Source organism: Mustela nivalis, assembly GCF_964662115.1.
Source record: "Mustela nivalis genome assembly, chromosome: 3".
Lineage (NCBI taxonomy): Eukaryota > Metazoa > Chordata > Mammalia > Carnivora > Mustelidae > Mustela > Mustela nivalis.
In genome coordinates, this window is record NC_139022.1 from 31613221 (window position 1) to 31756576 (window position 143356).

Sequence of the window (143356 nt, forward strand, 5' to 3'; positions counted from 1 at the left end):
GGTGGGAGATGAGCCAAAGCGGAGCGCCCTGCTCGGCCTTGACCCTGAGGTCTGGAGCGGAGAAGAGGCTCGTGGACAGGGCCGCCCGCGGAGCAGGAGGCCCAGAGAGTAGCCGCCAGGCCACCGCGCGGCCAGGACGCCCGCAGCCCCACCCCGCAGCCCGCGCGCCCCGCGCTCCTCCGAGCGGCCGCCAGGGGGCCCCGCGCCGCGCTGCTCCGGGGCCGGACGCCAGCGCACGGCGGGTGCGCCCGGGACCGCGCCGAGAGCTGGCGGCGGGCAGCGCCCCGGGTCCAAGGCGCCGCGGCTGGCGGCGGGCGCGGCGGGCGCTGCCCATGGGCCGGGCCCGGGGTCCGGGTGCGCCGGGAGCCGGTGAGTGGGGGCGCGGCCGAGCGGAACGTGGGCGCTGCGGCCAAGGGCGCGGGGCTGCGGGCGCCGGGGAGGGGCTGCGGGCGGCGGCGGGGCGCGGGTGCCGGGGCTGGAGGTGCGGGACGGTGAACCGGGGGTTGGGGGGGGGAGGTACGGCAGGCGTCCGAGCCGCTGCGCGGGGACGCGCGGGTCTGACCCGGGGCACAGGTGCGCGCGCGGGGGACAGTGCGCGTGGCCGGCCGGCTGGCGGGCCCGGGAGACGCGGCGCGCGGGAGAGTGCAGCAGGCGAGGCGGCCGTGGGGGACAGCTGGAGGAGGCTGCGGGGTGCGTGCGCCGGGGAGATGGCGGGAGGCCACCTGCGGAGGACACACCTCCCCAGGCCGCCGGGGCCAGAGACAGGCTCTGCTGCGGCCCCCCCCCCCCACTCCACTCGCGGGGAGCAGCCAGCTTCTGCAGCCACTCGAGCGGCAGGAAAAGCCAGCCTGGACCCAGGGCCTCGTCCCCGCGCCGGACCTTAGTTTCCGGGTCTATGAAATGGGCACAGCTGGCTTGCCGGGTGCTTGTGAAGAGGGGCGGGGAAGAGGATGTTGTCTCTGAAGCTGGGATGGGATTGAGGAAACAATCAGTGCCCCCATCAGAGAGTCTGCAGTGAACAGTGGTGTCAGCTTGGGGAACCAAGTGTGTGCCTCAGGAGGTGGCTGCAGACAGGGTCAGGGGACCCCTAGTCCACTCCTGTCTGTGGGGCAGGCCTGGAGGGGAGGTGGTGAGGGGGGCTCCCAACCTTGCCCCACGCTGTGCACCGAGGTGGGGACTGAGAGCAGTATGGAAAGGGAGACATGGCAGCTTGGGGAGGTGGAGGGGCTCACCCCAGTCCCTTCCCTCCTGCCTCCTAGGTCCCCGCAGGAAAGTGTTTTGCCGAGTCTAAGTACCCACAGAAGTGCCCTGGAAAATTCACCTGTGGGCAGGAGCTCTGTCTCCTTCTTTCAGTGGAAGTAACTGAGGCTTAGGGAGGCGACAGGACTTATTCAAGGTCACAGGACTAGAAGGTGACAAAGCTGGGTTTCCAACTGCGGTAGGACTGGCTCTACAACCCATTGTGCCAGGTGCCCACATGAGGCTGGAGGTTGTCCACTTACCCACCCAGAACATTCACTGAGCCCCAGCTGTGTGCCGTCTGCTCCCAGCCCCAGGAAGTGCTTAGGGAAGCTGAATAGTAATCAAAGGAAAAACCGAGGTCCTGGCAGAGGATGCCCGCTAGGAAGACAAAAAACCAGGGTGTTTGGGGCAGAGAGAGACTGGGGTGGGGGTCTAGCCTTAGCCTGGTCAGGGAGGGTCAGGGAGAGTCCCCCACCTAGTGACCACTGTCTAGGATTCACTTCCAAGGGCAGAGCCCACTGGAAAGGTTTGAGGGAACAGCAGATTTGAGGCCCCTAAGGCAGATGCAGATGTAGGTGGGAAGAGCTGAACAGAGCCAGTTAGGAGTGCCATGAAGTCTGGATTTTCCTCTGGGTGCGGTGTGCTCAGAGTTTGCATACGGGAAGGATTCTCCGGGGGTGAGTAGAGAGGACTCAGGGCGCATGGAGGAGGTTGCTGGTGTCCATCCGTGATCTTCAAGGAAGAGCTAATCCACCTGATGTGGAGTCATCCCCATCCTTGTGGGGCTGCAGCCACCTGCTAACTCCCTCCTCACCGGGCCAGGAGGCGTGAAGAGGGTGGAATGTTCTAGGAGTGGTGAGGTGATCTCCTCTGGTGGACAAGAGAGCCTGGTTTGGGTTCCAGCACTCACTGCCCCACTCCGGAGTGGGTCCCTGCTGCTCCCCACCAGCCTCCTTGTGTCCAGTGGGGAAGGGGTGCCCACCCAGAGTCTGCCCAGATGAGATGGGACGCTGCTAGCTGTTTGGACTGGGTGTGCAGGCTGCTCTCCGCGCCCTTTTGACATGTCCTCATAAGTCTTTGAGCAATGTTCCAGCTCTCACTTGTATTTTGACCCAGATCTAGAGTCAGCCTCTTCTTCAAGAAGCCTCCATGCCTTTTAGTGGGGGGGTGGGGGGGGGTTAGAAACAAGTTTGATGTGCTCACCTCAATGTCATTGTCTTTAGGCGTTCTCAATGCACCAAGGCAAGAAATCTTTTTTTTTTTTAAACTAAAAATTAGTATTTTTGTCTTCCTCCCACACTAAGAACCTGGTTCTCCCCAGAAGTCAATATATGTAATCATTTGCATCGTCTTAGAATATATCCCACAGAGTTCTATTGTTTGTTTGTTTTTTAAGATTTTACTTATTTATTTGACAGAAAGAGACATAGTGATAGAGGGAACAAAAGCAGAGGCAGTGGGAGAGGGAAAGCAGGGCTGAGACAGATGCAGGGCTGGGTCCCAGGATCCTGGGATCATGACCTGAGTGGAAGGCAGACCCTTGGGCTCTACAGATGGACATGGGCCTTTTTCCAGGCTTTTGTTATTCCAAGCAATAGGGGGAAGGATAGCCTTGTGCATGCTTTGTTGGCATTGGTGGAGGTGTATCTTCAGTTCTTAGAAGTAGGAGTTACTATGTATCTATTTGTCAGCTACTCCCAAATTCCCCTTTCCCCCCAGCAACCTATGGTACTGTGTGTTTCCCCTGCAACCTGGCGGCTCTCAGAGTCCTGGGAAATAGGATTTCAGTGCATTTTAATTTACATTTCTATTACAAGTGCCACTAGACATCCGTATATATGTATTTGAGTCATTTGACTGATTTTTCTGTCCTGTCCATCTGTTTTGCATGCTCCCTATTGGATTTTTCTCTCTCCCCCTGCCCCTGCCCTGGAGTTAAAAGTTTGTTTAAATACATATTAGGAAGATTCATGTTTTATCTTTATTGTCATTGCAAATGTTTCTCCCAGGTTTTAAAAATTTTGTTTATGATGGGTTTTGCCATTAAAAGCTTTCTATTTTTAATATGTTTGATTTAATGTTTCTTTTATTACATCTAGATTTTGAATCCTTGTTAGGCTGTTCTTACACCCAATTGTATAGGATCTACTTGTGTTTTCCAGTGCTAGTTTGGTTTTGTACTTGGTTTATGGGTCCAGTTGAATTTTTTCCCAAAAGTCTCGCTTTCTATCCCAACACTATGTATTGAAGAGGTCATCTTTTCCCCAGTGATCTGAAATGCACCTGTATCAGATAATAAACCCCAAAATGCACTGGACCTGTGTCTGGGCTTTCAGGTCTGTCTCACGAGCTCTATCCCTTCATATGCTGGTTCCCCATGGGGGAAATTGCAAAGATGCCATTGCGTGTATGTGCACAGCGAGGGAGGTTTTATCCACAATTATTGCAATAGGAGGGAGAGATTGAACTCAACTCCCATTACTGTGTTGGAGTATCTGATAAGGCTAGTGGTCCTCCCTCTCTGCTTTTGTGTCCAGGTATTTTAGCTATTCCTGCGTGTGTATGCTCATTTTTATTGGGACAATATCACATTTACAGATGCTCTTCTGGGTAATCGACACCTTTATCAAGTTGAGCCATCTTATCCGAAACCAAGGGATGTGTGTTCAAGATGACTCCGTCTTTAATTTGTTCAAGACCACCTCTGGGAGCATTTTAGAGTTTCCCTCCCATTTTTGTTGTTGTTGTTCTTAAGTTTATTCTTGGGAGCTTGGCTTTGTTTGTTGCTTTTTTTTTAAAAGGTTTTATTTATTTTAGAGAGAGTGAAAGCAGTCACAGAGGGAGAGGGATCACAGAGGCAGAGGGAGAGGCAGACTAGCCGCTGAGCAGAGAGCCCGATGTAGGGCTTGATCCCAGGACCCTGGGATCATGACCTGAGCCTAAGGCAGCCGCTTAACCAACTGAGTCACCCAGATGCCTCTGTTTGTTGCTATTATAAATTTTTTTCTTCCGTCATATCTTGAATGGGTCATTGTTTGTGTGTTGTTTTGTGTCTCTCTACCCTATTTGTTGTTAGTTTCATCAATTCTTTTAGAGAGTTTAGGTATACTGCCATCTGAAAATTGAAATAGTTTCGCTTCTTCTTTGTTGATTTTTGTGCATCTACTTGTTTTCTCTAATTAATTTGGCTAAATACCTCAAATTCCATATTGAATATTGACTATAAAGGAGCCTCCTTTCCTCTTCGAGAGCTTAGTAAAAAGGCGTCTTCCCCCATTAGGAGAGATGCTGACTTTAGGATAGGGGATGGGGGGATAGATCTATACATATATGGGAGTATACCTTAATTCCTATTTTATTGGGTGGCTTCTTAAAATCAGGAATGAATATTGATTTTCATTGAAGACATATACAGAGATAATTATATTTCTTCTAACACTATGAATAAGATGAATCATATATATTTTAAAAATATGGAATGCTTCAAAAATAAGGAATCTTTCACAAATTTTCATGTCCTTCTTATGTAGGAGCCATGGTGATCTCTTTATCTTTCCAACTTCAGTGCATGTGAGGCCAAAGTGAGTACAAGAAGATGAGTCATATTAATGGATTTCCTAATTTCAGGTGCAGGATGAGAGGATAAGGCAAACAATAAGACACACAATTTGTTAATTATGAACATTAAGCCATCCTTGCCTTCCTGAAATGGAATTCGCTTGGGGATGATATATGAGGTTTTAATATGGCAACGTGAGCCATCTGTTTGCTGTGTAATAAGTTATCATAAACTCAGTAGCTAAAACGGCACACATCCATTATCTCATCATTTCTGTGGATCTGAAGTCCTGGCATGGCTTTGCTGGCTTCTTGCTGGTGTTGGCTAAGACTGGGTCCTCATCTAGAGGCTCAACGAGGAATGGATCTGCTTTTCTATTCATGTGGTTGCCAGAAGCATTCACTTCTTTCCAGTGGCCTGACTGAGAGCTTAAGTGTTGTGCTGGTGGTTGGCTGGAATCTGTCCTTGGTTTCTGGAAGCCACCCTCAGTTACTAGGGACCACCCACTAGACCCACCTGTGGGCTTCCTCAACACAGCCTCTTCCGCCGTCAGGCCAGCAAAGAGAGTCTCTAGAGTAAATCTAGCAAGACAGAGTCTTACATAACAGAATCACAGAATTGACATCCCCTTTGCCATATTCTGTTGGTTAGGGGAAAGGTTCCATCCACACTCGAGGGCATGAATGCCAGGAGATAGGGAGAGTGGACCCTTGAGAGTCTGCCCAGCACAGTGGTGTTGGATTTGACTTGCTAATGTTTATTTTCTCCATGGTCTTCCTAGTCATTCATCAGTCTGATATAGCATCACTTCTAATGGCTTCTTCCAGAAGGACTCATCAGTACAATATTCCTTGGTTTCTCTCCTGTTGAAATGGCTTTCTGTACCCTTGGTAGCTGAAGGATAGTTTGACTGGTTATAAAATCCCGGCCTACATTTGCTTTCCTTGAATTCGTTACAATGTTGCTCTGGATTGTGTTGCTTATATGTTACTGTCAAGAAATCTGATATAAACACTCTTCTTCTTTTATAAGTGACTTCATCATTTCTCCTGGAGCCCCAAAGGGTTTTTTTAATTTTAATCATTTCATGAAGAATTATCTTGGAGTTGCCCATTCAGAACCAATACTGTGGTGCCTTCAGGGGAGCAGTCGAATATACAAATTAAGTCTTCTTTTTTATTTCCAGAAAGTTTTCTAAGAAAATGATTATACTGTTAATTATGTTGCTTTTCTTCCAATGTTATGTCTGTACGCTAGATCTTTTTTTCCATCTTCTATACCTATCACTTTCTATATAATCCTCTTAACTTCTTTTTTAAATTTTATTTTATTTTATTTCAGTGTTCCAGAATTCATTGCTTATGTACCACACCCAGTGCTCCATGCAATACGTGTCCTCCTTAATACCCACCACCAGGCTCACCCAACCCCACCACCCCTCTCCCCTCCAAAACCCTCAGTTTGTTTCTCAGAGTCCACAATCATTCATAGTTCTTCTCCCGCTCCGATTTTCCCCAACTCACTTCTCCTCTCCATCTTCCAGTATCTTTGTGTTATTCCTTGTGCACCTTACTCTTATCTTTAATTCTAGTTTTGTAGTTGTTTTCATTCCTCTCCTCAATGAGGTTTATTAAAGTCTATTAAAATTTATTAAAATCCCAGCCAAATCTAGTATCCCTAAGAGAGCGTCTGGTTTAGTCTTCATTTCTGAGATGATGTTGTGTTTCATGTTTACCTTTTGTTCTCTGTGTGTGTTCATCTCTGTTTTCAGTTCTCAAATTTATACTTAAGGTGTTTTGTCACATCTCAGGATGCTTCTTAACTGTTCAAGTCTTAAGATGCTGATGCTTGATGCTGTGTTACATTGTTCCCCTGTAAAGTGGTTTGTGGGGAGAATGATTGTCAGCTTCTTATATTTCTTTTGTATGGATACTGTCTGTTACCTTTTGTTAACTTAGAAATGTCTTTATGTTTGCAGGAACTGCTAATAATAGAAAAATGTAGGCTGGCACTGGGGAGTTGAGGATCACCAGGTTTCTTGGTTCAGGAGTGCCCTCTTGTGTTGGTTTTAGGAGCTGCACCACCCTTATTCGGAGTGGGACAGGAGGCAGGATGGTTAGCTGTCTGTGGAATTTACCATTCACTTTTGCTTCTGTATGCCCTTGATGCTTCGCCCCTATTCATTTGCCACCAATCCTCTAAGGGCCTCCACCTCTGAGCCACGTCCTCTAGAAGCAGGGTGTTTCCGAGACAACCAGCTCTGGTCCCACACACTTTCTGTCTCTTTTGAGCTCTCGGCCGAGTATGGCTGGTTTTGTCTGCTCTCCTGGTTGATCTGCAGTTATCTACAGGACCTGGAGATGTCCCCAAGATTTTTGCCCCGAAGGCTTCACACAGAATGGTGTACTCCCACCTAGCTCCATCCCTTATTAACACCTTGTAGCGCTGCTTTATCTCAGAGCTCCCCACCCCTGCCAAACCGTGTGAGAGACAAGGATCTTCTCCAGAACCTCAGGTCAGGGGTCACACCCAAGAAGTGACCTTAACACAGGAACCTTCTTCATATACAGCCTGTAGTCAGCTGTCACCAGGAATGTTCTTCTGGGTCTTATCTTTGCATCTGGGATCCAGTCGGTGACGAGGTGTCCCCCATGTTTGTGGTGTTTACGAGAGTCTTTCCACCCACCACTGTTCCTCCATGTTGTTTGTCTTTCATGATGTGGGGTCTGAAGGCTTCACATCAGTTTTCTCCCATAATCTGGATTTGTTGGACTCTTTCCTCAAAACTTGATTCAGGCTCAGTGTTTTGGATTGAAGTTGTTTTAAAATTACAGACAGGGATGTATATCTAGGAAGAGAAGTCCGCCTTCCATCAGGTCCATCCTGTGCCCTCCTGGGGGCTGAGCAGCTGCCAGCTATGGTGTGGAAAGGGGACGTGGGTAGGAGAAGCCAGGCCCAGGGGCTGCAGGTTTTCCTGGGGTTTTCTGTTTCAGTTTCCCCTCCCACTCTCCAGTCATCCCTCCTGGTCCCCTTCCTGTCCCTGTCACTGAGCCTTCCCAGGGGATGCCTGGCCTGGACACCGGGCTCGCTCTCAGGGGGCTGCTTCTTTCAGCAAACATGCCCACCATCCCCCTTCCATGCAGAGCCCTCCAAAGATTCCTCAAGGTAGAGGTAGCAGAAGGCCAGGGGTCGAACCCATGCTTCCTCACTGGGGGATCCCTCTGGGTTCCAGACACTAAATGGGGGCCATAATGTCAGTGTTGGCTACAGAGTAAGCAACCACTGTGTGTTCATTTCCTCCCCTTCTTCGGGACCCAGCATACACCCCCTCACTTTTGGTAGCAATAGCAAGAGTGGGGCCTGGCCCTCCCTTGCCCGGCAGAGCTTCCTGGGCTCGGGCCTCCAAAAAGGAGCCTTCTCATCCAGGCCACATCCATTTCCATGACTTCCTTAAGGCCTTACCACCTGGGCCACCACCACCAAGGACGCCCCACACCACCAAGCCATGTAAACTCAGCCAGGAAGAGTCCTACGGACTTGTCTGTGAAAGGCCCAGGACTGGGGGCAGGGGCTGCTTCAGTTGTATTAGTTTTGAAGAAAGCTACCACAGCATTGCCTTTCTGTCCTGCCCCCAGGGGCCATCCTAATTGGTAAATCCCTGCTTTACATGCACCAGATCTCCCCAAAGGTGGGAGCAAGCCTCTCAAAATCAGCGAAATATTGCTCCTGCAGCGTAAAGATTTCCTTGATTTATCTGGTCAGCAAAGGGTTCATTTGTTTGTTTTTAAATCCAAAGAGCATCCAAAAGCAACAGAGTTTGGCCGGATAATAATAATAATAAAACAAACACTCCTCTCTGATTGTTGAACCACTTGCACGCAGGGCCAACGAGTATGGACGTGTGGCCTCAGGAACTTCTTCCAGAAACTTCCATTGCCTTTCCAGAGGAGAAAACAGAGGCTCATGGACATAAGGGGACCTCACAGCATCACTTAGCCCAGGTGGGCTTCAAGCTCGGTTGATGCTATTTATGTCTGAGATGTTTACGGTTAGGGCTGTCTTTATGCAGTGTGACCTGCCTGCTCCTTGTCTTAATGGGGCCTGACTCTCGGATCAACCACCACTCTGCCCATTCAGCTGAACACCAGATGAACATGTGCTAAGCAACCAGGAGGGCCTGCCTATCTGAGCACTTACTGCCTCTTTATTTATAAACATTATCTCACAAGAAATGAGATAAACATTATCTCACAAGAAGTGGAAAATAAGTAAAACAGAAAACAATAAAGAAAAAAAAAACCTGGGAAAGAATTAATAAAATTGATAAACTTGTAGAAAGAATGACTAGGAGAAGATACAAGTTACCAAAACCCTACAGATGTTAAAGGGATAATAAGGGATTTTTGTGGAGAACTTCAATACCCATACCTTTGATAAAAGGGACACATGCCTTGAAAGACAGAACTTCCCAAAATGGACACAAGGAGAAATAGAAAATCTGAGCACAATGGTTTCTGTTAAAGGAATTTAATTTATCATTAAAAAGCCTTCCCAGGAAGAAACTGTCAGGCCCAGGTGGCTTGCCTAGTGCATTCTATCAAGTATTTAAGGAAGAATACCAATATATGTTCATTCAATTAAAAAGTTAGTATGCACGTTAAGAAGCATGCTGGAAATATGGATCGTAGAAACCCTTCAAATCTAAGTGTGGGAGTACAAATTTGTGCATGCAGAGAATCGTGTGTCCATGTGCTCCCTGAGCCCTGCCCTTAGGAGCGGCAACCAGAACCCACCAAGTTCCAGTGGCAGGAAAATGGAAGAAGAAATCGTGGACACTCATTGTAACCGATGATCGGAGAGCAGACACCTAGAAACATCAGGTGAATGTCATCTTAAAATCCCATGTCAAGTGGAAAAATCGAGTCCTAGAGTACCATAGACCATAGACAAAATGATATTTTTATAAAACTGAGAGGCAAGCAAGCTCTACAACAGATTGCTTAGGGATATCTACTTCTGAGATCATTTTTTTTCTTTAAGATCTACTCTCTTAATCATGTCCAAATCTATAGTACAGTGTCATCGACTAGTTACCATGCTGTACATGACACTCCCCAGGTTAAAAATGGAAGTCTCTACCTTTTGGTCCCCTTCCCCCATTTCGCCCACCGCTACATCCCCTCTGGCTGTCATCTACCTATGCTCTGGATCTATGAGTTTGGTTTTCTCAAATTCCACATATAAGAGAGAGAAGTGTTCCCTCGCTGGCTTATTTCATTCACTTAGCATAATACTCTCTAGATTCAGCCATGTTGCAAATGGCAAGATTTTGTCATGTTTATGGCCGAGTAATACTCCATTGTCTACATCTATAGACCATATCTAGACCATTGTCTACATATGCAGAACCACCAACACTTGGTGGTTCTTATCTTTTTGATTTTAGCTGTTCTGACAGGTATGAGATGATATCTTATGGTCATTTGCATTTCCCTGATGATTAGTGATGTTGAGCATCTTTTCTTGTGTCTTTTGGCCATCTGGATGTCTTTTTTGGAGAAATGTCTGCTGTTGTCTTCTGCCCACTTTTAATTAGATTGTTTTGGGGGTGTTGAGTTGTATCAGTTCTTTATATATTTTGGATACTAACCCTTTATCACATGTGTCATTTGCAAATATCTTCTCTAATTCAGCAGGTTGCCTTTTAGTTTTGTCGATTGTTTTCTTTGCTGTGCAGAGGTTTTTTATTTTGATGGAGTCCCGATGGATTATTTTTGCTTTTGTTTCCATTGCCTCAGGAGAACTGTCTAGAAAGAAATTCCTTTGGCCAATGTCAAAGAGGTTTCTGCTTGTGGTCTTTTCTGTAATTTTTATGGATTCAGGTTTCACATATAGGTCCTTAATCCATTTTGAGTTTATATTTGTGTATGATATAAGAAAGTGGTCCAGTTTCCTTCTTTTGCATGTAGCTGTCAAGTTTTCCCAACACTATTTGTTGAAGAGAATGTCTTTTTCCTTTTGCATCTCTTTTCTTGTTCATCAGAGAATAATTCACCATGGAATTACAGGTTTAGGGGCACCTGGGTGGCTCAGTGGGTTAAAGCCTCTGCCTTTAGCTCAGGTCATGATCCCAGGGTCCTGGGATTGAGCCCCACATCGGGCTCTCTGCTTAGTAGGGAGCCTTCTTCCTCCTCTCTTTCCCTCTGCCTGCCTCTCTGCCTATCTCTGTCTGTCAAATAAATAAACAGAATCTTTAAAAAAAATTATGGGTTTATTTCTGGGCTTTCTATTCTGTTCCATTGATCTATGTGTCTATTTTTGGGCCCATACCATACTGTTTTGATTACTGCTTAAAGTCTGGGATTGTGATACCTCCCATTTGGTTTTTCTTTTTCAAGATTGCTTTGGTATTTAGGGTCTCTTATGAGTCCATACAAATTTTAGGATTATTTGTTCTAGCTCTGTGAAAAATGCTTTTGGTATTTGGATAGGGATATTTAAATGTGTAGATCACTTTGGGCAGTAGAACTATTTTAACATTTCTTTTTCCAATCCATGAACATGGAATGTCTTTCCATTTCTTTGTGTTGTCTTCAATTTCTTTCATCCCTGTTTTATATTTTTCAGGTCTTTCACATCTTAGGTTAAGTTTTTTCCTAGGTGTCTTATTATTTTTGGTGCAATTGTAAATGAGATTATTTTCTTAACTTCTCTTGCTGCTGCTTCATTATTACTATATAGAAATGCAATAGATTTCTGTACATTGATTTTATCCTGCAACCTTACTGAATTCATTTATCAATTCTGGTAGTTTTTGGTGGAGTCTTTAGGGTTTTCTCTTTATGATATCATGTCATCTGCAAATAGTGGAATTTTTCTTCTTCCTCACTAATTTGGATGCCTTCCTTCTATTTCTTTTTCTTGTCTGATTGCTATGGCTAAGCTGCCAGTACTATGTTAAATAACAGTGGTGAGAGTGGACATCCTTGCTTGTTCCTGGCCTTAGGGGGAAAACTCTCAGGTTTTCACCATTGAGGATGATGTAAGCTGCATACCACATTTTCTTTATGCATTTATCCATGAGTGGACACTTAGGCTGTTTCCATAGCTTGGCTATTATAAACAATGATACAGTGAACATGGGGGTGCAGATATCTTTTCAACTTAGCATTTTTGTTTCCTTTGGATCAATACCTAAAGTGGAATTGTTGGATCATATGGTGGGTCTATTTTTAGTTTCTTGAGGAAACTCCATACTGTTTCTCACAGGGCTTCACCAATTTACATTCCCACCAACAGTGATGACAAGTGTTCCCTTCTCTCCACATCCTTGCCAACACTTGTCATTTGTTGTCTTTTTGATACTAGTCATTTTGACAGGTGTGAGGTACTATCTCATTGTGGTTTGGATTTGCATTTCCCTGATGATGGGTGACATTGACATCTTTTCATGTGCCTATTGGCCATCTATATATATATTTTTGGGAAAAAAACATCTATTCAGATCCTCAACCTTTTTTTTAAGTTAAAGTATAATTAATCATTAACAATCAATCATAATTAATCCATTTTAATTGGATTATTTGGAGGTTTGTTTGTTTGTTTTTTGGTTTTTTTTTTTTTTTTTGCTATGGAGTTATATGAGTTAGGTAAAATATTTCTAATGAATTTTTTGAAGTTCCTGATAGAGGGAATGGTGGAAGTGGGGTCAGTAGGGGGGATGGCACAGGTGGAAGAAATGGAGGGATTGGTAATGTTTCTTTCACTGCCTGACTGGATAGAGGGCTCCAGGCGTCTAATTTGTCATCATGCTTCATAACTTATCTTCTACAGGTAACATTTTCACGTAGCAAACATTATATAACAATAGCACTTTCAGCAAATGCTAAAATGTTAAAAAGCAGGTCTTGTATTTTCTTCCCACATTCCTTCATGTTGGTCTGCACAAGGGGAAAGGGATGCACTTTCCCTTTGGAAGACCACTATGTTCATCAAACCACGGATCAGCAGGGCACCTCTTTGTAGCAAGCTCTGGTGTGGGGCCCAGGGTGTCCCTGAGCTCACACTTGGGTGAGGGAAAGCTCTAGCTGCGGTCACCTCAAGAGAGGCTCCCTGGAGGTGGCCATGCTCCCCCCAGCTGCTTGGGAAGGTCAATCAGGAGTTGGAAAGAATGTGGGTGGCCAGGTAGGAGGGGAGGAAGGAGCAACGGTCCAGACAATCAGAGACCCCAGCAACTCAGTGCCCTCTGCATCTTGCTCTGAGCAGCTTGAGGACAGGCACTGGACCACTTTCACAGCCACAATGCCCACAGGATGGGAGTGTAGCATGGGGGTGACCAGTATATGGGAGGGCTCTGGGCCTCTTACCTCTTAACCAGCAGGCACAAACACGAGAGAAGCAGGCAGAGGGGCCGGGAGGGAGGGCCAGGGCTCTGGACTGGGTCACACGCAGGCCCCAGACCCACCCTGGGCAGGTGCCTAGGGGGAGCGGCTGGCTCTGATCTTCAGCGAAGGCTAACCACACATCAGAGCCCCTGGTGGGAGGCGAGACCTACTCGTGATGTATCCCCAGGAAAATGGTTGAACTCCCCAGTCCTTTGAGGCTTAACGGTGGTGGAGTCCCCCAGGGGCCCCATGCCCAGACCATATGAGGGACAGTCACAGCTCAGTGGCTCTGACGCCAGGTCTGTTCTGACAAGCACCTTCAGGATAAGACCTTGCACACCCGGTGTTTTGTGTGAATGCATGCAAGGGGGATTATGGAAACAATTAAAGACCCTGAGATGGCAGAGCGTGTGACAGCTGCTCCCGGGCGTGAAGTGCAGGCCCCCAGTGGCCCATGGATTGAAAACAGATGTTTCTGCATGAGCACAGCCAAATTGTATTAGCACTTTGGATGATGAAAAGGGCTTTAAGTGTCTACATGTTGCGGTTCTGAAATGTTTGCCGGGGAGAAAGTCCTTATATTTTGCAAACAGCGAGCGTAAGGAGGGGGAACAAATTAGGTTATGGCGCTGTAACTGATTTCAGGAGCAGCGCTGTTGACAGATGCACAGTGCGTGTAATAAACTGATGGGCGCTGTTGCCACTTGCCTTAAGGAGGAAGCCTGCGTCCCCTCCCGCTGCCGTCTTCACCTCCCACCCTGCACAGTCAGGGAGGGCGGACCAAGGTCACACAACACCCGTGCCCCCATGGGACTTTCAGGGAGAAAGTCACATGCTTTCTGTTTTCCCTTTTTTTCTTTTTTTAACTTTTTCTTACAGAAATTTTCAAACTCTTAAATGTATGGACAACAGGGCAGGGGCGCCTGGGTGGCTCAGTGTGACTCTTGATCTTGGGGTTGTGTGTTCAAGCCCCGTGCTGTGCTCCATACTGGATGTTGGGTGGGGAGCCAATGTAAAGAATAATAATAATAATAATAATAATGTATAAAGAACAGGGCAAACGAACCACCACTATGTCCCCAGCGCCCAGCTCCCCTGCTATAAGCTCATGGCTCATCTTCCTCATCTGTGCCCCAACCCTGTCACCTCCCTGCTGGGACTCTGATATGGACGGCTTGTATCTACAGAAGCATCATATCATTGACATGCCTAATCTGAAACGGGTAATAGTTTCTTAATGTTGTTGAACAGCCAGTCCATAATCAGATGCCTCAATTACTTAAAAGGTATCTTTTCGCACTTTGTTTGCTCAAATCAGGATCGAAGCAAGCTCAACACACTGAGCTTTCTTCTAGAAGTCCTTTCCTCCCCTCTGCACTTTGTTGTTTGCTTGCTTGCTTTCCTTTGTTCTGTTTTGGGTTTTTGTTTGTTTGTTTGTTTTGGCCTTGGATCCATTGGTTTCCCAGAGAAACGGGGACATTGGTCCCTCAGAGTGGCCCTCATTCTGGATTTGGCTGTTTGTCTCCTCGTGGCGTGTGGAGCTTGTGGGTAGTCTGATCTAGAACAGCATGGCCCAGTAGAAATGTTGTGGAGCCCTGTGAGTAATTTTTAATTTTCTTGTGGTCACATTTTTTTTAAAAAGTAAAATTAAGATTAGTAATCTATTTTATATAGCCCAGTATCTCCAAAATGTTATCATTCCAACCAGTAATCAATATGAAACTTCCTCATGATCTATCTGTTTTCATGCTGTCTTCAAAATCAGGTGAGCATTCTGTGCTTACCACAAATCTCAGTTTCAGTGTTTTCATCAGAAATAAATGACCTGTATTTAAAATTTTTTTAAAATTACAGTTAAAGCAGAGAAACATACTTAAATGTTTTCTGAGAGCTGTATCAAATATCAGAGGTTATAAACTTATTTTTTAAACATCTGAATATTTGACATACAATAAACATTCATGAGTCACATATGTAAACACTCATGAAACCATGCCATAATCAAAATATGAAATGTATCTATCCCGCCACTTTGACTTAGTTATTTAATTTTTTTTAGATTTTTTTATTTATTCATGAAAGACAGAGAGGAACAGAGGCAGAGGGAGAGGGAGAAGCAGGCTCCCCACTGAGCAGAGAGCCTGATCCCGGACTCGATGCCAGGACCCTGGGATCATGGCCTGAGCTGAAGGCAGATGCTTAATCGACTGAGCTGCCCAGGGGCCCAGCATAATTATTTCAAAATATGCCCATGTTATTGTGTGTACTGAAAGCTTTGCCCCTTGCTGAGCAAGATCCCTATTGTGTGGCTATACCACAATTTGTTTTTGTGGTGGGCAACATTCTAAGATAGCCCCCAGGATTTCCACCCCAGGTATACACATACTGGATAATCCCCACCCCTTGAGTGTAGGGGGGAAGCTTTGAATATGATGAGATTTGAGGTGCTTAGTCAGTTGACTTTGAGTTACTGAAAAGGGAGATCCTTCTAGGTGGGTCTGACCAAATCAGGTGAACCCCATAAGGGGAAAAGAGTCCTTCCTGAAATCAGACAGATTTGTGGCCTGAAAAAGATTATTCTCTTGGCTTTGAAGAAGCAAACTGTCATGGTGATCAGAAAGTGACATCTTAGAGCTGAGGGTGTCAGTCCTACAAATGCAAATTCCTTGTGGGTAGAAGAGGATCCCAATGCTCAGATAAGATGATGACAGCCCCTACTGACACCTGTTTTTGGCCTGGTGAGTCCCTGAACAGAGGACTCAACCAAAATGCTCCATATCTTGACCCAGAGAAACTGAGAGATAGTAAGTTTATGTTTATTTAAGTTTGTAATATTTGTTACACAGCAATAAAAAACTAATATGTGTACCCATTGTGCCTATGGATAGATATTTGGGTTGTTTATGTTTTGGGACTATTATAAATAAAGCTGATATGAACATTTATATGCAAGTCTTTGTGGGAATGTATGCTTTCATTTTTCTTGAGTAAATATCTGGGAGTGGTATGGCTAAGTAATATAGTAAGTTCATGTTTAACTTTACAAGAAATTGCGAAATTCTTTTTCAAAGTGGTTGAAGCATTATATATTCACACTGGTAATGTATGGAAGTTCCACTTATTCTTCATCCTGTAGCTTTGCAATAAATTTTTAAAATTGGGAATGTGAGTCGTCCTACTTTGTTATTCATTTTGAGATTCTTTTGTCTCTTCAGGATCCCTTGTAATTCCACATGAATTTTAGGATGTGTTTGGATTTCTGGGTTTTTTGTTTGTTTCTTTTTTAAAGCCATTGGCATTTTGGTAAAGATTGCATTATGTATGTAGATTGCTTTGAGTAGTAGTATCATTCTTAGGATCTTAAGTTTTCTAATCCATGAACATGGAATGTCTTTTTTTAATTCACATTTTCTTTCATTTCTTTTCAACAATATTTTATAGTTTACAGAATATAAGTCTTCTACTTTCTTGTCTAAATTTATTCTCAGATATTTTCTTCTTTGGAATGCTATTGCAAATGGTATTGTTTTCTTAATTTCATTTTCAGTGTTTTAATTGCCGGTGTATAGAAATACAACTGATTTTTGTGTCTTGATCTTATACCCTGCCACTTTACTGAATTTGTTTATTAGCTCTCGTAGTTTTTTAAATGGGTTCTTTGGAATTTTGTCTCTATGGGATCATATCATCAGTGAGTAGAGATAGTTTTACTAATTAATACCTTTATTTCTTCTTCTTGCCCAATTGCTTTGGCTAGAATTTCCAATAAAATGTTGAATAATAGTGATGAAAACAGGTATCCTTGTCCTATTCTTGATGGGAAGGTTTTAACTACAATTTCCATTTCCTTGATAGATATAGAGCTATTCCAGTTATCTGTTTCTTATTTCCTGGGATTACATAGTTTGTATCTTTCAAGAAAATTTCCCATATCATCTAAATTGTCAACTGATTGGCATGAAGTTGCCCATGATATTTCCTTATTATTCTCTTGATATCTTTGGGACTTGAATTAATATCCCTTTCCCATTTGTGATATTGGTAATTTGTGTATTCCCTCTTTTTTTCCTGATTAGTCTGCCTAAATATTTATTAAATTTGTTGATCTCCTCAGAAAACTAGCTTTTTGTTTCATTGTTTTTTCTATTGTTTTTCTGTTATATACATTGATTTGTGCTCTAAAAAGTATCATTTTCTTTCTTCTGTTTACTAAGGTTTCATTTACTCTTCTTGTTCTAGTTTCTTAAGGTAGAGGTTGAGGTCATTGATGTGAGTATATTATTTGAGATCTATTTTTTTCTAATATAGAAATTTACTGCTGTAAGTCCTCTAAGTATCATTTTAGCTGCATCCCACATATTTTGACAGGTTGTGTTTTCTTTTTCATTCAGATCAAAATATTTTTAATTCCTTTATTAATTTTTCTGTTGCCCCCATAAGTTATTTAGAAGCATATTTTAAGTCTCAAATTGTTTGTTAATTCTATCTAATTTAACTCCACTATGGCCAAAGAACATACTTTCTATGACTTAAATCCTTTTAAATTTACTGAGATTTGTTTTATGGTCCAGAATATAGTCTGTCTTGTTAAATATGCATGTGCGTTCTGCTGTTGCTGTGTGAAGGGTTCTGTAAGTTTAAATCAGGTTAGGTTATTTGGTAATGTTGCAATGTTAAATATTCTTCCTGATTTTCTGTCTACTTGTTCTGTCCATTATTGAGTAAGTGCTGTTAAAATCTCAACTGCAGTTGCCATTGTGAATGACACTCTTTTTTTTTTTTTTAAAGATTTTATTTGTTTATTTGACAGAGATCACAAGTAGACAGAGAGGCAGGCAGAGAGAGAGAGAGGGAAGCAGGCTCCCTGCTGAGCAGAGAGCCCGATGTAGGGCTCGATCCCAGGACCCTGAGATCATGACCTGAGCCGAAGGCAGCAGCTTAACCCACTGAGCCACCCAGGAGCTCTGAATGACACTCTTTATCTGTTACAATATTCTTTGCTCTGAAATCTGTTTTGTCTGATGATAATGTAGACATACCAACTTTCCTTTTCTCATCATTTTACTTTTAACCCTTTGTGTCTTATACTTAAAGGGGGTTCTTGTAGACAGCCTCTGTGTGCTTCTTGCTGTCCTATCCAAATTGAAATTTTCTGGCTATTGATCAAGTTGTGTAGACCATTTATATTTAATGTGATCATTGATATTATTTTATTTAAATCACCTTGATATTTATTTATTTATCAAGTTTTATTCACCCATTTAAGAGAGAGAGAATGAGTGGGGGAGGAGCAGAGTGATAATCCCAAGCAGAGTCCCAAGTGAGAGCAGAGTCTCAGAATGGATACAGGATGGATACTCAGATGGACATCTAGGCTCTTTCCATAGTTTGGCTATTATGGACGTTGCTGCTATAAACATTTGGGTGCACGTGCCCCTTTGGATCATTACATTTATATCTTTAGGGTAAATACCCAGTAGTAAAAACACCTTCTTTTAAAGAGCTCACCTGATTAGGTCAGGCTTACCAAGGATAAACTTGATTTGTTCAAAGCCAACTGATTAAAGGCCTAGTTAAATCTGCAGAATTCCCTGCACCTCTGTTGTGTAACATAAATCACAGGGGTGCCATCAATCATGATCACACTCAAGGAGAGTGTATATACGAGGGGTGGGGATCTGGGGGAGGGATGTGCATCTTAGAATTCTTGCCCCCACAACATTTTAAACTTACTACCGTCTACCATCTAGTGATACTACACTACTTCACATGTAAAATGAGGACCTCATGCCTGTATGCTTCCATTCTCCCTCTCAACCTCTGTGCTCCTGCTTGTTTCCTAGGGCTGTATCACAATGCACCATGAACAAGAATGGCTTAAAACCGCAGAAACTTCTTCTCTCACAGGGTATAAGTCCAAAGCCAAGGTGTCTGAGGGCCATGATTCCTCTGAAGCCAAGGCTTCCTTGCCCTCTCCAGAAGTCTTTGACCTTCCCCAGTTTGAAGCTCCTATCTGTCCCTTCAATGTCACCTGATGTTCTCTGGGTGTATCAGGGTCTTTAGAAGGCTATCTTCTGATGCAAACACCAGTCCTATTGGATTAGGGGCCCTTCCTACTCTAGGATGGGCTCATCTTAGCTAATGCCATCTGCAGAGGCCCTGCTTCCAAATAACATCGCATTCTGAGATACTGGGGGTTAGGACTTCAGGATATTTCGGCTGGGGCTGGGCGGGGGGTAGGGAACACAACTCAACCCATAACAGGGATGTATTGTTAAGTATTGTTGCCCACGTATTTACAAACCCCACATGACATTATTTTTGCGTTAGTCAGTTATGTTTTAAAGATATTTAAATCAAAAGAAAATCTTTCTATTTACCCATGTGGTTTCCATGTTCTTTGTGTAGTTCCGGTAGGGGCTGAGGCTGAGTGGGGCAGCTGCCTGCTGACCTCCAGTGAGGGGAGGGACGGAAAGAGGCCTGAGCCCCATCTGCAGCCCACTGTGGCCACGCAGGGCCAGACATGCAGCACCCTGCCCGCCCCTGCCCCGTGGCTCATCTCTCTTCTCTGTTTACTGCAAGTGTCCCTGTGCAGGAGGACTGTCTCAGGCCTCGGGTTTTTCAACAGCAATCGTTTCCCTACATGGTGATCCCTCTAACTTTTTGTGTCTTTCCAGATGAAATTGAGTGTTAGTGAAATTAAGAGGCCCAAGATTAGACTTCTGGGGAGCTGGAAGGTGCTGTTTGTCGATCTGGGTGCTGATGGCATAGGTGTGTTTGCTTTGGGAGAACTCACCTGCCTACCCACCTCAAATATGTGCATATTTCAGAATGTATGTTTTATTTCAGTAAAAAGCAAAAAAAAAAGAAAAAAGAAAAGAAGGAAAGAAAGAAACAAACAAACAAACAAACTGGGACACCTGGGTGGCTTAGTCGGTTAAGCATCCGACTCTTGATATCAGCTCAGGTTATGATCTAGGGTCCTGGGATCAAGCCCCACATTGGGCTCCACACTCAGCGGGGAGTCTGCTTGTTCCTCTGCCTCTGCCCCTTCCCCACACAGGCACACACACTCCCATTCTCTCTCTCTCTCTCTAAAATAAATAAATATATCTTTAAAAAAACCACACAAAGAAACAAGCAAGCCATTCACTGAGGCTGAAAGAGAAGCTGAGGACCTCAGGGGCCCTGCTTGTGCAGGCTACTTGGCTGTCCACTGGTGGCCACCGCAGGGCCAGCACAGGGCCAGGGCTTAGCTCCCTGAGCCTATAGGCAGGGCTCCAGGACCTAGGGGTGATGAGATCTATGAATGGCCTCTGCAAACTGTCAAGTGCCCACGCATGCAATTCTGAACCCCCAAATGACAGTCCATCTTCTGACGACTTTGGGTTGTAGAGCTCATGTCCCAGAGCAGCCATGGCAGCCATGCAGCTGTGGTGTGTCTGGAGGCCGCAGCCAGGCCTCTGCTTGGACAGATGACTTGGAACCCATCATCCCTGCCTTGCGTTAGACTCAAACATGCCCTCCATGCTTCCACCTGTTATTACAGACAAGTGGCTGGAGAGAGAGATGGGACTCTTCAGTGGATGTGCCCTTCAGTGGATGTGGCTGGTTCCCCTCCCCTGCCCCCAGTAGTAGACAGGTGCGGCCCAGCAAGTGGCCTCCTCCTGAGGGGGTGGGGTTCACACAGTGACCCCTGCCCCCATCCACCTGAGGTACCACACTTCACACCCACCCTTGGTTTGCTCTCTCCTTTCTTTTTAGGGAAAAAAAAAGTCAGAAATGCAGAAAGGGGTAAAGCAGAAATTAAAACCGCTCCCTGGCCTATTAGATGATTAAGAGGATCCCTGTCATCCTAAGACATACTCGGGCATTTTCTCTGGGTGTGTGGAGGTATCGTTTCCTTTTGCGAAGATCCGTTCGTGCTATACAAAGCCCGAGTTATAACTGGCTTTTCTCCCTGAGTAGCTGGCAGACATTCTACTCAGAATCTCTTGCCTTCCTCTGACAGCCAGTGGTGTTCCCTTGAAAAGCGACCAGTGCCCTGTTTCTAGGTGCTCCTGATGTGTAGACTGGCCCCTGATTGGGTCCTGAGTAATTGCTGTATCTAAGGTCAAAGGCGTCGATCCAGGCTGGCTTCTGCCTTCATGCCATCCACCAGCTGCTCTTGGGAAGGCCCTCAAAGCCTTGGGCACCTCCCATGGGGTCACATATCCCAGGATGTCCTTGCCATGGCTGGTTCTTCCCGTCACTGAGTTGGTCCAGATGTCACCTCCACACATCAGCCTGGGAACAGGGCTCATTAGACCCATTTTACAGACAAGAATGTGAGAGGGAAAGTTACCTCCTTGGGGTGTCCAAGTCAACAAGGACTAAGTTAACATCCACCCTCTGGTCCCATTGCCAATTCAGCATAGCCCCTGTCTGCTGCTGATGGCATAGTCCTCCCATCAAGAGTCTGGGGCATTACAGTTCTTTGTTTTGCATGTGCAGAAACTCAACTCAATCATAGTTAAGCTCAAAGGGAGAACGTGTTTGTGTCTGTAAATCAAAAGCCCAGGGATGGACTTCAGGCATGGCTAGATCCAGGACATGGTCTCGGTCTCTCTGCCTCTTGGTTCTTCTCTCTCCGTGTGGGTTCCTTTTACAATGAGGCTGTAGCAGCTTCGTACATAATTCCTAAGCTTTCCTCGACCTGAGGAGAAAGACACGTTGCAAAGGTAAATGTTAATAAATGTTCTAAGAACTGAGTCTGGGTAACGTGTCTACCACGAATCTGCTTCAAAGGCGAGAGGGTTGAGATGCATTAAGTGGCCGGGCCTGGATCTCTTGCCCTCCTCAAACCATTGTAGGCCAAGGCATTCCTGCCCTGGGTGGCTGGCTACCAGGGCCATATGCCTTTCTACCCCAGGCAAGAGAGGGAGGACAAAATGGGTTTTGTTGACAGAAGAAGGAGGGACAGATGCTGGGCAGGAAGAAGCCACAGAGGCCAGTGACCCTGGGCAGCTGCTGCGGGTCCGCCATGGCGAGAAGCCCAGGGGCAAACCCAGTTTCCCAGTGGCACGGCAGCACCGGCCGCACACTGGACTTGCTCTGGACCCCCTGCTGCAGCTTGAGCAGAGGTATCAGGCCCTCACCTGAGGGTCTTCACAGGGGCAGCTGGAGCTGAGAAGAGTAAACAGTGGAGCCCATTAGTGGCTTACTCCTTGGGGAAGTTGCTAGGTGAGCAGAGCCTGAGCCCACAGTGAATTCAGCTTAAGTAATAAGGGATTCAGGCAGACCAGCACCCGGTGCAGGGTGGGAGGCAGGCCCCAAGAGGGAAGGGACTGGGGCTACTGAGCCAAGGATCTGATATACAGCAGACCCCAAAGACATCCTTTCCCCTGGTTGGATGTTTCTGAAGTAGCCCCAGTGACTCTGTGTCCCTTAGGCCAGCCTCCCCATCCCTGCCTCTCACCTAGCCCCTCCTTCTCACTGCAAGGGTCTCCCCACCCCTCACCCCGGTTCCCCACATGCTGGCAAAGTTGCCATCCCTGGAAGCTCCTCTCTTTTTTTTTTTTAATTTTTTATTTTTTATAAACATATATTTTTAACCCCAGGGGTACAGGTCTGTGAATTGCCAGGTTTACACACTTCACAGCACTCACCAAAGCACATACCCTCCCCAATGTCCATAACCCCACCCTCTTTCTCCCAACCCCCCTCCACCCAGCAACCCTCAGTTTGTTTTGTGAGATTAAGAGTCACTTATGGTTTGTCTCCCTCCCAATCCCATCTTGTTTCATTGATTCTTCTCCTACCCACTTAAGCCCCCATGTTGCATCACCACTTCCTCATATCAGGGAGATCATATGATAGTTGTCTTTCTCTGCTTGACTTATTTCGCTAAGCATGATACACTCTAGTTCCATCCATGTTGTCGCAAATGGCAAGATTTCATTTCTTTTGATGGCTGCATAGTATTCCATTGTGTATATATACCACCTCTTTTTTATCCATTCATCTGTTGATGGACATCTAGGTTCTTTCCATAGTTTGGCTATTGTGGACATTGCTGCTATAAACATTCGGGTGCACGTGCCCCTTTGGATCACTACATTAGTATCTTTAGGGTAAATACCCAGTAGTGCAATTGCTGAGTCATAGGGCAGTTCTATTTTCAACATTTTGAGGAACCTCCATGCTGTTTTCCAGAGTGGTTGCACCAGCTTGCATTCCCACCAACAGTGTAGGAGGGTTCCCCTTTCTCCGCATCCTCACCAGCATCTGTCATTTCCTGACTTGTTGATTTTAGCCATTCTGACTGGTGTGAGGCGATATCTCATTGTGGTTTTGATTTGTATTTCCCTGATGCCGAATGATATGGAGCACTTTTTCATGTGTCTGTTGGCCATCTGGATATCTTCTTTGCAGAAATGTCTGTTCATGTCCTCTGCCAATTTCTTGATTGGATTATTTGTTCTTTGGGTGTTGAGTTTGCTAAGTTCTTTATAGATTTTGGACACTAGTCCTTTATCTGATATGTCATTTGCAAATATCTTCTCCCATTCTGTCAGTTGTCTTTTGATTTTGTTAACTGATCCTTTGCTGTGCAGAAGCTTTTGGTCTTGATGAAATCCCAATAGTTCATTTTTGCCCTTGCTTCCCTTGCCTTTGGCGATGTTCCTAGGAAGATGTTGCTGCGGCTGAGGTTGAAGAGGTTGCTACCTGTGTTCTCCTCAAGGATTTTGATGGATTCCTTTCGCACATTGAGGTCCTTCGTCCATTTTGAGTCTATTTTCATGTGTGGTGTAAGGAAATGGTCCAATTTCATTTTTCTGCATGTGGCTATCCAGTTTTCCCAACACCATTTATTGAAGAGGCTGTCTTTTTTCCATTGGACATTCTTTCCTGCTTTGTCGAAGATTAGTTGACCATAGAGTTGAGGGTCTATTTCTGGGCTCTCTATTCTGTTCCATTGATATATGTGTCTGTTTTTGTACCAGTACCATGCTGTCTTGATGATGACAGCTTTGTAATAGAGCTTGAAGTCCGGAATTGTGATGCCACCAACTTTGGCTTTCTTTTTCAATATCCCTTTGGCTATTCGAGGTCTTTTCTGGTTCCATATAAATTTTAGAATTATTTGTTCCATTTCTTTGAAAAAGATGGATGGTACTTTGATAGGAATTGCATTAAATGTATAGATTGCTTTAGGTAGCATAGACATTTTCACAATATTTATTCTTCCAATCCAGGAGCATGGAACATTTTTCCATTTCTTTGTGTCTTCCTCAGTTTCTTTCATAAGTACTTTATAGTTTTCTGAGTATAGATTCTGTGCCTCTTTGGTTAGGTTTATTCCTAGGTATCTTATGGTTTGGGGTGCAATTGTAAATGGGATTGACTCCTTAATTTCTCTTTCTTCTGTCTTGTTGTTGGTGTAGAGAAATGCAACTGATTTCTGTGCATTGATTTTATATCCTGACACTTTACTGAATTCCTGTACAAGTTCTAGCAGTTTGGGAGTGGAGTCTTTTGGGTTTTCCACATATAGTATCATATCATCTGCGAAGAGTGATAATTTGACTTCTTCTTTGCCAATGTGGATGCCTTTAATTTCCTTTTGTTGTCTGATTGCTGAGGCTAGGACTTCTAGTACTATGTTGAATAGCAGTGGTGATAATTGACATCCCTGCCATGTTCCTGACCTTAGCGGAAAAGCTTTCAGTTTTTCTCCATTGAGAATGATATTTGCAGTGGGTTTTTCATAAATGGCTTTGATGATATTGAGGTATGTGCCCTCTATCCCTACACTTTGAAGAGTTTTGATCAGGAAGGAATGCTGTACTTTGTCAAATGCTTTTTCAGCATCTATTGAGAGTATCAGATGGTTCTTGTTCTTTCTTTTACTGATGTGTTGTATCACATTGATTGATTTGTGGATGTTGAACCAACCTTGCAGCCCTGGAATAAATCCCACTTGGTCGTGGTGAATAATCCTTTTAATTTACTGTTGAATCCTATTGGCTAGTATTTTGATGAGAATTTTCGCACCTGTGTTCATCAAGGATATTGGTCTATAGCTCTCTTTTTTGATGGGATCCTTGTCTGGTTTTGGGATCAAGGTGATGTTGGCCTCATAAAATGAGTTTGGAAGTTTTCCTTCCATTTCTATTTTTTTGAACAGTTTCAGGAGAATAGGAATTAGTTCTTCTTTAAATGTTTGGTAGAATTCCCCCGGGAAGCCGTCTGGCCCTGGGCTTTTGTTTGTTTGGAGATTTTTAATGACTGTTTCAATCTCCTTACTGGTTATGGGTCTGTTCAGGCTTTCTATTTCTTCCTGGTTCAGTTGTGGTAGTTTATGTGTTTCTAGGAATGCATCCATTTCTTCCAGATTGACAAATTTGTTGGCGTAGAGTTGCTCATAGTATGTTCTTATAATAGTTGTATTTCTTTGGTGTTAGTTGTGATCTCTCCTCTTTCATTCATGATTTTATTTATTTGGGTCCTTTCTCTTTTCTTTTTGATAAGTCGGGCCAGGGGTTTATCAATTTTATTAATTCTTTCAAAGAACCAGCTCCAAGTTTCGTTGATTTGCTCTATTGTTTTTTTTGTTTGTTTGTTTCTATTTCATTGATTTCTGCTCTGATCTTTACGATTTCTCTTCTCCTGCTGGGCTTAGGGTTTCTTTCTTGTTCTTTCTCCAGCTCCTTTAGGTGTAGGGTTAGGTTGTATACCTGAGACCTTTCTTGTTTCTTGAGAAAGGCTTGTACCACTCTATATTTTCCTCTCAGGACTGCCTTTGTTGTGTCCCACAGATTTTGTACCGTTGTATTTTCATTATCATTTGTTTCTATGATTTTTTTCAATTCTTCTTTAATTTCCTGGTTGACCCATTCATTCTTTAGAAGGATGCTGTTTAGTCTCCATGTATTTGGGTTCTTTCCAAACTTCCTCTTGTGGTTGAGTTCTAGCTTCAGAGCATTGTGGTCTGAAAATATGCAGGGAATGATCCCAATCTTTTGATACCGGTTGAGTCCTGATTTAGGACCGAGGATGTGATCTATTCTGGAGAATGTTCCATGTGCACTAGAGAAGAATGTGTATTCTGTTGCTTTGGGATGAAATGTTCTGAATATATCTGTGATGTCCATCTGGTCCAGTGTATCATTTAAGGCCTTTATTTCCTTGCTGATCTTTTGCTTGGATGATCTGTCCATTTCAGTGAGGGGAGTGTTAAAGTCCCCTACTATTATTGTATTATTGTTGATGTGTTTCTTTGATTTTGTTATTAATTGGTTTATATAGTTGGCTGCTCCCACGTTGGGGGCATAGATATTTAAAATTGTTAGATCTTCTTGTTGGACAGACCCTTTGAGTATGATATAGTGTCCTTCCTCATCTCTTATTATAGTCTTTGGCTTAAAATCTAATTGATCTGATATAAGGATTGCCACTCCTGCTTTCTTCTGATGTCCATTAGCATGGTAAATTGTTTTCTACCCCCTCACTTTAAATCTGGAGGTGTCTTCGGGCTTAAAATGAGTTTCTTGGAGGCAACATATAGATGGGTTTTGTTTTTTTATCCATTCTGACGCCCTGTGTCTTTTGATTGGGGCATTTAGCCCATTAACATTCAAGGTAACTATTGAGAGATATGAATTTAGTGCCATTGTATTGCCTATAAGGTGACTGTTACTGTATATTGTCTCTGCTCCTTACTGATCTACCACTTGTAGGCTCTCTCTTTGCTTAGAGGACCCCTTTCAATATTTCCTGTAGAGCTGGTTTGGTGTTTGCAAATTCTTTCAGTTTTTGTTTGTCCTGGAAGCTTTTAATCTCTCCTTCTATTTTCAAAGATAGCCTAGCTGGATATAGTATTCTTGGCTGCATGTTTTTATCATTTAGTGCTCTGAAAATATCATGCCAGCTCTTTCTGGCCTGCCAGGTCTCTGTGGATAAGTCAGCTGCCAATCTAATATTTTTATCATTGTATGTTACAGACTTCTTTTCCCGGGCTGCTTTCAGGATTTTCTCTTTGTCACTGAGACTTGTAAATTTTACTATTAGGTGACGGGGTGTGGGCCTATTCTTATTGATTTTGAGCGGCGTTCTCTGAACCTCCTGAATTTTGATGCCCGTTCCCTTTGCCATTTTGGGGAAATTCTCCCCAATAATTCTCTCCAGTATACCTTCTGCTCCCCTCTCTCTTTCTTCTTCTTCTGGAATCCCAATTATTCTGTTGTTTCATCTTATGGTGTCACTTATCTCTCGAATTTTCCCCTCGTGGTCCAGTAGCTGTTTGTCCCTATTTTGCTCAGCTTCTTTATTCTCTGTCATTTGGTCTTCTATATCACTAATTCTTTCTTCTGCCTCATTTATCCTAGCAGTGAGAGCCTCTATTTTTGACTGCACCTCATTAATAGCTTTTTTGATTTCAACTTGGTTAGATTTTAGTTCTTTTATTTCTCCAGAAAGGGCTTTTTTATCTCCCAAGAGCGTTTCTCTAATATCTTCCATGCCTTTTTCGAGCCCGGCTAGAACCTTGAGAATTGTCATTCTGAACTCTAGATCTGACATATTACCAATGTCTGTATTGACTAGGTCCCTAGCCTTTGGTACTGCCTCTTGTTCTTTTTTTTGTGGTGAATTTTTCCACCTTGTCATTTTGTCCAGGTAAGAGTATATGAAGGAGCAAGTAAAATACTAAAAGGGTGGCAACAACCCCCGGAAAATATGCTTTATCTAAATCAGAAGAGATCCCAAATCGTGAGGGGAGAGAAAGGGGATAAAAAGAGGTTCAAAAAGAAAGAAAGAAAAAAGAAAAGAAAAGAATTTTAAAAAAAGAAAACGAATAAAGAAAAATATAAAAAAGAAAAGATATATGTATTAGATAAACTAGTTAAAAAACGTTAAAAAAGAAAAGGGTAAAAGTTAAAAAAATTTTAGCAGAAGAAGAGAAAAAAAATGAAAAAGAAAAAAATTAAATTAACTGCAAGACTAAAAAAAATCACAGGGAGAAAGCCATGAGTTCCGTGCTTTGCTTTCTCCTCCTCTGGAATTCTGCTGCTCTCCTTGGTATTGAAACTGCACTCCTTGGTAAGTGAACTTGGTCTTGGCTGGATTTCTTGTTGATCTTCTGGGGGAGGGGCCTGGTGTAATGATTCTCAAGTGTCTTTGCCCCAGGCGGAATTGCACCGCCCTTACCAGGGGCTGAGTAATCCGCTGGGGTTTGCTTTCAGGAGCTTTTGTTCCCTGAGCACTTTCCCTAGAGTTCAGGAGGACGGGAATAGAAATGGCGGCCTCCTGGTCTCTGGCCCGGAGGAGCCAAGAGCCCCGGGGCCCCACTCCTCAGTGTGCCCTCAGAGAACAGCGCCCAGTTACTCCCATCTGCCTGACCTCCCGCAACGTTCGGAACTCACCGAGTCTGCGACCGGTTCAAGGTAACACCGAGCTGTGAGCTTACTGTCGGCTCTGTCTCTGTAGCCGGCTTTCCCGTTCCAATACCTGCAAGTTCTGCGACACTCAGACACCCCCGATCCTTCTGTGACCCTGTGGGACCTGAGGCCACGCTGACCCCGCGTGGGCTTCGCCCCGGTTTAACCTCTGGAGCGATGTCCCTCAGCGGAACAGACTTTTAAAAGTACTGATTTTGTGCTCCGTTGCTCCGCCACTTGCCGGGAGCCGGCCCCTTCCCCCGGGGTCTATCTTCCCATTGCTTTGGATTCACTTCTCCCCCGGTCCTACCTTTCAGAAAGTGGTTGTTTTTCTGTTTCCAGAATTGCTGTTCTTCTTCTCTTCAATCTGCCGATGGATTTGCAGGTGTTTGCAATCTTTAGATAAGCTATTTAACTGATGTCCTGCTAGCTGAAGTAGTCTCAGCCTGCTACTTCTCCGCCATCTTGACTCCTCCCTCCCCGGAAGCTCCTCTTGATTGCAGCCCCCTCCTCCAGGAAGCCAGGTGGACTGAGGTGCACCGGGAAGAGATGCAGGCAGGACCAGCTTCTGCCCAACCCTGAGAGCTCCCATTCCCAGAGCTGTCACGTTTTTGCAGAACCTGGGTGGCTGAAACTTTTCTGAAGACAAACGTGAGCCCCAGAGAGCCAGGGCCCCCTGTCCCCTGAGCAGCGGGACCCGTCCACACCAGCAGCCATTCTTCCCTGGTGCAGGACACCTATCCTGGACTGCAGCCTGAGCCGAGCCCTGAGAACGGGACTTATGGCCGCCCAAGCTGAGTCTTTGCAAGAGGGAAGCAGGCACTCAGAATGGCTGGGTCATCTGGTGTCCTCCCCACCTTCCATCTGCAGGAGCACACAGAGAGGGGGGAGGGCTGGGGCTGGGAAAGGGGGATGTGTATGGCCTTGGCCTCAAGGGCCCCCTGCTGCCTGAGTGAAGCTCAGGCTTCCTGCCAGGCTTAGGCGTGTGGAGGAACCAGCTTGGTTTGCCCAAGAGACCCCAGGGTAGGAGAGCCTGAAATCTACCCCACCTGCCAGCCACCAGCCCTGTGACCTCGGGGAGCCAGCCGAGCTCCCCCTTGGGGGTGGTACTAGGAATTAAACACAGCCATGTGTTCGCTCACTGCTCAGTCATTGTTACGTGTGGATGTGTTTACTTTAACACATTTTAAAAAGCATATGGCCAGCATATGAGACCCATGAGATCGTAGATATTGTTGGTAAGGACAATGCTAATCTTAAAACGGAAACTGATAGGAGGGACGTGGTTCGCTGAAGAGCTGCCCTGGGAGCAGGGGGCCTGGCAATATCCCAAAAGGGACCCTGGAGTGTCCCGTTCAACAGATGCTGACATGAAGGGTTTCATTTCCCAAAGGCCCCAGCCTGAGGCTGGGCTCTTGCAGGGACCCAGGTGGTGGCGCTGGACAGGAGCGTCACCCTCCCGTACCTGGCATACAGGTGTCCCCAGTCCTGGGAAGGCTGTTCCTCCTGGGGAGTGTCCTCGCTCCTCCAGCACCCCTGGGGGCTTCCACATGCTGACAGGGTGGCTCGGCCCAGCACAGAGGATCTGGGGTGAGCTGGGCTCCCTCATCGGCAGGGGCAAGGCACCATGGTTCTCGCCTGGGAAATGGGACACGGGAGCAGCAAGGTGTTGGTGGGCAAGGATGGAGTGAGCCCGTCCAGGGGACAGCCAAGCCCGGGGCCACACGAGGTGAGGCTCACGATTACCCCCTGCCCCCCATGACTGCTCCTGCTGGAAGGTCGGCTGAATCTGGGGGAGGGAGAACCGGCCATCCCACGTGGGCCAAGGCATCACTGTGAGTCACGTGATCGTGTGTTAAGCATGTGCGGACTGGGAGTCTTGCTGGGACAGAGTGGCTGGTTCACCCCTGTCCCCTCCCCTCTCCACCCACGGGAGGCAGCAGACTGGCGAGCACATGATCAGGAAGCTCTGCGGGGGCTGCAAGGGTGCAGGTGGTAGAGCAGGTCTGTGGGTCTCACATCACAGACTTCTCTACATGAATGTCCCTGCCGGCCTGAGCACGGGAGGTAGGCAGAGTGATCAGGAGCTGGGCTGGAGCTGGGAGCCCCCCTACCCCCCACCAGATGCAGAGAGCAGGGGCGAATGTCCAGTGCCTGATGGCCAGTAGTTAGCAGTCTGGGCCTCCGAGGAGGGGTTCTGGTGGCCACATGGCCTTCTAGGCAGGACTCGGGTCCTAGCACCGTGGCCTCCTTGCCCATCTTTCAGGATGGTGGCTGCAGAGACTGTTCTGCCTGGGTCCCTGGCGTTGACCCTGCGCAGGGGAATGACTCCAGGGTCTGGGGTCTGAGTTTCCTGCCATCCAGCCTGGACCCCTCCCTAAACCAGCTGCCTGGGGTCTGCCTATGCGGAGACCATCCCAAGTGAGAACCGGTCCCTGCTTTGGGTGATTCTGGACCCACGTGCAGGGGAATCATAAAAGCCTGATGATCAGTTTGAGCCCCTGGAAGCATTGGGGGCCGTTCTGTGCCCCCCTCACCTTCCAGTTAGCTGGATGACCCTAGCACAGGTCAGGTCCTCTCTCTGAGCCTCAGTTTCCCCTTCTGTGAAATGCAGATAAGGACAAAACTGCTCTTCGGCAAAGCCTTGAGGGAAGCCCATTCACAATGGTGTGTCTGTGCGCAGGCAGCCTGGGTGCGGACCAGGGAATGACAGTCCCAGTGTCCCAGAGGCTGCAGCCCAGAATGGGGACTGAACCCACAGTTGCGATGGGAGCTGCCAGGCTTGGGGGGGGTGCACGGTTCAGACACACACATGCACACATCTTCCCAGCCTTTCTGACAACGGCCTTTTCTCTGTCTGCTGGATGTTTCTGAAAGGAGCCAGAGAGAAACAGTATGATTCTTTGTTTTATTCTAACACTGATGACTTCATCTTCCCTTGTTCTTCCCAGAAAAGATGATGACGAATTTGTTAAAGTTCAGCTGTGAGAGCCCCCTCTTAGAGCAAGAATGAGAATTATTTAAAAGCAGCTTCTTGCTTCTTGGAGTTATTTTCAGACAAGTGGCCCCACTCAGGCTCACGGTGGCTCTCCAGCTCCCGCTGTCCATGGGGAGGAAGGTGGGGAGTACCTGTCCTGGTCCCCGAGCTCCCCGGCCCTCTGGGACCACCCCCAGCTCCTTGTCTGGGCCCCACACCTGTGTCCCAGTCACCGGGCACTGAAAACAAAAAGCTGGGCAGTTTTCAACTTGTTCCCCCAGATTTCCAGATTCAGGGCAGAAATGAAATGGTTTCCAGACCCTTCTAGCCAGAAGGGAATGAATGGATCCAGGGAATGATATCTGGGGCAGCCTTCCCTCCGTGCTGACTGCTGATGCCCCTGCACCTCTGGACTCCCCTTCCTTAGCCACCCTGTGGTCGCTGGGCCTTGACCAGGACAGCCCCAGGTATATGCGGCCAGGCTCCGAGAGAGGACAGAAAAACACACAAGTGGCAGCCAAGGGCCAGGCAGCCTGGGCTGGGCGGGGGCAAGTCCTGCCTGGGAGTGGGGGGAGGCGGATGGACAGGCTGGGGTGACTGCCCAGCTGTCTGGGTATGATGGGGACCTTGGGTCCCCTGTGATGGAGAAGGGGGCTCCCAGTCCTCCTTGGCCTACCCTCAGGGCAGCAGGGCAGGGAAGGGTGTTGTGGGCAGGATGACGCACTGGCACGACACTGACCTGCTCCTCACCTACTGGGGGATATGATGAACCCACTTTACAGATGTGGAAACTAAGGTTCAGCCAGTGAGGCTCCACCCACCCTCAGCCAGAGCCAGCCTCTGCCTCCCCAGACCATTCTTTGAAACAACTTCCAGAAGCCACGGGGAGAAAACAAAGCGTTTATTTTTGCCCAAACTGTTCCCCCTCCCCGAATCGCCTGAGAGGTGTTTGTCTGGAGGTGTGGGTGACTCACGCAGGCGCTCAGAGATGGAACTGGTTATTTTTGCCTCAGACTCTGGCAGGCCGTGGGCAGTGTCCCCATGGGGTGCACGGGTGGCCCAGGCTGAACCACTGTGGGAGGGAGACCAGGTGGCAGAGTCAGCATGCCCTGGCCTCCCCACCCGGGTCCTGAAAACAAGCCCCCAGGCCCAAAAGGCAGGCTCTAAGTTCGCTGGGGGTGCTTGTTGCCTGCTGGGTCTCCTGCCCTCCTGGGGGTGATGCTGGCTTCAGGCCATCATCCAGGTTGCCATCCCCATTGCCCCATTCTGTTGCATCTGAGCATGAGCCCCTTTCCCCCACCCACTGCAGGCTGCGTGCCCCAGGATGACTCCCACGCTCTTCCCAATAATGCCTGAGCCTGGCCTTTGTGGGTACAGCTGCAGAACCTGCACGTCCCAGGCTCTCGTAGTCTGGCGGCCACAGAACCAGAGATGAGAAGGGGTCTTCTGCCCTGGGCTCTCCGGGCTGCTCCCTCCCTGAAGAGGTTAAGGGAGTGGGCTTGCCAAGAATGGAGGGGTCATGGCCAGGGTCTCAGGAGAGCAGGGTCCTCACATCCTGGAACTAGGGCCATGGCCTTCTAACCCAAGCTGTCCCCCATGTTCTGGGATTCCAGGGCCTCAATTTGGAGAGGCTCTGCGGTGCTTTCAAGAGCCCCTTCCCTCCAGGGCCCCAAAGGGCAGGAGCCACAGCAGTGGCAGGGGTGGGGGTGGGGAGTCATCCTGACTCTACCGCAGGACGGAGACAAGCACATTGAGGCTGGACCGGGGGACAGATGCCACAGCTGCCAGCACGTTGGAGACTCGGCCTTGAGGACTGGGGGAACAGGAGAGGACCGTGACCTGGTGAGCTGGTGCCACACAGAGAGGGGCTCCAAGTCAGAGGCAGGCGGCCTGTAGGCCAGGGCAAAGCAGGGCAGGGCGGGCAGGGCAGGGGGCCCAGCACAGGATGGGGAGGAGAGAGAGCACCAAAGGAGGCCTGAGACCATAGGAGCCGTCTGAAGTTTTGGCAGGACAGGAGACTATGAATAGCTTACTCTGGGTGCTCATAGGAGGCTGGTGAGCCCCAGCCAGGGCAGGGGTCCTGCAAGGAGGAGACCGGCAGGGCTGGACCAGTGGCCTAGCAGGGTCTCGGGGACCCTGGCAGAGTCTCAGCCAGGAACAGTTAGCGTTTTCATCCCTGGTCCTCCCTTCATGCCTCTCAGCGGCCAGTGTGTTCCTCCCACAGTCTGATAGTCATTCTCCGTGGTAAATAAGACACTTGTTCCCCCTCACAAAGCAGGTCACGTTTCTCCCTGGCAGCTGCCGCCTGGCTGGCCAGGCCACCGAACAGCCTGGTCACCACAGTCAGCCTCGGCCGGTGGCCAGACACAGCTGAGCACTTTCTCCACCTTCCTGCACAGGCTGCTGTACTCCGTCAGCTCCCAGGGACTGCCAGTCACCCAGCCAGCCAGCCAGCCTTGATCGACTGAGCCCTGCTTCAGATGCTGGGGGCTTAGCAGTGAGCAGGATTGACAAAGCTGTGCCCCTGAGGAGCTCCTGGCCCTGTGGGGAGGACAGTAGGTAAACAAGTAGCAAAAAGACCCAGGATAATGTTGCTACCAGGATAAATGGCGCAGGGCAGGAAATGAGGCCCCAGGGTGCAGGGAACACAGCCTGTGTGAGACAGGAGTGCAGGGAGAATTACAGACAAGGTCACAGGGGTGGTCTTGGAGCCCAGTCGGTAGGACTTCGTGGACCACGAAGTGGGCTTTAGGGAAAGGCCCAGACCTGTCACACACCAAGTCCCAGCACTGTGCTGGGCACATTCATTCACAAGCTCTCTGGAGCTGACATGGGCTTGTTAGGCCCCTTGTGCGTGGGGGGAACTGAGGCTCGGGGAGGCACCTACATACTTCCTAACCGCTCACATCCACTGGCCACAGCCCCTCCTCTCCCAGCAGACCAGCCCTCAGACATGTCCCCTTCCGGGACCCCCGTGGCTCAGAGGACCCTTTCTGCACCCTCCCAGTGCATTGGTCCCAGCCCCCGTCTGCTGCCACTCTGAAGGTCCCTCCCAGGAAGGGACCCTGCAGCTGGACCTCCAGGGGGGACAGGAGAAGGGTGTCCTGAAACAGGGGAGACAGTGAACAGCCTGACTTTGAGGCAGCAGTGTGGACAGCATGTCTGGGGCACAGCAAGCAAGCAGATGGGTCTGGTGTCATCATGCTAATTTGTGTGTGTGTGTGTGTGTGTGTGTGTGTGTGTGTGTGTGTGAAATCGACTCATTTATTTATTTTAAATCAACTCATTTATTAAAATATTTTAAAATCAACTCATTTATTAAAATGAATATATTTTAGGATGTAATTTTATGCTCCTACCTAAATCACCAGCATCACTTCCCAAACATAAAAAGTGATTGTAAAATTTCACGTAACAGGGGCGCCTGGGTGGCTCAGTCATTAAGCATCTGTCTTCGGCTCAGGTCATGACCCGGAGTCCTGGGATCAAGTCCCGCCATCGGGCTCCCTGCTTGGCAGGAACCCTCCTTCTCCTTCTCCCCCTGCCCCTCCCCCTCCCATGGGTTTGTGCACATGCTCTTTCTCTCTCTCTCAAATAAATACAATCTCTTAAAAAGACTTTTTAAAAAATGCATGTAATAAAACAAGTATTAATTTTTAAAAAGAATAAAAGTACAGAATAGAATATAAGCCCCAGTGTTCCAGTTCTAGGTCAGTTCCACTCTACCTTTCCCACTGAGCACAGCTTAAAATCTGACCAAAGGCACAGAGCCGCTCTCTGGGGACTTAGAAAGCTAAGTCATTGCAGGCAGCCTGGGGAAGAGAAGCAGAATTTGAGGTTGATAGTGGGTTTACCATTTTCCCTCTGCGGGAGATTCCTCCGCCAGAAACCACAGAGGGACCTTTGCGTCCCGAGAGAAAGCTGCAGTGCAGAACCTCTGCTTCTAGTTCAAAGAGCAGGAAAGGAGTCTCTTATGGCTCAGACAGAATCTGGAAATACGTATTTTTAAAATATGGATTTTCTCCTGCTTTTTCAGACTCCAGCCCAGACACAGTCCAGGGGAGCCTTGCCTGGGCCCTACAAGAGCCTCCTCCCTAAATGAGGGAAAACTTCCCCTCCCAGCAGGGGAGCTGTTGTCCCTTAGGGGGCACAAGGAACCTGCTGCTTTTCTCTCTCTCTCTCTCTGTCTTCCTACACCTGGATGCAGGCATAGTCTTGGGTGTGCACAGCAGAATAGGGTGAATTAAGCCCCAGCTTTCTGGCTGGCTGACCCAAAAGCGGAGCCCCAGGAAACTGAAAAATACCATAGAGATACGGTATTATGGGGGGGGGGGGCGCTCAGGAAAGCAAGGACCTGATGTTTATGACCTCAAATCATAGAAGGTGGGGGTGCCTGGGTGGCTCAGTTGTTAAGCATCTGCCTTCAGCTCAGGTTCTAATCCCAGAGTCCTGGGATGGAGCCCCGTATCTGGCTCCCTGCTCAGCAGGGAGCCTGCTTCCCCCCACCCCGCCTGCCTCTCTGCCTACTTGTGATCTCTGTCAAATAAATAAGTAAAATCTTTTTTTAAAAAATCATTGAAGGCAAGCGTATAAACAAGAATACATAATACATATTTAATCAAGAATATATAATTATATAATTACTGTATTTTATATAACATATAAAATTTTTAATCAAAACATACAAACAGCAGCAGAAGAATCTCCAAACACTTAGACATTAGACAGCACGTGTCTAAACAAATACTCCACAGAGAAGAGAGGAAGTCTCATGGCGAATTTGAAAACATTTTGAACAGAATGAGAATGAAAACATTACATGTGAATGTGAGAACTTGTGGCATGAGCCTAAAACAGTCCTTAGAAGAAACCGATAGCATCCAATTCTCGTATTAGAAAGGGAGAAAGGTCTTAAATGAATAATTACAAATTCCGCCTTAAGAAGCTAGGGAAAAAGAAGAGCAAAGTCGACCCAAAGCCGGTGGAAGGAAGGAAGGAATAAAGATAAATGTCAAAATCAATGGCATTAAAAACACATCGGGGTCATGGGTTGGAAAACTATCAACTCTCCCCAAATTCATCTACATGTTTACTGCAGTTCCAGTCAAAGTCCCAGCGGGGTTTTTGGTACATAGAGACAAGGTCATTCTGAAGCGTATAACAAAAGGCAGAGGACTCAGAATACTTTAAAACACCAACATGGGAATAGCAATAAACGTAAATCAGCTTGTGACCATCCATGCTTATAACAGGGGCACCACTGATCAAATGTCACTTCTGAGAGGCCGTCTGGCTCTGGTGCTCAGGGTGGCACAGAGGGGATCCTAGTCAGGACAAGGGTTCCATCCTCTGCCTCTGGGGACCCTCGGGGCTGATGGCCAGTGTTTGGGCATGGAATGCAAATATCTCCTCGATGGGCCTCCGTTTTTCCACTTCCTGGCCCAATCCAATCCTCACCCAGCACTTGGAGAGACTCGGGGGTGGACCCCCAGCCTCTGAGTGGGGCCTCCAGGTGGCTACAGCAAACACACCTTCCAGATGTTCAGAAAGGAGCCGGGGGCAAGAGCGGGAGGCCAGGCTGCGGTAGACTTTGGACAGTCCCCGTGCCCCTGTGCAGACCAGAGCCAGACAGCCCCCCTGTGGGGTCTTCCCACCTCAGTCCTGCAAGGCCCAGAGAGAGAAAGTGAGATGTCTAGGGTCACACAACAGTGACAGGCACTCACGATCATGCACGCATTTGCCCACTGGGTTGTGTTTCAGACATATTTTTGGGGACCCTCCAAGCACAGTCCAGATGGATATGATCTCATGGGGAGACAGAAGATGAAGGAAGCTAACAGATGTGAGAACCTCAGGAGGGGCAATGATGTCAGAAGACCTCCCTGCTGATGTGATATGGAGGGGCAGCCAAAGGACAGTCTGCATGACGTGAGCTGAGCGGGTCACTTCCCAGCTAGGTGGGTACCCACAGTGTAATTCCGGGCTTACATCATCTGCCTGGAAACAGGGTCAGACCCCATGGGTTAGGGGCTCCCTCCACCCTGCAGGGCTTCCCCCAACCCCCGTCACCCCGGTGGCTAGTCACAAGTCTGGCTTTTCACCCATGCTTCTGGTAGACTGACTGTACATCACAGGTTCCCCTGACACCCCACTCAGGTTCAATTAATTTGATAGAGTGACTCCCAGGACTCAGAGAAACATTTATTTATATTTGTCCCTTTATTATAAGAGTATGGGAAGGATGCCAATGAGCAGCCAGATGGAAGGGTACACGGGGCAATGTCTGGGGAAAGTCAGACAGCTTCCTTGCTCTGTCCAAGTACCTGACTCTCCCAGCCTCTGCATGTTCACCAGTCTGGAGGCTCTCAGAATCCTGTCCTTCTGGGCTTTTTTGGGGGGAGTGAGGGAAGGGCTTCATTATGTAGGGATGATTCTTTAAATCATTGGCCACTGGCAGTTGGCTCAACCTCCAGACCCTCTCCCCTCCCCCAGAGAACAGCAGGCAGGATTGAAAGTTCCAACCCTCCAATCACATGGTTGTCCATCCCCACCCCCAGTGAACACAGCCCTCCTACCTCCTTCCACAGGTTTCAAAAGTCGTCTCGTTAACATAAACCAGGTGTGGTTGAAAGGGGTTTCTTATCACTGTCTCAAAACCTGTATCCCAAACCCTCATCCCATTCAGATGGTTTTAGGAGCATTGTGCCAGGAACAGGGACGAATATATTGCTTATTAGAAATGACCCTATCATAGAGGATCCTCTCTGTGAGATGTGTCCCAGTAAGCTCCAAATGATGGGGAGTCGGCCAGGTGAAGTGAGGGAAGGGAGCTCCTGGCGGGTTGTGTTCTGAGCTGAGCCCAATGGAGGAGGCCGGAGGGAAGGCTGGAGGGATCTTGCCCTCCCACTGCTCTTTGGAGTCCTGGCAATTCCCCCACGCTCCAGGGAGCTTAGACCTGGGTCTGTATGGACATCTGCCCTCCTGGGCTGCCTCCAAGGCACTGAAGTGTGGGAAGCTAGGATCAAACGCTTGGTGTCAGAAGCCTCTCAGGCTGGGGATGCCTGTGGCCCCATGTGGGCCATGCAGGTGAAGCACTGTTCAGCCCTGCACCCCCCGGGTTCACTGTACCCCTCCCTCCCAGCAGCCCCTCCCTCTCCCTCAAGCCTGGGAGAGTCCCCTTTCTCTGCCTCTCTGCTCTCTGCTGCCACTTCTTTCCAGGGGTTCGGTTCACTGGATAGGGGTGGGGGGTGGAGGGTGAGGGGGTGGGAGGTAGGGCGAGGGGGTGCAGACTGGGAAGGGGACCCTGTGAGGAAACCAGTTACTCTCTTAAGTGATGCTCCTCCTCCTTTCAGTATCCTCAACTTTCCAAAGGAGGGGGTCAAACTGGCAGGTCCTTAAACTGTGGGTGGATTATCGCTGCCCTTTCTGAAGAAGATATTCCACCTTTGTGCTCCTAGCTAGAGATTAAGTCTATTTGTTGGCTTTAAAGGCGCTTTCAAAAGCTTTCCTAGCACTGTGTCATGGGTGACAGGCATCTTGTATGTGGCTTACCTGCAGTAGGGAGGCAGGCTGAGCTGGATGATGGGGACAGTGCTGGGACTGTATTAGGATGGGAATCGGCAGGAGGGTCTTTCCCTGGAGGTTCAGCTCCCGGGAGCCAGGTGAAGGGACCCCGGGGTGGCCAGTGTGTGTCACCCACACACAGGACATCCTTCCCAGCATGGAGCCCACCCCGTGCACAGCCTGGAGAAAGAGGTCTCAGAGAAAGAGAACGTGCCCAGGTGTGTGGGAAGCAGATGGTTGTCCAGCCACATGGAAGGATGTGGTGCCCTGTCTGGACCCCGAAGCCCTCACTGACCGCCCCCCGCCCCCATTCCTCGGGCTCAGGCAGCGCCAAACAGCTTCTTGCAAGCAGGACCTGAGAGGGGTGCTAAACGGAGCCACCTGCAGTTAGGGGGAACCTACAGGAGACACCTTCGAGTTAGCAAAGAGTCCACTGGTACGTCCCTGCCACCTTCTATGGGGTGAAGGAGACCACAGGTGGGCAGTCGTGAGCCATGCAGGCAGGAGTGTCATTGGAGTAATTTCTTTGGGCATCAAGATACTTTCTTCTTCTGGTGACACAGACCCAGGACAAACTGACAAAAAAAAAAAAAGAAAGAAAGAAAGAAAGAAAGAAAGAAAGAAAGAAAGAAAGAAAGAAAGAAAGAAAGAAAGAAAGAAAGAAAGAAAGAAAGAAAGAAAGAAAGAAAGAAAAGAAAAGAAAAAAAGAAAGAAAGAAAGAAAGAAAGAAAAAAGGAGAGGGGGTGGAATTTACTGTTTCACATACAAAAAAGCCTACCTGCGGAGCCAACTTTGGGCTCAGCTGGATCTCAAACATTGTGCTCAAATCTTTTCCTCCTGCCCTCTCTCAGTCCTGCTTACCTTGGGGGGGAAAGGAAGGAGTCTTCCCAGCAGCTCAGGCTTTCATCTGTTCAATCCCCTTTCCTGAAGGAAAGAGAGAAACACTGAGACCTCCACTAAAATACAGTACTAAGACCCTTGCTAAACACCCACACACAGACAGAGAGAATAGGGTTAGTGGCAACAGCAAGAAACTGTAGGAAGCTGGACAGCAGGTTGGATGAGTAAGCAGTGATAGAGCAGCCTGAGAAGTCGGATTAAGTCAGGGATTGGGCCTATAGCTCCTCTTCCCAGCCTCAGGATCAGAGTTCCTCCCCCAGGCAGCCCACCTGGATTTCCCCCACCATGGGAATGACCAAGAGTGAGGGACCCTATGGGTTACTCCACAAGCCCTACCCTCTCCCTCAGAGTGTCCAACCCGCTTCTTGTCTCTATCTGACAGCCAAGGATTCCCAGACACCTGAGGAAGCCTTTCGATATGGCATGTGTTGATCAAGACAGATGAGGGGAGAAAGGCAAATTGGGGAAAACCAGGGCAGTGCAGGAGAGAAGAAAATTTCTAATAAAACTAGGCTAGGGGTGATATCCTTGGAGAGGTGAGAGAAGATTTTACATCTATGAGAAAAGAACGGAGCTTCATACATTTAAAAATAAATCTTCAAAGGAAAAAATACCGCCTGGAAATTAAAAACATAGCAACAGAAATAACCAATAGTAGATTTGGAATACAAAACTGAAAAACTGAGAAAGTAGAGTGATTTTTTTTTTTAATGGGAAACAGGAGAGAAAGGGTAAAAAATTGGAGGACAAGTCCAGGAGGTCCAACATGAGTACTAAGAGCCCCCAAAAAAAGAAAAGAGAGGAAGTCTTCAGCGAAATCACTTAATTAAATGTCCCAGCATTGAAGGGCACGAGTTTCCCACAGAAGATGCTGCAAAGTGCTCCACACGAGGGATGGAAATGACCCATAGCAAGGTGCATCGTTGTGAACGTTCAGGACACTTAGGACTGGGGTGAGCAACCATCTTGGTTTGTTTGGGGCTGAGAGGTTTCTTAGGATATGAATTTTCACTACTTCAGTAAGGATGGTCCCGGGAAAGCCAGAATGGCTGGTCACTCTACAAGAATCCCCCCCCAAAAAAACCCAATCCAAAACCAAAACCCTACAAAGCTCACAGAGAAGCCAGAAGACAATACCTTCAAAAATCTGGAGAGAAGTGGTTTCTAATTTAGAATCCTGTACCCTGCTGAGCTTTCAATCATATCAGCAAGTGTGATAGTGAAGTGAGATCATATCCAACATTTAAGATTTCAAAAATATTTTCCTAAGCATCTCTTCTCAAGAAGCTATTGGAGAACATGCTCCATCAAAGTGAAATGAGGAGACAAGGTACAGAAAGAAGAATGAGGAGACAAGGTACAGAAAGAAGCAGACCCAACACAGGAGATGTGGAGGGAATCCCTTGGAGGATGAGGGAGTGCTCCTAGGATGGAGCTCTTCAACAGATGTGGAGAGAGCTGAGCCATCCCACAGTGGTGTGACCCCAGAGACAGCCGGGCATCACGAAGACCCCACCACTTCCATCAGGCCATCTTCTTAAACCAAGGACAGAATGCCCAGGAAGGCTTGGCCCAGATTCTCATGAGGACTTGGCTTGTCTTGACCATGTGCTCCTAAGGATCTCTCTCCTGATGCTCTGCTGAGCACATGCGTGTCCCTCACAGAAGTTCTCAGCTTTTCTCTGAGAGTGGAAGGCAGCCCCTTCCCTCTGGCTGTACTTCTGCCGCATGTCTGGTGCCCGGTCCACACTTCAGTCTTGCTAAGTGCCTCAGCGTGAAGAGCCCTGTGTTACCCAAGCCTCACTCATGACCTTGCTTGCAACTTCCCCAAAGGGTCCTTGTCACCTCCCAGGGAAGGGGAAGTCAGATCACGACCTGACCCAGAGACTGTTCTTTTCACCTCCTCCTGGACCCTCTGTCCAGTGTGTCTGCCCTCTGTTTTTCAAGACTAGGTGGTGTATTATCTGGGATAGATACACAGGTGGAACTATAATGAAAAGCAAGGAGATAATTAGCACAAAAGGATGGTCATCACCTAGAGCTGAGGGTTGAGAAGTCAGCTTGATTTGGGAAAGTGTATAAGGTCCTGAGAGTGCTTTTAAGGTACTGATAATACTTTTTATGTTAGCCTGGGTATCATTTCACAGATGCTCATTTGGTTGTAATAATAATAAATTATTATTATTTAAATTGTAGATGTGTTTATAGACTTTTTTGTCTTTAATTCTTCTAAAAGTGTAGAGAGGAAAAAGTATCAAGGGAACATTTTCTGAGGTGATCTCCCAACAAGGGTTGGGATTTATTCTGATTCGATAACCTGGGTCCCTGGTCAGGGGCAGGAGGATGGGGTGCTGCACTGTCACTGGCCAGGACCCAGTTAGCCCCCACCCCCACTCTAATCAGGGTTCCAGCCAGTGGGGAGAAGGGGTTCCAGGAAGTCAGGAAGCATGATGGTTGGGAGCCTAAAGCAAAACCCCTTCCCCATGGTTCAGAGGAGCAACTGGGTGATATATTCCTTGAAAAGACTGGCATCCTTCAGCCCAATGCCTCTCCTTAGAGAAGCGTGTCCTCAGGGAATAATTAAGGGTGGAGACTAAGAGTGAGGGACCATACGGGTTATGGAGCAGAAGGGAGCCCGACATTTCCCTCTTTGAAGAGCCCTATTTTCAGTTACCGGGCTGGGGTGGGTCTTGGTGCCATCAACCTGCACTTGGCAGACTGGCTGTGAGCTGGGCCCTGAGCTCTCAGAAACTGGAGCTTCCTGAGATCTAAAAGCAGCAGGCTCTGTCAGCAGGAGCTGAGGGCCATATGGTGCATAAAAATAACTCAGGCCAGCCAGTCCTCCCCTCTCTCCATCAGGCCAAGTCTGTCAGGTGGCCTCCTAAAGGAAAGGCCAGGTGTATTCCCAGCCCAGGCAAGCAGAACCCCTGTGCTCAGGCCTGGGGGAGGCCCAAGTGCCTTGGGAAGCATCTTTTCAGACACTAGGGAACAGAGAGGAACCCTTCACAGGACCTGAATTGGAATGAGAGGAGTGTTTCAGTCCCAGGCTTTGTCAAGGAGGGAGAAGTGGAGGACCACAGCATTTTGGGGCCCTGGACAAGGTGCTGTCACTGCTCAGAGCAGCAGGGCAAAAGTTGGCATGGTCTAGGGCCCTACCCAGGGTGGCCTGGGAGAGTCGAGAAGACCATGTCTATAGGCTAAGATTTCCTTCTCAGCTGAGTCCATTAGGGGTTGCTAAGTGGGCTCCCTGCCTCCTGAAAGCCAGGCCATGTCGGGGTTCCTGGTATTCAGGTTGCCCTCCCCAAGCCCCTGGTTCCTGAGCCCAGGTCCCTGGCTGGATCTCCAGTCCACATCTATATCTCCCACTCAGCCTTTGCCAGTTTCCCCTCCCAGGGCCAGGGCCAGGACCAGGGCCAGGAGCTGGGCCTGGTGTCAGGAGCCCAAGTATCTGGGGTACTAATCACCAGCTGCAAACTTGCACACACCACTTTACTTTACTTTTTAGGGTGCAGGCTTTCTCATTTGTGGAGTGGGCAATCATTCCCATATGGTTGTGTTAAGGATTCAGTGACATGTGAGAACAAAAGACACATAAAGCAAGACACATGTTTGCTCTTGAGCTGAAACCTCAGGGGCATGGAAACTGCCTGGGTCAGGTGGCACAGGCATTTCATCCAAGACCCTTCCCTGAGTTCAGCTCCCCCCCCCCCAAGGGTATAGGGACTGTCCCTGTTCCTGCAGAAGCAGTCTCAAGCAAAGATGCCTATTTGGCTCTTAATGATGCCCCAATGTGGGTGATGCTCCCGCCCCCTACCTGGGGAGCAAGTCTGGTGCAGACCCTGCAAGGAAACCTATAATTCAGGCTTCTTCTCAGAGCTTCTGCAAGCTCTGCACAGATTTCCCAGATAAAAAGCAAAACTGGACAAGGCTGAAACAGGGGCTCTGAGGAGAACCAGTAGGACTAGAGTAGGCACTCATTCTCATGATGCAGAAAGGAAAAGACCTGGGGTTTTCAGGACACACACACATAGACCTAGGAGCTGTATGGCTCCAACTCCTCCCAAAACACTGCAGTGGGACTAGAAACATCACCCTAGAAGGGCTCTTGGCTCAACCCCCACAGCACACCTGACCCTGATAGAAAGATGAAACAATGTAAGATGCTTATTCTCACCAGCATTATACTCTTTGTTAAGAGTTCTGTCCAATGCATTATGACAAGAAAAGTCTGTGAGGTTTAACCACCAGAAAGGAAGAGATTAAATCACTATTAATTGTAGACTAAATTGTTTCTGGAAAAACAAGACTGTCAGAACTAATGAGATCTAAAAATCCAATAGCAGTGTCCAGTTAAAGATATAATGGGAAGAGGAGGGTATCAGCAAAGACAGTGAAGCAGGAAGCACCAAGACTCCACCACCTGCTAGACGGCTGAACTGGCAGAGTCCACCTGATTTAACTATCTTAGAACTCTGAGCCTATTCAAAGACTTTCAGCTTCAAAGGAAGGCTTGGAAAGTTTCAGTTCATTTTGGTCAGTTTAAGTTCTTAACACAGTAGCAGCTACCCTTCTTCCACCCCCAGCCTCTAGGCAGCAGCCATGCACATGTTCCTGGAATAGCTTACCCACAGCTATGGGATCCACAGTGGGCAATAAGCACCTTGTCCTGCAAATACTGGGGGATGTGTGTTCTGATTGCTTGTTGCTGTTTCTGGTCACAGAGGTGCAGATAGAGAGGCAGGCCACCATTGTTGCAGTCTATACTGGCTGAAGAGGATTCCAGGGGATTTAAGAAGTCAAAGCCTATTACTACCCGCCCCACACACACCCCTTCATTCTTCCCTTTTTCCTCTTTTGGGGGCAAGACATTTAAGGATTAGGATATTCAAAAGCAACCATGTATACAAAGGAAGTTAGAAAGTTACTACACATGCCCAGAGAAAGGTATAGGCTCAGAGAAGACTCAAAGGACCTTAAATTTATACCTCAGTCTGATCCTGGCATAGAAGCACCCTACAACAATTGGAAAGAAAGAAAGAAAAGAAAAGACCTGCAGAAATCTGATTTCTAGAGTCACCACATTATAAGATTCAAACATTCCATTTTCAACAAAAGCAACAACAAATAACAAGATCTGCAAAGAAAGAGAAAGGAATGGACTGTAAAGGGGGTGGAAAAATCAGAGAAGCCATCCCTAAGAAAGAGATGATAAACTGATTAGGCAAAGACTTTAAGACAACTGTCTCATTCAGAGAGCTAAAGTTAAAGGTGGATAGTCAAGAAAACTATGTATGAGCAAAATAGAAATATCAATAAAGAGATAAATAAAAAAAAACATTTAAAAAGAACCCAAAAGAAATTTTTAGAGCAGAAAAATACAATACCTGAAATGAGAAATTCACTAGAAGTTTCCAAAAGCCGATTTGAGCAGACAGAAAAATCAGTGAACTTGAAGATAAGACAATTGAAATGATTGATTCTGAGGGACAAGGGGGAAATGGTTGAAAAAAATATAGCAGAACGTAAGGGATGTGTGGAACACCATTAAGCAGACCAACATACATGTTGTGAGAGTCCCAGAAAGAGAACAGAGAGAAGGGGTAGAGAGGTTATTTGAAGAAATAGTAGTTGAAAACTTCTCAAAGTTGGTAAAAGACATGAATACAAACATACAAAAAGGTCAACAAATTGCAAGTAGGATAAACTCAAGGAAACCCACACTGAAACATATTATAATCAAACTGTTGAAAGACAAAAACTTGAAAGCAGCAAGAGAAAAGTGACTTGTCTCATGCAAGAAATCCTCAATAATATTATCAGCAGATTTCTTATCAGAAACCTTGAGGTTGGAAGGCAATGGGTTAATATAATCAAAAGTGTCAAAAGTAAAAAATTGTCAACCAAGAACCCTATATGCAGCAAAACTGTACCTCAAGAATGAGGGAGAAATCAAGACACTCTCAAATAACATCATCCTTGGTGACGAAAGACTGAAGGCTTTTCCACTAAGCTCGGGAACAACACAAGGATGCCCACTTTTATCACTGATATCCAACAAAGTACAAGAAGTTCTAGCCAGCACAAGAATAAATAGATAAAGCCACTCAAATCATAAAGGTGGGAGTAAAACTAGTTCTTGCACATGATAAGATCTTACATGTAGAAAACCCTACATGCAAACACTATCACACACACACAAACACACACACATCCCTATTGAACTAATTAACATTCATTCAGCAAAATAGCAGGATACAAAATCAACACCATAAAAAACAGTTGTGTTTCTGCACACTAACAATGAACAATCAAAAAAGGAAATTAAGAAGGCAATCTCCCGTACAAAAGAATCACAAAGAATAGACTTAGGAGCTTGTAGTTAGGAATCAACTCAGCCCAGGAAATGAAAGACTTGCACGGTGAAAAGTATAAAACATGGAAATGAGAGCAATGAGAAATGAGAGAAGACACAAATAAATGGAAAGACACCCTGTATTCGTGGGCTGGAAGGCTTGATATTGTTAAGATGTCAATATTATCCAAAGCAATCTACAAATTTCATGCAATCTCTATCAAAATTCCAGTGGTGTTTTTGCAGGAATAGAAGCATCCATCCTGAAATTCATACGGCATTTCAAAAGGACCCTGAACAGCCACAGCAATCTTGGAAAAGAACAAAGTTGAAGGGACTGCACTTCCTGGTTTATGACAGAGCTACGGTAATCAAAACAGTGTGGTCCTGGCATAAAGACAGGGGTATGGGCCAATGGAATGGAATAGAGAGCCCAGAAACAAATTCCTGTGTATTGAGTCAAATGATTTTTCAACAAGAGTGCCAAGACCATTCAGTGGAAAAAGGACAATCGTTTCAACAAATGGTGCCAGGAAAACTGGAGATCCACAGGTAAGATAGCTAAGTTGGACCCTTACCTAACACCGCATACACAAAAATTCAACTGAAACAGATTAAAGACCTAAAAGTAAGACCACACACTATAAAATTTCTGGAGGACAACAAAGCTTCATGATCTCGGTCAGTTCAACAGTGAACCAAGGGTTTACAAAGACATTTCTCTGAAGGTTATATATACAAGTGGCCAAAGAACACAAGAAGATGCCCACCAACCCCAGTCACAAGCAAAGTACAAAATCAGAATCAAGGTTCACGATGCGATGTCCCCTCACACCCTGATGGATGGCTGCCATCAAAAATACAAAAAAAAAAAAAAAAAAAGAAATGAGAAACAAAAAACAAAATGGCATTGGCAAGGATATAGAGCAATTGGAACCCTTTTCCATTGCCAGTTGGAGTGAGAAGTAGTGAGAGCACAGCTAGTGTGGACAAGGGTATGAGAAAGGCTGAAACTACTCAAATTCCCACTGGCAGATGAAGGGATAGAGAAAACATGGGGTTATGTGAGTTTGTCCATATATATATGTACATATATATATGTATATATGGGCTATAGGATGCAGTCTTTAAAAAAGGGGGGGGACATTCTGACCCACGCTACAGCATGTGTGAACCTTGGGGATATGATGTGAAGTGAAATAAGCCAGTCACAAAAGGACACACACCCTATGGTTCTGCTCATACAGGTGCCTAGAACAGTCACATTTCTAGAGACAGGAAGTGGAATGGGCTTGCCAGGGTGAGGGGAGGGGAAGATGAGGCGTGATTGCTGAATGGATGTAGGAGAAGATGAAAAGTTTCTGGAGATGGGGAGTGGTGACATTTGCACAACCATGGGAGCATGCTTGGTGCCACTGAAAGTATACCCTTGAAATGGTTACAATGGTAAATTTCACATTAAGCATCATTTCCCAGAATTTTTAAAAAGGAGGTAATGGGGGAGGGGTGATGGGATGAGAATGTATAAATGTGTAAAATTCTGCTACCTACTCAGGCGAGGGCGGAAGGCTCCGACTGGGCGTTGTGGGCTTACGATAGTCTGCAAGGCTAACTCGGCAGCCAGTGATAGCTGCTCTCGGAGCTCCCACCCCGGGGCTGGAAGTTCACGGTAGAGAGCTGTCCAGGCCACAGCCAGCTTGCAAACCAGGGTAAATTGAGGGACCCCAAGGGACATGTCTTTTTGGCCCAGAGCACCATTAGCAGTTGGAATGATGACGTGTGTCATGGTTTCAGACCCTGCTGATAGAATAGGCCCTTGGGGAGGGCTCAGTGGTCTTGGTGGCCCCTTCTTCTCCATGGCAGGCACTGTGCTGGGTACTTTGTGCACTTAATCTCGGGGCTCCTCTCCAGAAACAGAAGAGGAGGGGTTCTTCTTCCCATTCTCAGCACGTGAAGACATTTGAAAAGCCCAGGAGACTTTTCACACAACAAAGGGTCATCCTCTGACTCTCTCCCTTCAGCCAGGCCTGGTCCAGCACCCACCTGGGCACAGATGCCCGGGAGTCCACCCCCTCTCCAGCACCCAGGACATGCTTTGCTGACCAGCCAGGTGCTTTTCTTCCATAGGTTCTATATGGCTTTCTGTTCTTTGCAGGTTTTTAGAATGCCAACCAGCACTACCGGGGACTATGACAGCAGAGCGGGGGTTGGAAACTGGCCACCTGGAAGCTAGAGATGTTGTTTCTAAATATGCTCTTGTCCTATGCTGTGGCCCCCATGGTGGCTTTTTTCCCTTTTAATAAGTTGAATTGCCATCTTTAAAATCAGGGGGGTGCCTGGGTGGCTCAGTGGGTTAAGCCTCTGCCTTCGGCTCAGGTCCTGGTCTCAGGGTCCTGGGATCAAGCCCCACATCAGCCTTTCTGCTGAGCAGGGAGCATGCTTCCCCCTCTCTCTCTGCCTGCCTCTCTGCCTACTTGTGATCTCTGTCTCAAATAAATAAATAAAATATTTAAATAAATAAATGAATGAATAAATAAATAAATAAAATCAGGGTCCTTGGGGCACCTGGGTGGCTCAGTCAGTTGAACATCGGACTCTTGATTTCGACTCAGGTCACAACTTTGGGGTTGTGAGATTGAGCCCCACATCAGGCTCCTGCACATGGAGCCTGCTTGAGATTCTCTCTCTCCCTCTCCCTCTGCTCCCCCCTCTAAGAAAAATAAAATAATTAAAATAAAATCAGGATACCAAGCATACAAGTCAGGAATCCTGGCATTCCTTAAATGTGGAAGGTCTGAGCATGTGGTCAGCACCCCCAGGAGTCCAGTGGAGCTGTGTAGCTCTGGCCTCTCTCTGATGGACCTCACCCTGGGGGAACCATGGGACTCTTGTCAGCCTCTTGCTAGGTGTCTTTGTGTTGTCCAGTAAAGAGGAAAGTTAGATATTTGGGGTACACACCTCTCTGTCAAACGTTGGGGAATGAGAGAAAGGTTATCCTCTAGGTCTGTACCTTCCCTGTAATACCACCTGGTCCGACACTTGTCCCTGCAGACATTTACCCCTGTATCCCATACAGGAGTTAGGCTTAGGCCATATAGTCCCAAAAAGTTGTCCAGTACTAGACTCCGACAGCAGGTGGGCTCTGGGTCTGACAGCACGAATCCCCAGAAGGAAGGGTGCCTGCCTGCAGGGCGGCATCCCCTGGGTTGGGGATGGCACATGCCTCCAACGCAGATGCAATGCAGACTTGCCCCCTCCTTACAGCTAACTGTGGCGGGAGCCCCAAGACCTCCAGATGCTGGGCCTGGAGACCCAAACACAAGGAGACTGACTGGTGCGCCTTAGGGGTGGAGAGTGGTCAGCGGGAGCAGGGGACGTGAGCAGGGAAACTGAGGCAGAAGCTTATGCCTGGAGTGGTGGGCAGCTGACTCAGAAGCCAAGCCCTCCCAGGCCTGCCTCTTTGGACCATGCCCCCTTCAGCTACGTATTTCAGGGTGGCAGCCTCTGATTGGCCCGGCCTGGCCTAGTGCCCACCCCTTGGCCAAGTGTGGGCGGAGCCTTCCTGACATCTCAGCACCTAGGTTAGTATTCATCAGAAGGCGTGGTTATTGGGGGAACACCTGCAAAGCTTGGTGTTCTGGCTACGAGGAAAGGAAATGGATGCCAGGAGGCAGACCCAACAGATGGAGGCACCAGGGGAAGGGACTTGGGTCCGGGGCCAGGATCTGAGCTAGGAAGGAGAGTCGGCACCCGGGGCTGGTGCCCACGGGCCAAACAATGTGTGGGAGGGCTAGCTTGTCCCAGGAGGGGTTGAGTTGACCCCCATCGCCAGCCAGCACATGCTTCTCTCCTCAGGCCCTGGGCACCGCTGGTCACACTTCCAGAGTCTGCCCATTGTTAGGGTCCGTGATCAAAGGAACAAGACTGATACAAAGCGAAAGTCAAACAAAACTTTATTTCGCGCCAAGCATCAAGAATCAAACTGACCGGTCAGGGCTATCTCTTACGAAAAGGCGAGGACGATGTTCCCGACAAGGTCACTCCCAAGAAGGCCGCTCCGGACAAGGCTGCTCTAGACGAGGCTGCTCCACAGATGAGGCCGCTCCATGATCAGAGCCGCTCCCAAGAAGAGGCCACTCTCAAGATGAGGCCGCTGCTCCATGATGTTGCTCCCCAGACAGGGCCGCTCCCAAGAAGAGGCCATTCTGGACAAGACCGCTTCCTGGACGAGGCCGCTCCCGACGTCAAAGAGGCAACGATGACAGCGACGATGACAAGGAGGACAACCTGGATGACACAGACTCTGCTCCCCACGATGCCACTCTGACAAGGCTGCCACCCAGAGGAAGCCACCGCTGCGGACAAGGCCGCTCGTGGCTCGGGGTGGTGAGGCATTTTGCGGCAAGGCTGCTGGCAGCTAGGGGCCATTGGCATCTCTGGACCACTGGCGTCTTGGGACCGCTGGCATCCAGGGGCTGCAGGCGTCAGGACCGCTGACCGCTGGACTGCTGGTGTCTCGGCACCACTGACGTCTAGGGGCTGCAGGTGTGGGGACCGCTGACCACTGGACTGCTGGACCACTGGTATCTCGGGACCGCAGACCGCTGGGCCGCTGGACCACTGGAGTCTCAGGGCCGCAGGCGTCGAGGGACCGCTGACAGCTGGACCGCTGGTGTCTGGGCAGCTCAGGGCTGCTGGAAGCTGCACGTGGCTGAAGGCTGCAGGTGGCTCGGGGCCGCTGGAGGTGGGGCCTCAGGCGGCTTGAAGCTGCAGGCGGCGGCTTGGGGCCACCGGAGGCAGGACCGCCGGAGGCGGGGCCGCAAGCGGCTGGAGGCTGCAGGCGCAGGGACCGCCAGTGGTGGGACCGCTCGCGGCGGTTATAGCTCTTACAAGAGCTGTTACAGCTCCTCCACTCCGCCGACTCTTCGCTCAGTCGACTCTTCTTCTGCTCCCGGCGCAGCTTTCCTCCTGCTCCCGGTGCAGCTCTCCTCCTCCCCTGCTAGCCTCACAGCAACCTTCATGCGGTTTGGTTGAGTCCCACCCCTATACAGGTGGCCAATCAGATCTCAATCCACCCTAGTGGATATACACATGCTGCACCCATTGGACATCTCCACCCGGCCTGCCCCACCCCTACATCGGGGTCCACAAGCAAGTTCCTCTGGGAGGGGCAGGGCCTTACACCATGTGCCCTGGAGTCTGTGCTCTGTGGACGCCAACATTAGGGCCCAGCTGGGCTGGTAGACAAGAACGGGGCCTGTCCTCAAACACAAACGGGACCTGTCCTCAGACACACCTGTCCTCAAGACCCAGCTCGGCCAGGTACTCAGCACGCGAGCTGGGCACCCGCCTTTCTCTTCGAGCCTTCCTCTACCTCATCTGAAGGATGGGAGGGCTGCGGGCTGAGATGAGGCGTGAGCCTGTGGGGCCAGGCCCCCAGGGCTTTTCCCACTGGAAGGCCTGCCCCTTGGCCCCATCACCCTACGCAGCGGTGTCATCTCGGGCTCCTCTGTTGTCACCTGCCTGCTGAGTCACTTGAACACCCGTACCTTGACCGAGCACCCACTCTGTTCCAGGTGGGGGCCGGACCCTGGGGTGCAGCAGAGATTGAGCCGGGCTCAGGGACCCCAGCAAAGGAGAGAGCGTCAGAGAGCCGCAGATGTTCTGGGATCACGCCTGAGCCCTCCAGCTTTGACCAGGCCCACCCTTGAACTAATCGTCTATGTGGCCATGGGCAGGGACAATCTGTGAATTGTCTAAGCCATGCCCAAAACAACCTTCCCTGGGGGTAGGAGCAGAAAGAGTAAGTCCCTAAGTGTCTTGGACCAAGAGTGGAGGAGGGTTGGTTGCTGAGGGATGCCCTGCTGGGGGTAGGAATCACCAGCACCCCCCCCCCAAGTGATTTGTCACTGGGCTTGGATGGGCACCAAAGCTCCTGGAGGAGGCAGAATCCACCCAGCCAGGAGCCCAGAGGACCAGCAGGGCCCCAGTCCGGGTGTGTCTAATTACTCCTTTTACTGCAGACAGGCATGCCCCGGACCCTGAGCACCTCCGACATGGTCACCCCTGGCAGCCTTGGCCCATCCCCCACTGAGCCCACAGATGGCGAGCAGATTGGGCAGCCCCTCCTGGATGGGGCTCCCTCGTCAGCCTCCCTGGACACCCTGATCCAGCACCTGGTGCCCACAACCGACTACTACCCCGAGGTGGGTTACCCATCCAACGAGGAGGAGGGCCATCAGAGCGGGCTCCCTTCTACCACGCATGGGGGAGACGCTAGGGCTGGGGCTGGTCTTGGACCAGAGGGCACAGCCCTGCCATGCCCTTGTGAGCACATGTTGCCTTTCTCTGTGTCCCTTTCAGAAAGCCTACATCTTCACCTTCCTTCTAAGCTCCCGCCTCTTCATTGAGCCCCGGGAGCTCCTGGCCCGGGTTTGCCACCTGTGTATTGAGCAGCAGCAGCTGGACCAGCCGGTGCTGGACAAGGTGAGGGGCAGGACAGGGGCCCTCTGTACAGATACTCCCCTGACACATCCTTATGCATCTACCTCTTGGAGTGGCAGTAATGGTCCCCATTCTCCTGGGCAGGAGCCCGCAGGGGTTTCTGACTTGTCTGGGGCTCAGAGCTAGAAGGGACGGAGTTGGAACCTCTAACTGGGTGCTGTTTCTACTGCCCTGTGGGAGCCCCTGAGCTCACGGCACCTGGGACTCCAGAGCCTCATCAGTAGGACCCTTGCCATCTGGGATGGCTCTGCACCATCTATCTGCTCTCAGCAAACTCCATTCCACCATCCCTTCCTCTCTGAAGTGCACTGATAGCCTAGCCTTCCTCTGACCCAGCAAGATCCCGCGACCTGTGACTCTTTACAGGTATGTCCATCGGGCCCCATTGTTACAGAAATAGAAGCCCAACTACAACTGGCCTAAGACAAAGGGACTTTTCTTGGCTCACAGAACTGCAAAGTCACCAAGTACCACTGGGCTCCAGAGGCTCAAACGACCCCCATGGAAATAGGGTCTTTCTCCCTCCAATCCTCTGCTCCGTTTTCCTCGAGACCAGCCTCACCCTCACTCCGGCAGGTTCTCCCTGACCAGTGACAGGTGGCCTCTGCCACTCCAGGCTCACTATCTACTCTTCCCAATTCCAGTGGAAACAGCAAGCCATGTTCTAAATAGGTCCCAAGGAAAGTCCCGAGCTCAGTGGTTTAGCATGGGCAACATGAGCCAGTCACTGTGCAAGATGGGGGGTGTACCATCTTCTTATTGGCCAGCACCGATCTGGACCCCTGCCAGGGCGCCTGAGGCGCAGTAAGCTGACCCCTGAACCCCAAGGGCTAGGAATGAGGGGGACGGAAACCCCCAAAGCAAACTGAGATGTTATCACCACAGAGAGGGAGACGGGATGCCCAGCAGGCAAAAACAACAGAGGGTCCTGCCCCAAATGTGTGTCTGTCCCCCTTTGTCCCCCTTTGTTCCCCCATCCCTGGGTGGCCTCCCTTTGACCTGACACAGAGAAGGCACCAGGCATACCACCTTTGGCCACCAGGGGCGCTGCCGGGATAGCCCAACCCCAGCGGGGCGTGTCCAGTGCGTGTCTGACGCAGGGGCTGATGAGGCGTCGCCTCTAGGCACCCTTCACCGGGTGTGGACTCGCAGTGGCTTCCCTTGCAGGCCCGGGTCCGGAAGTTTGGCCCCAAACTGCTCCAGCTGTTGGCCGAATGGACGGAGACGTTCCCGCGGGACTTCCAGGAGGAGTCGACCATCGGGCACCTGAAGGACGTGATGGGCCGCATTGCCCCCTGTGACGAGGTAGACAAGCCTAGTGCAAGGGGTGCGCCCTGTCTGCGCCCCTGCGTCCCGGACCGAAGCCTGTTCCTGGGGCCAACCTCAGGGCTCCTGTGTGTACCTGCAGACCCTCTCACATCAGCCCTCTCCGCCCCATCAGGAAGTCAGGCCCTGCCAACCAGGCAGGGAAACCAGGCCTGTGCTCCAGGTCTGGTCTCTTGACCCCTCTCCTGCCCTGCACTCATGCATGGCATCAGATGCCAGGCCAAGGAAGGACCGACTCAGGCTCTTGCAACAGGGCCCTTGGTCAGTGACCCCTCGGGCTGGCCTGGAGGGCCCTGGTTAGGGCAGAAAAGGAAACAGCCACCCCCTCCCCTCCACTGTAGTTAAAACCACATTGCAAAGTAAAGGGAGCCCTTGTGACTTGGAAGGCAGCCAGTGGGTTGGGCATCAGGTACTCCACTCCCTGCCCCGTTCTCCCGGCTGCATTACTCTGGGGAAGGCGCTTCGAGGTAAAAGGAGAACAGATCCCCACCTCTCAGGACCAGGGTCAGAATACAGAGACGGACCCCACAGAGGGGAGGGAGGTCTCCTGGTACACTTAGAAGGGACAGGTTTATCGGAATCTCCAGGATGATTCTGTGGCCAGCACTGATGCTGCTTCCCCTAGGAGAGTATTGCGGGGAATGCAGATCAGTTTCCCTGGGAGGAGGCCGAATGTGGCAAGCTGGTAAGCTAGTCGTGGGCCTGAAAGTGGGTCTGGACATGGCAGAGCCCAGTGCTTGTGAAACAAAGGAAAACTGTGAAGGCGGGATGGCAACAGGGATCCATAAAGCGGAGAGGGCGACCTTGCCTGTGGGCCACATCACATGGCAGACAAGTGACTTAGCCGCTCTGAGGGCTCGGTGAGATGAGGGTCATCTCTTCCTGCTCCTCTTCCTCCTCCTCTGCATCCAATCCACCTGGGGATCCTGACTCTTGGCTTAGGATGCAGCAGGAAATGGGGTCAGAGAAGGAAGGCTCTATGATTGCATGACTTAGGAGGGGTGGGTAGAAGCAGGGAGGGAGATGCTGGCTGACCAGATAGATAGAGAGTTGGCTACCTTGATAGATGGGTGGAGGGGGGATGATAGATGTTAGGTATTCTGATAGGCAGATGGATTTTTGGTGTGAGTGGTTGTGAAAAGATTGATGGGTAGGTGGGGCGGTGGGTAAATGGACATACGGGAGGATTAGAGGGTGGGTAGGGGGATGGATGAATGCGGATGGTTGGATGGGTGGGTGAGTGGTTGGGTATAAGAATGGATGAGTGGATGAATGGATGGATAGGTGAGTGGGTATATGGGTGGGTGGTTGAGAGGAGGGGTAAATAAGGATAGATAGGTGGAGGGATGAATAAGGATGGATGGTGACTAAGGAGGGATGGATAGATGAGTAGATAGAAGAATGGATGGATGGATGGATGGATGGATGAATAAGGATGAATGGGTGGGTGAATGGATGGATCTGAAGGTGGGGGGCTGTATAAAAGGGGAGATGGGCAATAGCAGAGGGGTGGACGCATGGATGGTTGGATGGAGTGGAGTTGGGTTCTCAGGGGGAGAAGAGTCCAGTCTCCTGCTTCAGCACCTTCTCCTCAGGAGATCTCCAGCAGAATGAGATCCGAACCACTGACAAGACAGAATCATCCCCCCTTGTCAGGCCTGCCTCTGCCATTGGCAAAACCATTTCCTGTCCTTCCAACTGCAGTGGTGGGATTGGTGTAAGTCCTGGGATGGTTTCTGAGGGAAACCGAGCCTCCTCGCCAACCTCTTGAGAAGCTGTCAGGCCTACCACCAGGGCCGTGTTAGGGAGTCTTTTCTCACCACCCCATGGATGAGAAATGAGTGAGGCCTAGGAATGACTGTTGAGAGCTGCCATCCCCCAGATGTGGGCTTTTGGAGCAGACATAATTCATCTGAGGCATTCTCATTCCTTACCTTGGGATTCAGTTAGGTGTGCTGGGTGGTGTGGGCCGAAATGGGGGTGCTCCCTTGTGTCTTTGAGATCCCCAAGTTGTCCTTGCCCAGAAAGCACCCACTCCAAAGGGCATGTCCTCTGGGTGCTGCCTCCCTTCCCCCCGAAGGTGGGATGGACCCCACCTGAAGGTGGACCATGGGCTGCTCCTCTCCCAGCATAGAGCACAAGGGCTCAGCCTGGAAAGGAGCTGGTGACCGGTCTGATCAGGCGGGGTCACTGTAGGACTCAGAGTATGGGGTCCAGGTCAGAGCACCTGAGCCCCCTCAGACCCCAGCTCAGAAACCACAGCTATGTAACCTCGGGCAAGGTGCTTCCCCTCTCTGAGACTCGGTTTCCTCCTCAGCAAAACAGGATAATCATCACCATCAGACAACTTTGTAGCGAAGAGTCCCAGCAGTCACGTGTGTTCTTACCTCAGCACTTGGTCAATGTGAGCTGTGATGGGGAACGAATTATTTCCAGAATTCAGGTGTACAGGGCTTTTACTTCAATGGGTACAGAGTTCTTATTGTGGAACATTTCAAGCATACACAAACAAAGAGAAGAACAACCCTGAACTCCCACACATGCATCACCCAGGCTCAACAATTAATCAACATTTTGCCAGATTCACTTCTTCTCTCCCTTCCCACACTTCCCCCCTCCCTCCAAATTATTTTTAAACATTGTATCTTTGGCTCCAAAAATATTTCATCATTTTCCTGTAAAAGATTTCTCACACAGGGACCGGATCAAATGAGTAAAATGCCGCGCCCAAATCAGCAAAATGAGCACGAGTGTTTTCAGAGTACATCTTTGGGCCGGTTCCTTAACCTCTCTGAGCCCTCACTGTCTTTGCATAAAGAGGGAGGGTGATAAGGGCTGTGAGATAACAGTGGGACTCAGGGAAGGAGAGGAAACAGTACATGGCCAGGGGCAAGGGGGCTTCCCCATCAGAGGGCTGGGAAAGGTGACACTGCCCTCTTACCTGCTGCTCCCCATCCCGAACTCTCTTGATCTCCCAGCACGGCCCTCCACCTCTCAGCATCTGGGAACAAAAGGCCTTAGAGGAGCTGAGAAGGCCCTTCTCCATGAATGAACATGGCCACTGCATCGAGGACACCTGCTCGGGGCCACCCTGTGCTAGGCAGGGGACCTGCCGTGGAGGGGCTGTCCATAGGTTGGACTCAGCAGTGTTGGCTCAGGGAGGCCAGTGCCAAGGCTGAGGGGTGGAAGCTAGGGGAGTCCCCAAGGTCACAGCTGCACTAAAGGGCAGCTGCAGAAGAAGCTGATACCATGGGCCCTCCTCGGGGATGGCCTTGCTTTCCCATTTCCATGACTATCTGCTGGGCTGACCCTGCTGCCCTCAGAGGCGCCCCCACGCAGCCCCCTGAGGGCACAGGGGTTGGGAAGCTAACACAGAAAACAAAGGGGTGTCTGCCTGTGTGGGTTGGGCTAAGCCCTTTGCAAGGCACCCTGGGCTGGCTCAGGTGGGATATTCAAGAACTCCAAAGGACAGAGGCCCTCGACTGTCCAGCCAGAAATGAGTTCTAACCATGAATGGCCAGGAGGCACCTGGGGAGCCACAGTCTTCACCCTGGATGACTTCTGTACTTGAAACCCAGCTCTGCGTACCTGGCAGGTGGCTCTGGAATTGGATGGCATTACCAGGCTAAGAGAGGTAGAGCTCTGCTGTGCTTGGCGTCCCCCGTGCTCTGGAGCGTGCATTCCTGACAGGGACAAGGGACAGCCTCAGCATCCTCAGAGCTCGGTCTCTGGGTCTGCTCAGATGTACCTAGATCTCTCAGCCTCTCTCCACAAGGGTGTAGGACTCATGAGAAAATGAGAGAGGAACCAGCACACACCATCCCTCTATTCAGAATGGGGTACAGAAGATTCGGGAAAGAACCAACAGATGAGCTTGAGGTCAACACTGCCGGTGGATTCTGAAGGAATTCTCAGGCAGAAAATGATCATCATTGGGAGTGCATATATTGGTTTAGAAGAAACAAGTCTTCCAAAATCATCTGTGTATTTTTAAAATAGGGTAAGTCTGTGGTTCTGTCAGACTCTAGGCACAGACACGCTGTGCCCTCGACTTCAGGAGGGCTCCACGGTCTATACCAGTGAGGCAGGCCAGCTAGAACCAGGGAAAGGCCACGTTCATCCAGTCGGTACATCGTGTCTGTGAACCCCTCCCAGGTCCTTCATGCTGGAGACAAGCAGATGGTGACCTGGTGTAATCTGCATGTGGCTGGTAGAGCAGAGAGAGGAGATGCACAATCATTTGATCAAGGCTTGGCCAAGGGTGGGAAGGAAGCCCAGTGCTCTGAGGTCGCAACCATGAGAAGAACATAGAAGAGAGAGAGGGCTGCACAGGCCCTCCTGGGGTCACCCCTTGGGGTGAGAGCCAGGGGAAGGGGCTGGAGGGATGGAGAAGTGGCCTGGATCTGGAGCACTGACAAGGGGGACAGAGGCCATGTGGAGGCCATTGAGTGTGGCCAGAGCTGACCTCAGGACCCCTGAACCCCATGGAACTTCTGTCTTTGCAAAGGAAGTGGTGTATTTAAAGGAAGGGGGATGCAGAGGTTAGATGTGCGTTTTCAACAGACATCTCTGGCTGTGGACTGGAGTGAAGGGAGCCCGACAGGGATGCAGGTGGCCCTCCGAGGGCCTGCAGCAGAGACAAAGCATGCGGATTGCAGAAAGCAAAATCAGGAGGGTCGGCGATGGGGCAGGGGGGCTGTGTGGGAGATGGTGCTTGAGGATGGTCCCGGCCTGAGCACCGGATGCGAGTGCTTCAGTTGCTCCAGTCACTGAGACAGCAATGCGGACAGAGGCGGCACCTCTGGGCAAGGGGAGCAAGATGGCCCCTTGCACACGTTGGGCTGAGGTGGCCCCTTGGCCATGTGGCTCTGGAGAGCTGAGAAGAAGCTGCACGTGAGAGATGAATGTTGTCCACACAGAGACTGAATGATGCTCTGGATGACCCAGCATACCCAGGACCAAGGGACAGACAGCAGGGGAGGGGTCCCAGACGTTGGTGGGGTGGGGAGATCTCCAGCACGGAAGGATGGTGCAGGTGAGCTTGCCAACAGTCCGAGGCAGGAGGAACCGGAAGCAGATGCAGCCTGAGAGAGGGCCCCAGGCTTTGCTGACAGACTGAGTGAGGAGAGAGATGGGAGGAGGTGGTGCGGGTGTCAAGATTCACAAGATGGACCCAACTCCTGTGAAGACCTGACCAGCAGCTTGATAACCACACTCTTGGAGCTGCAGAGCTGAGAGGGGCTGCTCCTTCCGCAGGCGATGGATGGAAGGAAGACTTGGACCTCAGTTTACCGACATACCATCCAGCTGAGCAGTGTGCCTGGCCCCTGGGGCTCTGGGAGCAAGAGCTAGAGTTCGGATACACCCACCCCTGTGCCCAAGCCAGTTCCTCAGTTTGTTGGAGCTGAATCAACCTCTGGGTGGGGGAGGTCCAGCTGACAAGTTAGGGGGCTCTGTCTATGGATTAGTGACCAACCCCTTGGGAATGGTGGGCCTCAAGTTTCGTAAACACAGCCAGTCTAATGGTGCCTTCCTCGAGAAATGGGGATTTCTGAAGGGGGAATAATCCATTTCCCTGTTGGATATGGAAGGTGGGTGCCCCTCCTGCAGGGTGGGGGAGCACAGCCTCTCTTCCCTGCACCCCATCCAGGACAGCCCAAAGCAAGCATATATCTGTCCGAGCTGCATGGTGAGACACTTTTGTTTGCGAAAGTGGTTAGTAAAGGCCCGCCAGGGGCCCAGAGCCAGACCCTGCTCTGCCCACAGAGAGGGGACCATGCAGGCTTCCCTACCCCCCGGCAAGCTGTCGCTCTAGTGGGGCAGTAAACTGCCCTGGTCATCTCCCACAGTGGCCCCATAGGGAAGTCACATCGGGTGACCTGGGCAAGTGCTGCTAGGGCACAGATAGGAAGGCCTCTCAGAGTCGGGAGAGTGGAGGGGGTCCCCAGGGCGGGGTTGGGGCAGAGCCCATTCCACGTCTCCCTCCTTTCTCCCTGCTTCTATCTCCCTGGCAGAGAGCCTGTCCCACTGCCTGTCCCCAGCCTGTCCCACTGCCTAGAGAGCAGGAGCAGCCCCCAGACCCTGGTCGCCCTCCCCGACGGGCTCCTCTGAGCTCCTACTGGTTATCCTATAGCCTTTCCCTGCCACCCTGGGCTGGGTCCTGCTTCAGGGCGGACACGGGGGTGGGCACAGCCAGCCACAGCTCACAACCCGGCTGGCTCAGAGGCTAGACATGAGGAGATGGGTGTTCGGGCCTGAACTCCTCTCTTTCCACCTCCTCTCCAGACATACCGAAAGAGGATGCAGCAGCTCCTACAGGCTCTGCACCAGAAGCTGGCTGCACAGGGCCAGGGCCCAGAAGACCTTCTGGGTGCCGACAAGCCCATCTCCTACAGGACCAAGCCACCCGCCTCCATCCACCGGGAGCTCCTCGGCGTCTGCAGTGACCCCTACACTCTGGCCCAGCAGCTCACCCATGTGGAGTTGGTGAGCAGGCCTGGGCCCTCCTCTAGCCAGACCAAGAGCCAGGAACAACTGAGGACCAGCCATCCCTGGCCTCCTGCCTGGTGTCCATGTAACCCCGGGGCTTGAGCCTATCACAGCAGGGCCAGCCAGGCACCTCCAGGGTGCCCTGGCTCTGGGATGGTCTCTCACCATTCCAGCAGGAGGGTTGGATATGCTGGGCCTGCCCAGCTTGGACCCTGGGCCTGCCTAAGAGTCTGGGCCCTGGACAGAGGAACTGGGTTCAAATACTGGCTCTGCCACCACCTGCTGTGTGAGCTTTGCACTGCGAGTGCCTTCTCTAACAAGGCCTCAGTTTCCCCATGTAGGACTCGCAGACATACTGAGTCCAGACCCCAGTCTGGCCTCCCACATGTTGGATTCCTTAAAGGTGCAGAGGCTGAGGGGCCTGCCCCAGAGAGAGGGGAGGTGGGGCCGTGGGTCTTCTCTTTTAAACCTCCACCATTACCTGCCTCCTTAGCGCAGTAGGCAGCGCGTCAGTCTCATAAACCTCTACCATTTATGGCTCTCTTACTGTTTCCGGCACAATATTCAGAACTTAACCCCCACTGTCTCATTTCGTCTTCCCCCATCATGCCGGGGAGGTGCTATTATTATTCCTTTTGCTCCAATGAGGAAACTAAGGCCCAGAGAGGTAAAGAGACTTGCCTGAAGTCACACAGTAGAAGGGACAGAGCCAGGATTTGAGTCTGACCCGGACCTCACCTGGAGGGAGCAGGTTGTTTCAGTTACCCAGTTTCGAGCCGGGATTCTTGGGTCTCGAATCTCCTAAGCACGCCCTATGGGGACCTTGCCTTCTGCCCCCCCCCATGAGCTTCGGCAGCCCCTGGACATGGGAAAAGAGGGGTGCCTCCTTCGGGATGGTTTCAAGCTCTGTGACAACCCAGAATGGGGTTGTGGAGCCCTAGGGAGAAGGGAAGCTGTCCAGAGACCATCCTGGATGGGCTGAGAGGCAGGGAGCCCGCAGAAGTACCATGCCAGGCCCTGGGTGGGCACCTCCCTTCCCACACCTTCCTCCCTTTCCCGACTCCTCTTCTCCCTTCTGGTGCAGGAACGGCTACGGCACATCGGGCCTGAGGAGTTTGTCCAAGCTTTTGTGAACAAGGACCCTTTGGCCAGCACAAAGGTAGAAGGCCCTTGGACAGGCTGTTCCACCAGTGACCCCAACCCACTGGCCTCTCTGGGGAACTCCATGAGTGTCAGCTGGGCGAGCTTCCGAGGGGCCCGGGGCAGAGCCAATGGGCTTTGAGGGGTTCCGTCCATTCCACCCGCGCTCCTCCAGCCCAGCAGCCCTGAGTCCTGGGGAAGCCAGCCGGTCACCCGCCCCACCCCCAGCGAGGGCGGAGGGCGGGGGGGGGGGCGGGGCGGGGACCAAGGGCCCAGGTTGGGAGGAGAGTGGAGCGCATCCCAAGCTCTCCTGGCGCGTTTCGGCGGGCGCTGGTGCCCTCCAGCGGCCACCTGGGGTAGTGCGCGCTCGTGCGCCCCTCCCAGTAAAAAAATACGAGCGAGCGTCTAAGGGATGCAGGAGCCCCTGGGGCCACGAACTGTGGACAGAAGCGGGATTTCGGGTTTGCCGCTCCTCTGTCAGAACCCAACCATTAGGATGCCTGGTGCTTATCAACCGGGTGCACTTCGAATCTTGCATCTTGCATCTTGAATGGATCCTTTGCCCGTGCATGATTTTAATAACATCATATCTTGGTCGTTTGGAAATGACACTCAAATGACACTCTTCTGCCTTCTGGTGTAATTAAAGAGGAGCAACTACTTAGGAATGCGTTTTCACCTCTTGGATAAGCGGGGACAAAACACGGGGGGTGTGTAGGGAAGGACACATTCACATACACGGCTGGTGGGAAGACTGGCCCTGCCCTTTTGGGGGGGGCACTTTGACAATAGTATCAGTGCTTGAGATGTACACCCTTGACCTCAACTTTCAACACCTCGTAATTTAGCGTGTGGTTATACACACCCATACACAAAGATGCATGCATAGAGGTATTTGGGATGTACTGTGGGAATCATGGCCAAAGGTTGGAAGCAACCCAGCTTATCATCCGCAGGGGCTCGATTACAAATTACACGTCCACACATGTAATGCTCTGGATCTATTACAAAGAATAAGAGTGGCTAGAAGTAGAGAATGATCTCCCAGATCCATCACAGAGAGAAAAAAACTAGAGCAAGGAGCAATGGCAAAGAGGATGTGGCCATTTGTGTAACAACAACAACAAAAAAGAGGGTGCGTCATACCTGTTTGTACAACACATGCGTGTACACAATCACTGGGTACTCTTGGGAGCCCCACACGAGCACGGGGGTTGGAGTGGGAAGGAGGCTTGGCTGCTCCCAGCATGTTGTTTTTGAGGTTCGGTTTTGATTATGGGTTTGGTTTTTGGCCATCTCTAAGGATTATTTTTTATCGTGAAGTGCATCAGAGATTGTCCATGACCTCTCTTTGCCCACTCTACGGTAGAGGAAGGTGTATGGTTGTTTCCAGCCTCTTGCTATTATAGATACTGCTGCTGTGAACATTCTTCCATGTTTCCCTGACATCGGTGCATATTTTTCTAGGGCATCAGTTCTCAAATGACTTGGTCTTAGGACCACTTTATACTCCTAAAAATTACAAAGGGCCCCAAAGAACTTTTGCTTATGTAGATCACATCTACCAATATTCATCAGATTAGCCATTGCAACTGATAATATTTAAAAGATTTATTCCAGATAGCAATAATAACCTATCATATGTTCACTTCAGTAATATATTTTAATAACTAGATTTCCCAAAGTAAAAAAAAAAAAATTACAGGGAAGAGTGGTACTGTTTTACAGTATTTGTACAAATCTCTTTAATGACCAACACAACTAAAAGAGAACTGGAGTCTCTTATCTGCTTTGCCTTCAATCTCTTGACATATATTGTCTGGGTTGAAAAATCCAACCTCTCACAAATATGTAGTTGGAAACGGGGAGAGTGTTTTTACAGCATTTTGAGATAAGTGAATAGTTTTCTGTGATACTATGCTAAAACTCAGCAGGTGGTAGTTTTTTTTAAGATTGTTGCAATTTGGAATCTGAAAATGTATCAGTAGATTTTGAGTCCTCTGTTACATTAAAATCCATTGGTCCATCTTGCATCTTGAATGGATCTTTTGCCCGTGCATGATTTTAATAACATCATATCTTGGTCGTTTGGAAATGACACTCATATGAATACATATGAATTCACTGAACCAGGCTGATCTTCCAAATATTGGTACATTTCATTATGTGATATTTTAAAATCATATCCACTAATATTACTGATCTCATCCTTCCAGAAGAGCCTGTGGGTATTGGGAAAGTGTCAAGGTCACAGACAGGGATACGTGTCTTACAAGTTCCCAATTCTCTCTTGAAACTTTGAATTTTATCACTGACAACTAATACCATCAGTTACTTCCTTGAAGTGACAGGTTCACTTGGTTGATTTTCAAGAAAAACCCAACCAGGATGCCTGGGTGGCTTAATCAGTTAAGTGTCTGCCTCCAGTTCAGGTCATGATCTCAGGGTCCTGGAGGGGGGTTTGTTTTGTTTTACTTTCGCTTTTCATTCTCATTATTCTGTGTCTGGATGAGAAGGTGTTTTTAATTTTAACTGAATCGAATTTACTAACCTTTTCCTTTATTTTTTTTGGGGGGGGTGGGGCTTGGGAGGGGAGTTAGGAAATCCCTCCCTGCTCCCTACCCAGATCATAAAGATAATCTATGGTGTTTTCTTCAAGAAGTTTTAATATACCCTTCACATTGAAGCCTTGAATTTGAAATTCACTTTGTGGGGGCACCTGGGTGGCTCAGTGGGTTAAGCCTCTGCCTTTGGCTCAGGTCATGATCTCAGCATCCTGGAATCGAGTCCCACATTGGGCTCTCTGCTCAGCAGGGAGCCTGCTTCCCCCTCTCTCTTCTGCCTGCCTCACTGCCTACTTGAGATCCCTCTGTCAGGAAAAAAAAAAAAAAAATCTGAAATTCACTTTGTGGCTATGGCTTGAGGTCGAGATCCATGTTCGTGGTTTTCCACACAAACAGCAAGTGTTCCTGCACTACTTTTTAATGTATCATCTTGCCTGCCTGTCCTCCCTGTCAGTTCCGTCCTGTCATATGTCAAGTTTGATCTAACAAGAATAACTAGCTTATTGTGCTAACTAGTACTCCTGTCATATGTCTGTTCTGTCCCTTCGTCAGTTTTTCTATCTCTGTGTCAGTATACATCGTCTTCATGGTTGTGTGCTGGGTTTTTTTCTCCCTATCTGGTAAAACAAACCCTCCTCATTTGCAGTGACTTGGCCATTCTTGGCCCTTTGTTTTTCTATTCGAAATTTTATACCCTTTTCCAAATTCCGTGAAAAATCCTCTACTGGGATTTTGTTAGACTATATGAAATACATACCAGTTTGGGAAGAATTTTCCTCTTCGTTATACCGAGTTCCCCTGACCCATACAAATGGTGTGTCCTGCCATTTACTTAGATCTACTCCATAATACCTTTCTAATGTTTTATAACTTTCTCCGTAAAAATATTAAACAGATTGTTAGATTTTTTCCCCACTGGGTTCCTTATGCATATTTTTTGCTATTACTTATGGCATTTTCTATTGTACTTATTTCTGAACTGCTTATGTAGTTTAAAGAATGGCATTAACTTTTGTGTATCAACTGTGTATCTGATGATATTATGCATTCTTGTTGATTCTAATAGTTTTTCTGTATTCCTTGGTGTTTTTCACATAGACAATTACATCATCTGGGAATAATGGCAGTTTTGTTTCTTCCTTTCCAATCCTTATTCTTTTTATTTCTAGGGTAGTCATACAGAGAATCCTCCACTGATAAGAGTGGACATGAATAACGGGCCCTATTTTTTAAATCTCTGAAATGTTGGGATTACTAGTTATTACAGAATAACCCCACTAAGTCTGACCAATAGGATTTCTTTTTCTTGCTTATTGTGCTACTAGTACTTCTGGCAAAATGATAAAAGGAAGTGTTGCTAGCCGGCATTCTTCTTTTGTTCTGATTTTAAACAGAATGCTTTTCACATGTCACAATAGAGTATGATGTTTGCTATGAGATTTTTTTTCTCCTAGATGTCCTTATCAGCTCAAGGAAGTCCCCTGGTCCTACTTTGATGAGAGTTCTTATCATGAATCATTGTTGCATTTTATTGACTACTTTTTCTGGGTCTATTAACCTTATGTTCTCTTTTCTTTTAAACCATTAAGTAATTACTTATATAGTAGTTCCCTGCCTTATGTGTGGGGTATATGTTCCAAACCCCCCAGTGGATGCCCAAAATCATGGATGATACGAACCCTGTACATACTACACTTTTTCTTATACTCACATGCTTATGATAAGGTTTATAAATCAGGCATGGTAAGAAATTAACAAGAATAACTCATAATCAAATAGAACAATTATAACAGTATACTCTAATAAAAGTTATGTGTATGTGGCCTCTCTCTTTCTCTCTCTCTCTCAAAATAACTTATGACACTGTACTCACCCTTCTCCCTATGATGATATGAGATGGTAAGATGCCTATGGGGTGAGATGAAGTGAGGTGAATGACATAAGCACCATGATGTAGTCTTAGATAATCTTGCTTCTGGACCGTGGTTGATGGTAGGTAGTTGAAACCATGAACAACATGTCACGGAGAAGGGGGGAACTACTGTATTAGTTGTTTTCTTCTTTTTCAGTGTTGAGCCAACCTTGCATTTCTGGGATAAACGAAACTGGGTTGCAATCCTTATCTTTTTTTGTACATCCTCGGGCTGTCTGCTCTTGTTTTGTTTAGGATTTCTGCAACTAGAATCATGCGGCTGACTTTTCATTTTCCTTTCTGTTTGCTGCTCTCTTTGAAAGACTTGCCTGTTCCTGGACTATTTGGGAGAATTTGCCAGTGAACCATCCGAGCCTGATATTTCCTTTTTGGGAAGACTTTTCTATATTCATTCAAGCTTTTCCTTGTTTTAGTAATCATAGGACTATTTAGGCTTTCTGTTTCTTCTTTACTCTACTTTTTAATTTATATTTTTCCAGAAATTTGACTCAGTCCTCTTTAAGTTTTCACATTTGTAGACTCGAAGTCATTCACAACACTCTCTAGTTATCTTTTCGCTTTTTTCACATTCATATTCGCCTCTGATATTCTTTGTATTTACTTCTCTCTGTTTCTTCATCAGTCTTGCTAAGGGTTCATCAACTTTATTAGTCTTTTCAAATAAAGAGCTTCTGGCTTTGTTGATTCTATATGTTGCATCTTTCTTTACAATTTCATTTTTTTCTCTCATCTTCATTATTTCCTTCCATCTGCTTTCTTTGGATTCTTTCTTTGTTATTCTTTTTTTTTTTTTTTTAGATTTTTATTTATTTGCCAGAGAGAGAGAGAGAGAGAGAGAGTACACACAAGCAGGCAGAGAGAAAGGCAGAGGCAGAGAGAGAAGCAGGCTCCCTGCTGAGCAAGGAGCCGGATGCGGGACTCGATCCCAGGAGCCCAGGATCATGACCTGAGCTGAAGGCAGCGGCTTAACCAACTGAGCCACCCAGGTGTCCCTGTTATTCTTTTTCTAATTTTTTAAGTTGGATGCTCAGCTTGTTTTCATCTTTTCTTTCATCCTAATAAAAGTATGAAAGACTATTCATTTCTTTCTAAGTATGTTTTTTATTTGCACCCTCATAATTGTTTTTCAACATTCTCATTTTAACTTCCATGATGATTTCATCTTTGACCAATAGATTATTTTAAAATGTGCTTTTAGATTTCTGACTATTTGTAAAGAATACACATTTTTATGTGGTTGAGTGCAAGCAGGCTTCTGTAGTTGTCTGTTAATTCAACTTTGTAAGTTGTGTTGCTCAAATTTATATTTATACCTTTTTTTAATTTCTATAATCTATGAATTGCTGACTTTGTGTTAAAATCTTCCATTGTGGCAATAAGATTTGATTTCTCCCTCTAAAGGAGTTAAACCTTTCTGACTATTTGCCTCCATATTTTGAAGCTATTTTGTTGGGCACAAGCAAGGTTAGATTTGTGACATATTCATGATTAATTAAAACTTTTATCATTATGTGGTTCCCCTTGAACCTCCTCTGATGCCTTTTGCCTTAGAGTCTTTTTTTCCCTTAAAAATCTATTTTGTCTAATATTCGTACAGCTATGAATATACTCATATATTTATCATATATATATTTCAATTTTTTTACCTATATATCTTTGGGTTTGGGGCAAGCCACTTGAAAATGGCAAGTAGCTGGAGTTTTAAATTTGCAGTAATTATAATCATCAACGTACCTGGATTAGGTTTTACCACCTTCTGTGCAAGGCCTTTGCTTGTCTTCCTGCCCCTGCCCTGTCCTTTCCCTTCCTTCCTTTACTTTTTCAGATTAGTGGATCCCCTGTTCCATCTTCCTCTCTATGTATTGAAGGTCACGCTTGCAATTTCTATGTGGATATTTAAGTTAGGTTTAAACTTTTAAACTCTCATGCATTTATGCGGTTAAATATCTACATCAGTTGAAAAATTATATTTCCAAAGGCTATATGGCATAGGAAACGTTTCCTGAGGGAAAAAATGGAGATATATATACATGGTTATATTCAGATAGGATACACACATAGAGTTGACTGTCATTACTTATGGGAATTGATTATATCCCATGATGTCATCATGAACATGGAATTAGCAAATACCACTGCTCCCAAGGGAAATACAGACTTAGGTTCCTTGCAAGCCTCCCAACCACATTTGCATCTGCCAGTCCTTACATAGACTTGCACTGCGTGTGTTTTGGCTCAAAGACACCTTATTTAATATATCTTGTTCTTCCAGTGACATTGAACTCATAGCCAGCAGCGCCATGACTCATGTGTAGGTACGGCTTATCTAACACATTTTTCTCCTCAGGGCCCATCACAGCTGTTGTGTGCTTAGGAACTACAGCGCTGTGCTTGGAGCCACTTTAAGCAGGGAACCCACCATCACACTGAATAGACCACCCAAAAAAAGACAGTTGTTCACGGTACAGGAGCTGAAATAAGGCACGTTGTCACTTAGCTCAGTCTCAGCTGGGAACACACAGGCACTTTGGGTGACTCTGCCACTGGGGACATGCCACTCTGCACCATGAATGACAGTGAAAGAGACATGAGTAATGATTTGGGGTTACAAATGTATTTTGAGGAAGCAGACAGATTCATAAATATAGAATCCATGAATAGTGACAACCAGCTGTGTTGGGGGGTGTGTATTTACATACGTACTTAAATTATATCTTTGAATTATAGAAAAAAGACCTGAAGGATAGACATCAAATCATGGGTATTTGTGGATGGTTTTGAGGTCCCAGCATTTTCCTGATGATCTATGAGAATGATCAATGAACTGACATAATGTTCCAAAAGTTATTGACAGCAAGGCTGAGTGTGGTCCTTGTGTCTTTCCCAGCCTTGTTTCAGTGACAAGACCAACAATCTGGAGGCTTACGTGAAATGGTTCAACAGACTGTGCTACCTTGTGGCGACTGAGATCTGCATGGTGCGTTGAAAGCTGGGGGGCATGAGCCAGCATAGCCCAGGGTGGCAGGGGACATGATATAGCATAGCCCAAGGTGGCCAGAGGCATGACCTAGCATAGCCCAAGGTGGCAGGGGCTGGCGGGACCTACCTGGGAGGGAATCAGAAGGGTATCTTGAGCCTGTTGGTGTCCAAGGCCAGAATGAAGCTGGACACCTCTCTGGGACAGCAGGTGTCACCCAGCTTGCCTGCAGTGACCTTTCCCTCTGGGCAGAGCCTGGCACGGATCCACTGGACTCCAGCATGGGACATCAGAGACCACTTGCTGAGGGTTTGAGAAGTGGTTTATTGCTCTGCCAGGTGGCTCTGCTCCCTCCATCTGTGCCTGTCTGTATTGGGGAGCCTGGCCTGCAGCCATGCTGAGCTTGGCTCTCAGGATTTAGAGTAGAAATGGACCAACATTGCAGGACTAACCTGTAAAAATTGGGAGACTGCACATCCAAAGCCCAGGTCTCCAGCTTCTCCCAGAAAGCAGGATGTCTTGTCAGTACTGAGACAGAGGCACGTGACACCAAGGCATGATCCTTCAGGGCCAGACCCTGTGTGCCCTCTTCTCTTCCTTGGAGGGCAGGGAGCCTCCTCCAAGCACCCTGTCAGCATCGGGTGAAGCCCTGGGGTCATTTGTATCCAGGAAAGATTGGAGGCAACACAAGTGCCAACTGGTGCTCTCCAGGAGCAAATGCTGAGATAGAAATTGGAGTAACAGAGAAAGGGGCAGAAGCAGAGCCATTCAGAAGAAGCTGGTCTGCGATGCCTTGGCCTCGGGAGTGCTTCTTGCTGAGGGCCACCAGTGGCTGGAATGCTTGGCCTCTGGCCCCCCTCCTTGCTTGGCCATTGCTGTCACTGTGCAGGCTCCCCGGGAAGGACAGAAGGACCTCAGGGAGGGAGGCTTTCCAAGGGGGTTTGGGCAGCTTGTCTCACTCTTCTTGGTAAAGACCAGTGTGGCGCAGAAGTAAGCAAGCAAGAACACCAGGGTCCATCCTGCATTTTCATCTCTGGCCTGGCAGCCCAGAGGGGGCTTTGCTCAGGCCAAGCTGGACTGAATGGGATTGAACCCTCCTGGGAGTTGGGAAGTGCCTTAGCACAAGACAGCCCAGCGGGTGGCATGGTTTGCTAGAGGCCGTGGGAGAAGTCACAGTCCCAAGCACATGGCCATAAACTAGGGGTGAGATCACGCAGTCATTCAACAGAAAACAGGGGAGGGCCTGCTCCGGGGACAGGGCCTGGGTCTGTGTGTGGCCCCAGGATGGGGAGAGCAAGCATGGTGCTGCGTGGGGACAGGAAGGAGCTGTGGACAGGGTGCTGGAACCGGACCCGGAGAGAGGGCAGATTGGTGTCTCAAGCATGGCAGGCAGCTCCTCTGCCCCATGTGGGCTCTGCTGGGCCTGCCCAGGGCGTGCTGAGACCCTGAGCCCTCGGGCTACAGACTGCCCCAGCATCAAGCCACTCAGCTGTGCACAGGTCTGAGAGAACGGTGACAAGTGACTGACCTCATGACGCGCTGGGGACTGTCCCCACTGAGGCTCGGCTGCTCTGTCCCCAGCCAGCCAAGAAGAAGCAGAGGGCCCAGGTGGTGGAGTTCTTCATCGATGTAGCCCGTGAGTGCTTCAACATTGGCAACTTCAACTCTCTGATGGCCATCATCTGTGAGTAGGCCAGCGGGCCCTGGGCCTTGCTGGGAGTGCCCCCAGAGAGTCTGGAGCGGGCACCCACGGGTGGGCAGGGTGCAAGCCAGGGTGCTCTTCAGAGCAGGACAGGTGTTGCTGGGCCCAGAGGTCCTGGAGAGGAGTCCCCACTTTGAGGCAAGCTTGACCTCTTCAGGGGACTTTATGAGGACTTGGCCATGTGTTCCCAGATCCAGGGAGAGCAGTGCCCCAAAGCAGACACTGGTCATGGTGTGGGAACAGGAGCCTGCGCACACAGCAGCCAGGCTCTCCGGGACACAGTGTCCATCAACACCCACAGTGTCCATCAACACCCCCCCCCCATGTGGCTGTCTGCAGCAGGCTTAGTCTCAGTCAGGGGCAGCCAGAGGGGCTGGCCTGGTGGAGCCATCCCCAGACCCCCTGCCCGAGGGAGTAAGCAGACCGGTGCAGCTCGGGGATTCTCCCCTGCCCCAGCTCCACCCTTCCTCTTCCAGCCGGCATGAACATGAGCCCCGTCTCCAGGCTGAAGAAGACCTGGGCCAAAGTGAAGACAGCCAAGTTCTTCATCCTCGAGGTGAGCAAGGCTGCTGGGCTGCCGGCTGGCCCTGGCCAGCCCTGGGATGCAGCTGCCCCAATGCCTCCTTGTGTCCTTCTAGCACCAGATGGACCCAACTGGGAATTTCTGCAACTACAGGACAGCCCTGCGGGGGGCAGCCCACCGCTCCCTGACTGCCCACAGCAGCCGGGAGAAGGTAAGTCAGAGACCTGCCCGGCCTTCAGAGCTCCTCTCTAACCACCCCACCCCCACCCCCGGCCCAACTCAGCCCCAGGTGGGCTATATCAGAGAGCCTGGATGCCAACTCCCAGGTCACCTGGTCCACCCCCACCTCCGCCCTTCTGCAGCATCTGTATAGACAACCATGCTCCTTGCATGCCTCTAATATGCGGGACTCACACCACGTTTATTTCATTTTGCTGCATTCTCCTCTAACCTCCAACAACCTGTGGGCTGTCTTGTGCTGAGCCACTTCCCAACTCCCAGGAGGGTTCAATCCTGTTCAGTCCAGCTTGGCCTGAGCAAAGCCCCCTCTGGGATGCCAGGCCAGAGATGGAAATGCAGGAAGAACCCTGGTGTTCTTGCTTGCTTACTTCTGCGCCACACTGGTCTTTACCAAGAAGAGCCCGTGCCACGCAGCTCTTACTGGTAGGAAGTGCTTCTTTATTGAGCTAGGGTTGTCCTCCCTGGAGCACTATGCAGAGTGAGAGTGAGGGTGCTCCCTCTTTTTCTTTTCCTTTTTTTTTTTTTAACTTTTCTTTAAGAGAGAGAGCACACGGGCAGGGGGAGGGACAGAGGGAGAGAGAGGGAATCTCAAGCAGACTCATCACTGAGCACAAAGCCCGACGTGTGGCTCGATCTCATGACCTTGAGATCATGACCTGAGTTGAAATCAAGTCGGACACTCAGCTACTAGCTGAGCCACCCAGGCCCCCCTTCCCTCTTCTACCCACCAGTCCTTCAGCGCCCCCAGACCCCTTTCTGCCTTCAAAACCAACAGACCAGTCCTGCCCCCGACCCTCTGCTCTACTCCAGTCTCCAGCCCCACGGGTGGGCAGGGTGCAAGCCAGGGTGCTCTTTGGTCCCTGAACAGTTTCATTTATCAGAGTCCCTTCTGTTTAGGATCACATTGTCTCCAAGTGCATAGTGTCTTCCACCTCCTTACTCCAAATGTAAGACCTTCACTGATGGAGCCTTAGATCACAGTCACAATTTTGGCACTGAGTGAACCGAGCCTCTCACTTACTAAAACTGCCTTTTCACAGGCTCTGTTGTTCTACATTTGCATTTGGAGAGGGGGAGGTGCCTTTGCAGACCCTGGTCAATTTTATTTGTCTCCCAAATTCTCTGGTGGCCTCCTGCCCCAGAAACCGTGCCTTGGGATGGCAGTGAGCCTCTTACTTAGAACCCTACCCACCCTGACCATTAGAGTTGTCGTTTCCATGGGGAGGAACACCGAGGCTGGCCATCCCTCGTCCGCCTGGTCTCTTGGCAGGAATGTCAGTGTTAGGTTTGTTCTGTGGTTTGCGCAGGCCTGTGTCCGGCCCGAGGGATAACAGAAGAAGCTGCTTTTCTTGAAATTCAGAGTCACTCTGCAGTTGGATTGGTTGGGCACAAAGGGGTTGGTGAGGATGGGTGAGCAGGCTGAGACAGGCCCCCTTGGACCCCAGCCCAGCAGGGGGGCTGCCCACAGACCCTGGCCACACTGGTGGCCACATGCTAGGCAGCTGGCCTTTCCTGCTCAGGCTGTGAGCCCTTCAGCAGCTCTGGGTCTGAGGACAGCTGATGCTGGGGAGCAGCCTTTAGTGAGGCCAGACCTCAACCGCCAGGGCTGGCAAGCCTGTCCCCCCAGGGGCCAGGAAGCTGGAAGACCAGAGCAGCAGGGGCAGTGATCTTGCCTTATTGAGCACCTACCACCTGAGGGCCCCTTGACTCTGTCCCCGCCCCCACTTCATTCTGATAACTACTGATAGAGTCTGGCAGTGCCGTTTCTCGGGTTAGAAGACTTGGAGAGGAGCTCTCGCTTGTCCAGTCGCACAGCAAGTAGGCAGCAGGGCCAGGAATCAGACTTAGCCTCTCCGGCACACCTCTGGGCTGCCTCCCATTCCCGAAGCACAGGGGCCATGTGGCAGTCACAGAGCTGCTGGCAGGTGGCCCAGGAACTGGGCTGCAGGTGGGGGTGTACAGAGCTGGCTTCAGCCTTTGATCTGGGATGTCAGCCGGGGCACTGCCTTTTCTTCCATCTGTGCTGGCCAGGTGGCTGTGGGGCAGACTGGGATGTCCTATTCCTGCACACTGAATCCCTCTGTCTAGCTCGAGGGTGCTGGGATGCTGTGGCTTAGGTGTGGGGCTAGAGGTGGGTGATTTACGGAGCTATGCATTTATTTCATTTTGCTGCATTCTCCTCTAACCTCCAAAGAGATATGGACCATTGGCTGGGCCCACAGGAGGTGTTCACCAATGGGTAGGGGACTGGAGGATGGATGGATGGTTGGGTGGAAAGAAAGAAGGGAAGGAGGGAGGAAAGAAAGAAAAAAGGAAAAAAGGGCCAGGGGAACAAGGATGCTTGCAGATGTTCTCGTAGTTCCCAGCTGAAATTTTGAGGCCCGGGGCTCCAGTGGTCATGGCATTCTGTGCTTTCTTCCTGCCTGTGGCTGGTTCCTATCTACTCCTCTCCCCCCATCTCTGTGGTGGGGCCCACTCCACACTGGCTTTTTTGGATGAACCCTAGATGGAACTGCTCAGCTCCAGAAAGCAAGGGCAGTGGCTACAGTCTTGCCAGCTAGGATGCTAGAGCCTGATAGGATGGTAGCCTGGACCTACGTGGACAGACAGAAATGGTCAAAGGTTCTCAGACTTGGAAAACGCTACCCCACTGAAGACCAGCCCCAGTGCACAGCATGCAGGAAGCCTGCACCAGGCCCCCCAGGAGCTGTCTGTCCACAGGTCCCATTGCCCTTAATCTGTTCCCTGTCCTGGCCCATGTCCCCTTTCCAAGCCAATGCAGCCATCATGTACCAACCCTGGGCCTGGGGTTTAATGCCAGTGGTGGGGGCGGGGAAGATGCACAGAGACCACCCTCCCTCCAGGCACGGTGAGGAAGCCCACAGGACAGAGACTATGGAACCAAGCCACCAGGGTCCTCTGCTTCTTACCACTGTGTGAGCATATGTGAGTGGCTTAACCTCTCTGATTATTGGCTTCTTGTCCGTAATGGGGGCACATAGAGCCCTGCTTCACGGAACTTGCTGGAATGAAACTCTGATCCCCGTGCATGTAATATTTGGCACAGTGCCGCCCTCAGGCCCACCACCAATGCCCCATGACAAGGGCATGAGGGGAGGCCTCCTGAGCGGCACAGAGGGGGACTAAACCCAGCGTGTGGGTGGCAAAGACTTCCCCGCTGAGGCTCATTTTGTGGGTGGGTCCTGGGATTGTCTCCCACTGTACTGGATGTGTCTGACACCCCCCACTTTCCCAAACCCCAGCACCTGGCACAGTGAAGACCCGAGCTACTGTCTGTGCCATTGACATACATGCAGGGTAAATAGTGTGTCCTGGTTTCCCTGGGACTGTTCCAGTCAGGAACCCCCTTAGTCCTGGACCAACGAGGCAGCTGGTCTCCCCACTGAATCTGGCTCTAGTCCCAGCCCCTGACTTTGGGCTAGGCCTTGCCACTCTGCGGGTCTCAGTTTCCCACCCCCTCTGCCCCACTGAGCCGTCCTCCATGCTCCTGTACTGTGCATGCCATGTGGTCATGCCCAGGCCCTCACCTCAAAGCCCTTGTTGACTTGGAAGTTGGGGGACGGAGAGCCAGAAACGTCAGGGCCCAGTGCCTGGTCCCAGGGGTGATGGGCTGGAGGCTGCTCCTGGCTGCCCTGGCAGCAAGTGAGTAGCTCTGGAGCCCAAGGGCTGAGCAGGTGTATTAGTCCCGTGGAGCCGACATACAAAGCACCCCAACTAGGTGGCTTGGAACAACAGAAATGTATTATCTCCCTGTTCTGGAGGCCAGATGCCAAAATCAAGGTTGTCAGGGCCATGCTCCCTCCAAAGGGTGGATGTTTGCTTGCCCCTTCCAGCTTCTGATGACCCCAGGCATTCCTCTGCCAGTGGCCAGTCACCCCTGCTTGACTCTGTCTGTCTTCACATGGCTCTCTTTGCTGCATATGCCCAAATTGCCCTCTTTTCTCATGGACCTCAGTCACTAGAGTAGAGCGCATCACACCCAGTGTGACCTCATCTTAGCTCAATGCTATCTGCAGAGACCATCTCCAAATAAGGTCCTGTGCACAGGCACTGGGGCTTAGGATTGGAATATATCTTTTTGGGGGGCTGCAGTTCAACCCGCAGCAGCAGAGTCCACCTGGCCAGCTCCCCAAGGGCTGTCTGAGCTGTGGGCAGTGAGCGTCCCTTCTCTGGGGGTCAGCTGTGGGCTTATGCAGAGCAGGGAGGGAGAAGCAAGGCATCCAACAGTGACACACAGAGACACCCGCCCTTCTCCAGTAGAGCTCAGAAGCCAGTCCCCTCAGACCCTGGAGCAGGGATATGGCAGGATCGGATCTCCAGCATCAGGCGTAAAATGACAGATCATTAAATATAGATTTTGAAAAGTAGGCCACAGAATTGTGCGACGGCCGATTCCCATCCCGTGTATACTTAATGGCGGGCTCAGCACACGCTTGTGTTCCTCCTAGAGCACTTGAACCAGGAGGCCTAGGTCTGTGGATCCCTGCATTATGGGGACAATGTGCCACAGCCTCTCCCGGCAGAGAGTGGAAGAAATATTCAAGGGGCATTGGGACCGTGTGTCTTTCATCCAGCCCCAACACAGGGAGAATGGCACCGTATACAGTAGGTGCTCAATGAGCACTGGAGTCTGATGGGGCCTGGGAGGAAACAGTCTGGCCCCTGCTGACTGAGGGCTGATCAGCACCCTCCCCCTTCCAGATCGTCATTCCCTTCTTCAGCCTGCTCATCAAAGACATCTACTTCCTGAACGAGGGCTGCGCCAACCGCCTCCCCAATGGACACGTCAACTTTGAGGTAGGGTCCGGGGGCCTGGATGGTCAAAGCCCCCAGGACAGGGGCGCTGGACTAATGGGGACTCGAGGCAGAGTGCTGCAGTTTATAAGACACCAGGGCAGAATTATCAGGTCCCCCCACCCCACCCCTTCCACAGGAGGAGACGAAGCTCACTGATCCCCCACTGCCTATCCACAGGTAAGGCAGACTCATTTTCAGCCCTTGAAGAGCACCAGGCTAGGAGAAAGCCCCAGGGACCCACAGTGACATGGGGCAAGGAGCTGGGATGGGACACAGGGCATGCTTGGGTCAGGGGAGACCTCCCAAAGCAGGGGCCCTGAGCCCCAGAAAAGGTGATCAGGCAGAGCAGGCAGAGGGGAAGAAAGATTTCTATTCCCTCTGAAGGCACTCAACTGCCATCAGCTCAAGTTCTCAAGTGTCCCCTCCTCCAAGAGTCCCCCTTGACCACCCAGACAGAAGGAGGCCTCTGTAACCTGTGCTCAGTGGGCTGGGCATTCCTCACAGTCCCCTAGCAAAGCTCCCAAGCAAAGTCAGGCTGACCTCCCACGTGGGACCACTGGGCACACGTGTCTTGGAGTGGCTGGTGAGCTAGGCATGATGGGGCCAAGGCCCGGGAGCCCTGAGAGGACTGGGCAGCAATAGCAAGTGGTCACTGAGTCAGACAAAGCGTGCCATACGACAGGGGCACCCCCCCCCCCCCAGTCCACAGGAAGGACGAGGCTCTTCTTCCTCAGGAGGGCTGGTACACCCAGGCCCCAACACCATGGGGCAATCAGGTTCTGGGCTGGCTCCTTGGTCTCTCTGGGCCTCAGCCTCTCCCTCCATAAAGTGGGGCTTCAGTCCCAGCTGCCCTGCCACTGTCCTTTGCCAGTGTGGCCCCCATCCAATGCCTGGGCCTTTTGGCCTGGAGCTGCGTGTGCTATGGGGCCTCACACAGACACAGACCCGCCAGCAGACATTCCCATGCCACATGCAGATCTGGTTCCCCATGAGGGCTGCCCAGGCGCTGCATCCCTGAGGCAGTCTCGGCTGGAGGTGATGTGGAGTGACACCCCACTGGGATGGGCTTGAGGAGACTGCAGGGGCCTGGGATTGCACTGTCCCCAAGAGGTTGCACATACTTGGTGTGAGAAGCCCGGTATTGGGCCCTCCTTGAATTGGTCCTCAGAACAGAGGCCAAGGGATAGGTGGTCATGTGGCCCCAGATTTGGGGCACGGGCTGTCGGAGCTGGAGTCGGCCACCGGGACTGACCAAAAAATGCCCCCAAGGATGGTTCCCACCCAGTCATGACTTGGTGGTGCTATTTATTTAAAATCCTACTTTAAGTTAACAGTAGTTCTTTAAATAAATTTACTTAAATTTTACTGAAATAAAAATCCTACTTAAGTGGGTTTACTTAAATCTCCTTTAAATACATTTAAGTACATTTATTTGCATCATTCTCTAAATAAACAAACTTGTAGGAATGATCACAAACAAAGTAGAAGGAAAATAGAGTAATATTCAGGTCTAGCTGAATGCATTGCCTGCTGATGATGAGTCCTAGATAATCTCTACTGACATTCCTCAGAGGGAATGAAGAGACATAGGAAACACTCAGCATTCCCAACAGGAATGCTTCGCCCTGCCCTTCCCAAAGGTGGGCCTTCTTAGGAGGGATGAGTGAGGCTGGCCTGCTCTCACAGGTGACCTCCAGGCACTGGGGAGGGAGTTCCCATTCTGTGTCTCTGTGACCCTGGCAGAAATTTCTGGAGCTGGCCAAGCAGGTTGGAGAATTCATCACATGGAAACAAGTGGAGTGTCCTTTTGAGCAAGACCCCAGCATCACCCACTACCTGCATACCGCTCCCATCTTCAGCGAGGACGGTAAGGCGGTCCCATGGCCTCTGTCACCCCCAGCTTTGGGACTCTTGGGTGGTCTCTTTGCCACGTCTCCACTGGGAGCCCTTGCTTTGAGCAGAATGCACCATGCCTGTGTTTTCTGGATTTGAGAGGGAGCAGAGAAGGCTGCGTCCCCTGGCTGGATGGTTGCCACCCCCAGAGCACAAGACAGGGTGTAAGGAGCTGCAGGTTGGGACCTCAAGGGTCCCCAGGGCCAGGCTTCCCCTTGGACACGGTATGGATGCTGTTGAGCATCATAAATGTAAACCATCTGTCTGACCCACTTTCCTCATGGGTAAAGTTGGCACGATGATGAGAACTCCCCCCACCCCAGTGCTCACACAAGGAAGGCGAGCTCACTGTGGTTCCTTCCACAGCTGGGTGTGTGTGTGTGTGCACACACAGAATGATATCAGGCGTCTTTTCTCCAGAGTGCCATACATGTCTGTCCTCTCCAGTAAATCAGTATTCCCATCTGATCATTTATCAAATGTGACAAATTTGCTTATGAATTTGCTAAGCAAGCATACTCCAGGAGGCCCCTTTTTCAGGAAGAGAAAGTGCTGGAAGCAAGTGGTCACCAGGCTTGAGCTGATCATCCCAGTGGAGGTGATATGGCCCCATGGTTAGCTGCTTTCTGGCTCCAAGACTCTCAGCCCACCCTGGCAGGTCCTGCTGAGCACAGAGGAGGCCTGGCTCCTCTTCACAGCAAGTGTTTTATGAAGGGATTCCACACTCGTGCTCAGGAGAACATTTTCTGCCAGAAAGAAAGACTGAGGGAAAGGATTACTTTAATGATCTTGCTTTTAATTGTTAATACTTTTGAATTTTCCATTTTATTTTGTATGTTTTGGAGCCAGTAACTTTTTAAAAGCGTCTCACCCATAACTGGAAGCCCAGCAGCCTGATGGATAAATCAGCCTGAGCTGCTCCCACCCCAGCAAGCTGTGTGACCCTGGGGCAAGTGCTTCACCCTCTCTAAGCCTCACCTGCATCTACAAAGTGGAGTAATGAGAGGACCTGCTTCCTAGGTCGCTGTGAGAATTACTTGAGTTGGCACCAGCAAAGCTCATAGGACAACACTCAATCGATACTAGTTGTGTTCGTTTCCTACTAGGCCTAATAAATCACCACAAACAGGGTAGCTCAGAACAATTCTCATTTATCCTTTCACTTATGGAGGCTATAGTCCAAAATCAGTTCCTCTGGGCTGAACTCAGAGTGTCAGCAGAGCTGGTTATTTCTGGAGGCTCTAAGGGGAGGGTTGTTTCCTGGCCTGTTAGGACTTCTAGTGACCACCCATATTCCTTGGTTCATCACCCCCTCCTCCACCTTCAAAGCACCTCATTCCAACCTCTGCTTCCACAGCCACAGTCAGTCACAGCCTCTGACAGAAATCTTGTCCTGCGCTCTGCTCCAGGCTCCCCCTGGCAGGACCCACCTAGCAATCCAGTCAGCCTTGAGGCTCCTTGAAATAAATGATAATATAGAAAGTATCAGCAAAAAAACCCTGAAGATATAAGGAAAAACCAAGTGGAAATTATAAAACTGAAAAATACAATAACAAACAAAAAACATAAGTGGGTGGGCTCAAAAGCAGAATGGAGAGGACAAAGGAAAGAACTGATGAGATGGAACAATATAAATTATATATTCTGAACAACAGAACTTCAGGGACCTGTGGGATTACAACAAAAGATCTAACACTCTTGTCATCAGAGTCTGGGAAGGAAGGGGACAAAACAGGCAGGGTTGAAAAAAAAATCAAGAATCAAGAAGTAATGGCTGGAAAGTTCTCAGATTTGGAAAATGTATAAACCTACAGATTGAGGAAGCTTAATGAATCCCAAAGAGAATAAATACAAAGAAACCCACACCAGGATACATATCATAGTCAAATTTCTGAAAACCAATGAAAAAGAAAGAAATTTTGAAAGCACTGAGAGGAAAATGACACTTTACCTATGGGGCAAAATGATTTGGATGACATTAGATTTCTCATCAGAAACTACAATGGCCAGAGTCAGGGGCATAGTTTTCAAGGGCTGCAAGAAAATAACTGCCAACCCAGAATTCCATAGCTAGTGGTAATATCCTTTGGGAACTTACTTCAGATAATTCAATATGAAATTCTAAAAACTGTTCTGGTAGCCTGCAGGAAGCTGGTCCTTTGAAAAGAACTGTAACATTGACATCCTCCAGCAAAGAACCTCTTGATAAATTAAAAATAGAAGACAGACATTGCTAATATCAAGACTGAAATGGAGAATATCACTACAGGCTCTGCCAATATTGAAAAGCTAGTGAGGAAATACTATGAACTCTACAAACATTAATTTGACAAGTTGGACGAAATGGACCAATTCTTTAAAAAACACAAACTACAACAAACTCAACACAAAGTAGATCATTTTAATAGCCCTGTGATCATTAAGGAACTTGCATTTGTAATTCTAAAACAACCCAACAATGAAATCCCTGACTTTGGATGGTTAAACTAGAGAATTCTATTAAACATTTAAGGAAGACTTAATACTGATTCTGCACAATCTTTTTCAAAAAATAGAAGAGGAAGGGACTTCCCAATTCATTTTATGAAGCCAGTATTACCCTGATACCAAAACAAACAAACAAACAAACAAACAAAAACAGTTAAAAAAGGAAGAAAGTAAAGACCAAGATCTCTTGTGAATGTAGAAGCAAAAAATTTCTTAACAAAATTTAGCAAATAGAATTTGGCAATACCAAAACATAATTATATACCATTACCAAGTGAGTTTATTCCAGAGATACAAAGCTGTTCAATATTTAAAAATCAATCAGTGTTATCTACCATATTAACAGGCTAAAGGAGAAAAATCACTTGATTATATCAATTGATATAGGGAAAGCATTTGACAAATTTCAACACCCCTGTATGGGAAAAACTTCCAGAAGAATAAGAGTAGAGGGCAATTTATCAACTTGATACATTGCATCTACAAATATGTTTCCACTTACATATTTAGGTGGAATACTGAATGCTTTCTCATTAAGATCAATAACAAGGCAAGAATATCTACTCTCACCACTTTTATTCAAGAAAGTAATGGAGATCTAATCCATGCAGTAAGGCAGGAAAAGAAAATACAGGTTAGAAAGGAAGAATTAACACTGTCCCTATTTATAGAAAATGTAAGAAGGAATCTGCAAAACTCCTAGAATTAAGCAGGTTCAGCACAAGTTTTGTTGTTGTTGTTGTTATTTAATTTTTTTTTTAAGATTTTTACTTATTTATTTGACAGACAGAGATCACAAGTAGGCAGAGAGGCAGGCAGAGAGAGAAGAAGGGAAGCTGGCTCCTTGCTGAGCAGAGAGCCAGATGCAGGGCTTGATCCTGGGATCATGACCTGAGCCGAAGGCAGAGGCTTTAACCCACTGAGCCACCCAGGTGTCCCAACACAAGTTGAAGAATACAAGATAAAGATGCAAAAACCTATTGTATTTCTATTCTAACAATGAAATGTATATATTCATATATATGAACATATATCAGTAACATATGAACAATGAATATGTGGGCACTGAAATTAAAAATAGAATCCCATCACTCAATATAATCACTCCAAAACAAGAAATACTCAGGTGCAAATCTAACAAAATATGTTCAAGGCTTGTATGCCAAAAACTGCACTGTGTTGATGATGGAAATCAAAGGGATTCTTTATTTATTTATTTATTTTAATTATTATTTATAAAGGGAGAGACAGGATGTTCACGAATGGGAGCAAAGACACTAATTCTCCTCCCCAAATTTAAGGATTGATTTGGCGTGTTTCTTATCAAAATCCTGACAGGATTTTTCTGGGGATAAAGGCACAACTGATCTAAAATGTATACGGAAAGACAAAGGTGCTAGAAAAGCCGCAACAATTTTGAAAAGGAAGAATAAAATGGAAGGGATCGCTAGGCCCAGTAGTGAAGCATATATTATACAGCTAACGTCCTCAAGGCCACGTGGTATCAGTGAGATGGAGGTTCATGGATCGATTGGATAGAATAGAGTACCCAAGAATAGACCAATGCAGATATCCCCAGGGATTGACAACGTCATCGTCCCAAAGTGGTCCGGTGCCATAATTTTGCAAGTGGTTCCTGTGGGGAGAAACGAGGGGAAGGGTACACTGACCTCTCTGTAGTAATCGGTTCCTACACCAGCATGGGAGTCTACAAATTCCCTCCCAGCTAGCTTAATTTAGGAACCAAAAGCAGGTCAGACTTTGGGTGTAGAGCAGGATTTTATCACCGACCATAACTGTGTAATTTCCCCTCAATTCCTAACTAGGTCTTTATTTGGCCTCTTATGAAAGTGAGAGCCCAGAGAACCAAACAGAAAAAGAGAGGTGGAAATCTCTAAGGTGAGTCTGTGAGCCAAGACGGTGGTGGGGACGGGCTGGGATGTGTATGGAGGAGACGGGTGGGTGCTTGGGGCCAGGCCAGGGCCCAGGGGCTTTGTGGATCCCCAGGTCCACAGGGAGGGGGGTAGGTCAGGCCAGGCTCTTGGGGTGGGGGGGCAGAATTCAAGCGCTGTGAGTGGGAAGGAGGCTGGGATTGCAGACCACACACGCCCCATGCCCATGACTGGAGGCTGTCCCTAGGGGGCGTCAGGTGGTGTGTCCAGGCCCAGGAACCCCCTGTCTTGTGCCAGAAAGTGAGGCAGCCCCTACTGCTTGTTCAGCCTGCAGATGTAGCCGTGTGGAGGCTGGCGTGGACCCGAGGTTGTGGGCTCTGACAACTGAGCCAAGAGGGGTGTATGGAGTCCCTCTTGGGCGGGAGTCTCCTGCCTAGCCGGCGAAGTACAGTCCTCAGCCTGGGCATATTTAAATCTGCAGGTCTTCTATTTTGGGGAAAACATGAGAAGCAGGAGGAGGAGGAAGAGGAGGAGGAGAGGAGGAAGTCAGCAGAAGCCTTCCAAAGCCCTGTGGCACCTGGCCCAGCAGAAGACAGAGGTGTTGGCACCTCACTGCTTTGTAAACCATGACCCTGTGGGCTGGCGCCCGCCCCAACAACCACACAGTACAGGAGACCTTTCTCCACCTTCCGTGGAACTTCAGCCCTGGGCAGGGCCCAGGGCCTCCTGACCTGCAGGGAGCACATGCCTGGGGGGCTCTGCCTTTAGGATGGTGGAGGTCACATTGCTGGCCAGTCTGTCCATCAAGGACAAGGTCATGGCACTGCCCCAGCATGGTGGGTGACTGCAGTGTCACTTTCCCTGGGTGATGAGTGTCACGGAGGCTGACCCCCCCGCCGTCTGTCCCCAGGTGGCCTGGGAGCCCCCACATCTGCAGCAGGCACCATGTCAGTGACCCCTATCGTTCTGCTGATGGACCCTACCTTGTCCCCCAAGATGGGCTCTGCAGCTCAATTCACCCCCTTTCCGGATCCTGCTGGTATCAGGGAACAGCTTTTTGGTGACAGCTGTGACACTGGTCATGGGACAAATCTGAGTCACAAAAATGATAACATGTACAGTACATAGTAAAATTCAGAGTTGGTATAAACACATGCATCCACCTTGCGTATCCATGTCCACACGGCCGCTCGCTCGTGGGCCTGGGATCAGCTTCTCCTGGGATGCAGGGCAGTCTCCTGGCTCAGGCCTGGGGATTCTGCAGCCTCGGGTCAGCAGAGGGACGTGGTGGCCATTTCCACTCCATAGATCCCAAGTTGGGCTGACAGGGCCTGGGAAACAGACACGCACAGACCTGCATGTGGCCAGACACCTCTCTTACTGGGGTGGAGTGGAGTGGGGTGGGGCTGAGGAGCCCTCCATGGGGCTCCTCTCCTTGGGCTCCCCCTGCCCCCAGATCATCGCACCTGAGTCAAGTTTCCCAGGAAGGGGACAGGCCATGCAGCCGCTGAGCCCGCACCCAGCATGAGACCAGGTCCCCTGGTCAGGAAGGCAGGCAGTATGATATACACCCCCACCTGGTCAGGACCTGCTAGGCAGAGGTGGGGTGTGCATGTTGGGGTACACTGACCCAACCCAGCCAGTGCCTGGGCCCCCCTCAGTGCCAGACATGGCTGTCCTGGTGGCATGGACTTGGGTCCCATATGAGGGACAGGCAAAGACAGAGCAGCCAACATTTCTGGTGCCTCCCTGACTCGGGGAATTGTGTCCGGTGCACCCAGGACCTCGGCAAGGCTCCAGAAGGCATGAGAACGTTCTGGTTGAGCAGGACCAGCCCACCCTCTTTGTATTTGAGACCCCAGAGAGTGGGCATAGGGTCTGGACTCCAGCCAGACTCAGGCTCCCACCCTGCCTTAGGCTACACCTAGCTCCTGCTAGGCCCCTGAGGAAACCATTCTCTGTTTCCTGCTTCTGTGACCTTGTCCATGCTATTCCCACTGCCTGGCATGCTTTTCCCCACTTTGTCAATCCAGTCAGAAGGGCGGCCTCCAGGGAGGGACTCCTGACACGCACCCCCGCCCCCCGTCTCCATGCCTGCTCCCTCCAGCCCCTCAGTGGCTCTGTAGAGTGGGGCTAGACAGGATGGCAGGGAGGCTGGGACTGACCACCCCGCCACCTGCTGCACAGGTGAGGGGGAGGCAGCCCCTGATGAGCCCCCACGAAAGGGCTCTGGCTGTGTGTTTGTGTTCAAGTTCACCCGGGGGCCCTTGAACCTGCTCTCCACTTAATCTGAGAGCGGTTGGGTCGACGCCCCAATGCAGCCAAGAGGAGGGCCTTCTCTCGAACTCCTGCCCGGTGGCCCCTCCAGATGAGGATTGGTCCCTTTGCCAGGTGCAGCCTCAGAGCCTCAACAGGGATGGCGCCCTGCTGATGGCCATGCAATTCCTCAGTCATACCCCTGCATGCATGGCCCTTCCCTGCAGAGGCCGCTTTGTCCTCCTGCTGACCTGGCCTCAGTCCTAACAGCTGGATTCCATGACCCTCGGGGGCTCTGGAGGGGTTTGCTGCACCAGGGTGAGGGTCAGCAGCCTAGGTGGTGCCAAGACTGATGTCCGGGAGGCTCGGCCCAGGCCCAGGTGACATGGACCCCCAACACACAGCCCAGCTCAGCCATGAGGCAGGCATTGGGACCTTGGGACCCCAGGGCACCCAGTGGTCACACTGTGCCCAGCAGGCCAAGAAGAGGTCCTGGCTGTGGTCTCTTTTAGTGCTTTTCCTCTGAGTCCTCCAGGGAGGGAAAAGTGGGTAGAGGAGTGGAGGGGAGACAAGAACACATCCCTGACCGGGCTTTGTGGGCCTGGCTGGCATTCAGAATTAATTCATTCTCCCATATGGAGACCCCATATGGCTTGTCACTGGAGACATACTCCACCATCCCCTGCCCCCCACAGTTCCTGAAGCGAGGGCATCTCCATCATGACCTGAGATTTATCCCAGCAATCTAGCCACATCCAGGCCTCTGCAGAAGCCTGGTCACCCCACCTAGAAGCCCTCCAGGGTAGGACCCCCAGCACTATAGGCCTCATAGGAGGTTCTTGAGGAAGGGGCACCCCCCAAGCAACACCCCAGGCTCTAATTTTCAGCTGCTGACACAGCCCTTGAGGGGCCAAGGAAGCAAGAAGCCGAAAAGCTCAGCCCAGAACTGGAGTCAGGGAGGGCCTCGGCTGGAAGCCCCGTTTGCCCCTGAAACTCAGTCACCCGTGCCGAGCCCCAAGCCTGGAGCTTTACACGCAGCCTCACAAACCCCATGGGGTAGATGCTGTCACCGTCCCATTTGGCAAGTGACAAAACAGAGACTCAGGAAGGCAAAGCCACTGTCCCCGGACACTCGGTTCACAGGGATGCCGCCTATGCCTTCCAGAATCCACCAGCCCCCAGAGCTCCCTCCTGAGGGTGTGGAGAAGCCAGGGGGACAAGGGAACTGCAGCTGGCCTTCTGGTCTTCCAGCAAACACGGACGCAGTGACACATAGCTTTCCTCTACTCCTGCCCCTGCCTTTTATGGAGGGTCTGTGTCCCCGCAGTGACCCGCCATTCGGGAGTGCCCTGTGGTGTCTCATACATACTCCAGAAGAAACCTGCTGCCTCCAGCTACCCTCCATGGGCCCTGTGGGGTGAAGCCATGCCTCGTCCCCGGCAGCAGAAGACAGCAGGCCTCACCTGCTCCCATCATGCCACACTCTATCATGAATGTTATGAGGTTTCCATCCAGCTGCCTCACATCTTCACCAATTTCCACTCCCTGGACTCAGGGAGGAGCCCTAGGGCCCTGGGCCAGGAGACAGATCCAATAGGGAGCCTGGAAACCCACGCACAGCATACCTCTTGGCCAAAACTGTGGCCTCGCCCACGGCAGAGCAGGATGCCTGCTTCCTCTGGCTTCTGGCCCTGGGCCTCCAGGCAGGACCAGAGAGGTGGGAAGATTCAGCAGAGATGCATCGACCTGAGGCATCAGCAAGAACCCTCACTACTGACCAGTGGGTCTTCACCAAGGGGACAAGCTAGGAGAACAACAGTTTGGCAAAGAGGAGGGAGCTGAAATCTGGAATGTCTGGGGTAGAGAGCAATGGCAGGCCAGGCGGTGAATAACCCCATAGGGCCGACCAAGGAGACTGAGGTTTATACTGCAGGCTCCAGGAGCGAGAGGGCCAGGGGGCAGGCACTGAAGAATTTTAGGGAGGGATGTCATGGTTAATCCACTCTGTCAATTTGACAAGGCCGTAGACTGTCCAGATCTTTGAGTGAACATGATTCCGAGTGTGTCTGTGAGGGGGTTTCCGGATGAGGTTCCCATTGGAATCAGTAGACCAGGTAACGTAAATCACCCTCCCCAGTGTGTGTAGGCATCGCGTCGTTTGGAGGCCAGAAGAGCACAAAAGGTGGAGGAAGGGAGAATTTTCTCTCTGCCTCTCTTCTGCATCTGAATTGGAATTTACCCCATCGGTTCTCCAAAGATCTCTCGCTCAGATCTTGAGACTTCTCAGCCTTCGTAATTACGTGAGCTAATTCCTTATAATAAATCTATCCATCTATGACCTGTCTCTTCTTTGGTTCCTCTGGAGAACCCAGACTAATACCAGGCGGAGCACGGCCAGCTTTGGAAAGATCTCTTTGACACCTTTTAACTCAATAATTCTACTTTTGTAATCTATCCCAAGGGGAAAAAAAAATCAAGATAAGTCCAGTATGTGCATAACAGAAAAGTAATGAATGGTTACATTTTTCCTGTTCCACCGGCAGAGAGCAGGTGAATTTAGCTCCCTGGCCGCCTCCCACCCCAGCGGGGAGCTCAGAGAGTCTCCCACCATCCCCCACCTGCTGAGGAGCCACACCTGAACCATTTCTGAGAACCCCCAGGGGGACACTGGTGTCTGCCCCTGGTCTCCATGTGCACAAGGGATGAGACAGGCAGTGAGAGGCTGAGTGCTACGCTGACCTCAGCGCAGCCTGGCAACACAGAAAACTTTTCCATCGATTTATTTACTCCCATGGCTTTATGGACAGTTACACCTTCTTTATTTCAATAATGATTTACCTCTTTGGAAGCTGGCCATGTGGAGCCTGGTTTGGGTTTCAATTAAGATCTCTTCATGCTAACGTACACTACCTCTTTGGGTAGGTCTACCTCAAGAGCTCATCGTCAGGGCTCACACACCGTGTCGCATAGCAAGGAGACCTGCTGGTGGGTGACGGGGTTGGAGAAGGTGGGCTGGCCCGGGGTGTGGCCGTGGAGGTGGCCAGGGAGGGCCAGATGCAGGGCCTAGTTTGAAGGTAAAGACAACAGGATTTGCTGAGGATGTGCCAGTCAAACATGAAAGCCAAGGAGAGGTCAAAGCCGACTCTGGGGTTTTTTGGCTTCAGTCAATGAAAGAGTGACCTTGTCGTATATCCTGAGATGCAGGAAGACCAGGAGAGGAGCAGGACTGCAGAGGAAAGTCGGGAATTTGACACGGACTGTGTTCTCTTGGAGATGTCCATTCCACAGCCCAGGGAAGAGAGCGAGGATGGACGGTGATGCTGGGGTTCAGAGGACGATCACGCCTGGAAGGCTTCCGTGTGAGGATTGCCTCTAAAGCCAAATGATGCATGAATGGAATGGTGAACAGAGGGAGATACCCAAGCCTTGGGCCTCTCGAATGTTCAGAGGCTGAGAAACAAGGCAGAGCCTTCAAAGGATGTTGACAAGGAGTTTCTAGAGGTCAAGAGGGAAACCAAAGAAGAATCTGAAACTGATACAGACCCGGGAAGGAGAGGGTGGCCAGCTGCATCCAATGCTACAGAGAAGCCGTGTAAGACAAGGACCAAGAGCTGGCCTCTGGGTTGTCAACACGGGGCAATGAGTGGCGGCCCCCAGGGAGGAGTTCCAGGGAAATGTTAGGGGCGAAAATCTGACAGAAGATGGTGCCAAAGAAAATGGAAAGCTTGAGTATCCTGCAGAAGAATGGGCAGGAGATGAAAACAGTTCACGGAAGAGATGTGAGTGGCACAGACATATGAGAAGATGCTCACGGGTGCCAGCAATGCTCACCTTCGTGCTGACCATGCTGCCTCCCTCCAACCTGGGAGATCCTTCTCCCAGCCTCAGATCAATGATCTGACCTCAGTACAGCTGCGTTCCAGGGACAAGGAAAGCCCTGTGGGTTCCCCCTACTGCTCCGACCTCTTAACTCCTCCCCCCAGCAATGCTCTCCCCTTCCCTCTGAGGAAGACCACATGGGTATACCATTTTTAAGTCTTAGATCGACCAAAATTGTCGTCATCATCATCATCACCATCATCATCGTAACCTTGTGTGGGCAAAGCTGAAGAAACGGGCCCTCCCACCTTGCTCTTTGGGGTATAAATTGCTAACCCCCTACAAAAGTGAGTCTGGCAATTTCCCCCCAAATTTCAAGTCTGTGGAATGCAGCAATTCCAGTGCTAGAAAGTTTTCTTCCCATCGAGCTCACACACCGCCAAATGAACAAGCCTGCGTAAGGCTATTATGTTGCAGCACTGCGTGACAGCAGGAGCTTGGAGAACACCCGAATGTCGATAAATAGGAAACTGCTGAAATCAAGCACTGCATGGGCAGAGTGCAGAACACTGTGCAGACGTGAAGAGGATGGTCTTCGTGCACTGGTGTGAAAAACTACCCGTGAGATGGTACAGATAGAACGCAACACGTAGGGTAGGTTGGCATTTGCATAAAGAGGGACGGGAAGGAATATATATTTACATTTGCTTATGTTACATTAAAAATCTCCTTAAAACTCTAAAAACATTTTAAAATACACAGAAACCTTACAATAAGGGGTAACTGTGTGAACAGACAAAGATTTTTGGTCTTGGTGCCACACAATAAGTTACCTATTTAAGAATGAAGTTAAAATTTAATTTTAAAATTTAATACATAGAGGGAGAAAGCACATATCTGAGAATCTGAGGGCAGAAGCCTTCCCATGTCTAGCTGTGGGCGATTTCCCTGCAAATGGGATTACCAGATGGGAGCCGTATATTCTCTTACACAGAATAGTACAACATTGCTTTCTAGAATAATGATAGCACCACAGTGCATTCCCATGATTCATGGGTCCCCAAATCCTTGACAAGACTTAGCAAGATATGTGCCCCCAAATGAAGAAATAAATCAAGAAAGATGACAAGGGTCAGTCATTGTAGGATCCAACACAGGGTGAAAACAAGGGAAGTCCTAGGAGACAAGGGGGCAGTGTCCAGAAAATACCCAGGGCAGACTGGAGTCAGCAGGGCCTTTAACACTGTGAATTATTTTCAGTCAGACTTCGATTTTAAATTTTAATTTAAAAAATAATGCCTAGTGCCAAATCATAAAACTCCATTCAAGCATTTTCAAACAAAGAATTATAGTAATTCACTATGGGTAGGTAGGGTTGGGTTTCTGAATCTGAGAGGGTGTGTAAGGGAGGTCTGCTCCCAGGGCAATGAGCAGGGCCATGAGGAAGTACAAGGACAGGAAAAGATGGATAAATCTCTCAAAGGTTGTCTCCTTCCAGAATAATAGGATCTCAAACACGCAGGGCTACCAGGAGGAACACCTGCAGACAGAGGACGGGGAGAGGCGGCCAGACAGATGCTCTGTTCCAGGTGCATATGACCAAAAACAGAGGGCTCCCTCTTCCCATCCCACCCCATAGTCAAAGTCAGGGGTTACCGTGTCTCCTCAAGAGGAGCCAACCGCCTTCCAGCTACATGTTGCAAAAGCTAAGCCTTGAGTGAGGGCAGCAGAATGGTTGAGGGCCCTCCACATACTCCCCATGCACAGAGTAGAAACTCTAGTCCAGGTGCTTTGGTCAGGGAATACTGGAGCCCTGATCACCCTCACCCCAGCTGACTTGTAGGATGTTCTACATTGGGAGAGGCAAGCCAAGAACACCAGAGGCTATACCAGTGCTCTGCTATGAGTGGTGGCTCACAGGTTTTGTAGGGAGAGGCAAGCTGCAAGAACAGAGAACTCCCAAGCTCTACCTAAAGAAAATGACTTTACTTGAAACAGATTGTAGGGGAGCTCCAGCAGAAGAGTATTCTCAAAAACATTAAATTTTGGAGGTAAGCAATCAATAAGAAACTGATGGGTTCTTGAGAACAATCTAAGCCATAAATCAGCTAGCTTACCAGAGACAGCCATGGAAAAGGACCCATGAGGAACCCAGTCTTCTTTTCCCCAGCCTGCAATAGTAGGAAGGACCTCACTGTCCTTTGGGTGCTCATGACCATATATCATCAAGGCCACCAACCACTCCCAAAGCCAAAGTCACACATTATAGGCTTCCACTGAGACTATGCCCCACTCCCCACAAACTGACAATCGTTGCAGTTAGCTATCACTGCGTAAGAAATCACCCCAAAATTAGGGGCTTCCTAAAAACAATCACTTTATTTTATCTCACGATTTGGTTGGTGGGAAATTCAGGGGCTCCGCTGAAAAGTCTCCCACTCCATGTGACACTAACAGAGGTCACATGGCGGTATTCAACTAATCGATGGGTTGGTCTAAGAGAATCTCACCGTAAAAGAAAAACCCAGATTTTTTTCTTCCTGTGTAAGGAAAAACCCAGTTCTTCCCTACCATGAGTTACTTCTGTGTGAGTCTCCTTCACTAACTCACACAGAACACTTGACTTCTGACATTTCTGGTCACCAAAAGTATGCAGGTTTTCCCCAACAAGAAGTTCTCTGTGACACCAGCTGGGCATCCTACAAAATAACTCAATTCTGAGTTGTTAATCTCTACCAGGAGATAGTGTCAGATGACACAGGATAAGGGCTTGGTCCCATGAGACTGTACCAACCACCAACACTTAAGGAGCCAAATTTTAAGACCAGTCTGTTGCCTGTGTGTCTGGCCAATTAACTATAGATTAACGATTCCAGTGCCCCCTTCTTTAGGTTCTATTAATTTGCTAGAGCAGTTCACAAAGTTCAGAGAAATACTTGCATTTATCAGTTTATTAAAGGATATAATAAAGCATACAGAAAAACAGCCAGATGAAGAGATACATAGGGTGAGTCTGCAGGGGTCCTAAGCATGGGACCTTCTGTGCCCAGGGAGTAGACATCCCAAGGTGAATGTACTCACCAACCTGGAAGCCCTCTGAGCCCCCTCCTATTGGAATTCAATGGATTCTTCTTCATGTAGGCATGCTCAATTATTAAATCCATTTCTAGCTCCCCTTCTCTCTTCAGAGAATGGCAAGTGCGGGGAGTGCTGAAAATTCCAAGCTTCTGATCAGGGCTTGGTCTTTCTGGTGACCAGCCCCCAACCTGGAGCAATCCAGAAGCCCACACAAAGTCACCTAATTAGAACAACAGATGCTCCTAGAGTTCTTATTGCTTAAGAATTTGCAAGGGCCTTAAAAGCTCTGTGTCAGGGTTGGGGTCAAAGGCTAAATACTAAAACAAGAGATATTCCTGGTATTCTTATCACTGAGGAAATTACAAAGGTTTCCAGAACTCTGTGCCAAGAACCAGAAGTAGAGACCAATATCTATTTTCTGTCATCTCAGACTCACTCATATGACTAGCACATTGGTGGGGGGAATGACAGGAAGGTTGAGCTCAGAGGAAACTGTTAACAGGAGCCCCTATGGTTGTCCTCTATGAATGATTAGCTCAAAGCAATGAGTATGTTAATCCTAGGGTAATCAGGCTTTTTACATGGTGGCTGGATTGCTCCACAGTGAGAAGGTGCCTGATTTCTTATGACCTAGTCTCAAAAGCCCCAGAATATTACTTCTATTGCATTCTGTTGCTCAGGTGTGATCTAAACCCAGATCACAATTGTCAGACTTGATTTTAAAAAATTAAACTTATGGGGCGCCTGGGTGGCTCAGTGGGTTAAGCCTCTGCCTTCGGCTCAGGTCATGATCTCAGGGTCCTGGGATCAAGCCCCGCATCAGGCTCTCTTCTCAGCAGAGAGCCTGCTTCCTCCTCTCTCTCTGCTTGCCTCTCTGCCTACTTGTGATCTCTCTCTCTCTGTCAATAAATAAAATATTTAAAAAAATTAAACTTATATTGTTTTAGGGGCGCCTGGGTGGCTCAGTGGGTTAAGCCTCTGCCTTCGGCTCAGGTCATGATCCCAGGGTCCTGGGATCGAGCCCCATATCGGGCTCTCTGCTCCGCAGAGAGCCTGCTTCCTCCTGTCTCTCTTTGCCTGCCTCTTTGCCTACTTGTGGTATCTGTCTGTCAAATAAATAAATAAAATCTTTAAAAATTAACCTTATACTGTTTTAAAGAAGTAAACCTTAAACATAAGGAGACTAAAAGGTTTGAAATAAAATGGTAGACAAAGATGTACTAGGCAAATATTCATCAAAAGCAATTTGTCCTAGCTATACTAATCTCAGACTTAAGAGAGCTTAAGACAAAAAACATTAGTAAAGGTAAAAGGAGACATTATATAATGTCTAAATCCATTCAGGCTGCTATAAAAAAAAATCACTAACTAGGTAGATTACAAACAATCAGAAATTTATGCCTGGGAAGTCCAAGATCAAGGCACCAGCATGGTTAACTTCTGGCGAAAGCACCCTTCTGGGTTCATACATGATGACTTCTCACTGTGTCCCCACATGGTAGAAGGGGCAAGGAATCCCTTTGGAGCCTCTTTTGTAAGACGTTCATCCTATTCATGAGGGTTCCACCTTCTTGGCCTAAGCACCACTCAAATGCCCCACCACTTAACACCATCATCTTTGGGGTTAGGATTTCAACATGTGAATTTTGAGGGAACATAAATATTAAAACTATAGAGATATAAAGATAAAGATAATGATAAAGAACTCAGTTCAATATTAAAATATCATAACACAAAATCTGTATGAATCCAATAACATAGCTTCAAAATATAAAAAGCCAAACTTGAAAGAACAAAAAGGGGAAATTCCAAAAGTCCTAGAAGAAGACTTTAACATACCTCTCTAAATAGTTGATAAATACATCCATAAGGTTGCAAGAAAGTAAGAGAAATCCCCCTGGCCCAACCCTTAGATAAGTGCCTTTTTAGATTTTACTCTTAAGAATCATCCCAATAAAGCATTTCTAGAAATAGAAAAGAATAAGACCAAACATTCCAAGAGAAAAATGGACAAAGAATGAACAAACAATTCATACACAAAAGGGAGGAATGAGAGGCGCTTAAATATACAAAACAGTACACATTCTCCCTCATGATAAGAGAACGGCAAATTAAAGTCACAACAACATATTTTTCACCCATAATACTGGCAACACACTCTTAACAACTTGTCAAGATTGTGGGAAAATAGGCACTCATATTAGCCTCCTCAGGCTGCCATAACAGAACAACATAGACTGAGTGGTTTAAACAGTGAAATTCATTTTCTTACAGTTCTGGAGGCTAGGAATCTAAAAACCAAGGTGCCGGTTGATTTTTGTTTCTGGTAAGATTCTATTCTTAGCTTGCAGGCAGATACCAGCCATCTTGCTAAGTGCTCACAGACCTCTTTGTTGGGCAGCTGTCTCTTTCCTCACTCCTGAAGTGCCGTGTCTCCCTCTGGTATCCTTTCTCTTCTACATCAAGAACTTCTGCTAAGATTTCTTTGATTATGGTTTTGCTGGTGACAAATCTCAGTTTCCTGAGACACATCTTGATTTCAGCATCATGCCTAATGGATATTTTCACTGGATATCGAATTCCAGATTGACAGTTATCTCCCTTCAGTGCCATCCCCCCCTTTTTTAAAGTAAGCTCCATGCTGGGAGCCCAACAAAGGGCTAGAACCCCTGACCCTGATATCAAGACCTGAGCTGAGATCAAGAGTCAGATACTTAACCTACTGAGCCACCCAGGTGCCCCTTTGCTTCAGCACTTTATAAAGATGTTGCCCTACTGTCTTCTGGCCTCTACGGTTTCTTTCTTTCTTTTTTTTAAATTAAAATATAATGTATTATTTGCCCCAGGGGTACAGGTCTGTGAATTTTCAGACTTATATACTTCACAGCACTCACCATAGCACATACCCTCCCCAATATTCATAACCCCACCACCCTGTCCCTACCCCATTCCCCCCAGCAACCCTCAGTTTGTTTTGTGAGATTAAAAGTCTCTTATGGTTTCTCCCTCCTGATCCCATCTTATTTCACTTTTTCCTTCCTTACTCCCTAAACCCCCCACATTGCCTCTCAAATTCTCCATATTAGGGAGATCATATGATAATTGACTTTCTCTGATTGACTTATTTCACTTAGCATATACCCTCTAGTTCCATTCATGTTGTTGCAAGTATCAAGATTTCGGGGGTTTTGATGGCTGCATTCCATTGTATATATATACACTACACCTTCTTTATCCATTCATCTGCTGATGGACATCTAGGTTCTTTCCATAGTTTGGCTATTGTGGACACTGCTGCTATAAACATTCAGGTACACGTGCCCCTTTGGATCACTACATTTGTATCTTTAGGGTAAATACCCAGTAGTGCGATTGGTGGGTCGTAGGGTAGATCTATTTTTAACTTTTTGAGGAACCTCTATGCTGTTTTCCAGAATGACTGCACCAGCTTGCATTCCCACCAACAGTGTAGGAGGGTTCCCCTTTCTCCACATCCTCACCAACACCAGCCATTCTGACTGGTGTGAGGTGGTATACCATTGTGGTTTTTGATTTGTATTTCCCTGATGCCAAGTGATGTGGAGCACTTTTTCATATATCTGTTGGCCATCTGGATGTCTTCTTTGCAGAGATGTCTGTTCATGTCCTCTGCCCGTTTTTTTTTTTTTAAGATTTTATTTATTTATTTGACAGAGATCACAAGTAGGCAGAGAGGCAGGCAGAGAGAGAGAGGAGGAAGCAGGCTCACCGAGGAGCAGAAAGCCTGATGTGGGGCTCGATCCCAGGACTCTGGGATCATGACCTGGGCCAAAGGCAGAGGCTTTAACTCACTGAGCCACCCAGGCGCCCCCCCCCCCGCCCGTTTCTTGATTGGATTATTTGTTCTTTGGGGATTGAGTTTGATAAGTTCTTTATAAATTTTGGATACTAACCCTTTAGCTATATGTCATTTGCAAATATCTTCTCCCATTCTGTCGGTTGTCTTTTGGTTTTGTTGATGGTTTCCTTTGCTGTGCGATAGCTTTTGATCTTGATGAAGTCCCAATAGTTCATTTTTGCCCTTGCTTCCCTTGCCTTTGGTGATGTTTCTAGGAAGCATTTGCTGTGGCTGAGACCGAAGAGGTTGCTGCCTGTGTTCGCCTCAATGATTTTGATGGATTCCTGTCTCATGTTTAGGTCTTTGATCCATTTTGAGTCTATTTTTGTGTGTAGTGTAAGGAAATGGTCCAGTTTCATTTTTCTGCATGTGGCTGTCCAATATTCCCAATACCATTTGTTGAAGACACTCTCTTTTTTCCAATGGACATTCTTTCCTGCTTTGTCAGAGATTAGTTGGCCATAGAGTTGCCCATTTCTGGGCTCTCTATTCTGTTCCATAAATCAGTGTGTCTGTTTTTGTGCCAGTACCATACTGTCTTGATAATGATAGCTTTGTAATCAAGTCTGAAGTCTGGAATTGTGATGCCACCAACTTTGGCTTTCTTTTTCAAAGACCCCTTATTCGGGGTCTTTCCTGGTTCCATATAAATTTTAGGACTATTTGTTCCATTTCTTTGAAAAAAAATTGATGGTATTTTGATAGAGATTGCATTAAATGTGTAGATTGCTTTAGGTAGCATAGACATTTTCACAATATTTGTTCTTCCAATCCATGAGCATGGAGCATTTTTCCATTTCTTTGGGTCTTCCTCAATTTCTTTCATGAGTACTTTATAGTTTTCTGAGAACAGATTCTTTGCCTCTTTGATTAGGTTTATTCCTAGGTATCTTATGGTTTTGGGTGCAAGTGTAAATGGGATTGACTCCTTAATTTCTCTTTCTTCTGTCTTGCTATTGGTGTATAGAAATGCAACAGATTTCTGTGCATTGACTTGATATCCTGACACTTTACCAAATTCCTGTATTAGTTCTGGCAGTTTTGGAGGGGAGTCTTTTGGGTTTTCCACATAAAGTATCATATCATCTGCAACAAGTGATAGTTTGACTTCTTCTTTGCCAATTCAGATGCCTTTTATTTATTTTGTTGCTGTTGTTGTTTTTATTGTTGTTTGATTGCTGAGACTAGGGCATCTAGTACTATTTTGAATGGTAGTGGTGATAGTGGACAGCCCTGCCATGCTCCAGACCTTAGGCAAAAAGTTCTCAGCCTTTCTCCATTGAGAATGATATTTGCTGTGGGTTTTTCAGAGATGGCTTTGATGATATTGAGGTATGTAACTTCTATCCCTACACTTTGAAGAGTTTTGATCAAGAAAGGGTTCTGTACTTTGTTAAATGCTTTTTCAGCATCTATTGAGAGTATCATATGCTTTTTATTCTTTTTTTTTTTATTAATGTAGTGTATCACATTGATTGATTTGTGGATGTTGAACCAAGCTTGCAGCCCAGGAATATATCCCACTTGGTCGTGGTGAATAATCCATTTACTGTACTGTTGGAATCTACTGGCCAGTATTTTGGCAAGAATTTTCACATCTGTGTTCATCAAGGATATTGGTCTGTAATTCTCTTTTTTGATGTGGTCTTTGATTTTGGGATCGAGATAATGCTGGCCTCATAAAATGAGTTTGGAAATTTTTCTTCCATTTCTATTTTTTTTAACAGTTTCAGAAGAATAGGTACTAATTCTTCTTTAAATGTCTGGTTGCATTCCCCTGGGAAGCTGTCTGGCCCTGGGCTCTCATTTGTTGGGAGATGTTTGCTGACTGCTTCAATCTCCTTACTGGTTATGGGTCTGTTCAGGTTTTCTATTTCTTCCTGGTTCAGTTTTTGGTAGTTGATATGTCTCTAGGAATGCATCCATTTATTCCAGATTGTCAAACTTGCTGGTGTATAGTCGTTCATAATATGTTCTTATTAATTGTATTTCTTTGCTGTTGTTGTGATCTCTCCTCTTTCATTCATGATTTTATTAATTTGGGTCCTTTCTCTCTCTCTTTTTTAAAGATTTTATTTATTTATTTATTTGATAGAGAGAGATCAGTAGGCAGAGAGGCAGTCAGAGAAAGATGGGGAAGCAGGCTCCTTGCTTGCAGAGCAGAGAGCCTGATGCGGGGCTTGATCCCAGGACCCTGAGATCATGACCTGAGCCGAAGGCAGAGGCTTAACCCACTGAGCCACCCAGGGGCCCCTCTCTTTTCTTTTTGATAAGTCTGGCTAGGGGTTTATCAATCTTATTAATTCTTTCAAGGAACAATCTCCTAGTTTTGTTGATTTTTCTACAGTTCTTTTGGTGTCTATTTCATTGATTTTTGCTCTGATCTTTATTATTTCTCTTCTCCTGCTGGGTTCAGGCTTTCTTTGCTGTTCTTTCTCCAGCTCTTAGGTGCAGGGTTAGGTTGTGTACTTGAGACCTTTCTTGTTTCCTGAGAAAGGCTTGTATTGGGGACCCGTGGATGGCTCAGTGGGTTAAAGCCTCTGCATTCTGCTCAGGTCATGATCCCCTGGGATCAAGCCCTGCATCAGGCTCTCTGCTCAGCAGGGAGCCTGCCTCCCCCTCTTTCTGTGCCTGCCACTCTGCCTACTTGTGATCACTGTCTGTAAAATAAATAAATAAATAAAAATCTTTAAAAAAAAATAGAAAGAAAAGAAAGGCTTGTATTGCTATATACTTTATTTCAGGACTGCCTTTGCTCTGTCCCAAAGATTTTTAACAGTTATATTTTAACTTTCAGTTGTTTCCATCATTTTTTTTCATTCTTTTTCAATTTCCTGGTTGACCCATTCATTCTTTAGTAGGATGCTCTTTAGCCTCCATGTATTTGGGTTCTTTCCAAATTTCCTCCTGTGATTGAGTTCTAGCTTCAGAGCAATGTGGTCTGAAAATATGCAGGGAATGATCCCAATCTTTTGGTACCAGTTGAGACCTGATTTGTGACCTGGATGTGATCTATTCTGGACAATGCTCCATGTGCACTAGAGAAGAATGTGCATTCTGTTGCTTTGGGATGGAATGTTCTGAATATATCTGTGATGTCCATCTAGTCCCGTGTGTCATTAAAAGCCTCTATTTGATCTTTTGCTTAGATGATCTGTCCATTTCAGTGAGGGGAGTGTTAATGTCCCCTACTATTATTGTATTATTGTTGATGTGTTTCTTTGATTTTGGTATTGGTTTATATAGTTGGCTGCTTTCATGTTAGGGGCATAGATATTTAAAATTGTTAGATCTTCTTGTTGGACAGACCCTTTGACTATGATATAGTGTCCTTCCTCATCTCTTATTACAGTCTTTGACTTAAAATCTAATTTATCTGTTATAAGGATTGCCACCCCAGCTTTCTTTTGATGTCCATTGCCACCCCAGCTTTTTTTTTTTTATGGTAAATTGTTTTCCACACCCCCACTTTAAATCTGGAGGTGTCTTTGGGTCTAAAATTAGTTTCTTGTAAACAGAATATTGATGGGTTTTTTTTTTTTAAATCCATTCTGATACCCTGTGTCTTTTGATTGGATCATTTAGCCCATTTACATTCATGGCAACTATTGAGAGATACGAATTTAGTGCCATTGTATTGCTCTTTATTGTCTCTGTTCCTTTCTGGTCTATTACTTTTAGGCTCTCTCTTTGCTTAGAGGACCCCTTTCAATATTTCCTGTAGAGCTGGTTTGGTGTTCACAAATTCTTTTAGTTTTTGTTTGTCCTGCAAGTTTTTTATCTCTCCTTCTATTTTCAATGATAGTCTAGCTGGATATAGTATTCTTGGCTGCATGTTTTCTCATTTAGTGCTCTAAATAGATTGTGCCCATTCTTTCTGGCCTGCCAGGTCTCTGTGCATAAGTCTGCTGTCCATCTAATATTTGTAAAAGTAACATTGTATGTTACATATTTCTTGTCCTGGGCTGCTTTCGGGATTTTCTCTTTGTCACTAAGACTTGTAAGTTTTACTGTTAGATGTAAGTTTTACTGTTAGATGACATGGTGTGGACCTATTCTTATTGATTTTGAGGGGTGTTCTCTGTGCCTCCTGGATTTTGATGCTTGTTTCCTTTGCCATATTAGGGAAATTCTCTACAATAATTTGCTTCAATATAACTTCTGCCCCCACCTTCTTCTTCTATAATCCCAATTATCCAGCATTGTTTCATCTTATGGTATCACTTATCTCAAATTCTCCCCTCATGGTCCAGTAGTTGTTTGTATCTCTTTTGCTCAGCTTCTTTATTTTCCATCATTTGGTCTTCTATATCACTAATTCTCTCTTCTGCCTCATTTATCCTAGCAGTAAGAGCCTCCATTTTTTATTTCACCTCATTAATAGTTCTTTTTAAATTTCAGCTTGGTTAGATTTTTGTTCTTTTATTTCTCCAGAAAGAGCTTTTATTTCTCCAGACAGGGTTTCTCTAATATCTTCCATGCCTTTTTCTCAGCTAGCACCTTAAGAATCATCATTCTGAATTCTAGTTCTGACATATTACCAATGTCTGTATTGATTAGGTCCCTAGCCTTCGGTACTGCTTCTTGTTCTTTATTTTGTGGTGAATTTTTCTGCCTTGTCATTTTATTCAGATAAAAATATATGAACGAGAGAATAAAATACTAAACATGTGGCACAGACCCCAGAAAAATGTGTGCTAACCAAATCAGAAGAGACTCCAAATCAGGGAGAGATGGGGGGACGGTAAAAAGAAGTTCAAAAAAATTTTTTTAATTAAAAATATATACATGTGTGTGTGTGTGTGTGTGTGTGTGTGTGTGTATTTTGGTCTCTTAGAAGAAACTACTTTCTAAAATTTTAAAGTAAGAAAAACATATATATATATATATATATATATATATATATATATATATATACACACACATACATACATATAAAAATAAGGGTAAACATGATGAAAGGATGGAGTATGACTGTAAAGATAAATTATTTTTAAAAATTCTAAAAAAGGAGTTGATAAGAGAAGTTTGTTGGGAAAAGAAAGTGGACAGAATTTGCTCAGGCTGGAGACTAGAACAAAGCCCTGGGCTAGATTTAGGGTATATTTTGATCTATTAGAAGAAATTGTATCCCAAATTTTTTAGAAGAAAAACCCTATATGTATGCAAAAAATAAAGTTAGATACAATGAAGAATAAAATGTGACTATAATAATGAAGGTTTAAAAAGATTTTTTTAGAAAGGTATTGTTAAGATAAACTATTAAAAAAATTAAAAGAAGAAAGAGTAAAAATTAAAAATATTGGAATAAGAAAAACATTTTAAATGTAATTAATTTGCAAGACTAAAGAATCATAGGGAGAAAGCCATGAATTCCATGCTTTTCTTTCTCCTTCTCTGGAATTCTGCTGTTCTCCTTGATCAGTGAGCTTGGTCTTGGCTGGATGTTCTTGCTGATCTTCTGGGGGAGGGGGCTGTTGCTGTGATTCTCAATGTCCTGCCTGAGGCAGAATTGGACTGCCCTTGCCAGGGGCAAGGCTAAGTAATCTGCACAGTTCACTTTTGGGAACTTTTGTTCCCTGAACACTTCCGCTTTCTGTAGAGCTCTGGAGGACAGGAAATGTTGGCCTCCCAATCTCCTGCCTGGAGGAGACAAGAGCTTGGGGCCCTGTTCCTCAGTGAACCCTCAGAGAAAAGCAATTACTCCCTCTCATCTCCCTGGTCTCTGGCTCACCCGGCCTGTGACTGAGTGCTTCTGTCTCTGATGCTCAGCCCCGTTTGGAGTCTCCAAACCCAGCAGAGTCCTGCTGCATGCTTTCACCGCTTCTCCCAGGAGGAAGGTGAGTCTCCCCAGATCTGCCACTTTTGGGGTCCCTACTCAAAAAGCAGTGGTCTGACTGTGCCATGGATCACAGTTTAAGGTAACCCCAAGCTGAGCGCTCACTCAACTCCATCTCTGTAGCCAGCTTCTCTGCTCTAATACCTGCCAGCTCTGCTATACTCAGACACCCCTGATCTTTCAGTGACCCTGCGGGACCTGAGATGACACTGTTCCCTTGAGGGCTCCACCCCTTCTTAGCCTCTAAAGCAATGTCCCTCAGTGGAGCAGACTTCTGAAAGTTCTGACTTTGTGCTCCGTTGTTCCGCTGCTTGCCGGGAGCCAGCCCTTCCCCTGTGGTCTATCTTCCCATCACTTTGGATTCACTTCTCTGCACATCCTACCTTTAAGAAAGTGGTTGATTTTCTGTTTCTAGAATTGCTGCTCTTCTTCTCTTCAATCTCCTGTTAGATTTATAGGTATTTGGAATGGTTTGATAACTATCTAACTGAACTCCTGCAATCTGATGTCATCTCTATCTTCTACTCCTCTGCCATTTTGACTCCTCTCCTTAGGGTCTTCTTTTTATTAACCATTCTGATATGCTGTGTCTTTTGATTGGGGCACTTAGCCCATTTACATTCAGGATAACTATTGAGAGATATGAATTTAGTGCCATTCTATTGCCCGTGAGGTGACTGGTGCTGTTTATTGTCTCTGTTCCTTTCGGGTCTGTTACTTTTAGGCTCTCTCTTTGCTTAGAGGACCCCTTTCAATATTTCCGGTAAGGCTGGTTTGGTGTTTGCAAATTCTTTTAGTTTTTGTTTGTCGTGGAAGCTTTTTATCTCTTCTTCTATTTTCAATGTCAGCCTAGCTGGATATAGTATTCTTGGCTGCATATTTTTCTCATTTAGTGCTCTGAATATACTATGCCAGTTCTTTCTGGCTTGCCAGGTCTCTGTGGATAGGTCTGTTTCCAGTCTAATTTCTACCATTGTATGTTACAGACCTCTTGTGCTGAGCTGCTTTCAGGATTTTCTGTCACTGAGACTTGTAAGTTTTACTATTAGATGACGGGTTATGGACCAATTTTTATTGATTTTGAGGGGATTTCCCTGTACCTTCTGGATTTTGATGCTTGTTCCCTTTGCCATATTAAGAAAATTCTCTACAATAATTTGCTCCAAATACCTTCTGCCCCTCCCTCTCTTTCTTCTTCTTCTGGGATGCCAATTATTCTAATATTGTTTCATCTTATGGTATCACTTATCTCTCAAATATTCCCCTCATGGTCCAGTAGTTGTTTGTCTCTCTTTTTCTCACCTCTTTATTCTTTTTTTTTTTTTTTTTTAGATTTTTAAAAAATTTATTTGACAGAGACCACAAGTAGGCAGAGAGGCAGGCAGAGAGAGAGAGGAGGAAGCAGGCTCCCTGCTGAGCAGAGAGCCCGATGTGGGACTCAATCCCAGGACCCTGAGATCATGACCTGAGCTGAAGGCAGCAGCTTAACCCACTGAGCCATCCAGGCGCCCCTCACCTCTTTATTCTTCATCATTTGGTCTTCTATATCACTAATTCTCTTCTGCCTCATTTATCCTAGCAGTTAGAACCTCCATTTTTTTACTGTGCTTCATTAATAGCTTTTTTAAATTTCAGCTTGGTTAGGTTTTCATTCTTTTATTTTCCAGAAAGGAATTTTTTTTTCTCCAGAAAGGGATTCTCTAGAATCTTCCATGCTTTATTCAAGCACAGCTAGCACCTTGATAATCATCATTCTGAACACTAGATCTGACATATTACTAATGTCTATACTGATTAGGTTCCTAGCTGTCAGTACTGTCTCTTGTTTTTTATTTTTATTTTTGTGGTGAGTTTTTCCACCTTGTCATTTTATCCATATAAGAATAGATGAATGAGAGAACAAAATACTAAAGTGGTAGCAATGACCCCAGGAAAATATACACTAACCAAATCAGAAGAGACCTAAAACTGGGAGTAGAAGAAAATTGGGGGGGGGGGATATATATATGTATATATTTCCCCATATACACACACACACTAATATATATATATTAGACTGGTGAATAGAACAGCCATACACTTGATTTTGGTTGTATTTTGGTCTGTTAGAAGAAACTACCTCCCAAAATTTCAAAGAAAGGAAAACTTATATATATACAAAAATAAGGTAAACATGATGAAGGGGTGGAATATGACTGTAAAGATGAAAATTAAAAGTGATTCTAGGGGAACCTGGGTGGCTCAATGTGTTAAAGACTCTGCTTTCGGCTCAGGTCATGATTCCAGGGTCCTGGGATCAAGCCCTGCATCAGGGTCTCTGCTCAGCAAGGAGCCAGCTTCCTCCTCTCTCTATGCCCGCTTCTCTGCCTACTTGTGACCTCTATCAAATAAATAAATAAAATCTTTTCTAAAAACTTAAAAATTTTTTTAAAATGATTCTAAAAAATGAATTGATAAGAAGTTGGCTGAAAAAAGAAAAAAATAAAAGAGGAAAGAATGTGATCTGGCTGGAAACTAGAACAAAGCCATGCACTAGATTTAGGGTGTATTTTGATCTATCAGATGAAACTGCATTTCAAAATTTTAAAGAAAGAAAAAGCTAGGGGTGCCTGAGTGGCACAATGGGTTAAAGCCTCTGCCTTCGGCTTGGGTTGTGATCCCAGGGTCCTGGGATTGAGCCCCCTCATCCCGCTTTCTGCTCAGCAGGCAGCCTGTTTCCTCTTCTCTCTCTGCCTGCCTCTATGCCTACTTGTGATTTCCATCTGTCAAATAAATAAGTAAAATCTTAAAAAAAAAAAAGAAAGAAAAAGCTATATGTATACAAAAAATAAGGTTAAATGCAATGAAAGGATAGAATATGACTATAACAATAAAAATTTTAAAAGATTTCTAAAAAGATATTGATAAGATAAAATAGTTTAAAAAATTAAAATAGGAAAGAGGAAAAATTTTAAAATAGAACAAGAAAAGAATAAAATTTTAAAAACTTACCTTTGAAAGACTAAAGAATCTTGAGGGTAAAGCCATGAATTCTATGTGATGTATGCCCGTAGCTCTTTAGTTTTGCAGTTCTCATTAATCAGTGAACTTGGTTTTGGCTGGATGTTCTTGCTGATCTTCTGGGGGCGGGGCCTGTTGCTGTGATTCTCAAGTGTCTTTGTCCGAGGCAGAATTGTATCCCCTTGCCAGGGGCAGGGCTAAGTAATCTGCGTGGGTTCACTCTGGGAGTTTTTGTTCCCTGATTGCTTTACTTTCCATAGAGCTCTGGAGGAAGGAAATGAAGATTGCTGCCTCCTAGTCTCCGGCCAGAGGAGTGGCGAGCTCGGGGCCCCACTCCTTAGTGCACCCTCAGAGAAAAGCAGTCAATCCCTCCTTGGCCTCTGGCCACGCTCTGAACTCACCCGGCCTGTGACCGGGCATTTCTGTCTCTGGCACACAATCCCATTTGGAGTCTCCAAACCCAGCATATTCCTGCTGTGCACTCTGGCCACTCCTCCCAGGAGGAAGGGGAGTCTTTTGGATCTGCCCTTGTGGGGTCACTCCTCAAAGAATAGTAGCCCAACTGTGTCTCAGATCATGGTTTAAGGTTACCCCAAGCTGAGAGCCCCCGCCCGTGGCTCCATCTTTGCCACTGGCTTCCCTGGTCTGATACCTGGCAAATCTGCCACACTCAGACACCCGCCCCCATCTTTCTATAACCCCATGGGTCCTGAGATCACACTGTCCCCATGAGGGCTCCACTCCCACTTAGCCTCTGGAGTGACGTCCCTCAATGGAGCAGACTTCTAAAAGTTGACTTGTGCTCCACTGCTCCACTGCTGGCTGGGAGCCGGTCTCACCCCCTTCTGGCCCCCCACGGTCTGTCTTCCTGTCACCTTGGATTCACTTCTCCACATGTCCTACCTTCCAGAAAGTGGTCGTTTCTCTGTTCCTAGAGTTGCTGCTCTTCTCTTTGATCTCTTGTTGGGTTTGCAGGTGTTCAGAATGGTTTGATAACTATCTAGCTGAACTCCTGGGACGCTATGATATTTAGGCCTCTACTGCTCCACCATCTTGCTCCTCCCTCCAGGCCTCCATGTTTTCTGATGATCGATCCAGTCATTTGAATTACTGTCCCTCTGTATGAAATATGCTGCTTTTCTCTGGACGTTTTCCAGAGTGCATTTCTTCCCCCCGCCAATTTTATTGAGATACAATTGACATATAGCATTATGTACAATATGATGATTTGATATGCAAGTTTATTTTGGATTACCACATTAAGATTACTTAACATATCCACTACCTCACAAAATTACTGTTTGTGTATGTGGCGAGAACACTTAATATTTGCTCTCTTAGGAACTGTCTAGACTATAATACAGCATTGTTAACTATCATCATCATTTTGTACATTGGGTTCCTAAAACTTATTCATCTTATAACTGAAAGTTTGTACCCTTTGATCAATATCTTCTCCTTTCCTTCCACCCCCAGTAACCACCATTCTGCTGTTTCTATGAGTTCAGCTTTTTTTGATTCCACACACGGTTTTTGTGTATCATGTTTTTGTACTCTCTCTCTCTCGTATGACTTATTTCTCTTTGCACAATGTCCTTAGGGTCCACCCATTTTGTCAAAAAAAAAAAAAAAAAAAAAAGCAAGATCGGGGCACCTAAGTGGCTCATTCAGTTAAGCATCCAACTCTGATCTCAGCTCAAGTCTTGATCTCAGGGTCATGAGTTCAAGCCCCACATATTAAGCCCTACACTGGGTGTAGACCCTACTTACCAACAATAACAATAAAGAAAGATTTCCTTTTTTATGGCTGAATAATACTCTATTCTCTCTATAAACCACATTTTCTTTATCTATTCATCCTTTGATGGACATTTTGGTTGTTTCCAGGTCTTGATTATTGTGAATAATGTTTCAGTGAACATGGTGGGAGGTAATGCAGATATATCCTCAAGATACTGATTTCATTTCCTTCAGATATATATACAGAAATGGGATTTCTGGATTATATGGTAGCTCTCTTTTGGGATTTAATTGAATTTTTTGAAAAACCTCCATACAGTTTTCCATAGTGGCTGCACCAACCCACAGTTCCACTGAAAGGGCTCCATATCCTCACCCACACTTAACTCTTGCCTTTTTAAAAAAATAGCCATTCGAATAAGTATTGGGTAAGATCCCTTTGTGGTCTAGATTGGCATTTACCTGATGATTGTAATGTTGAGCACCTTTTCATGTGCCTGTTGGCCATTTGTATGTCTTTGAGGAAATGTCTATTCAGGTCCTCTGCCCATTTTTAAAATTTGAGTATTTGGGATTCTTTTGTTTTGTTTTTGTTTTGCTATTGAGTTGTATGAGCTCCTTCTATATTTTAACCCCTTATCAAATGTATGGTTTGCAAATATCTTCTCCCATTCCATAGGATGCCTTTTCATTTGTTGAGTGTTCTTTGGCTCTGCAGAAGCTTATTAGTTGATGTAGTCCCAGTTACTTATTTTTGCTTTTGGTGCTTATACTTCTGGTGTCATATCCAAGAAATTGTTGCAAAGACCCATGTCAAGAAGCTTTTTCCTCTGTTTTCCTTGTTCAGTTTCAGTTCTCTTTAATCCATTTCAAGTTAATTTTTGTAAGTTGTATAGCACAAGAGTCCAGTTTCATTCTTTTGCAAATGAATATCCAATTTGCCAAACACCATTTATTGAAGAGACTATCTTTCCCCACTAGATATTCTTTGCTCCCTTATCAAATATTACAAATATACATAACCATGTATGAGGGAGTTTGGTTCTGGATTCTTGATTCTGTTCCATTGGTCTATGTGTCTGTTTTTATGCCACTACCATATTGTTTTGATTACTATAGCTTTGTAATATAGTTTGAAATCAGGAAGCGTGATGCCTCTGGCTTTGTTCTTTCTCAGAATTCCTTTGGTTATTCAGGGTCTTTCGTGGGTCTACACAAATTTTCGGATTGCTTTTCTGCTTCTGTGAAAAATGTCATTGGAATTTTGCTGGGGAAAGCATTGAATCTATGGATGGCCTTGGATAGAACGAACATTTTAACAATACTAGTTCTTTCGGGGCACCTGGGTGGCTCAGTGGGTTAAGGCCTCTGCCTTCGGCTCGGGTCGTGGTCCCGGGGTCCTGGGATCGAGCCCCGCATCGGGCTCTCTGCTCGGCGGAGAGCCTGCTTCCTCCTCTCTCTCTGCCTGCATCTCCATATACTTGTGATCTCTGCCTGTCAAATAAGTAAATAAAATCTCTAAAGTTGGAAAAGAGAAGGAGGATTCTTAAAAAAAAAAAAACAATACTAGTTCTTTCAATCCATTAACAGAGTATACAAGATTTACTCCTTATTTTTAGTTTTCATTGGCTTGATTACAATGTGTTTGAGTACAGTTTCCTTTGAGTTTTTCCTGTTTATATTTGCTGAGCTTCTTGAATCTGTAAATGTTAGCTTTCATCAAATTTGGGGAAATATCAGCCATGATTTCTTTAGTTATTTTTCTGTACCACTCACTTCCTCCTCTCTTTCTAAAACTCCAGTAATATGAATCATTAACATTTTTAAAAAAATTTATTTATTTATTTGACAGAGAGAGATCACAAGTAGGCAGAGAGGCAGGCAGAGAGAGAGGGGGAAGCAGGCTCCCTGCCAAGCAGAGAGCCCAATGTGGGGCTTGATCCCAGGATGCTGAGATCATGACCTGAGCTAAAGGCAGAGGCTTAACCCACTGAGCCATCCAGGCGACCCTGAATCACGGACCTTTTAATATCATCCCATGATCCCTCAGGATTCTTTAGTTTTGCATGTTCTGTTTCTCCATATTGTTCAAACTGGATCATTTCTAATGGTCTGCTATGAAATTCACTATTTCCTTTGCCACATATCCATTTAGTGAATTTTTAATTCAGAAACTGTAATTTTTTGGTTCTAAAATCTCCATTTGGCTGTTTCCATTTTTTCTGCTGAGAATATCAATCTTTCCATTTTTTTTCTAAGAGTGTTTACTTTTACCTCCTAGAGCATAGTTCTTATAGCTGCTTGAACATCTGGGTTATCTGGGGGTTGGGATCTTTTGTTGGTTGTCTTTATACTTGTGAATTGGTCACATTTTCTTTGTATTGACACTTGAACAAATTTTGGATGGTGTCCTGGACATTTTGAATATCATGTTGTGATATGCCAGGTAGTATAAAAATCTCTTGGGAGGATGAATTTTGTTATGGTGGTTTTAGGAATCAATCAATCCTGGTTAGGTTCAGACCACAAGTTTTGTCTCATCTTCCATCACTAGTAGATTCAATGGTACCTTCGTTTTCAAAGGTTTTCCTTGGTGGGAATATGAAATGGTACAGCTGCTCCAGAAAATCGCTTACCAGCTTTTTATAAAACTAAGTAGGCACTTACCAGCAATTATATTCTTGGGCATTTATCTCAGGGAATTGAAAACTTATGTTCACACAAAAACCTGCACATGAATGTTCACAGCAGCTTTATTTAGAATGGCCCCAAACTAGAAACAACCCAAATGCCTTTCCTCGGTTAAATTGTTGAATGAACTCTGGCACAACCATTCAATAGACTATTACTCATTGATAAAAAGGAACAGGCTGGGCACCTGGGTGGCTCAGTGGGTTAAAGCCTCTGCCTTCAGCTCAGGTCGTGATCCCAGGGTCTTGGGATCGAGCCCCGCATCAGGCTCTCTGCTCAGCAGGGAGCCTGCTTCTCCCTCTCTATCTGCCTGCCTCTCTGCCTACTTGTGATCTCTGTCAAATGAATAAATAAAATCTTAAAAAAAAAAAAAAAAAGGAACAGGCTATTGATACATGACACAACCTGGATGGATGTCATAGGAATTACACTTAGTGGAAAAAGTCAATCTTAGAAAATTATGTACTGGGGCAGCTGGGTGGCTCAGTGGGTTAAGCCTCTGCCTTCAGCTCAGGTCATGGTCTCAGGGTGCTGGGATTGAGCCCTGTGTAGGGCTCTCTGCTCAGCAGGGAGCCTGCTCCCCACACACCCCCACCCCCGCCTGTCTCTCTGCCTACTTGTGATCTCTCTCTCCATCAAATAAATTTTTTAAAAAAGATTATGTACTTTATGATTCCATTTATATGGCAGTCTGAAAAGGACAGAACTACAGAAACGGAGACAAGGTTAGTGATTTTCAGAGGACGGGGAAGGGGATGAGAGTGGGTACAACAGTAAAGGGGCAGCAGGAGGAGGTCTATTTACAGCAATGGAGCCATTCTGTGTCTCAGTTGTAGTGTTGGTTACACAAATCTATACATGGGATGAAATTGTGTAGAACTACGTACACACACACACAGAGTGCACATGAAGGCTGGTGAAATCTGCAGAAGGTCTATAGTATGGTTAATAATATTGTACCACTGTCAATTTCCTAGTTTTGATATTGCACTACAATTACTTAAGATGCATCATTGGAGGAGCTGGTTAAGGGTATACTTTTGTGAATCGATAATTATTTCAAAATAAAAACTAAAAAAAAAAAAAAAACTTTGCCATACTGTCTTGGATCTAGGCTCACCTACAATTTTGTGTCCACTCACCCACAGAATTAGGACTCCCTCTTCCGATTCTCTTCTCTAGGATTCACCTCATATTCTCTGGCTTACATGGGTTTCCTCTCAGAGGTGCAGTGTTAGTGCTGCTGCTCCCATGGTGTAGCTCTGTAGCTGGGGCTGTGCTCAGGGCAGGGGTAAGAGAGGGAAAAAAAAGATAAAATGAAATGAACTCAAGGATTCCTCCCCCCCCCACATACTTCATCTTGCAGAGGCCTCTATCTCAGTCCTTTGGCTAGAGAGACGGTTTCTCTGCACATCCTACCCTAGAGCTGACCTCTATTCAAAACTGGGAAACCAGAGAGAAAAAGAGAAACTGGGACTCTCATCCTCACGACAGGTCATTCTTTGGGTTTTGGTTCTTCTCCCCAACCCACCTGCCATTGGTAACAGGTTCAGAGTCTCAGATGGTTACTTGGTTACTTTATTGAGAGTTCTTGGTTGTAATCCGTGGGGTGGATGGATTGTAGTGGTCTTACTTCATCTTGATCAGCCTCAGAGAGCCCAACAATACAACTTTCAATTCCCAAGTACCATGTGAGATCAATATTAATTCCTTTACTTTATAAAGACAAATAACTTGAGGCTTAAAAGTTACCTCCCCAACCCAATGTAGCCAAAGTTAAGGTGAAATATATACATGATTAAAATTACATCATGGAGGACGCCTGGGTGGCTCAGTTGGTTGGACGACTGCCTTCGGCTCAGGTCATGATCCCGGAGTCCCGGGATCGAGTCCCGCATCGGACTCCCAGCTCCATGGGGAGTCTGCTTCTCTCTCTGACCTTCTCCTCATTCATGCTCTCTCTCACTGTCTCTCTCTCAAGTAAATAAATAAAATCTTTAAAAAAAAAAAATTACATCATGGAGCATACACATGGACCAGAGCTGGAAAACAGGAGAAGGCAAAAAAGGAAGCAGGAAGTGGAAGAATAGAGTGGTGGGGAGGGAGAGGTTGAAATGGGAGAGAAACAAGACTGAGAAGAACGAGAGAGTAGGGAAGGCATGGAGGTCTCTTCTGAATGTCAGAACAGTATTAATCAATAGCAGTCTGCACTGAGAGTACCTACCCAGAACTCACCGGCCCCTGCTTCCAGGCAGCCCTCCCTGAAGGGTTAGTGTTCTGTGAAGTTCATTAACTCCATGAAGTTAGTGCAAGCAAACTGCCAGTCAAAGCAATGATGTAATCCTATCTTCCTTTGCCCTCAGGACCCAGGTTTAATCCACTGAGCATTGGCATTCCCTTGTTAACCTCATTTGTCCAGGAGCAACTGTCAGGTCACCACAATTGGCTGAAGATGAGGATTTTTATTCTGCAGCCGAGGGAATTTCTGTCTCCCTACCCAACAGCAACAAGGAAATACGTTGTTCCAGTTACCACTGGCATCTATCTACAGCTAGGAGAGAAGACAGCCTGGGGACAAAGCCCATGCAGGACAGCCTGCCTGGGGCCTCCTCTTCCTCTAGATTTCCTGTATGAGTGAGTCAGTTTAAGTCAAGTCTTTCCTTACTTACAGCCCAAAGCATCTTAGTTGACCCCTCCCAGGCTGAGCTCCTCTTGGATGTGTGGCAGGAGCCACCCATCCCTAGGTTGGTGCAGGAGAACAGCCTCTGTGCCTAGGATAAGAGCAAGCCTACCTCTGGTCACAGGTGAGGAATCCATGTGCATCTATTATTGTCCATGCCCAGACCCATGTCCTGTATATTTGTAAGCGCATCCTTGGGAAACCCCTTTGTGTTCGTTTGTCTGTTTGTTTGTTCCACACCAATGAGCCAATACTTCAACTATCTGGACACCAACCAACTCTGACACCAACTGGGTGTCCTATGGTCCAATTCAATGCTGACACTAACTACTAACTCCACAAGTCCAAGGCTCAGTCACACAAGACTGTCCATACTTCAGATGCCAGTCAGAAGTGTCAGACCCCCAGGTCACCTGCACTTTGGTCTCACTTGGCTACAATGTCAAGGGTTCCCACAACACCCTCTTCAGGTTTAATATTTTGCTAGAATGACTCATAGGACTGAGAATATACCATTGCCAGTTTATTAGAAAGGATATAACTCAGGAACAGCCAAATGGAAAAAGTGCATAGAACAAGATATGGGGACGTGCACAGAGTGTCCATGCCCTGTCCAGGGACATTATCCTTCTAACACCTCAGTGTGCTCGCCCACCTAGGAGCACTCTAAACTCTGTCACTTAGGAGTTTAATGGAGGTTCCAATTCTGTAAGCATGACTGATAGAATTATTGGCCATTGATGATCAACTCAATATCCTCCCTGGAGATCAGGGGGTGGGGCTGAGAGTTTCAATCCTCTAAATATAGCTTGGTCTTTCTGGCAAACAGCCCCCATCCTGAAGCTGTCCAGGGGCCTCCCACCATCTCATCTCCTTAGCATACAAAAGACACTCTACTAGGGGCACCTTTGTAGCTCAGTCAAATGGCTGACTCTTGTTTTCAGCTCAGTTGTGATCTCAGGGTGGTAGGATAGAACACTGTGCAGGGCTCCATGCTTGGTGGGGAGGCTGCTTGAGATTCTCTCTCTCCCTCTGCCTCCCTTTGCCCCTTCTACTTTTTTTCTCTCTTTCTCTCTCTCTCTCTAAAATAAATAAATAGGGGTGCCTGGGTGGCTCAGTTGGTTAAGTGTCTGCCTTCGGCTCAGGTCATGATCAAGCCCCATGTCTGGTACCCGGCTCAGCAGGGAGTCTGCTTCTCCCTTTCCCTTTGCCCCTCTCTCAACCCACCCTTCCCCCCCCCCGCCCACCCCCACTTTCTTTCTCTCTCAAATAAATAAAATCTTTAAAACTAAATGCATAAATAAATAAATCTTTTTTTTTTAAGACATTTTATCACTCTACAGATGCCAATGGTTTTAGGAGTTTGTGTGCCAGGAACCAGGGACGAAGACCAAATATTTGGTTTTTTATTATACCACGTCTTCTTCTTTGACCCACAGGGTTGGGTCAAACAGACTCCATCTGCCTCCAGGGGTACGCATATGGGAAGGTCTGGCCAGTCAGGGCATTTTATCCTCTTGGTCACAGTGGTTTGCTTATTGTTGAATTCACAACATGAAGTGGACAAATGATACTCAGAACACGGAATGGAAAGGCCACTAAGAAAGAAAAGGACTTTCTCTCCTGCTGTGTCTTTTTGGGATTCTGAAAAGAACAGAACAGAATGTACTCCTGAATCTACTGGGATTTATCTTGCATCCGTATGGGGAGAGCCCACCTGGGAACGAATGAAGGAGAGTAATGTTGAGAGGCGGTCAGAGGAATCCCAACCTGAGCTAGATTCACTTGTGCCTGAGCAAACCCCTAACTTTTTATAAGTGACCATATAAAAAATTCTCCTCCACATTCAGTTGGATTTCTGATACTTGCCACTAAAGTGGCCCCGATCCGTATATACCATCCACCACTTGCTACAGGGCCCTACTCAAACTTCCCTCCTCACTCATACCCCAAATCCCAAACTCCTTCATTCTTCGAGTTGTGTCTCCTCCATTGGGAGGAGCTCCCTTCTCTAGACTGGGCTTAATTTGGGAATCTTTTAAAATGAACTGTATGGGGGATATTTCAGGATGCCAAGACACCCGGAGCCCAGGAACAAAATTTTCCCCTGGCCTCTCTTCTCTCTCTTTCTCTATCTCAGTTAGGGCTTCATTCAGATGCAAATAAGGGGAAATCTTTCACACAGTGGTTTAAACAAACAAATGCAGAAGGAAGAGGGCTCAGACCCATGCTCTTTCACTTTTTTTCTCCACCACCCTTGGTGTTTGGTTTCCATGCTTATGATCCCATGTGGGCAGGAGAAAGGGGAAAATGTGGCAACAGTGACCTTCCATCCCAGCATACTGGCAAGAAAGGCATCTTGGCTAGAATGTTTCCTGAGGGTGGGGATCTTTGATTGTTTGCTTAGGTATTCCAAGTGCCTAGAACTGATGCCCAATAAACATCCAGAGAGAATGAGTGAACGGATGGATGGATGGATGGATGGATGAATGGGTGGAAGTGTGGGTGGTTGGGTGGATGGATGGTAGACAGGGGAATGGGTAGGGAGATGGGGGATGGATGAATGGATGGATGAGTGGATGGGTGGATGGATGGGTGGGTGGATAGGTGGATGGTTGGGTAGATGGATGAATGGTTCAATGGTTGGGCAAATGGGTGGGTGGATGGATGAATGGAAGGATGGATGGATGAGTGGATGGATGGATGGTTGGATGGATGGATAGGTGAGTGGATGGGTGGGTAGATGGGTGGATGGTTGGGTGGCTAGCTTCATGGGTGAATGGATGAATAAGATGGATGAGTGGATGGGTGGATAGATGGGTGGATGGACAGATGGATGCCCTTAAGGGAAAATTGAATTTTTATCTCCTTATAGCCCCTGCGTGGAATCAGGCAAGGGAAAAGGGACTGGAATGCCACTGGTGATCCCTCACATCGGCATACACTATCTTGGCATTCTTCATGAGCCTTCCTCCTCCACAGATAAGATCTCTTGTAAGAATTCTTTTTTCAGGGGGCACCTGGGTGGTTCAGTGGGTTAAAGCCTCTGCCTTCGGCTCAGGTCATGATCCCAGGGTTCTGGGATGGAGCCCTGCATCAGGCTCTCTGCTCAGCAGGGAGCCTGCTTCTCCATCCCTCTCTCTGCCTGCCTCTCTGCCTACTTGTGATCTCTGTCAAATAAATAAAATCTTATTAAAAAAATTCTTTTTTCATATATCTGATCATATCTGGCTACCCCCACCCCAATCTTTCTTGGGAGATACTTACCCACCATGAGACATATGCTTCACCTGGGAGATGTATTCCCCACTTTTTGTAACTTCTCCTGGGACAATATTGATTACAGGAATGAGATCCAGCTGTGACTCCAGTGAGGGTAATAGGCTGGCCCCCTCTGCTTTCAGTAACAACAAGTTGGCATAACTTTTGAACAAAGACTTCTTATAGGAACATCGCCATCATTCATAACCCATTTGTTGCAATAATGTGAGATTTCTTTCTAGCAACTGTGCCTATAGTCAATAGACCAAATCTATGTCTATTTTTCCCCCAAGGGATGGGGATAGAATCATTAAATGTATACGGAGCATTAGGGTTGTAAAGGATAGTTTGTCTGAGGACAACCAGGAGCTACCCCCCCAATTCTTCCAGGCTGACCGCCCCTAATGCTCAATCTCCCTACCCTTGGCTGCACCTCACAGTCCTACTACCTCGAATAGGTTCTTCAGTGATCTACTGATGGGGATCAGAGAGAGCTTTGTTGTATTTGCAAAAAGAACACTGCATTTTTGGGTGGAAAAAAAAAAAAAGTAAAAACAGTCACTCATATTCCTCCCAAATGAACCAAAACCTTTCACCTTGCTATTTCCATTCTTGGCCTTGTTCACATATGTGGACTCAGTTTACAGAGTGACAGCCAGAGATTTATTTTCTGTTCTGCGTCTGCACTCAACAGTACATCATAAGTGTTCTTCCCATTGCCACAGCCTGTTTGATATCTTAAATAGCTGCATAATCATCCTCAAATTTGTTGTGCCATAATTTGCTTGACAAATAAATGAGTTTACTTCCAACTTTTTGCCTCTGTAGCTAAGGCTGCAATAAACATCCTTGGGCACACTGCTTGTCTTGTTCTTGGGTGGAGTGTTGGTTGAAAAGCTGCATGAAGGCTGCTGTCGGCTCTGGGCTGGTGACTTGCGTGGCTTGGCTCCACCCAAATCCTGAGGCTACTGGCCAGATGGAAGCCACTGTCAGACTCTTTGCTGGCCACAAATGAACAGAAAGCAGCATGGTCCCCTGCTCAGTGACATGCCTACAGAGATAGGTTTGGAACTCCACCCCTGCTTGTGGAAGAAAGCAGCGGGGTTGACCTGGCAGAAATGGGGATCAGGCAGCCTGTAAGGGTTCCCTGGAGCAGACAGAGCTGTCCCTGCCTCCCATGCTCACTGGGCTATGTCAGCTCTCAGATGCTCTCCTCCTCCCTCAGATGCTCCCTGGACAGGCTGACAGTCAAGGTGCCTTTGTTTTTAGGATCAAGGTGTGGGCACCTGATTCAAACTAGGCAGGTCAGCTGCTTTCTTTCCGGAGGAAAGTGACACTGACTCAGCCCAACAGCTGGTTCCTGATGAAGTCATTCTTCTCTTCCAGCTGCCCGAATCCCCTGAACCTGTTGGGTGCTTGTTCTTTCTGAGCCCAGCCCGGTCACCTTGCCTTCACTTGCAGCCTTCCAAAAGAGTCTCTGAACGTGTCTCTCCGCCTGTGAACAGAGAGCCCTTCCAGATACAGCCAGGCCCCCTAGCAGAAGGGTCCTGGGGACCTCAGGGACCACCACTACAGGTCAGCCTGAAGGTCAGCAGTCAGACCCGTGGGCCAGACTGCCCTGGACAGCTCAGCCCCGCCGGCGTCTCGTCTCTGGGCTCTCTGGCTCAGCAATTCATCACTCTGACCAAACAAAAACTGACAAAGGACAAAGTGATGCCTTCGATCCTGCTAAAAGGCAGCCATCCCAGCAGCCTGTGCCCACTCAGCGTCGGCCCCAAGCCCCACCCGAATTCCTGGACAGAGCCTTTGGCTTCCCAGCCTGGCTAAGTACCAGGAAATTGAGACGTCGTCAGAATCCTGAACCTGGCGCCAAGCGGCAAGAGGGAGATAAGCCTGGAGTGCGTGGGGACAGGGTTAGCTTCCCTGCTCACTCCTCATTGGCTGGAGCGAGTTCACTGGGCAAAGCGTTCACTCCCAAACTTCCATTTCCTCATCTGCAAAATGGGTGCAACAATCCCTATGCCTGGGGGATTGGTCCTTGGGGAGAGTCACATCCTAGCGCCTGGACCACAACAGGTTCCAAATCCGAGCCCAATTTCCTCTCGTGCCTCTGTCAACAGGGGTTTGCACAAGGACCCCTGGCGGGCCCCCAAGCCTGCTCTCCCTCGGTGGGCCCCAGGCTGGGAGGATTGCCAACACTGTGGGCCCACACTCCCTGTGCCCCTGCCACGACTTCCCTAATGCCATACCACCAGGAAAAGTGGGAAGGGCATCTGCTTCCTTTCTCTAGCCAGCCCAGAGTGGAGAGGAACCTGCGCTGCTTCAGAGTGGAGAGGAACCTGCGCTGCTTTCAATTTTGAGCTTCCCTGTAGTTGAAAAAGAAAGAAAGTTGCAGCAACTTTGGTGCAATTTACGTGTCTACACCAAAAAAGTATGAGACCATGTATGTGCCGGATGGACAAGATAATGGCAGAACTCGATACATTTTCGGGTAAACTCCTAGGGGTGCTGTCTGTGAGGGACACTAACTCAGCGGTACCAGACAGCCATCTACTTCTTGTAATCTACAGGCTTTGGGGCTGCACCCTCAAAGTCTTGAGTTTTGAGGAAAAAAAAATCACCAAATCCAAGGCAGAACCTTCATTGGATCCCATTAAAAATAAAAATAAAAATAAATCAGTGGCACCAGGACATTTTTCAATGTTTGGAAACATACGAGTAGGGGAGAATATGGGATTATTTTACAGAATTACAGTGGTCTGTCTTGTTCATGGGCGTACAGGAGAACAGCCTATTTGATGACTGATTTTACCAGTCATAAAATGGTTCAGAAAAAAAATTCTAAAAATAAAAGCAATAGGCAGGTAACGGATTTATGACCAAATGTGGACCACGACTGAACTGAGATGGTGGGGTACAAGTGCTTCATTGTGCCATTCTTTACACTTTTCTTGTATTTGAAGATTTTCATTAAGCAAGATGAAAAGGGGAGCCCCTGGCTGGCTCCGTCATTTAAGCCTGAGCCTGCCTTTGGCCCAGGTCATGATCCCAGAGTTCTGGGATCGAGCCCCTCATTGGGTTCCCTGCTCAGCAGGAAGCCTGCTTCTCCCTCTCCCTCTGCTGCTCCCCCTGCTTGTGCTCTCCCCCTGTGTCAAATAAATAAATAAAATCTTTTAAAAGGAAGGAAGGAGGATAAAGGAGGATGGAAGGAAGGAAGAAGGAAAGAAGAAAAAAGAAAAGGAAAGGGAAGGAAAGATTGGAACTGCTGATTCAAATGTTTTGTACATTTTTCTAAACAAGATGCTATGATGTCATGTCCCCGCTGTCCGTGGGGCACCTGCTGGTGCCTGAGGGTACAGGACACTGGCCAGCCTCGGCATCCACCCATCCAGGATGGCCTGCCCTGGGTCATGTCTGGTTGGGATGGGAGGAGCACTGCCAGTTCTCACTCAGGCCCCCACTCAAACACTTCACGGGTCCCTGTGCCTTCAGTGACAAGTCTTAGGGAAAGCAGGAGGGACGGTGGTAGCTACAGCTTCCGGGCACCCTTCATCCCATTTGTGGAGAGGGAGAGGTCATTAGGTCCACTTCACAGAGGAAAACTGACCCCAGAGGGGACAGGAGCTTGGAGAGCTCCCCACTTGACCTGTGTCAAGGCAGAGACATTCTGGTAAATCACCCTCTGAAAAATAAGAAAAGGAGACAGAGGCAGATGGAGGGGAAAGGAGGTATAACTACTACTTATCACCATGGTCAGTTTCAAGGGATCAGTGGCTTCACAAATGACTTACAAAATCCCTCAGCAATTAACAGTCAGCACCATGGATTTGAACCCGGTCCTGGGCGTCCATCTCAGAAGTCCCAACCATCTTTTCTGCCAGCATTTGCTGCACCTTGTTCATCTGCTCACTGCTTGTACAGTTTTGCCACACCTGTGTTCCACCTGACTATTATTACATATTTTTCCCAAGAAAACTCACTTTTTTAAAAAAATGTATTTATTTGCGAGAAAGAGAGAGAACAAGCACAAGCAAGGGGAGGGAGCAGAAGGAAAGCGAGAAGCAGGATTCCTGCTGAGCAGGAAGCCCAATGCAGGGCCCAGTCTCAGGACCCTGGAATCATGGCCTGGAGCTGAAGGCAGATGCTTAACTGACTGAGCCACCCAGGCATCCCGCGACACCTGACTTTATAAGACGGTTGACATTACTATCACTGAAAATCACTTGCTATAAAGAATAAGGTAATATTAAAATGAAAATTTAATTATTAAAAAAAAGAATTCTTTGCACTTTCTAAAATGCCCTTTCCAGGTGCTGGCCCGGGGGACCCAGAGGCTGAACTCCGGAGACCTGGGGCCCATCCTTCTGCCACCTTCCATAACAGCCATCATGTGAAAGGGCTATGACATGCCACTGGGTCCTTCAAAAGGAGAAGACAGCAAATTTGTTATGAACATGAAAATACTCAGCCAGTGTTCAGACATGTCTTGTACAGGTTTGATGTCCCCACAAGGTTCTTCACTTGTAGCCTGTCCTAGGACCTCAGGATCCGTAAGGAACACACTGTGAGCAGCTCCTCTAGGATTGCCTGCCCCATGGGGATTGGACAGGTTTCCACAATCATTTCACCCCCGGCCGCAGTTTGGTGGGAGGGAGGTATAGGGTATTGTTCAAGAGCAGCAGTGGCAGTGCGGCCAGTATGGACCAAGACCTCTGAGGGACAGAGCCCCAGGAAGGAAACAAAAACAGAGGTTCCTACAGAGGTCAACTAGTACAGGGCTAGTTTCCACCAAAGCTAAATGCAAGCCTCCCCAGCAAAGCTGCCATTCCATTCCAGAACACATGCTCTCAGAGAGGCTTGCACATGTCCACCAAAAGACACACATGTCCACCAAAAGACACACAGGCTCTTCTCCCCAAATAGCTCCAAATGGAAACCAATCCACATACCCATCAACAGAAAAATGGACAAATCTGGTGTGGAATACTATACAGCAAAGAAAAGAGCAACCACTACTACTACTACATGCAAGGAAGGAAAGAATCTTACAGACATAATGTCAAGAAAAAGAAACCGGACCCCAAGGAGTACGTGTTTGTGGTTCTATTTCTATAAAGTCCAAAAACAGGCAACAGGAGTCAGAATACAGGGGTGCTAATGACTGAGAAGCCCAGGAAAGCTTCAGGGATGCTGGTAAGGTTTTCCACCTTGATCTCAATGGCGGCTACAAAGCTATGTCCACTTGCTAAACACCTGTTGAATTGTATAGGGAAGATTTTTTTTTTTGCACTTTAGTACAGGTATGTTATATTTCAACATACAATATAATAAATAAATAGAAGAGAACGGTATACAAAATACCAGCACAGTGGTAGATGAAGAGAATGAGAACCAGAATGACATCTATAACCAACACTGTTGAAAAATAAAGAAGCACATGTACAGATAGGATACCTCACGTTTTGGGAGAACTGAAAAGATATACAGTGTTGCAGCCACTGTAGAAAATGGTATGACAGCTACTCGAAACATTAAACATAGAACTACCCTATGATCTAGCAAAGTCACTTCTAGGTATTTATGCAAAAAAATTGAAATCAAGATCTTGAAGAGATATTTATACACCCATACTATAGCCTAGCCAAAAGGTAGAAGCAATTCCAGTGTCCTTCAACAGGTAGATTAACTAAAGTATGTACGTACAATGGAATACTATTCATCCTTAAAAAGGAAAGGCATACTGACACACACTACAGGGTGGATGAACCTAGAGGATATTATGCGAAGTAAAATAATCCAGTCACAAAACGTCAAACACTAAAAACCAAACCAAACCAAAAAACCCCTAAAGGTCAAATACTGTGTGACTCCACATATGTATGTATGTAAATGTCTGCCTCTGTATACTGGGAGGAGTGAAATTCATTGAAATGGAAAGTAGAGTGGTAGTGACCATGGGCTGGGGAGGGGGCCCAGGGGAAGTTACTATGTAACAGGTACAGAAATTCAGCTTTAGAAGATGAAAAGAGTTCCAGAGTCAGATGGTGGTGATGGTTGCTCAATGAAGTGAATATAACAATGCCACTAAAACCTTGAAAAAGATCAAGATGTCAATTTTGTTTTGTGTGTTTCATGACAATTTTATAAGGTAGCTTTATATCACGCTATACACGAGAAAACTCTTGCCCTAAAGGAAAGGTGTCCATAAAATTAAAACAATTACACTCTAAAATAAGGCAGTGTTGATGTTGCCCAGATGCTGGCATCTGCTGAGTCTATGCATGGAGACTTCATCCCACTCCATACCCCCATGCTTTGAAAGACCAATGTAAAGACAAAAGAGAAAGGGGCATGAGAACATCAGGCACACGCAGGCCAGGGAATGCCCAGTAAGAAAAGCAGAACAGACAGACAGACCCCCACCAGGCCCAGGGCTCTCTGGGCAGGAAATGCCATGTCTCAGGTGCCTGAACAAGGGCTACTTCAGTTCCAAGAACTTCATGCTCTGTGAGGAGGGCGTCCGCTGTAGGAGGGCCATAGTAGATCCATCTTTAAGTGCTAGACCCAGGGATAGGGCCTGGTTACTTTGGCCTAGGGCCTGTACTTCCTGGAGACAAGTAAATAAATACAATCCAGCCTCAACACCGCCAGGGCATATACAGATGATGCCCAGTGAGGGCGGAAGGGAAGGATATAGAGGGAGAAATTGTGGAGGCTTTTGCTATGAGTCACCCACGGACATCTGATATTTCAGCCAGCACTGCATCCAGACCCTTTTCCTGGAAACAGTGCCTCGGTTTTCCTTTGGGAAGCTGCCTCTTTCTGGGATATTCCGTATATTTGGTTGGGCGAGGTTGACTCTACCCCTTCCCACTACAGGATTCAGAGGATCCAGAGGATCCAGGCCTGGCTGGTCAGGAGATGCTATCCTTCCTCCTCACCTCGGAACCATAATAACGACACTGCCCGGTACTCTATGAGCTCCTGGATTCAGCCACAGCTGACGCAAGACGCACCCCTCCTTTTCGCCTAAGCGTTAGAAGGGTGCACAGCCTAACTGGCAAGGTGTTTGTACTGGGGGCTGGGTAGGTCTCCGCACGATCTGCTCCTTATCCAGGGACTCCAGAGGTTTGGTCTCGTCTGTAGAGAGCTTTCTCAACCACACAGGTGCCCTTACAGTTCTGGGTGTTGTGGGGCCCCCCACACCCCTCTGCAAAGCCACATCCCCTTCCCCGCGCACCAGGATGTCCATTATATGACTTGCAGCGGACCGGCTGAAAGGTGGAATCTCTTAGACATCTTTTTTTTTTTTTAATTAATTGTAAAGTTCTTACTGTTTTTCTTTGGCATTCTCGTTGCAAACTTTTCCGCGGCCTTTGGAAAGCTCCCAGGCTCCAGGACCCGCGCCCATCACTCCAGCCGCACCGACAGGGCTCCGCTAAGCTCGCACCCTCGTGCAGGCGGGCGGGAGCGTGCAGAGCCTCGCACGCATGCGCACGGGGGCGGAGCTGCGCCCCAGGCCTGCGCGTTGCTGCTCGGCTGCTGGGAAGAGGGACTGGGCGGAGCGGTGGCGAGCGCGCGCCGGAGGCGGCCGTGGGGCTAGCGGGACTTTGTGCTCCACAGACTCTCCTTCGGGCGCATCGTCCCGGAGCCGCCCCCCGAAATCTGCCGCCGCTTTCAGGCAAGGCGCCCCAGACTCGGCGAGACCAGCCCCGGGGAAATGGAGTGGGCCCGTCCCCACAGCCCCAGAAGGGCACCGAGGAGACGACCGCACGCGGCCTGAGCCCATGGGCGCGGCCTGACCCATGGGCGCGTCCCCGCGGGCGCGCCGCGGACGTGAGGGCGGCGAGCGGCGGGGCCGCGGCGACGAGGAGGGCCGTGCTCGTGCCCGGCCGCGCGCAGGCCGCGCGCGCGCGCTCCCGCCACAGCGCCGGCCGCGCCCGCCCCGCCTCTCGGCGCCGGCCCCGGAGCCCGGTCCGCGAGCAGCGGCGGCGGCGGCGGCGGCCGGAGGGACGATGAGCGGCGCGGCGCGGGCGGGCCCGGCCCGGCTCGCCGCGCTCGCCCTGCTGACCTGCAGCCTGTGGCCGGCGCGGGCGGACAACGCGAGCCAGGAGTACTACACTGCGCTCATCAACGTGACGGTGCAGGAGCCCGGCCGCGGCGCCCCGCTCACGTTCCGCATCGACCGCGGGCGCTACGGGCTCGACTCGCCCAAGGCCGAGGTCCGCGGCCAGGTGCTGGCGCCGCTGCCCATCCACGGCGGTGAGTGCCGGGCGGCGGAGAGCGGAGGCCGGGCGCGGGGGGCGCGGGGGCTGGCGACGGCCCCCCCCGGGCGAGGGAGCTGGGGTGCGGGGGCGGCGGACACGGCGCCCCCACCCCGGCCGGGCTCGCCGCTCCGCTCCACCGGCGGCCCCGGGGCCGCGGCTTCGGTCGTGGTGCAGCCCGGCCTGCTCGGCGGCTGGCGGTGGGGCTCCTGCGTCGGCTGGGGGCTCGCATCCTCTCCTCGGAGGACTCGGAAAACCGTCCTTTTCGTGGAGGGGGCCTGTTTACGGGAGGGCATCGGCCTGCGAGTTTGCGGGGACAGTTGAGACAAAGGCGGCGGGGGAGGAGCGCACCACTGATTCCTGGCGGAGGAGGTGTTCCCCTGCCGGTTCCGAACCCGCAGGTTTGCGCCCGAAATCCCAGACATAGCGCGGCGCTGGCCCTCGGAGGACCAGGGCCCTTTCTCACGTGGAAACGTGCCGTTTTTCTCAAGTGGCAAGTGGGGGGGGGGTGGAGAAGGAAAACCGGCATCTTCCCTGTTGCTTCTGGCTCCTGCTCTGCCCTAGGAGTTTGACTGTAATTCGACGCCTGGCAACCTCACATTAGGGAAAATCTGATACCGATTAGGACTGGTAGCCAGGTCTTCAGGGCACGGGAGCTGACCGCAGGGCAAATAGATAAAATTTTCAAGAATCGTTTTTGAAGCCATTTGGCTTACCCTCGTGTCTTCCTAAAAGCACAGCAGCCTCTGATTATTTGGTACGAAACACATATTTGTATACATCACTGGCTAGGTTTTAAAGGGAAATTTCTTCCTTCTGATATTTTCTGTGGGTGTGTTTGTTTTTTTTCCCCTCCCCACTGCCAACTTTTTGGAAAATGTCTGCTATCCTCTCCCCCACACTCATCCTGAGAATGCTGAGAGGGGATTTTTTTTTTTTTAAGCTGCTATTCATGTTAAGATGACCTAAACAAGGCAGCCTAAATGAGGTAATGGTGTTTGTTCTTATACTTTAAATATTAAAACATCATGCCTCTTACGAGATCTGTGTTTGTTTGCCGAGGTGTTCGTATACTGGCTGAGGACAGAGTATCTTGCGGGGCTTTGGCAGTAGCTTGCCCGCCTCCCTCTCCCGTGGACCTGCCCTTTAAAACTTCCCTTGTACACCCAACAGTCAGGTGCTTCAAGTGCATTCTCATCTTCCCTTCCTTAAAAATGGCAGTTAGGGTCCCCATGTGCCCGCAGAAACAACTTTGGTCTTTGGTTCATTTAGTAAATATTTGTGTCCCTGATCTGTGCCAGTCACTGTAGTTGGATCACACGGTGTTGCCAAACTGTGGCACTAACAATGGCAGCCTATTTTCTGGTGCTGAGAACCGTGAGGGTCACGTGGAAGGGGAGGAAGAGGAAGAGAGAGAGAGAAAAAGAGAGAGGCAAGCTGTTCTGGAGCAAGAGCAGGCCCTGGGCCGTGTTTTGAAATCTGTGGTTTTCCTTTGGGGCTTGGTTCTGTCTGGCACCCTAAATCCACTATCCTCACATTTAGACTCTTGCCTCCAGAGGGTTCCACGTTTTAAAACTACTTGTTGCTTGCTTGTCACCCCAAACAAAAGGCCCCTCTTTGAGAAAGCTTGTTTTAGGTGTTGGAGTACAAGGGTGTTGGGAGCTCACATACAACAGGTGTGTGGGTGAAGGTTTAGCCCCATTCCCTTGTCCCTGCGGAGGTAGCATCGCTGTGGGATCCAAGGTTCTGAGCCCGGCTGTACATATACATACTTTGTGACACTAGGAAAGTAAATCGGCTGCATGACTTCAGTTTCATCAGCAAAATGGAATGATGACATACTTGTCTCAGTAAGGTTGTTGAGAGGTGTAAATGGTTCCTGTGCTTTTTTTTTAAAGTAGGCTCCACGCCCAGCGTGGAGCTGGACACTGGGCTTGAACTTACGACCCTTAGATCAAGGCTTGAGTTGAGATCAAGAGTTGGATGATTTTAACTGACTGAGCCACCCAGGTGTCCCATGGTTCCTCCATTATTAAAAAGAGCAGAGTTGTTAACCTAATGGATGTGTAAATTGGTGAGGTTTTAGACACCCCATTGTAGTGAACACAGTGGGGGCAGTGTGTAAAGGCTGAGTCTGGGGTCAGTTTCCTTAGGTGTCTACGTCTTCCCTTCTCCATCCTCTCGGAGCTCATCTTCTTTTTGTACGTGAGGTTGCTCTACATTGTCATGGTGTGCAGGTGAGATCCTACAGGTGGTTTGGATTTGACTTCCTACTAAGGATCTCTGCACATAGGCGCTTTCAGTCCAGCAAATACTAATTGAAATCCTTTGTACCACTGGGGAGACAGAGGGGCAACAGCAGTGAACAAAACAGATAAAAATCTCTCTTCTTCCTGAAGCACTAGTAAGGGCCTTTTATAAATCAATTTACCTGTAAATCATGAAGTCCAAGACATTTTCCTGCTTTTGCAACAGGGACTTAGGAGTCTATCTTAAAAACAACAATGGTGGTATAAACCTGTTAAAATTACCCATGTTTAAGAAATAGCTTACATCAATTATATCTCAGGAAAAAGAGAGAAAGTGGTTATTCTTGATTTAGTCGGTTTCAAAATTCTGTATTTTAAGAAAAAAATATTGCAATTCTCGTGATCTTTATTCTCTTACCATTTTGAATTGAATTCTTAGCATGTTCGTTGAGGACTTAATGTGTATTGACAGTAAAGTGATATTCAAATCACACAAACGAAAAAGTTATGAGATAGAATTCCTGACAAAAGCAGCTGTGGGCAGTATATGTGAATCAATTTCCCTTCCCTTCCTTCCTTCCCTTCTCTTCCTTTCCCTTTCCTTCCTTCCCTTTCCTTCTCTTTTCTTCCTCTCCTTCGGCTCTGTACCAAACATGGGGCTTGAATTCACTACCCTGAGATAGGAGTCACATGCTCTGCCCCCTAAGCCAGCCAGGAGCCCCTAGATGTGAAATTAATGAAAATGCATTTTGAGGATAAGTGTTTGGTAGTAAGGAACATAAAGAAAAAATACACGTTTTCCTAGAGCTTAACATGGTGACTCATTTTAAATCTATGACTTGATTGGTGAAATACTAGAAACCTGTCTTACTTCATATTGCTACTATCAATTAGGCATGTATGAATTCCTGATCAAAATTTATTTGCCCTATGTCCTTAAAGGATAAGTAGGCAGCTTTTTCTTTCTTGGTGCTTTGGTATTTTCAAAGTACATTTTGGGAAGGTTACAGTTTATAAAACAGTAAGTGTTCCACTTTGAAAATCCATTCTTTGTCATTACATAGAATGCATTTATAAATGGAGATTTCATTTGTCTGGTGCTAACGAATTTCACATTGTAACTGAGAAGGAATTCATTTTTAGAAATGGGCTTTTGAAGCGACCTGTCTTGTATTTGCAGATTCCATTTGCTTTCTTATTACTAATTTACTCAAAGGGTGAGCTTAGAGCTGGAAGCAAGTGTAAAACCTCTCCTTCGTGCCTGCGGTGGGGCAGACCTTGTAACTGTGCTCTGTGTGCGTGCACACTAACTTTTTGTCTGAATCTGGAGTGGGGGGTTGGGAAGGAGAAGGCCCTGTGTTGATGATGTCATTGTGTCTGCAGATGTGCTGGTGGGAAGAATCTGGTATCAGCCACTTCTTGCTTTGCGTAGAAAATTTGAGGATTGGTTGTTACAGCCTGAGAGAACAGTCTTAACAAATGTTCAGCTTGTTGGGGGGAAGGGGGTCTTGCTGACTGTACAGATACAATAACTTTTTTTTTTTAATACTTAGGTTTAAGAAAGTGATTCTGTGGGATGAATCCATTAAATCTGAATATGGCTTTTAAAATTCTGATGAAGAGGGAAGAAGATTGATGTGGAAATAAGGCCTTGGACAAAAGTGGTCATGTAATGTTGAAATTCATTCATAATAGCAAAGGCAGGGGCTGCTGGAGATAGTCAGAGGTTTCAAAATATTCAGAGGAAAAATAGGTATGATCCTGGGAGTAGGGACTCTGAAAGGAAAGAGAATTCAAAAGGAGCTGGAAGTTCTAAAACCAGACTTTAATGTAAATAACCAAGCAAGCAGATAAAGGAGCTATATACAATAAATTATATTTATATTGAATTTTATAATTTTTTAAAGATGTATTTGGGAGAGAGCATGGGTAGGGGGAGGCAGACTCTCTACGAGCAGGGTGCCTGATGTGGGGCTCGATCCCAAGACCCCGGGATCATGACATGAGCTGAAGGCAGATGCTTAACTGACTGATCCACTCAGGTGCGCCTATATTGAATTTTACAATCTAGAAAATGGTTTTACGTACTGTATTTTCCCTTCAATTTTGGATGATCTGTTGTCATATAATATTTGAATTTTTTTTTAAGATTTTATTTATTTATTTGACAGAGATCACAAGTAGGCAGAGAGCCAGGCAGAGAGAGAGGAGGAAGCAGGCTCCCTGCTGAGCAGAGAGCCCAATGTAGGGCTTGATCCCAGGATGATGTGGGTCTCGATCCCAGGACTCTGGGATCGTGCCCTGAGCCCAAGGCAGAGGCTTTAACCCACTGAACCACCCAGGCGCCCCAGTATTTGAATATTTTTAAAAAAACATTTGTCCTTCCCACCAAATATCCATCCTGCTAACATTTCCATTTCTCTGTTTCTCTTAATGGCAAAGCTTCTCATCAGTGTTGTTCATATTTGCTGTCTTCAGTTTTTCCTCCTGCTGTTCACATTGTGAAGATCTTTGATGCTGTGACAGTGATTCTGATAAAGATGTGGCATATTTAAATGATATATTATTGGCCTTCAGAATCCTGAGGGTCTCACTGTGTGGAATAGTTTGAAACTAAATGAACTGAAACTAAGAAAAAAGTTAATGGGCATGAATAAATAGTCCTGAATTCTAGTAAAAACAAAAATAATAATAATCAGCTGCATTGAAGGGTGTTGAAGGGAGATAAGGCTTAGTTGCCTTTCGCAGGAGGAGCCATCTCTAGTCTCCGTGTATCTGAGCATCTGGATCCTGGCCAGCACTGGTCCCGCTTCATCGAGGCCAGGCCCACCTCTCGTTTATGTTTAGTTCTACATATGAGTTTTATTTATTTTTTTTTAAAGATTTTATTTATTTATTTATTTGACAGACAGAGATCACAAGTAGGCAGAGAGGCAGGCAGAGAGAGAGGAGGAAGCAGGCTCCCTGCTGAGCAGAGAGCCCGATGTGGGACTCGATCCCAGGACCCTGAGATCATGACCTGAGCCGAAGGCTGCGGCTTAATCCACTGAGCCACCCAGGCACCCCTACATATGAGTTTTAAAAGATGGACAGAACACAGAGCATTGTTTTGAATATTATGAAAGAAAAATCCTTCCTTTGAAGGAAGGTCAGATGAAATGACTTTATCGAAGTGTGACTACAACTCTTTTTGAAGAAGCTGCCAGCATACACCTATGAAGGAGCGTGGTTCTTCTCAAACCAGTCATACGGCCTCGTGTGTGTACACATATCCACACACGTCCTGTTTAGCAATAAAAACAGATATTGAAACACTTCTAGAATTTGTCTTGAAAGGTTATCTTTTCAGTTGAACAATTAAAAAAAAGATGTCCAGGGTAACAAATCTGTCTTTCGTAGATAGATTTGAATTTTGACAATTGAAAGTTATTTTGAGGCCGTTCTTTTTTAATGTGCTCGTCTTGTGAACTCTCTTTAGATAATTCTCCAGAGAGAAAGCCCAGTGTAATTGAGGCCACATCCGTGGCATCTGGGGGATGAATGGGTAATACTCAGAGCTGATTCTTTTGAGTATTTAACAGTCTTGACTTGTTTATAAAATGAAACTGCTTTTCAAGACCATCAACATTTGTATGTTTTATCATCTTTAGAATATCTTACACAGGAGACATTATTTTCTATAAATTGTGTGGCTTTTTTTTTTTAACTGTTGGAAGCAGTTTTTTGTTGTTGTTTTAATTTTATTTTTTCAGTGTTCCAAGATTCATTGTTTATGCATCACACCCAGTGCTCCATGCAATACGTGCCCTCCTTAATACCCACCACCAGGCCCTCCCAATCCCTCACCCACTTCTTCTCCAAAACCCTCAGTTTGTTTCTCAGAGTCCACAATCTCTCAGGGTTCATCTCCCTCTCCAGTGTCCCCCAACACCCTTCTCCTCTTCATCTCCCAATGTCCTCTGTGTTATTCCTTATGCTTCACAAATAATCGAAATCATATAATTGACTCTCTCTGCTTGACTTATTTCACTCAGTGTAATCTCTTCCAGTACCATCCATGTTGATACAAAAGTTGGGTATTCATCCTTTCCAATGGCTGCATAATATTCCATTGTATATATATAGACCACATCTTACTTATCCATTCGTCTGTTGAAGGGCATCTTGGCTCTTTCCACAGTTTGGCGGCTGTGGCCATTCCTGCTATGAACATTGGGGTACAGATGGCCCTTCTTCTCACTACATCTGTATCTTTGGGGTAAATACCCAGGAGTGCAATGGCAGGGTCATAGGGAAGCTCTATTTTTAATTTCTTAAGGCATCTCCACACTGTTTTCCAAAGTGGCTGCACCAACTTGCATTCCCACCAACAGTGTAAGAGCATTCCCCTTCCTCCACATCCTCTCCAGCACTTGTTGTTCACTGTCTTGTTAATTTTGACCATTCTAACTGGTGTAAGGTGGTATCCATTGTTGGAAGCAGTTTTGAATAAAACAAAGGGAACTCATTGAAAGCAAAATGGCATAAATACAAAAGTACTCAAGTACCAGCTCTGGAGTGCCTGGGTGGCTCAGTGGGTTAGGCACCTGCCTTTGGCTCAGGTCATGATCCCAGGGTCCTGAGATCGAGTCCCACATCGGGCTCCTTGCTCAGTGGGGAACCTGCTTCCTCCTTTCTTCCCCGCTTGTGTGCACTGTGTTGTTATCTCTGTCACCATCTCTCTCAAATAAATACAAATCTTTAAAAAAAAGCACCTACTCTGTGCTTGTGTCCCATGCATCCTACAGTATGTGCAGAAGGCATGGTGTGCACTTCCTGCCTGGAGGAGCTCAGCATTTATGTTGAGACCAGCTTTGTCTGGGCGACATCACCAGCATCTGCCATTGTGGAATGTGGAGGAGGCTGTCTTCCCCCATGGACATTTTTCAGAAGCAGGGGTCGGCAGACGACTGCCACCTGTTCCTGTGAACAGATTATGGAAGATGGCTGTGGTCCTTTGGTCACGTGTCTGGGGTGGCTTTTGAACTGGGTGGTTGTGACAGGAGTGTCTGTGGCCTGGAAGCCTAAAGAGCTTAGTCCCCAGCCCTTTAAGAAAATGTTTGACAATTTGTTTTCTAAAAGTTCGTTTATACCTTAGTTTTTCCTGTGAAAAACTATGTTATGGATTTATGGATGAGGACTTGATTCCTAAATTGCCCCAGACTAGGACTCCTGGCAGTTAGGGACAATGGCGTCTTTGTTTCAGTCCAGCACCTAGGACTGTGCCTGGCACTAGCAAGCCACTGGATTATAGGATTGCATTTTGTCCTGTGCTGTTCAGTCTGGTAGTGAAACTGATGGCAGGCTCTGTAGGAATGTGGGGCTGGGGGATGATGGACAGGGTATACCGTAGGGCCTCTGTTAGTGTGCTACAGTGTAAATGGCATGAAGACCAGAGAAACAGAAAATGGTTTGGACGTGTAGTCTGGAAAGGTTTCGCTGAAAATGTGGAATTTGAAGTCAACCTTGATCAGTTCTCTTTCCGGCTGGTAAAAGGGACTGGGTTTACTTCCTTTTCCTAAAATGACTAGAAAGTTGGACAAAGTTATGAAACAGCAGTTTTAGAAATATGTCAACAAAGAGTACAAGACAGTGATCCCTGAGAGAAAGGAAATAAACAATGGAGCTATTTGCTGCTCCAGCCTTCAGCTAGGAGAGTTTCCATGTTGCAGTGCAAGCAAGGGGAATCCAGAAGGAACCTGGTGGGCTCCTTGAGTTGCTAAGACAGAGTTCAGAGCTCAGGGAGGCCCCGGGGTTGGAATGGGCTTGGGTGTGCAAGGAGGGAAAGCACGAGAGAGGAGGGAGCGGCACAGAGTGAGCTCTGGAGAGCCACAGTGGGTCCTCTCAGGTCTTTGGTTGAATACTGATCTGTACATTTTATGAAGAGCCGTCAGAAATTAGCAGACAGAAGAACTCTCGGAGTTCTCACGAGGCTGGGAATAGTTCATATTCTCGTCAGTCAATGTAGGGAGACCCTCTAATGCTCAGGGCATGGAGCAAGGCCACGTTAGCCCTAAATAAAAGCCTAACACAGCTTAGAAGCCCACTTTCAAAGGGTCAGACTGATTCCCAGTAACTGGTCCAGAACAAAGCCTGACAGTAGTTAAAGGGATGCAATGCCATCTGGGTCCCAAAAACATAAAAATATCCAAGACCAATATCCAGTCAGAAATGACCAGACGTGCTAAGAAACAGACAAAACAATCCATAGCAACAGGCCCAGAAATGGAACAAATGGTAGAGTTGCAGAAGAGAATGTTAGAGCTGCTATTAGATCTACATTTGTTCGAGGGAAAAGAAAGTAAGAACATGATGAGGAGAGAAACGGATGCAGACCAGACCCAAGTCAGACCTCTAGTCACGAACCCAAACTTGACCAAGTGGAAGGTTTCCACTGATAGAAAGGAGAGCAGTGAGTGCGCTGCTGCTGAGCGAGGGTTGTGCTCTGGTGCCATCCGTGTATCCCGGGCAGAGACGTGCAGTTAACACACGGCGTGTCCCACACTGGACTGAGCTGTGCCAGAACTGTACGCGGACTGGCCTTTAATAACAGCCCTAGGTGGTTACAGGTTTGTGGAATTAGGGTTCTTCAGTCTCTCGCTTGGTGTCTTTTATCTTCAGCGTACTCTCTGTGATGGGAAATGATGCATCTGGTTGGTTGGTTTCTGCGGGCAGGGGTACAGTTCGTGTGTCCACTCTTGTCTGATTGGTGCTTAGTGTGGGACCTGGCACGTAGTAGGCTGTTGGCATTGGGTCGTGAGCACTGGAAAGGTTGAAGCTGGTGAGGGAGCACACCAACCGTGTGGCCGTAGGGGTTCAGCAGAGCTGGGATGTGATTTGGGTCTGTCTGGCCGCTACGTCTACACTCCAACCACTTTTTTGTACTGCTTCCCAAATGGATTTAATAAATTATGATCTATCCACTCAGCGGAATGTTACACAGCCATTAAAGGGGATCGTGAAAGTTGCATATATCCTACAAAAATAAATGTACAGTGATTGAGCTGTGACTGTTAAATTTGTTTACAGTGGACAAGGACTCAAAATAATGTGCAAAAATAAAACCGGTTGTGTTATATTGATTGGATTGTGGGTGACATTTCTCATTTTCTTTTCTCTCTTTTTTTGAAATTGTTAATTTTCAGTACAAAAGCTTCATAAGGGGAAAGTCCTAGTTCTCGAGGGGACAAGTCCATGTCAACAGGTTGGTTTTCTGTTTGTTTATTCCCTAGCTTCAAGGAGAATGGAATGAATTCCAAGCCACATTCAGAAAGAGTAGGAAACTAGGAGATACCAGATGTCTATTGAAAAGGGCATGTTTTTCCCTAGTAAGAAAAAAGGAACTCCAACACCAAGAGTACTTGGTCCAAATGGGAAACAAGTAAAATGTGGCATGATTTCGAGTGATTAGCAGATCCTAGAAGGAGAAGTGGAATCTTAGCACAGGGCCCAGCTGTTCTGTAACACTTCTGTAATGACAATATTAATACTTCAGTGGTTTTGTTGGTTTTCACTGTTTAATCAGTCTGCAGTTAAAGCATAGAAGGGTCTGTGACTTGTAGAACAGAAAGTAAACATTACCAGCCTTAAGAATATACCACTATAGGTGCACCTGGGTGGCTCAGTCGGTAAGTGTCTGCCTTCAGCTTGGGTCATGATCCCGGGGTTCTGGGATAGAGCCCCACATCGGGCTCCCTGCTCAGTGGGGAGCCTGCTTCTCCTCCTCCCTCTGCCTGCTGCTCTGCCTACTTGTGTACTCTATCTTTCTGTCAAATAAATAGAATCTTTTAAAAAAAAAATACCACTATAAACAGATGATGAAGGTAGAGAAAAGGAAGAGAAAAGATGAGTCAGGAACGGGTGAGGGCCAGTGTCTTCGTCTCTCCACACAAGGTGAGCCTTCCGGAGGACATCTGTAGCTGCAGCCGCTGGGAGGGTTTAATCCCAGAGAAGAATCAGGAACTAACAGAATCAGGAGAGAGGAAAGATGTGACACCTCAGTGAGCAGAATCTTGATTTGTGACCTCATAAATCTACAGTGTCTAATGGTGAAATAATGGCCATAAGCCTTTTTGGAAGTTAAAAGTGGACGCCTTTTGGGACTTGGGGAGCTGGAGTGAATGGGGCAGGGGCCCTTCCCTGTATGCCACTGGGAGAATTTGCCTTGGCTGCGTGTGGACACAGATCCTGCTCTTTCCCCTTTCCACACTTGAAGTGAATTTTGCTCCCATTCCTTTTCCTCTTGCTGAAGCTCCCTGCTTTCCCAGCATCCTCAGCCTTCTGCAGCTCCAGGGCCCTGGTGGAGAATGTAGAGTTCTGCAGAAACCAAGCACTGTCTCCAGAGCATTCCTGCTTAGTTGGCACCGACAGACTCTGAAATCAGGAAACACTCCCATCAACTTACCTGATTTTATTTCATAAGCAGCACTGCGTCTGTAAACCCTAGAGGAAGCTATTGGAGTAGCTACTATGTTGGTTTCCCTTTTCCCTGGCAGCTCCCTTCCTCCTCAGTCAGTGGTGAGAAGGCCTCAGCCTTGACTGAGCATAGGATGACCCTGTCCCTTGGCCCCCTCTGGAGCTATCTCAGCCCCCTCCGGGCTTCTCACTTCTCTCCTTACTTGATGTCGATTCTGTGATTCTTCATGATAATCGCACCTTTTTCCTCTATTCTGTGTCACACTCGGCAAAATCACCATCCTGGGTGAGCCACGTATCATTTGTCTTTGCGCTTCCTGTCACCACACAACTGGACGTTGCTGGGGAAAATCTGAACAGCCCAGCTGACCAAGGTTGAGAACATCAAATTTAAGCAAAAACAAATGGGCACACAATGTTCAGTAATCCAAAACCATTTCCTTTTTTACGTTTTTTTACTTATTCAATCTCTACACCCAGTGTGGGCTCAAACTCACGACCCCAAGATCAAGAGTCACACTTCTTCTGAGCCAGCCAGGTGCCCCCCAAAATATTTTCTTCTAAAGAAGTGAGACAGCTCTCTGAGGCAACAAGTTTCTCTCTCTCCAATGCCTGCTGTCGTCTCTTCCCCTTTACCTTCAGCCTGGTCATCTCTTCTGAGCCCTTGAGTCACACATTCAACCCCACCTGCTTGTTATCTTTGACTTAAATGTCTCGAGGACCTCTCCGGATTGAAGAGCCTCAGATGGAGTTTTTGACACTTTTTTTTTGCCTTCCTGTCTGCTCCCCCTGCTCCCCAGTCTCCCCCATCTCTGTAAATGATACCACTGTCTACTCTTAATATTTAAACAAATCTAGGAGTCATCCTTGCTGCCTTCCCTCACGTGCCACGTCCGATCTTTCCTCCACAGATCACTGGCAGGACTGCAGAATATGCATCTCTCTCTGTAGCTTGCCATTCTCCCTCCTGCTGCCTCGGTGTAGGCAGCTCTCCCCCCTTGCCCTTTCCTGGTCTCTCTGCCTCTTCTCTGAACTCCCATCAATGTTTTCTCCCTACAGCAGCCAGAATCCTCCTGAAGCTCCACATGAAATCGTAACACTCCCTGCTTAACCCCCTTCAACGTCTTCTCATTGTCCTTAGAATGGCAGGGTGGACCCCTTGCTGCAGGGGACTCCCTTCGCTCCCACCACTCCGCTCGCCGCTGCTCCCCATGCCAAAGCCGCTCTGGTCGTCTTTACTTCTTGGCGCTCCAGAGTTGTCTTCACAATGTGTTACCTCCTGGCTGCTGTCCCACCCACCTCCACTTCCTCCTCCCCCATAAGGTGGTTGCCTCCACCATACGGTGGAGCTTTCCAGTTCTTTGGTTCTGTATAATGGCCAATTAAAGGGGCAGACAGAGACACGGGAGAAGAATTACCGAATGTCAGAGCTCAGTGGCTGTCAGTGATTCTCCAGTCTAGCCACCCCTCCGAAGCCTCAGCATTCCTGTCTGGTGATTGTACAGCTCCCGCATGCAATTCAGCTCTGGAAAACAGTGTGAGGAAGTTTTTCACCTGGGGGAAAAATTGGTTCAAATATTTGTAGGCAGTAGTTGATTCCCTTGTTTGACTCAAGCCCTCTAACCTTTGGGCTATCTATCCCTGTTTCTTTGGGCCATTCTTAAGTATATGGTGCCGTAAATGTCAGAATGCGTTTGTCTATGGGCACTCCACTCCAGTAGGCTGAATAGTGTCCCATCAAAGTTCATATCCACCTGGAATCTTAGAGTGTGACCTTATTTGGAAATAGGATCTTGACAAATGTAAGTAGTTAAGGATGGAGATAAGATCACAGTAGCTTAGGGTGGGCCCTAAATCCAATGTGGGTGTCCTTTTAAGGAAAGGATAGGATTCAGAGAGGCACAGAGGGAAAAAGTCCACAGGAGGAGAGAGGGAAGCAGAGGTCACAGTTACTCTGCCACGCCCAGTGCACACCAAGAGTTGCTGTTGAGCCCCAGAAGCTGGGAGAGAGACGTGCGACTGTTTCTTCCTTGAGCCTCCAGAAGAAGCCAACCCTGCTGACTCTTTGATTTCAGCTTCTGGTCTCCAGAACTGCCACACAATCCATTTCTTGTTTGAAGCCACCAAGTATGTGGTCATTTGTTATGGCAGCCCCAGGGAATGAATACAGAAAAAACCCGACTGGACATAGTCATGCATTTGGTTTCACCAAAGCAGAAGAAAGCAGAGCTGCTTTTTCCCATGGTGCTGGACACCTGCCTAGAATTCTATAAGTTATTTTGGTAGCGTTAATCACTGACTCATACTGAGCTTACCGTTGATTAAACCTTCTAAGTCTTTGTCAGTGGCTGCCCTGAGCTATGTGATTTTATCTTCACTGGACGCAGCCTGTTCTCTCAGCCTTTCCAGATACTCTCTTGAGTCCTGAATTGTCACCCACGGTCTTTCCTCTTCCCGGTGGCCTTGTGTCTGTAGTGAATGTGATGAGCCTACTTGCAGGATCTAAGTGAGGTCTTAACCTTCTGGGCTTATGGAGCCCCTTTAAGACTGTAATGAAAGCCATGGAGCTTTTGGCCAAAAAATTTTGTATTGATGTTAGATAATACAGAAAATTTTCAGTAAGGTTTAGAAGGTTCAGATACCTCTTCGAGCCCCAAGGGATCCGGAAACCCGAAGTTAAGGGTCCCTGCTCTATGTAATAATAGTTTTGAAGCATGGGAATGACCAGACCCTCATAGTGTGTTGGTCAAAACCTTCCAGGGTGGTTGACCTTGTTCCATTTATCAGCATTTCTGGGGCACGGGCACGTCGCAGAGTTTTCATTGACTTTGCATTGGGTGCCTGTTTCTCAGTCTTAGGATATCATAAAAGACATGGTCAGGGACGCCTGGGTGGCTCAGTTGGTTAAGCGGCTGCCTTCGGCTCAGGTCATGATCCCAGTGTCCTGGGATCGAGTCCCACATCAGGCTCCTTGCTCGACAGGGAGCCTGCATCTCCCTCTGCCTCTGCCTTCCACTCTGTCTGCCTGTGCTCATGCGCTCTCTCTCTCTCTAACAAATAAATAAAATCTTAAAAAAAAAAAGACATGATCAGGTGTTTTGAGGGAAAGAACAAAGGTATTTATTTATTTAAAGATTTTATTTATTTATTTGACAGACAGGTCGCAAGTAGGCAGAGAGGCAGGCAAAGAGAGAGGAAGGGAAGCAGGCTCCCCAGCGAGCAGACAGCCTGATGCGGAGCTCAGTCCCAGGACCCTGAGATCATGACCTGAGCCGAAGGCAGAAGCTTAAGCCACTGAGCCACCCAAGTGCCTCAAGGTATTTATTGACTCTGTTCTGGATTTGCTAGTTCAGGAGCTGAGGCAAGGAAGGAGAGGAAGTGGATCTTTCAGGGCTCAGCCACAGTAGCTTAGTTTCCTGTTGCCACTACAAACCAACTGGCTTAATACAGATTTATTGTTGCAGTTCAAGAAGTGAGAAGCCCAGAATCAGGTCTCTCTAGGCTGAAATCAAGGCACTGGCAATCCTGCACTCTTCCCAGAGGCTCTGAGGGAGAATCAGTTATTTTCCCTTTCCTAGCTTCTAGAGGCTGCCTGCATTCCTTGGCTTGTGGCCCTTCCTCTGTCTTCAGAAGCTGTAGGGAGGCATCTGCAGGCTCTATCCTCCATCTGACCTCTTGCCTCTTTCCTGCACATTTCAGAGACCCTGGGATTACCCTATGCCCACCCACGCAGTCCAGGGTAATCGATTTATTTATTTATTTATTTATTTATTTATTTATTTATTTTAAAAGATTTTATTTACTTATTTGATGGGGGTTTGGGGGGAGGACACAAGCAGGGGTAGTGGGAGAGGGAGAGGGAGAAGCAGGCTTCCCACCTAGGAGGGAGCCCAATACGGGGCTTGATCCCAAAACCCTGGGATCATGACCTGAGCTGAAGGCAGATGCCTAACGACTGAGCCACCCAGGTGCCCCTAATCTCTTTATTTTAAAGTCTCCTGAAGAGCACCTTTTAATTTCCTTGTGCAGCATAACCTAACATATTCATAGGTCCCAGGGATTAGGGTAGAGACATGTGGGGGAGGGGGACAGCATTATTCTGCCGTCCAGACAGCATGGACTTGTGCTGACAGCCTTCTCTTCTCAGGGTCTGCAGTTACTCTTTTAATCATACCTTCTAAAATTTTGCCAAGGAGCCGCAATTCCCAAGCACATCCGCAATTTGCACCATCCACCATCCACCTTCATCACTTGTGAACACTGGAGTGCTGTTTACACACTACTTGTTGGCTACTTTCGTAATGTCGCTCCTCTGGCATTCACCAGACGGTGACTCATCTGGATCAATAATCCTGAACTCGTGGGGCAGTCGCTTCCAATGCTCCTTCAGCAGAGGCTCATTCAGTGCCCACTGTGTGGCAGGCAGGACAAGACGGTACGGCACGCCTCCGGGCGGGGAGGCAAAGTGAGTCAGCACCTCGGGATGGTCCGGTGGTAAAAACAGACATTGAACAGATGATAACAGGTAACTTTATAACTGATGCCGGGCGGGAGGACCAGGATGCCGAGAGGACGTAGATGAGAGCGGCAACTCAGTGCAGGGTGGTCAGGGAAGGCTCCTCTGAAGAAGCGTTAACGCTGAGACTAACGCAAGAGCAAATACTAAACTAGGAGGGGCGCAAAGAGGAAGACGGTTCCAGGGCCGGGGATCCTCCATGAAGACCAGAAGATGCAAAACATCTTTGGTGTGCGGGAGGAAAGGAAAGGAGTAATGGAGAGACTAAGGGAAAGTGGTATTCAGCAGAGGCGAAAGGGTGGGTCAGTATTTTCTAGGCTTGTCAGGAGTTTTGTCCTTGTCTCAAGAAGAATAGAAGATTTCTGAAGGGTTCACTGGTTTGTTTGTTAAATGTTTAGTTATGGTAAAATACAGAGAATACGAAACTTACTATCTTAACCCTTCTTTAAATGCACCGTTCAGTAGTATTACGTGTACATACATTGTTGTGCAGGCGATCTCTAGAACTCTTTATCTTGCCAAACAGAAACTCCCCATTTCCCCCTCCACCAGCCCCCGGCAACTGCCCTTCCACTTTCTGTCTCGAAATCTGGCTGCTCTAGAACGTCGTCCTGTTGGTAGAATCCCACAGAATACTGTGTCATTTTGTGATTGACTTCTTTTCTTTTCTTTTCTTTTAAGATTTTATTTTTGTTTATTTGACAGAGATCACAAGTAGGCAGAGAGGCAGGCAGAGAGGGAGGGAGGGAAGCAGGCTCCCCGCTGAGCAGAGAGCCTGACGCAGGACTCGATCCCAGGACCCTGAGATCATGACCTGAGCCGAAGGCAAGGCTTTAACACACTGAGCTACCTAGGCGCCCCGCAGCTGACTTATTTTCACTTAGCCTGTTGTCCTCCACATCTGTCCATGTCGTGGCGTTCGTCAGTGCCGTAGAAGGGCTTTAATCTGAGGGCTGAACTGGCTGTAAAACCTACACAGAAAAACACGCAGCCCTAAGTGCAGCTTGGGGAGTTACTGTAGCCCGCCCAAGCCTGGCCAGGAACGTGAGCATCCCCATAAGCCCCTTTTCCATCACGACACCGCCTAGCACCCCCAGACTGAAGACCGCAGATTATGCCTGTTTTCACCTGATGCATGTAGGTGGTATAGTATGGGTGCCTTTGTGTTCTTGGACCAAGTCTCTTCTGCTCCCATTGCTAGTGTGTGAGGTCAGCTCCTGTTACCGTCTGTGGTTTTGTCGGTGGGCCCGAGCTTGAGTAGGTCACAGCTTAGCCGTGCCTCTGTGGATAGGCACGTGGGCTGCCTGCTACTTGGCTTTCGTGGCTTCGCATGCTGTCGTGCACACTGTGTACGCGCATGGAGCGTTTTCTGGGCTGTGTGCTCGGGAGGGGACTGTTGTCTCCCTCCGTTTTCTTTCAGGCCCACTATGCCCAAGACAGCTCGTTGTCGTTCCTCTGGAGCTCTATTCCTCCTCTGAGGGTGCTGTTTCAGTCAGCAGTACCACCTTCTACCCCTTCTACCTCTTAGGCCAGAAACTGAGACACTTTCTGCAGGCCTCCAGCCCCCGTATCTAGTTAACTCACGCAGCCTTGTTGGTCCAGATTCCTAAGTGTCTCTACAGTGTGTCCACTTCTCCCCACATCCACTGCAGACTACTCTGATCTCCTCTCTCGGCTCTGTGGCCTCTTGATGGGCTTCCTTGTGTCCACTGTTACCCACTCTGACACGTCCCTGCGGTGCGGGGACACAGACTCTCCTGGTTGTGCACACACACGTGTCCCCAGTCCTGTACTTAGAAATGGTACACTGTCCTCTCGGTGTTCTCTGATATAGCATCTAATAAGTTTGTATTTGTAATAGTCTTCATGTTAATTTCTAACTTTTTTGCTTTATTTTCCCAATCCAGTTAGTTAGGTTTTGGGTTTTGGGGGGGCTTTTTTGTTCAGGGTTTTTTGTTTGTTTTTTTCCCCTTTCATGGTGACTAAAAAGAGCTTGTACAGCAGTAGAAATGTGAGTTCTGCCAATTTTTTTTTAAACTTTATTTTGCTGGCCTTTTTTTTTTTTTTAAAGACATTTGTCTTATGAATATGGGACAGTTGAATTAAAAGTAGTTGGTCTCATCTGTAAATCCAGGTTAACTCCGCTGTTTTACAATAAGGGGAAAACACATACATGTGTGAGGGAGTCACTGCTGTTCCCTTTACATTTGTGGGATCCCACTCAGGACGCCTCAGATACAACAGGAGACACACAACAGCGAGTCATGGATTGAGAAAAGCAGCCAGTGTTAATCCATAATGAAATATCAGTAAAGCTTCATTTCTTACTACCTATAACAGAATGATTTTCCTTTTATAACTCAAGTCAACTTAGAAAAGTCAGTGGATATAAGATCAATACAAATACAAAAAAGAAGCTAATTGTACTTCTCTATGCCAGGAACAAGCAATTAGACAATAAATTTTTAAAAATACCATTTAAAATGGCATTGGCATTGAAAACTACAGAACACTGTCATAAGAAATGAACGATCTGAAGAAGCAGAAAAACATCCCATATTCAAGGATCCAAAGACTTACCATATTGTTAATATGGCCAGTTGACCTACAGGTTCATCATGATCCTAGGAAAATACCAGCTGGATTTTTGGAGAGATTGGCAGGCTGATTGTAATTCATGTGGACCCTGAATAGTCAAAACAGTCTTGAACAAGAAGAACACAATCAAAGGGCTCACATTTCCCGATTTCAGAACTTACTACAAGACAGTGTGGTACTGGCACAGACCTACAGATCAATGAAATAGAAGTGGCATCCAAAAAAGCTTACATTTATGATCAATTGATTGTTGACCAAGATGCCAAGACAATTCAGTGGGGGAAAACAACAGTCTTTTCAACACAGGGTGCTGGGAAGACTGGAGAGCCAGGAGGACTGAGAGCGAGAGAGAGGAGGCCAGAGAAATGTGCACTGTCTCAAAGTGGTTCACCCCCCACGTACATGCTGAGGAGGGTGTCTGCCGAGGGCTGGAAGATTTCCTCTGCACTTGGTGAGGTAGAAGCACAGTGACTGGAAATTTAGAAGGAAGCAACTATATTGTTTTCTTAGTTGGCCAACTCCAGGGCAAAGAAAGCTGGATTATTCCAGATCATCTTAAGGGAATGAGAGATTTCTTGAAGAAACCAGCATGAGTGCACCAGATGCAAACAGCAGTTTTACTGAGATGAGAGTGTGTCACAGAGAAACGTACCCCCAAGGATCTGTGGATTGGCTTTCTGACGATCTCTGTGCCCGGTTGCAGTGTCCCTTAGTCTTCCTCTGACAGTCACCCTTCTCAGGTTCTTCTCTTTGATAGAGGAAACAAAAGCAAAAAATGGTTTGGGGAAATACTGTCACCCACTGTTTTTGATGACCCCACAGTAGACCTATTTCTTTCCTACTTGTCTTGGTCTAAAAAAAACTTTGAAGAAATCTTTTGGGAAGGGGGTGAGAGAAGCCACTTTGCTTGCTCCTGTCATTATTTGCAATCTTTAACTCTTCCTGGGCTTTTTAATTTTTGGGAAAAAAAAATCTAAGTCTGCACTGTCATCCTGCATTTGCCTTTATGGCTTTCTTGCTATTCTGTTCATTATCTTTCTCATCAGGATGATTTGTAATTACCCAGCTATCTTTGCCCTGGGTTTTGCAAACTCTGTAATGATGGGTTGCTTTCTTGCAAGTTACTAGTCACTTTGCATTCTGGGTGTGTGTTGGGTTCTGGGTTGCAGTTTCCCCTGGTTATCCATAGGCGTTAGCTTGTTGGAGAGGAAGCGAATGGAAGATCATGAACTTGTTAGACGCCCTGCTTTTAGCTGAGCAACATCTCCCCAATTCTGTAGATCCTAGCTCAGTGACCTGTTAAGAACTTTCATATTTACTCTGTTTGGCAGGTTGGCATAGGTATATTGCCCCATCACAGTTTCATTTCTGTGTCTTAGGTTCTTGAGTTCTGTTCTCTTGGATTTCCCTAAAAGAAGTCTGTTATCTTGATACAAAATATCTGCTTCTTTTTTCCCTCTAGTTCCTTAGGTATACTTTTCCCATCATCTCTAGACCCACTTCAACAAGTTCTGTTGATTGTTATTTAAAATAAACTAAAGGGTTTTCTTATTACTTATATTTGTTTAGAGATACCTCAGATTATGAAAACTTTAAATCTCCTGTTCTCCAAAAAAAAAAAAAAAAAAAAAAATCTCCTGTTCTCAGTGTTCATTTGAGTCCCTCAAGTAGTTTTTGGGTTTTTTTTCCCCCTCTAACTGTCCTCCACAGGGACTGACTTCATGATTTTTTTTTTCATGTTCTCCTACCTCCTTCCTCAGCAGTTAGCTATTCCTAGCCCATCATTTTTCCTTTTTTTTTTTTTTTCTGTAAGGATGAGTCATTTCTTTTAACTCCCATATTATTTATTCAAAGGTTAACAACAGCATCACACGCTGAGCTAGCACCTGTCAAATGTAAGGAATGGTGAACTGTGTGATGGAGATTTGCATAAAGCAAGGACCCTAAGATGAAGAAATTTCTTGCTATATAAATTCTCTATATATTTTGCATATTAGCTCCTTATCAGATACATGAATTACGGATATTTTCTCCCATTTGATAGGTTTCCTCTTCATTTTGTTGATGGGTTTCCTTAGCTGTGCAGCAGCTTCTTAGTTTGGTGAAGTCCCACTTGTGCATTTTTGCTTTTGGTGCCTTTACTTTTTACT

The 143356-nt window shown here is 47.5% G+C and overlaps 2 protein-coding genes across 11 annotated transcripts in view; both read left to right on the top strand.

The window, feature by feature from the left end:
- The first annotated feature begins 261 nt into the window (after nucleotides 1-261).
- On the top strand, nucleotides 262-84034 carry RASGEF1C (RasGEF domain family member 1C). Of its 8 annotated transcripts, none has more exons than XM_082723599.1 (16): nucleotides 263-369; nucleotides 4773-4841; nucleotides 33323-33423; nucleotides 52420-52602; nucleotides 52760-52882; nucleotides 54068-54205; nucleotides 60512-60712; nucleotides 61800-61874; nucleotides 69240-69329; nucleotides 70911-71013; nucleotides 71508-71587; nucleotides 71670-71765; nucleotides 76517-76612; nucleotides 78356-78479; nucleotides 82819-82891; nucleotides 83366-84034. In XM_082723599.1, exons 2-16 carry the CDS (start codon nucleotides 4838-4840, stop codon nucleotides 83388-83390), a joined length of 1512 nt encoding a protein of 503 aa, XP_082579725.1. In that variant the 5' UTR covers nucleotides 263-369; nucleotides 4773-4837; the 3' UTR covers nucleotides 83391-84034. The 8 variants fall into 8 exon arrangements, with proteins under 8 accessions (XP_082579732.1, XP_082579725.1, XP_082579729.1 ...); XM_082723604.1 differs by lacking the exons at nucleotides 263-369; nucleotides 4773-4841 and adding exons at nucleotides 33981-34140; nucleotides 37342-37538 and having other exon boundaries at nucleotides 33316-33423; XM_082723603.1 differs by lacking the exon at nucleotides 33323-33423 and having other exon boundaries at nucleotides 4773-4832; nucleotides 52418-52602.
- A 38632-nt stretch (nucleotides 84035-122666) lies between these two features.
- RNF130 (ring finger protein 130) overlaps nucleotides 122667-143356 on the top strand; it is a 141093-nt gene continuing 120403 nt past the window's right edge. The window contains exon 1 of one of the 3 annotated variants that reach the window (XM_082723608.1): nucleotides 122667-123387. In XM_082723608.1, the coding sequence (XP_082579734.1) occupies nucleotides 122931-123387 (457 nt within the window). In that variant the 5' untranslated portion in view covers nucleotides 122667-122930. The remainder of the gene's footprint in view (nucleotides 123388-143356) is intronic. The other 2 variants (XM_082723609.1, XM_082723607.1) reach the window with 2 other exon arrangements.

Excerpts from the sequence above, each read along its gene's own strand:
- RASGEF1C (XM_082723599.1), top strand. Across the intron at positions 60,713-61,799 it reads AGCTCACCCATGTGGAGTTG|GAACGGCTACGGCACATCGG; the intron begins GTGAGCAGGCCT and ends CTTCTGGTGCAG. Across the intron at positions 61,875-69,239 it reads ACCCTTTGGCCAGCACAAAG|CCTTGTTTCAGTGACAAGAC; the intron begins GTAGAAGGCCCT and ends TGTCTTTCCCAG.